Below are 144179 nucleotides of genomic sequence, written 5' to 3'. Positions count from 1 at the left end.
CTCGATTGCTCGCCTCCCGTAGGCTCTTTCTGGGTGTCATTGTTGTTCTCCGAATACACTGTCGCGTTATTACATGCGTACGCTTAGAAGGGGCGGGACCACGGGGGTCTCGGACGAGGGTGAAGAGGGATGCCAAGAAAACCGACACCGGACACGACTCGAATGCAACCGAACACGAGAGAGAAAGAAAGAAAGAAAGAAAGATATATTAACCTCTTCTAAGGCCAGATTTGGCCCATGAGACAATTGGTTTACAAAAAAAATGAGTGTTTATCCAATCATCAAAACTAAAATAAAAGAAAATAGCTTAAGCTAAGAGAGTTCTAGTAGTGTACAAAACTTTGCACTAAGCCTAATCACATTTCCACCCAAGTCTCTCAAAAAGAAGTGGGAGGTCAAAAGTTTTTGGTGTGGTTGTGACCCATGGTCTCGATGTATAGAGTGCCCTAGCCATGGCTTCTAGGCAGTGTAGTTCACGTTCCCTTATTTTCTTTATTGCATCTACATCTCGTCCAGTTACTTTGAAACCCAACATCCAAGGGCGTTTGGTTCTTGTTTGATTTTCTGCTTCATCAAGGAAAAGCCCGAGTGGTGCAGGTGTGTCGACATTCATTGTCTCCCCCTGTTCCTGAAAAACTTCATTTGTTACATGTTGGTAAACATTAGCAACATTATTACCAATGTTTTGTAACTTATTCTCTCTGTGTTGTTTCAATTCTAAGATGTATCTACCTAATTTCTTCATATCTATTGTATCTAATAGTTTAGGGAGGGTGGGAGAGGAACCAAGTATGTCTTGGTATTTTGCCCTTATCTCGGCATAGGTGGGGCATTTGCATGTAAAATGGTACTCATCCTCTATCTCTATGTGGCATAACCTACATATCCTTTCCTCCCTAGGGACTCCATTAGTACATCCATTCTCAATCTCAAGTTGGTGAGATGATATTCTAAGTTGACCAATGGCAACCCTTAGTGCATGTGGTAAGAATACATCTAGATATTTTGGGCGCGTGATAAAACCTAACTTAGAGAAGTGCATAAAGTGTTCCTTATAGTACGACATTTTAGATGGGAGTGACTTTGGTGGGGTGATCCATTTATACCGAGTATAAATTTGCCATATTTCTTGGCGTATTACTTTATTACGGTCCTCATGAGAGATTAAAGTGTTATCAGTCGTGTCGTCGTACTTAAGGGGGGAGAGGTTATTAATGTCTAGACCGTTGGCAAGAAGCCAACTCACTATCATGCCATACCAGGAGCTAGTATAGCCGGACTCATACAGTGCTCGAGAAACCTTAAAGGCTTGATGGGATATTCTATCAAGTGGTTGGTTATGTATCTTGTGGATAAAGACTACCAGTTGAAAAAGTGCTTCTACTAACATAGGGGGTAGAGTGAACTCAGCCCTAATAATGTCATGTGGGACCGACAATTTGCTTCGAACTTGGCGTGATAACATCATCACCAATGGTCTCTCTAATTGCGTCCACATGAAAGATGGTAGTCCTAGAGCCCAAACCGTTGATGCATACATGAGAGAGGGAGTCACTACTGAGTCAAAGAGCCACCCTTTAGTTCGTGGCTCTTGGAAGTATGCTTGGTGGCATTGTCTCTCGAGGAGTGAGAGGGATGCATGTCCTCTTGTAAGTCTATCCTTCGTTGCTTGTGTCATCGAAAATTTACCTGAGCGGGCATTGAAAGTGACTCCGAGATAGACATATGATCCAACCACATCAACTAGGCTATGGGAGATAGTTAGGTGACACTTAGCTCTAACTTGGGCCGACATGTGGAAGATAAGGACTTTAGTTTTCCCTAGATTCACTACCAATCCTCGTTGTGTGCAAAAGTCATCTAAGGCATTAAGGTGCCTTTGTAGGTCGTGTTCGGATTCAGAGAGCAAAACTATGTCGTCTGCATAGAGCAAGATACGCACCTACGTATCCCCCAGGACTACTCCATTGCCTCCCTTACGAGCAATAAAATTTGTGATCTCATCAATGTAGATCCCAAAAAGAGTTGGAGATAAGGGGCAACCTTGTTTTACATCAATAGTTCTAGTGAAACTAATGGATATGCCACCTGGGCATCGAACACACCCGGACACTTGTTCATATAAAGCGTAGATGGCCCAAACCATGTCATCTGGTATCCTCAAGCACTTGAGCCTATCAAACAACCGCTCTCTAGCGACCGTGTCAAAGGCTTTGCGGAAGTCCACAAAACAACAATATAGTTTCTTCTTGTGAGCCTTAGTCTGGTCAATTAAGCATCTAAGCGTGAAGATATGATCAATAGTGGAGAAGGCTCGTCTAAAGCCAGCCTGTTCAGGTGCACGAAGATTTAAGGTCTCCATATATTCGCTAAGCTTTGCCTCCATTACTGCACCATATAATTTAGCAAGGGTATGACCTATCATAATGGTCCTATAAGTATTTGGGTCCATGGGCCCCCCCCCTTAATGTATGGGGGCCATTGTGTTCATGGTCCATTGTGATGGAAAACGCTCTGCGAGGGCGCGATTGAATATTAGAGTTAGCAAGGGAGCTAGGCACTCTCTCGCATATATGATGTGTTCTGCTCACAATCCTGTGTGGTCCATGGACTTCCTATGTTGTAATTTCTTTATGACCTTCGTGACCCTAGAGGTCATGAAGAGTGTCCCCATAGTAGGTCGGGATGTAGAAGGCATTGGAATGGGTGGTTGGTTTGGGATTTGGTAAAGTCTCTCTGTATAAGTGTGCCAAGTTTCGGGATCTTCGATGGGTGTTTGTGGTCTTGGTTCCCGTAATCTTTTCCATGTAGTGGCACAATTGCTACTTATGAGCATATGGTAGAGTTCCCAATATTGGGATGCCTCCCATGCTCATCTCTTACGACGTGTCATCTTGCGCATTTATTTACGAGCTTGTACTGAGGTAATACTACCACTAAGTTGCGATATTGTAAGTTGTCTATATAAGCACCTACAATCCTCATCATACCATCTATTTTGTGGCATAGATCCTACTTTACCTTATGCACGGAAAACAAAAAGGGCGTGGGAACACCCGACACTACCAGAGACGTGGATGTACACAACCAAACATATATACATATATTACAATGGAAAATATACAACGGAAAGCAAACCGGAACCGGCCGGTCGGAAGCGGATCCGGCGAACCGACGTCTAGATAGATATATAAATAAATATATGTATATTATATATACACAAGGATTGCAAGTGTGGATTTGAACCTTGCACCTCCAAATTGAGAGTCTATATATAGGCTTACCACTAAGCCAAGACATTTTCATGAAATAATATTCATTATCGTTTTACATGTAAATTCTCATACATGAGACCTTAAATGAGTGGCGTGGTTATCATGCACCACATGTAATACATGAGCGCCAAATGGCAAACATGCATTTTATGCATGTCTTGTACCCTCAAATGCATGAGGGCATCTATAAAAGAGGGGAGGAAAAAGATGAGAGGACTAATGTAAAATTTTTGGAAGCTTTGTACTTGAGATCAAAATTAAAATTAAAAGTAAGAAATTCGTTATCCAATTGATGATATATCTTGTCTCTCAAAAACTCTCTCTCAATCTAAAAATCAAGTGTTCTATCTTATCTCAATCTCTCTCTTTAAATCTATCTTAAAACCTTTCTCGCTAAAGCTAGTGCCAACTTCGAGTCCTTCCGGTCTAGAACCCTGGCGGTTTCGCCTCACGATCCGCGCGTAGTGACAGATCTTCACGACATAATTAACTAGTGAACCTAACATGAAAGAGGTGGTAGGAAGGATCAAATTGAGGACGACCGATACTTGGAGATGGCATCCTCAAGCAACCAAGCGGGAGAATTCGAAAGGATGATGATAATCGTTGATCAAATGATGAGATCTTGAGACAACGATGCGAGCGTGGTGAAGGCTATCGGCCGTGTCGTAGAGCTCGAGGGTCAATTTGATGGAAGGAACGACTTTGCGGGATCAACTGTTGCGGAGAAAACAAGACAACCAAAAGTAGCGGAGCCGCCCAAACAAAGTAACCCCGAATAAAAGAAGATTGATGACAACATCATCGAAGAATTGGCGAAGAAGCTCAAGATGGTTATGCTAGCCAACATGAATCGTCGAGGGCCCAAAGGAAAAGAACCCTTTAGATGCATGTGGTGCGATGGCATGGACCACATGAGAAGAGATTGTTCGAGCCTTCGAGACGCCATTCGACAAAATATCGCGTACATAGATGACAACATGATTTGCTCGAGCGAGACTAGAAGACCCCTACGGATGAATTTCGGAAGAGGAGGAATGAAGAAAGCTATGGAGGATGCCGATGCGACTCATGTGGATGCGATGCACTATGCTGCGTCGGCCGGAATAAGAGTCGGGAAAGACAAAACTAAAGCTGCTAGAGCGGGATCAAAGTTTTGGACTTCCGTTCTCGAATATGAGAAGAAGGGAAAAGTCACTTCGAACGAAGTAGAGCTTGTGGATTGAAGTGTGCAAAGTATAACCGGATGGTCGGATCCGGTGGATGACAACACCATACTCGTGGAGGTGATGTGCAACAACCACGAGGTGTTCGTCGAAGAAAAGAGAAAAAGAATAGAAGAGCAAGGCCCATCAAAAAGACATGAAACAAGGAACGCGGAAAAGAAGGAAGATGCGGAGACAAGTCGAGCTTTACAAATGGAGGAACAAGAATCAAGCCGAAAAGGAGAGCCGAGCATACGAGTCGAAGAAACCGTATGACCCATGAAGGTTGGTGTCGAAGACCTCGCTCAGAGGACAAGGGCTATGCCTACCTATAAGCTGAGGTCGGACATAGAGCTGACGACGAACCTAAAGAAGATTCTCGAAGAACGTGTTCTTGATAGCCACGTGACTTTGTCCTTGAGGGAATTGCTTGGCATTATGAAGAACGTGTTCTTGGTAGCCACGTGACTTTGTCCTTGAGGGAATTGCTTGGCATTACGAAGAAGGAGTTCCATGACATGATCGTGGACCTTGTAAAGAGAAAAAGACAACAATCGGACGAGGAAGAAGAGAAGCCGCAAAAAGAAAAAATGAATGCCATAACGATGGCAAGAGACGAAGTTGATGAAGATATGGTGGACAGCCACTATACTCGACCTTATTGGGCACGAGCGACAACGGAGATGCCAATGAAGATCGGGGAGAAAAAAGAGACCGTGGTAGCCTTGATCGACCACGACTCGAAGATCAACCTCATGTCAACCGACTTCTACAAAAAAGGAAGATGGCCAATCAATACAAATCACGGATGGAAGATTCGCGCCGCAACAAAGACTACGGAGGACTTGTACGAAGCTTGTTCCAATGTTAAAGTCACGATCGGGGATGTGGAGATGGATCAACACTTCTTCGTGCAAGAATCGGCGTCGCATCCTGTCATCCTAGGACAACCGTATATCACATCATCTCAGATGGAGACCAAAGTGTTCGATAATGGAGCAACCTTCGCACGAATAAAGAGTCTTGACAACCAAAGATCGGTCCAATTCCTAACAGTGCGAGCTAATCATGAAAGAAATCGAGATAGTCTTGGAGGCGAATCCCCGGATTTTTAGAGCGGACTATTGAAGCATGGGGCACAAATAGTCCGATTAATCGCAAGTCCCCACAAGAAAGTAGAGCGCGTGGATTGCGAGGAGAAGCAACATGTGTCACACCTAGTGGCGCATGTAAACTAGTACTACCCAACAAGAAGGACAAGCATTGGATACAAAACTTCGAGAAGATGCTGAAAGAAGAAAACATAATAGAAGAAGAAGAGTTCGTGACTCATATTATGGAAGAAGCCTCATTTAACGACACTATCGGCGAAATCGAGGACGTCGTGGACTTGAGCTATCTTCACGATCATCACGTGATTTCGGTTAGCTCCATGAACATGTACGTTATCATCGATGAATATCATCGAAGCATCTTGATGAAGGAAACTGACATCAACACAAAATATAAAACGGTGGATAAGAAGGTCAAGCCAGTTGCAATTCCGCTACCGGAAGATAGCTGGCAAAAGATGAAGGAAGTCACTAACGATCCAAGCTTAAGAGATCCAAAGACAATAGGTCATGTCTTCACCAAAGAGACGAAGGGAAAGCTACGAGTTGGAAGGGAGGATTTCCTTCTCCCTGAAGAGGAGCGAAAGTTTCGCGACATGCTTGAGAGACATGGGAAGGCTTTCACATTTCTCCCACAAGAAATCGGATGTGTTGAACCAAGGGCAATAGAGCCGATGGTGATCTTCACAGTGCCGCATGTACCTTGGAATTTGAAACCGATACCGGTTCCGAGAGCACACCTACCGAAGCTGATCGAGCTCTTAAAGGAGAAGGTGAATATGGAAATTTTGGAACCGTCGAATGCTCCTTATTCCAATAGGTGGTTCACGGTGCCGAAGAAGAATGGATCATTGCGATTCATCCAAGATCTTCAAACCGTCAACAATGTGACAATTCGAAATGCCGTAATCGGTCCGAGCGTGGACGAATTTGCCGAGGCGTTTGTGGGTCGGTCCATCTACTCCATTGGCAATCTCTACTCCGGATATGACCAATTCCAATTGGCGATCAACAGTCGTGACATTACAACCATGAGGACTCCGATCAGGCTTGTGCGGATGTGTGTTGTCGGTTCTAGGCTTCACCCCCCTCCCAAGGGGGTTACGATAGAGAGAGGAGAGAGTGAAAATAAGAATGACACCAAAATAAGAGGAAAAAAGTGTATATCTCATTACATGCCCATTAATCATAATCCCTTCTTAACCATAATCATTTTTTAATCTCAATCTCTCTTTTCTATTTTTATTTTTATTTTTTTATAACAATCTTTCTTTTAAGTGTTTGCTTAAGTGTGTGTTTAAACAACACCCTTTCATCTAAGCGTGTGGTCCCGTTTTAATAATACTCTATATTGGTGTTTTAATAATACTTTATTGGTGTCTAATAACTTAAGTTATCCCAATGATCTTTAATATGTTCTAAAAACTTTGATTAGGTTTAAATACTTTTGATATCTTCAACAAGCTACACTTCCCTAACCCCCACCCACGCCCTCACTTTTCTGTTCTTCTAAAACTATATCACTACTTATGTTTAGACATACAAATAAGATCTAAACTTGAGTCCACCCCAAACAACCCCCGATGAAGTGCCGCACACTTTAAGCAATCTTAAAAAAGCGTCAACCCACAATCCCTTGGGAGGGGGGTGAAGCCTTTCTAGGCTTCACCCCCCACCCCGACAACACTTTTGGCACGCTTGGTGATCTGTGTTTCCTCACAGACGAGCAACAACGAATGGATGTTTAGCCGCAGACGACCCAGAGAACCAACAAAACAAGACCGGCGAATTAAAAAGGCCGACAGACAGCCAGACAACCGGTGTCTAGCAACCATAGATGACACCGAATACGGACAACCGTTGTACAATGGATGGACCAGGACCAACGGCCAACAGATAGACGGCGACAGTTGGTGCCAACAGCCAACCGGACAGCCGGTCCGGCTAGGCGGTCATATAACCGGCCAGACCGAGAATACCCCCTTGGAAGGGGGGTGAAGCCTTTCTAGGCTTCACCCCCCACCCCGACAACACTTTTGGCACGCTTGGTGATTTGTGTTTCCTCACAGACGAGCAACAACGAATGGATGTTTAGCCACAGATGACGCAGAGAACCAACAAGACAAGACCGGCCAATAACAAGGTCCGTCACACGCCAGGTAGAAGAACGCGCCCGGCAAAAGCCGCGCATCGGCAACCTCAGTACTACCTGCTAGAAGTGCAAAGGGGATTCCTTGCTCCCCAAATACCTCAACGAGACGAGGGGACCACGTTCACCGCAGCCACTCGGTGACCTGTTCCGATCCGCCGTAACTCCCACGATGGCCTTTGCCTACCCCCGCTTTAACGGCAAAACCGACGCCGCAACTCATATTCTCATGTTCTTGAACATTTGGAATGCGAACCACATGGCGCAGAATCTCTCCGAGACGGTGGCACACCAGTCGAAAATGACGGAGTTCGGATTAACATTAGATGGGTGTGCGGCGTTCTAGCATTCACAGATGGACTTACCAGCCATAACAACCTTCGATCAGCTGCAGTCCGCCTTCTTGCGATTCTTCCACCAGAGGGTTCCACAACGCGAGATTCTCGGGCAGTTTTATACAATTAAGCAACTACCGACCGAGACGATAGCAGACTTCAGCTTACGTTTCCAAAATTTACGACGGAAACTGGATCGAAGCCCCGCGGAGGAGGAGGCTCGGGAGACATTTCTGGCAGCGTTACGCCAGCCCATCCGGGCAACGCTCAACAAGAATAGCGTGAAAGGGGAAACGACGAATATGGTGATTGAACGAGCGTTACAGCTCGAGTTGGATGACGAGGAGGATAGGTTTTCGATGTCATCCTTACGACAGGCGTTACCTCAGGATGAGGAACGCCAATTTCGTCAAGCAATCCAGTGCACGATTTGCTTGAACTCGGGGCATTCCGCGGTGGAGTGCAATATGCAAATCCACTGCCCAATCTGCCACTCGAAGGTTCACACAGTCGACCAATGCGAGTACAATATGTTAAACAGAGCCACTCCCGCAGTCCGCAGCATGGACACACAGCGTCAACCGCACCGGGCGGAACAAAGGAGGCAAGAAGACCGACCCCGGTATAAAGATCGCAACCCGCGTGAGGACCGGTACTACCGGAATCGCCGGAATCACAACGAGTCCGAGGAGGACGAGGATTATCGTGGACATCCGAGTTACGCCAAAGGGGGTCGGCGATACGAACATCAACGCCTGACAAACAAACGGGACAAAGCCGGAGAACCTTCTTCCCCATCCTATCTTAGAGCTCCAACTCACCACTACTACCCGTCTCCTCTCCACGAACCTACTCTGGCGATGCCGATCTTCATCTCTACTACCTTACGCCGATGGCTAGTGGAGAAGCGCCTGGATGGTTACATTCGGGTCGCAGAAGCACCTCCACACCCGGACGCCATGGACATCGCCAGGCGGCTTAACATCGACACGGTCACCAACTCTTCCATTCAGAAGAAGTTAGACTTATCCTCACTAGGCGAAAGACATTTCTAAATACCTCCTACAGAGGCACTGCAACGGTATTTTGGCCCATATTCATCCTCCGCCAAGACCTATAGAACAAAACAGATTCCGGATCCCTTCTTCCATGAAGTTGCCAAGTTCCTACTCGAAATTGGCTGCATCCATGTCAACGCATACGAGATGCCTAAGCAGAAGGCGGGCATCATTATCGACACCTTTGAAGGGTGTACAGTCGACTGGGGGGTCATCACAGGGCCGGCGTTAAGGGAAGGCTTGCATGCGTACCAAGCAGGCAAAAAGCTCAGGCCAATCATCCAACAATACCTTACGGTACTGTTTCCACCCCGAGGCCTGCCAGCACCGCAGCCCAGCCAACCCACGGCCCCGCCCCGCTCCGCAAAACGCAGGTTAGCGGAGTTAGTAGCCCCAGAGTGGGAGGAGGAACCCCAGTCGGCCCAACCAGGCCCAAGTACAAAACCTCCTACCGACCAGCCGGACACACGGGCGACGCAGGAGGAACAGCCGAGACGCCCCATGGAAGCAGCCCCTGAACCAGACACCGAAGCACGGCAGGAAAGCCCTAGACCAAAACGGCGCAGATTGGACAGGAAAGATGGGCGAGGGTTGGTAAAAAACGCCCCCACGGCTCCGGAGGCACCAACCGAAGGTGAAGGCTCCGCAACAGCAAAGCCGAATACCACCTTCGAAATCATCCAAGAGCCGCGGCCGATTATTACAACTCAGTCCCAACGAGGGAAAGCCGTATTGACGGCGGAAAGCGAGGTTTTGGCATATCCGGATATTCCGGATACGGCCCACGAATTCAGCGCCCTCTTGCAGTTTGGTACCTCTTTCGAGCTCATGGAGTTCCTGGCAACACAACAGGTCAAAGCCGCCCAACGAATGATCGAGGAGCATGCGGAACGTCAGATGATAGAGCGCGCCCTAACACAAACAACGGAGAGCGATGATGAGGACCGGCTAGCCAGGGTCCGCAGACAAAGGAACGCCGGGGTACGACGAGTAGGGATGGAGATACCACCCTTAAACACGGCCCTAGTCAAAGTCCATCGGGAACTGGCAAAGGTCAGCACGGGCGCCAAGGAGATGGCCATAAAAAATAAGAATGTCTGGAAGAAGGTTAAACTGACCGAAGCCGAACTACAAAAGGCCAACGCACGCATCGCAAAGTTGGAAGCTCACGCGACTATGGCGCAACACGAAACCCCGCCACTGAACCACGTTATCAACGCTCTCAAAGAAGAAATCGAGGCTCAGACCGCCATCGCCTCAAAAGCAAAAAGGGTCGTGCAGCTAGCGGAATCTGAAATTGACTGTCTTCGAGCAGAACTACGCCAATCCTCCGACAGAGAAAAGGAGATACGGGCTAACGGACGAAAGGCCGTAAAAACTCTAATCAAGGGATTGTGGGTTCGTGTCCCACCAGGCATGCCAAAAGTGTTGTCGGGGTGGGGGGTGAAGCCTTTCTAGGGGGTTACGATAGAGAGAGAGGAGAGAGTGAAAATAAGAATGACACCAAAATAAGCGGAAAAAAGTGTATATCTCATTACATTCCCATAAGGGGTTTATATAATACATCCAATTTAACAGTTACATGACCATTATAAATAAGACCAATACACATTCTTGTACACATGCAGATAATTGTGCATGTGTCCATACACATACTCACACACTCATTTACTTTACACATACACATCAACCACATCATTACACCTACCCTTATGCCTCCCTGTATATTCTTACGGGTAGGGTAACAATGTGTACCTTACCTTAAGGTGCAACGAACTCGGTGGCTCATATGGTGAATGCCATGAACAAAGTCTTGAAGGATTGTATCCCGGACATCACGATGCCATTCTTGGATGATATTCTTATAAAAGGATGTTCAGATGAGGAGAAAGATGAATCGAAAGCTAAGGAAGGGTGTAGAAAGTTTGTCGCGGATCATATGAAAGATTGCGAGAAGGTGCTTCAAAGGCTTGAATATGCGAATTTGACATTTTCGGGAGAAAAATCCGCATTCGGGCAACTAGAGATCTTGGTGGTAGGTCACTTGTGTGGAGCATACAGCCGGAAGCCTTCGCCATCCAAAGTGAACGTGATCCAAGACATGGAAGAAGAATGTGAAAACCAAACGGAGGTTCGAAGGTTCCTTGGAGCATGCGCGTTTTATCATATCTGGATTCCTCACTACGCTCATGTCGCCGAACCGTTATATGGACTACTAAAGAAAAGAATGAAGTGCGAATGGCGAAGCAAGCATACAAACATGATGTGAAGATTGAAGAAACTACTTCTTGAAGCTCCAACACTAAGAAAGGACAATTATACCGAAAGGAAGCCAATTTATGTGACTGTAGATACGAGCCCAACCGGAATCGGGTGGGTCATCAACCAAGAAGGAGAAGATAATACACGATATGCCATCCAGTTTGGAGCAAAGGTTCTCATCGAACGGCAACAAAAATATGCCCAAGTCAAGCAGGAACTTTGGGGTATTGTGTCGGCAGTGAAGACGGACAAAGATTACCTGATCGGGATGGAAGTGATAATAGAGATAGATTGTCTCCCAATCCTCAGAATGATCTCAGGATGTGCAACCCCAGATCTAGCTATGCTAAGGTGGATCGCCTATATCAAGTCTTAAAACCCAGAGATCCGTCACATTGCAGGGAAGAAGAATGCCATGGCTGATATGCTGTGAAGGGCAAGATTTGAAAGTGAAAGTGACATGGTTTTGGAAGATGAAGACGTCACCCTCGACTTCTTCAAGATGGCTCGATTATCGGCGGAAGACAAGGACACTCTAACCCTCCACGCCTTCAACGACGATGAGTACGAAGGAGAGTGGTTACTGATCGGCAGATTCTTAAGAACAATGACGACGGATGCTTCGTTGACAAAGGAGGAGGCTCTACGAATCTGGAAGAAAGCTTATCGATACTTCTTGAAGGGAGGCTTCCTTTGGCGACACCCAAAAAGAAGAACGGGAATACCACGCTAAGTGGTGGTGAAGAAAGAAGAGCAAGTGACGCTGATGATCGAATTCCACGAGAGTGCTTGGGCAAGTCATAGAGGAACATGGGCGACGTTCGAAAAGTTGAAGGAAAAGTACTGGTGGCCAAGCATGTACAAAGATGTACTCCATTTCGTATCCACATGCGAAACTTGCCAAGTACATTCCAACATACGTCATCATGATGAGCTACGACCGACATACCCGCTCACCATACACTTCAAATGGATGGTTGATCTGGTCTCAATGCCAATGGGAGTGGGACAAATGAAGTACTTAGTGCTGGCAAGAGAAGACTTGACAAATCAAGTGGAAGGGCAGGCCTTGACAAATAAGACGACATCAGCTATTTGAAAATTTCTACTTGAAGAGGTTGTCTGCCGATACGGATGTGTGGGGAAGATAGTCGCTGACCGAGGGGAGTTGGACGCACATGAAGCAATGGAGCTTTTCGAACGACTAGGCGTGAAGCTCTCCCTCACGACTGCCTACAATCCAAAAGTGAATGGGAAGATCGAGCGAGGGCATGGACCCATCGTCAAAGCCATCGTACGAGCATGCAACGGTCGAGTCGGGAATTGGCCACGACTATTGCCCTATGCCTTGTGGGCCGACAGAACGACACACAGCTCGGTTACAGGGTATATGCCAACGGAGCTTATGTATGGACAAAAGCCGGTGATGCCCATCGAAAGGACGATCGCCTCATGGGAGCGATACCATGGGAGAATGAGATGAGTCGAGAAGAATTATTAGCGGCACGGATAAGGCAACTTGAAAGGAGACCTGAAGATCTAGAACATGCGCGAAAAATGATGGAGGTAGCCCGAGTGAAGAACAAAATTCAGTTCGACAAGACGCATCGACTACGTCCTAAGAGGATCGAAGAAGGAGATTGGGTATTGGTCTATGACAGCAGCCTTGACAATCAACACAGTACAACAAGAAAGTTCGTAAGAAGATGGTTCCGACGGTATGTGGTGATAAGTGCCAACGACAATGCCACATACCACCTTGCAGAGCTAGATGGATCAAGGTTGGCCATACCCATTGCGGGAAAAAGAGTAAAGGTTTTCAAGAAAAGACAAGACGAGGATCTAGACCTCGATCACCTCGATGATGAAGATAGTATGACGGATGTGAATGAAGACGTGGAGGAATCTAATTGATCACCATAGCCGAAATCTTACACTCTTTTTTCTTGGCACGTACTAGAGGACATGCGGTTTGGTGGGGGTGGATGTCGTGAAGATTTTCGGCAATGGTGTGAAAATCACATAAAACTATAAAAGGATGGAGGTCTTGAACAACTTTCGGATGCACTTTACTACATAAGAAATGGACACTAAGTGTCAAGTTATGTGGGTATGAACGTTTGCAAAAGAAAAAAACGAAAAATAGAACTGTGAAATATCCCACATAGATATGAAAGTTAAGGCCCTGGCTATATAAGCACATTAAGATCCCTTATTTTTCATTTCTGCTCAGACACTTTGGCCACTTAGTCTAGATAGATGATTGTGGCCAAATTCCCAAAAACCGACTAGCAATAAAATGGAACCGGCCAGTAATGAAACCGGAATTGGCCGAAAACCAAACCGGACCGGCCAATAAATTGGAAACCAAACCGAAACCGGCTGGTAAGCAAACCAGAACCGGTCAAAAAGCAAACCGAAACTGGCTGGTAAGCAAACCAGAACCGATCAGAAAGCAAATCGGAACTGGCCGGAAAGCAAACCGGAACCGACCGGTCGGCGGCGGATCCAGTGAACCGGTGTCCGGATAGATATATAAATAAATATATGTATATTATATATACACAAGGAGTGCAAATGTGGATTTGAACCTTGCACCTCCAAATTGAGAGTCTATATATAGGCTTACCACTAAGCCAAGACATTTTCATGAAATAATATTTTTGTCATTATAGTTTTACATGTAAATTCTCATACATGAGACCTTAAATGAGTGATGTGGTTATCATGCACCACATGTAATACATGAGCGCCAAATGGCAAACATGCATTTTATGCGTGTCTTGTACCCTCAAATACATGAGGGCATCTATAAAAGAGGGGAGGAAAAAGATGAGAAAGAAAAGAAAGAAAGAAAGATATATTAACGTCTTCTAAGGCCAAATTTGGCCCATGAGACAAATAGGTTACAACAAAAATGAGTGTTTATCCAATCATCAAAACTAAAAATAAAAGAAAATAGCTTAAGCTAAGAAAGTTCTAGTAGTGTACAAAACTTTGCACTAAGTCTAATCTCATTTCCACCCAAGTCTCTCAAAAAGAAGTGGGAGGTCAAAAGTTTTTGGTGTGGGTGTGACCCATGGTCCCCGATGCATAGAGCGCCCTAGCCATGGCTTCTAGGCGGTGTAGTTCACGTTCCCTTATTTTCTTTATTGCTTCTACATCTCGTCGAGTTGCTTTCAAACCCGGCATCCGAGGGCGTTTGGTTCTTCTTTGATTTTCTGCTTCATCAAGGAGAAGTCCGAGTGGTGCAGGTGTGTCGACATTCATTGTCTCCCCCTGTTCCTGAAAAACTTCATTTGTTATATGTTGGTAAACAATAACAACATTATTATCAACATTTTGTAATTTATTCTCTCTGTGTTGTTTCAATTCTAAGATGTATCTACCTAATTTCTTCATATCTATTGTATCTAATAGTTTAGGGAGGGTGGGAGAGGAACCAAGTATGTCTTGGTATTTTGCCCTTATCTCGGCATAGGTGGGGCATTTGCATGTAAAATGGTACTCATCCTCTATCTCTATGTGGCATAACCTACATATCCTTTCCTCCCTAGGGACTCCATTAGTACGTCCATTCTCAATCTCAAGTTGGTGAGATGATATTCTAAGTTGACCAATGGCAACCCTTAGTGCATGTGGTAAGAATACATCTAGATATTTTGGGCGCGTGATAAAACCTAACTCAGAGAAGTGCATAAAGTGTTCCTTATAGTACGACATTTTAGATGGGAGTGGCTCTAGTGGGGTGATCCATTTATACCGAGTATAAATTTGCCATATTTCTTGGCGTATTACTTTATTACGGTCCTCATGAGAGATTAAAGTGTTATCAGTCGTGTCGTCGTACTTAAGGGGGGGAGGTTAGTAATGTCTAGACCATTGGCAAGAAGCCAACTCACCATCATGCCATACCATGAGCTAGTATAGCCGGACTCATACAGTGCTCGAGAAGCCTTAAAGGCTTGGTGGGATATTCTATCAAGTGGTTGGTTATGTATCCTGTGTATAAAGACTACCAGTTGAAAAAGTGCTTCTACTAACATAGGGGGTAGAGTGAACTCAGCCCTAATAATGTCATGTGGGACCGACGATTTGCTTCGGAGTTGGCATGATAACATCATCACCAATGGTCTCTCTAATTGCATCCACATGAAAGATGGTAGTCTTGGGGCCCAAACCGCTGATGCATACATGAGAGAGGGAGTCACTAATGAGTCAAAGAGCCACCCTTTAGTTCGTGGCTCTTGGAAGTATGCTTGGTGGCATTGTCTCTCGAGGAGTGAGAGGGATGCATGTCCTCTTGTAAGTCTATCCTTCGTTGCTTGTGTCATCGAAAATTTACCTGAGCAGGCACTGAAAGTGACTCCGAGATAGACATATGATCCAACCACCTCAACTGGGCTATGGGAGATAGTTAGGTGACACTTAGCTCTAACTTGGGCCGACGTGTGGAAGATAAGGACTTTAGTTTTCCCTAGATTCACTACCAATCCTCGTTGTGTGCAAAAGTCATCTAAGGCATTAAGGTGCCTTTGTAGGTCGTGTTCGGATTCAGAGAGCAAAACTATGTCGTCTGCATAGAGCAAGATACGCACCTACGTATCCCCCAGGACTACTCCATTGCCTCCCTTACGAGCAATAAAATCTGTGATCTCATCAATGTAGATTCCAAAAAGAGTTGGAGATAAGGGGCAACCTTGTTTTACATCAATAGTTCTAGTGAAACTAATGGATATGCCACCTGGGCATCGAACACACCCGGACACTTGTTCATATAGTGCGTAGATGGCCCAGACCATGTCATCTGGTATCCTCAAGCTCTTAAGCCTATCAAACAACCGCTCTCTAGGGACCGTGTCAAAGGCTTTGCGGAAGTCCACAAAACAACAATATAGCTTCTTCTTGCGAGCCTTAGTCTGGTGAATTAAGCATCTAAGTGTGAAGAAATGGTGAATGGTGGAGAAGGCTCGTCTAAAGCCAGCCTGTTCAGGTGCACGAAGATTTAAGGTCTCCATATACTCGCTAAGCTCTGCCTCCATTACTGCACCATATAATTTAGCAAGGGTATGACCTATCATAATGGTCCTATTAGTATTTGGGTCCATGGGGTCCCCCCCCTTATGTATGGGGGCCACTGTGTTCATGGTCCATTGTGATGGAAAACCCTCTGCAAGGGCACAATTGAAGATTAGAGTTAGCAAGGGAGCTAGGCACTCTCTCGCGTATATGATGTGTTTTGCTCGCAATCCTGTGTGGTCCATGGACTTCCTATGTTGTAATTTCTTTATGACCTTCGTGACCCTAGAGGTCGTGAGGAGTGTCCCCATAGTAGGTCGGGGTGTAGAAGGCATTGTAATGGGTGGTTGGTTTGGGATGTGGTAAAGTCTCTCTGTATAAGTGTGCCAAGTTTTGGGATCTTCGATGGGTGTTTGTGGTCTTGGTTCCCGTAATCTTTTCCATGCAGTGGCACAATCGCTACTCATGAGCATGTGGTAGAGTTCCCAATATTGGGATGCCTCCCATGCTCGTCTCTTACGACGTGTCATCTTGCGCATTTCTTTACGAGCTTGTACTGAGGTAATACTACCATTGAGTTGCGATATTGTAAGTTGTCGATGTAGGAACCTACAATCCTCATCATACCATCTATTTTGTGGCATAGATCCTACTTTACCTTGATTGGAGTGTTTCGAGTATGGGAAACTGCTAACAGCTGCAGAATGAAGGATGTGTGTGAGTTTCGTACTAAGGCTCTCTAAAGGTAGGGAGGGATCAAGGGAGGAGAGATGGGCTTGAACATGTCGAGCATATATGTCAAAGGGCTCATGTGTGAAATGTATTGTGATGTCATGGCGTAGTTGACTAGAGTTGGTGACGTTAGAGATATCGCATTTTATCTCGAAGTATAAGAAACTATGGTCCGCGCCAATAGGACATGGGGCCACTCGGAAGGAGTTAATCATGTGGGTAGCTTCAGGGCGTCCTATTAGATAATCGACTGTGCTTTCCCCTCCTCCATGTGGGAAACATGTGAGCTCTTCCGAACCTGGCCACTTGGCTAAACCATTATATATGACCATCTGGTGCCGACTACCGAGTTCGAGCAAATGATGGCCAAAGCTCGTGGCGTCTGCACCTTGATCCTTTGATCTACGTGTGGTGTCTATGTCTGAAGGATCGACATTTACCATTTCTAGGTTTCTATTCATTTGAAATGTTGTGCATTGTCGGGATTGGGTTCTCGCATTAAAGTCTCCTACAAGGAATACTTCGCCTTGGTAAGAATATCGGATTATGTCATCCGATAGAGGTTCATATGGGGAAGGCCCATGTGGCACTCCGTCATCAACTAATCTCGCCTCGCCAGCCAGATTATAACGAGAGCCTTTCGAGGGGAAGTAACAAATGGCGAAAATTACTGCCTTGTCCTTGCTTGTGGAGACTTTAACCCACATAAAACGAGCTTATGGGTCTGTGCTCAGTATTTCTATCATATTATGTAGCTCCCTCCGAAACAATATTGTGACACCTCCAGATCCCCTGGTAGTGCATGGACGTGAGGTTTGTCTAAAAGCCGACTCCCAACGAAATCCTTCGACTCGTGGGAGTCCCCTATTTGGGCTTTGGTGTGTTTCTACTAGGCAAACTATATCTGATTCCTTTAATATCCCCTCTAGGCGGCCAGGGTGTGTCCAGAGTGCACCGTTACAATTCCATAAGGTCATCCTAAGTGTGTTTTTTGTCACATGGGCCACACGTCGTCAATTAGTAGTGCGATCATTTATGATCACTCGCCCATCTCGATAAAAGGTGTGATGCCCGTCTTTGCGAGCTTGCATAACCTTTGGCATACAACTCTTGCGATGCTCAATTTGCATCTTGGTGAGGTCTTCATCGAGATAGATAGGGTCCCCACCCAATCCTCAAAGAATTGGTCTCTTCTTAAAGAAAGTGATTCTAGAGTCTAAGTCTTTAAATTGAAGAACTAAGGCTCTCTTCCTAGTTGTGTCACGTCCGGCCCTCCAAGCTTTGGTGATAGGTAGGGTCGTTGTGTACCCTAACATTTTCCTGAGTGTTTGTGCATCCTCGTCCGGGGATGCACCTTCCTTGAGCCCAGTGACACGCACATTTAGGCGTCGGGCCTGACGCATTTTCTCCTCTTCGAGGGTGGTATTAACAATATTTTCATCCTTTATTTCTTTTTTAATGTTTCTTTTAACCACATCTACCCAACCCGTTTTTGCTAACTCTATGTTATTTTTAACCTCCTCTTTAACTTTTTTGATCTCATCTTTTATATCCTCTATGGAGGATATTTCACCGTCCTCTCGGGATACCTTGATGTCATTAAGTTGTTGTTTGAGGTTTGTGTTTTCCTCTTTAAGTTTTTCTATTTCGGCCTTGAGGGTGTCTTTTTCCTCTCTATCTTTTTTCTTGTGGGTTTCGGCGTCTTTCACCCATTTTTTCATATCCGTCTCTATTTTTGTTAAACGGTTAAACATATCCAAAAAGTCCTCCTTACTTATAGCCTTGTCTTGTGTATCCTTGTGTTCCTTTCGTTTAGACATTGTAGAAAGAAAAAAAAGGATAAAATAAATGGGTTCGAGACTTAGCCGAGTTTGTGTTATGTCGTAGTCACATCGGCATTTTGCACACGACGAGCACGCTAAAAGAACAAGGATGCGCCGCCAAGAGAAAAAACGCGACACTCGGCAACCTCAAGAAACAAGGAGGAGAAGAGCACGGCAACGGCAATGGCGACTACAACGGATGATGGCGAACTGCAGCAGGTCGTCCAGCACGCAGACGGCAGCAGACGGCAATAGACGGCGACGAACGGCAATAGACGGCGACAGACGGCAATAGACGGCGACAGACGGCAATAGACGGCGACAGACGGCAATAGACGGCGACGGACGTCAGCAGATGTCAGCAGACGGCGACGGACGGCAATAGACGGTGACGGACGTCATCAGATGTTAGCAGACGGCGACGGACGTCAGCAGACGACGACGGACGTCAGAGGCGGTAGCACGCCAACAGACGACAACAGCACGATGGGGGGGGGGAGTGCAGCTCGGTAGCAGGCGGCGACAGACGTCGCAGACAACAGTGACGACAGCATGGCGCACGACCATTGCAGAGAGAGAGAGAGAGAGAGAGAGAGAGAGAGAATGTTAAGTAAAGTAAATCTGTATTGAGAGGACTAATGTAAAATTTTTGGAAGCTTTGTGCTTGACATCAAAATTAAAATTAAAAGTAAGAAATTCGTTATCCAATTGATAATATATCTTGTCTCTCAAAAACTCTCTCTCAATCTAAAAATCAAGTGTTCTATCTTATCTCAATCTCTCTCTTTAAATCTATCTTAAAACCTTTCTCGCTAAAGCTAGCGCCAACTTCAAGTCCTTCCGGTCCAGAACCCCGGCGGTTCCGCCTCACGATCCACGCGTAGTGACGGATCTTCACGACAATGTCCACCGATACGTGCCATATCCAGAGAAAGGCGAAAGATTTGGGCTGGTGAGAAACCGGTCCTTTGTGACCTGCATCCCGGCTTGCAGCGTCAACCGTTGCCGGTTTGAACCGTCGGCTCCAGTTCATTCAGCGCGCTTGCCTCTCAGTAGGCTCGTTCGACCCGTCAATAGGTCGTTCGCCGCGACCCCGTAGTACGCATGCCCCGTTGTAGGCCCTTCGCTTGACCGCATGCATGCCCCTCGTTCCTTCGGTTACATGGTATCCTCCGTTCAAGGAGCACCCGTGATGGCCCGATTGGCCTCTGTCGACCTTCGCGTTGTCCCGGTTCTCGTCCCGCACTGATCTCCATCGCCTTCGTCCCCTCGCCACCACCTACCTTCTCCTTGGTCTTACGCTGCCACGGCGACCGAACTGCCAAGGTCCTCGGAACCAGTGTGGAGGATCCCTCTCTGGCCTTCTATTGGAGATCACCTGAACTGGCAACCTATCTCCGCGTCGGTGTTCCCACTCTGGCACCTCTGTGTGCTGCGCATTCCCCTTCCTTGTTCGGCACCGCCTGTCCCGAACACCATCCCGTACTCATGCTTCGCTTTGGCCCTTGACGGCCACACGCACGTCTTCTGTTCCGCTTTCGGGTGTGCCCTTTCCGGCTCAGTACACCGCTCCTTAACTGGGTGTCCCCCGACAGCTTACCGGAAGATCACCCTTGTCGCCTCCTTCGTTCATGTAACGCTTTGGCTGGTCGGTGCCTTTGTTGTTGCCACCTTCGTCCCCTTGCCGCCACCTTCCATTACCCTCGGTCTCACGTTGCCACGTCGGCCAAACAGCCGGGATCTTCGGGCAGGTGTGAAGGATCCTTCTCGGGCCTCCATTCTTTGTCTTGCTGACTCTGTCGGTCGGGTTTCGTATCCGGTTCGTGGCCGCCTCGCCGGCCTCATACCTCCATTCGCTCTACTTTCCGTCGTCCAATCACGTTCTCTTGCCGCCACCGTCCTTTCCTATAGGACTCACGCCGTCTCTCAGGCCCACCGCCATATCGGTGTGAGGATCTCGTGGGACCTCCCCTTCTGCCTTCGCTTGCCCGCCTTGCCGCCGCCACCGTTCCTTACTCTAGGTCTCATGTTGGCTCTCGTTGCCGACTGCCAGAGTGTCTAGAACCGGTCTGTGTAAGGTCGTTGCTACACCGCTCACTGTTTTCCCTGACTTCTGCGTCGGCCACTTCTGCTGGTCACTTTCACCTACCGCCACCGATCTCTCCTATAGGACTCACGCCGGCACTCGGGTCGACCGCTGGATCGGTGTGAGGATCTCCGTAAACCACCCATCCTTTCCCTCTTGGGTACCCGCCTTGCCGTCGCCACTGTTCTTCTCTCTTGGTGTGAAGGATCCTCCTTGGACTCGTCGTATCTCGGACCCTTATCCTGGGTCGTCTTTCTCCACAAGCCAAGAGGGTGGCTCGCTCCACACCCTCTCCCGTGTCGACATTTTCATGCTGATTCTGGCCCCGGTCGAACAATCCATGACTGGATCATGCTCCACCCGAATCGGAGTGTCGTATGGTTCGATTCCCGATCGGGTCGTTTCTTGGTCTCTTCGTTGACCTTCTCGCGGGCCACTTCCCATCCATCTTCGCTGGCATCGTGCCAGGACTCCTCGATACTGTCATCCATCTCCTTGGTCTCACATGGGCGTAAGGGCACGAATGCCAAGTTCTCCGGATTCGGTCCCGAGGGCTCTTGTCCGTTCCTTCCTCGTATCGTCTCACCGGCGATTCTCGATCTCACGCAGCCACCTTCCTCCTCTTGCGACTCACGTGGGCACTTGGGCCCGACTTCCATCGTCTCGGGAGAAAGTGTGGGAAGACGCGAAGAATTTCTCGTCAGTTATACGCCCTTGTCCGTAGCCATCGGCTCCTCATGGTCGGTGGTCGTCTTCTTACCGATCGCGCAAGCCCCGTCTGGCCTTGCTTCTCCAATGTCCGGAATTCCGGGCTGACGAGCCCGAAACCGCCGGTCCCAATGTTCCAATTTCGTAATCAATATCTCAGCCTTGTCCTCGGCCGTTCTTTCTCCGCAAGTCGAGAGGGTGTTTTGTTCCGCACCCTCTCCCGTGGTACCGTTGTACCGATCTTCTGCCATCTCATGGGGCAAGTCCGCCTCCCCGGGGTCGGCTCGTGGTCTCGATCTTTCCTCTTCCTCGAGCATTGCCTCGAGAGCCACGTAACCTCTGCAATCTTGGTCCCGAAGCCGAGCCTTTCCGACTCTCTTTGTCGTTCGGCCTCTTCCCGCTATGATGGCGCGCCGTTGCGCGCCTTCCTCCTAGCCTTCTCGGCCCGCTCGTCATCTAGTCGTTGGCATACCTTTCCGACCTTCGACCAGTCCTCCGTAAGGCCATTCGTTCCGTCCTCATCTTCGAGCTCAATCCTGATGGCCTCCCGTTCCACTCGGTCGATCGACCTAATGTACAACAGGACTTTTTCCACCCCCACCAACCCTTGTTCTCGCTCCGGGAGCCGAGCAAGCCATCGCTAGAACTCTCGGAACGCCTTCGTTGCGCCCCGGTGGGTCTTCGCCGATTCCACCCATAGGTCAAAGTCGCGTCGTCCCCGGCTCTTCTGCCGTCCTCCGTATGCCTACAAGAGCGCCTCTTCGAAGGCCTCCCACGAACTATGAGCCTCTCGGAGCTCCTTCACTTCCGCATGCATACGGACGGCAATGGCCTGACAGAAGAACTCTAGCATCAACACCTCGTCCACGTCTCACTCCTCCATTTCCACGTTGTAGGCTTCCAAGTAGAATGGGACCTTGTCCCCGTTGAAATGGCCGGCTCTTTCGACCACTCGCTCAACCGCTTGTTGTGCCGACTCTCGTCTTGCTCTTGCTCGTCCAAACTCCCTCACCGCTTCGACAAAAAGTTGCGTGAAGTCGTTTTCTTCCAACTCCATTCTCCCTTGCTGCCCTTCACGTCGGGTTCACCAAATATGTCGCGTTATTACATGTGTGCGCATAGTAGGGGCGGGACCACGGGGATCTCGGACGAGGGTGAAGAGGGATGCCAAGAAAACCGACACCGGACACGACCCGGATGCAACCAAACACGAGAGAGAGAGAGAGAGAGCATGCGCGCAACACCGACTCTTATGCACGGAAAACAAAAACGGGATGGGAACACCCGAAAGTACCAAAGACATGGATGTGCACAACCAAACATACATATATATATTACAATGGAAAAGATACAACCCTAGCTTCGAGCCGGACCAAGGTAGGGTATGTTACAACAGCAGTCTACCGCCAAGCCGCCGATCGGGGAGCTCTCGAGCTCGTCGCGCCGAGCGGGGTCTTGCACAGAAGACCGAGCAGAAGCAAACCCTAACAGACACGAACTCTCAACCCACACGAGGACGAAGAACAAGAACTTAATGGAACCCTAAAGAAAGTAAGAAGAAGCGAAAACTACCAAACCCTAGATCTAACGGTATACCCTCCTAACACAAAATGGGCAACCCCTTTTACAAGGGACCCTCCCTCCCTTTTATAGGGAGGTGCGTAACGATGTGGGATAAATTGCGATTTACATGGGATTCTCTATCCCAACTTTATTGCCTATTCGGCGCCACAAAGGCACCCCTAGCCCCTACGCTAACTTTGTACAAGGATGGGTGCACATGGTACACCTTGCCGATCCTTGCAACATTCTCCGATTTCTCACTGTAGCCCGAAATCTTCACGACAACGGGCTCGTTCTTTGGCCCTCAGGTGACCCGATTACGCGCTCCATGGTTTCCCTTGCTTGCCGCGCTCTTTTGAGGTAGAGCGTGCCATCACCCCGACCTCCATGTCGGTGCCCTTCACGTCGTCCCAGTTGTTGTCCCGTGTTGTTGCCCATCGCCTTTGTCCCCTCGCCGCCACCTTCCCTCTCCTTGGTCTTATGTTGCCACGTCAGCTCGGACTGCCAAGGTCTCCGGAACTAGTGTGGAGGATCCCTCTCTGGCCTTCCATTCAAGATTACTTGAACCGGCAACCATGCTTTGCGCCTAAACTCCCTTTCGGCAACCTCCGTGTGCTGGTATTCCCTCCTAGTTGTTCGGCACCACCGTGCCAACTCCTGTTACCCTTTTCGCACGCGTTGTCAGCCCTTGCCTGGCCAGATCGTGCACCGCCTTCCTCTCCGGATACCGATGTCCTCCGTGTTCGAGGAGCACCCCGTAGCAGCTCGTTTGGCTCCCTTTCGCCTCGCATCGTTGCGACCAGCCCGGAGCCTTCTGCTTGTCGTCGTCCCCTTGCCCCCACCAGCTTGTCATCTCGAGCTTGGCTTGCCACTCCGACTGAGCCGCCGAGATCTCCGAAGCGGGTTTGGAGGATCCTTCTCCGGCCCGTGATATCATTTCCGATCTCTATCCCGTGCAGTCTGTTGCACGCCCATTAACTCATTCCTGGCACCGCTGTGTGCCGTCTTCCGTCGTCCTTGTTCGTCACTGGTCATGCCGAACACAGTCCCGTACTCGTGCTTGCTTCGTCCCTTGATGGCCACTCGCACGTCTCTTGTTCTGCTCCGATTTTACCCCTCACCGGCTCCCTTCCGAAATCATAACCGGCCAATAAGGGTTTCGCCCTTGTCAACTCCGGTCTTGCCGGCTCCCGTCTTACCGGCTCCTTGGTTGTCGGATCCCGTTTCCTGCCGCCACCATCCTTCTCCTAGGTCTTACGTCGCCTCGCCGGCTTGCACTACCAAGGTCTCCGAAGCCAATGTGAGGATCGTCGTAGGAACGCTCTCTCGCACTTCCCACATCGCCGGTTCCTGTTTCCTGCCTCCACCATCCTTCTCCTCGGGCTCATGAGCTCTGGGTACCAGAATCGGTTTGAGATTCCACGGCACATGCGGTACCGAAATCGGTTTGAGATTCCACGGCATATGCGGTACCGTAAAGATAACCATCGGCTCAACGACCATCGGGCCCGCGCACCCAATCTCTTCCGGCGAGAATGTGAAGGCCTTCCCATGCCTCCCGAGCATTCTCCTAAACCGTTCCTCCTCCGCCGGCAATAGAAAGCCACCCCCACCAACCTTGAGCTCCCGTAGCGTTATGTCAGTGAACCGGTGTCCTATGTCGGCCGGATCCCGTAGACTTGGGTCCGTCGCGACCCCTTTCATCCATAACCCGCTGCCCTCCGGCAAGGGTGTCGCGACTAGCCTCACCTTTTGGTCCACAGTCTTGTACTTCATATGCACATGGGCCATCTGATCCAACTCGACCCTCTCCCCGAAGTCGGCGATGACTTCGTACATCTTTTCTGAACTAACCGGAATCGTCCAAGGCGTCGTCGAAAGAGACCGCCTCCATGACACCACCAATCTCATCGTCGGGGCCTAGGACTCCGCACGCCCTAAGACGTCCCTCTACTCGTTTCTTCTCCCAACCGCTAATGCCGGTTATCGTACAGCCTCTATTGTCGGAGAACCAAAATTTCCTATCTATAGTACACGCGTGGGGTGTTTCTAGGAAGTTCGGACTATCGCGGCCCCACGCCTTGATAGCCCTCTCTAAACATCCCCTTGGCTTTCGCCGCCGAGGGTCTCGCGATTGCGCTCATGGTTCGGTCGCACGGTCAGGAATTGGACAGAGTGTCATCCATCTTGGCTCTTCACGCGTGCATACGCCGAACCGTTATCTAGCACTTTCGTCTCCATACGTGCTGCCGTAATGTACGGTTCTCCGAGTATCACCGGATGCGAGGATGTCTCCTACACGAAGAAGTATTGGTCGATCTCGACATCACTGATTTTCACCCACACATTCGGGCAAGCCCCATGTAGCTCTTCAGTGTCGCGTGTTGCCGCTCGTATTTTCCACCCGTGCCTGGTGTTGATCGGCCAGTTGCCCTTCTTGTAGAAGTCCATAGACATTAGGTTGATCTCCGAACCGTGGTCTACCAATGCCACCACCGGCTCCTGAACATCCCCGATCCTAACCGAGGTCTCCGTAGTGGCTCTTGCCCAATGCAACTTTGAATAATGGCTTTCCTCCAACTCGTCTTCCAGGGCCATCGCACAGTCAAGAATTGGACAGAGTGTCATCCATCTTGGCTCTTCACGCGTCCGTACGCCGAACCGTTATCCAACACTTTCGTCTCCATACGTGCTGCCGTAATGTACGGTTCTCCGAGTATCACTGAATGCGAGGATGTCTCCTACACGAAGAAGTGTTGGTCGATCTCGACATCACCGATTTTCACCCACACATTCAGGCAGGCCCCATGTAGCTCTTCAGTGTCGCGTGTTGCCGCTCGCATTTTCCACCCGTGCTTGGTGTTGATCGGCCACTTGCCCTTCTTGTAGAAGTCCATAGACATTAGGTTGATCTCCGAACCGCGGTCTACCAATGCCACCACCAGCTCCTGAACATCCCCGATCCTAACCGAGGTCTCCGTAGTGGCTCTTGCCCAATGCAACTTTGAATAATGGCTTTCCGCCAACTCGTCTTCCAGGGCCAAGTCTTCTAGGTGTGTCGTTCGCACCTCAACCGGCTTCTCCGGCTCCGGCTCCGTCGAAAGCCCTTTTCGCTTCACTAGGTCCACGATGGAGTCATGGAATTCTTTCTTGGCGATCCCAAGCACTTCCCTCAGCGACAACTCCACCTTGTTGTCGAGGATTCATTCCTCAAGGACCTTCCGCAGGTTCATCGTTCTTTCTATCTTGGTGCTCAACCGGTAACCAGCTTTCTTTGCTTTATCTAGTGCGTCGGCAGCACCGGCGTCATTCTGCTTCGGCCTGGATCGGGTCTCGTACCGCTGCGAGGGTCCGGCCCCTCCGGTTTTTCCCGCACACTTGTCTTCTACCAGAACCTCATAGTTCTGGCACACGGCTTCCACAAAGCCGGCCTTTTCTTCGACCAGATCGCTCCACCCGGTGACCTCCCGAACCCGTCTTTCCACACGGTCCGCTTCCTCCCTTCTCAACCACACGCTGGCAAGGCCTTCTAGCACCACCGGCCAGAACCCGGAGTCCTTCATCTTATGGCCTTCATCACTCCCAACCCGGATCCCTGCCGACGTCGAGTAGTGGATGGTCTCTGCATGGCGCGCCGCCGCTTCTTCCATCAGCCTCTTCATTCCTCCCCACCCGATATTCAGCGCCCGGTGTCGCTACCCGAGGGAACCTAGCCAGACGCCTCTCCTCCGGGATGTCCCTCATCACCATTTCGGTCCGGTAGGCCACCAAATAACTCATGGTGTCATTCCCATCAAAACGGCCTATTGTGCCGACAATTGCTTCAATGGCCTTGTCGAGGGCTGTCAGGCCCTCGTGAGCACTTACTATCTAATCGACTTCTACCACCATGGCTTCGGCGAGCTCTGATCCCCTCATTTTTTATTCCTCTGCCGCCTTAATTCACGTTGGGTTCACCAAATTAATGTCGTGTTGTTACGCTCACACGTATGAAATAAGGCGGGACCACGGGGGCCTTGAATCGAGGAGCGTGAGAGAGAAGAGGGAGATTCGAAGAAACACAAAGAGACAGAAATGAAAGAATTAATTCCAATAACGGTATAGGTTACAGAGCTTGCAATGTTACAACCGGCAAGCCGGTGACAGACTCAACACAGACGAACATACGCACTGAAATACGCAGTGGAGCCTCTACCGGAAGCACGCGGTCTTTCACGCAGCAGAGGCAACCAACCTAACCCAAATCCCTGCAGAAACAACAACGATGGTGGAGGAGAGAACTCGGTACCCAGTCCGACAACACTTTGTCCTCTCAAAAACGTGTGATCCCTACTCAAGCCCTTTTCCTCTCCTTTTATAGCACAAGGAGAGAGAGGCGTTTACAGACTGTTAAATCACTGTTATTCTCTGTCCTTTCGGACAGAGATCCTCTTTGATTCCTTTCTTAAAGAATTCGTGCTACCTAGGATAATTACATCGCCGACCTGCACTTAACTATGTATGTAAATATATCAAAACATGTGCCCGTGTGTAAGGGTCGATTCACGCACACCATCCACCGATTCCTCCTAGGGACGGTTTTCTCCACGACAGCGTCCATTTGGTGGAGGTGCCACCCTTTTGCCGCTGCATGTGCGATCACGGTCCGCACCGTCGTCATCTTTGCCACCGGGGCAAAAGTCTCTTCATAGTCGACTCCATGTGTTTGTGCGTATCCTTTTGCTACGAGTCAAGTTTTGTAACGGTTTACGGAGCCGTCGGCATTATACTTCACCTTGTAGATCCATCTACAGCCAATTGCTTTCTTGTGTGGTGAGTGGGGAACGAGATCCCATGTCTCATTCTTGGAGAGTGCTTGCATCTCCTCATTCATTGCTTCAACCCATCTGGGGTCCGTCGCAGCTTTGGAAAACGTTTCCAGCTCTCGTACTATCGCTACCTTTATCATAAAAGCGTAATGTTATGCCATATAATCATTTCAGCCGAATTGGCTTACAGGGTTCTTTTCACGGGTGGATCGGCGGAGCTTCTCGTTTGCGGATACATTTGACCGGATCTCAAGGCCTTCGAACTCACTATCGAGGGAGTGAGTCGATTCGTTGCCGTCGAAGTGATCGTATTCATACTCCGGCATTTTCGCCTTCCCTTTGTCCATCTTCGGACTCGGCCCAGATGTGCTTTGATCGCTCGGGGGCTCTTGTGGCCCACTAAGCCTTGTCATAATTGGGCTTTCTTCGAACATGTGCATGAGTCGATCTTCGGCTTCTATCTCTATTTCGGCGGAATCCAGGTCGAGCGGAATCGAAGTCAAAGTTGTCTCTGGTGCGTACAAGGATGCGGACTCGTCAAAAACGACATCTCGACTTACTCGAGATTTTCGAGTTGAGGGGTTGTAGCACCTGTACCCCTTTTGCTCCAGTGAGTATCCTACGAGGATACATTTCTCCGACTTCAGGTCGAGCTTTTGACGCTTCTCGTCGGGGATGTGCACGTATGCAATGGATCCGAATATCCGAACATGCAATAGGTCTGGCTTCTTTCCGAAGAACTTCTCGTGCGGAGTAAGTTCGTGCACACCCGATGTCGTACACCGATTCATGAGATAGACTGCCGTGTTAGCTGCTTCCGGCCAATACGATTTCGACATGTGCTTTTCGTTAAGCATAGCCCGTGCCACTTCGAGGATGTGCATTCTTGCGTTCAGCCACTCCGTTTTGTTGTGGCGTATGTCGACACGAAAACTCTCGTTGTATTCCCTCTTTCCGTAGAAACGCCGAAAATTCGTCGAAGAAGTACTCCTTGCCTCCATCCGACCGAAGACATCGTACATGTCGGCCCGTGGCTTTCTCGACTTCATTCTTGAATTTTTGGAAGTGTCTGAACACTTCGCTCTTTTGTCGCATGGGATAGATCCAGGTGTGCCTGGAGAAGTCGTCCATGAAGGCCACATAGTATCGGCATCCGCTGAATGTAGCCGTTTGAGCCAGACCCCATACATCGGAATGAATTACGTCGAGTACGCCTTTGCTCACGTTCCGCTCCTTCGGAAATGGGTGCCGATGTTGCTTGCCAAATTGGCAAGTGGCACACACGCCTTCAATCTCTTTCTCCGTGAATGTCGGGAGCCCGATGACAACTCCTTTCGATTACATTGCCTTGAGCTTTTGGAGGTTGATATGGCCAATCCGCTTGTGCCATAAATATATGTCGGAATCGACTTTCATGCCCTTTGTGAACATGGCTGATTTCATCTCGTGTGAGTCGAGAATGAACATTTGGCCCTCTTTTTCGATGAAGCAACCGCCTTGAATAATTCGTACTTGCATTCCTTGCTCTACAATTTGGCCAACGGAGTCCAAATTCTTCGTGATAGTTGGTACATGCAAGACATTTTTAATATAAGTTTTCTTACCTTCTTCTCCGAACGGAACATTGCCAATGTGCCGAATCGAGTGCGTAGTGTTGTCTCCGGTTTCAACATAGTCGGGTCAGTTCGGCTCTCGAAGTTCTCGGAACCATTCTTAATGCGACGTCATATGGTTTGAGGCACCGGAATCGACAAACCATACGTCTTCCGAACCAGAGGCACTAGTATAAGTAGAGGCCGACATAGAATTCTTGCTATGTCTCATCACGAACATTCCACCACGATCGTCATAGTCGGAGTTAATGGCGTAGTTCGTGAGTTGTCGGCTAGTGGAAGCCGACTCGTGTATCTTCTTACTGCATTCTTCTTCGTGGTGACCGATTTTTCCGCAATATGTGCATTCGACCGAGCTTTGTTGGTTCAGACCGGAATGGAAGCTCCCCTTTCTTCCGAAGATTCCTCGATGGCTTCCGTCTTGATGCCGAAATTGCGAATTGTTTTCGTAAGTCGGGCCTCGTCCGCCTCGTCCTTGGCCGAATCGGCCTCTTCTTGCACAGCCACATCCTCTTCCTCCGTTTGAATGCGTGTAGAGCATGTGGCCTTCCGAGGCGTTGCTCCTCGTTCGAACATGGTTTTCTTCGACCAACAACATAGATTGAAGATCGAAGAAAGAGGGTGGATTCTCCCATGCTAGTACGGCGGTTCGCATCGCGCCGAATCGTGGTGCAAGGCCGTCGAGGCATATTTGCACCATCTCATCATCGTCCACATTCACGCTTATCAAGCCAAGTGAGTCGCAAAGCTCCTTGATCTTCAAGGTGTAGCTTGTGATGGACATATCCCTTTGTTGAATGTTGTTCAACTCTTGGCGAAGTTGAAGCTTTCTCGCGGTAGTGTTGGCGGCGAAAATCTTTCATAGATTCTCCCACACTTCCTTCGGCGTCTCAACTTCTCGAATGTACCCGAGCATGTGGTCGTGAACACATGTTGCCAAGCAATACATCACTCGGCTTGCTGCTTGCTCCCACGTTGCATAGTCGGCGTCTTCCGGGTTGGGTCGGTTTTCTTGTGCTCCCTTGATGTAACCCCAATAGCCTTGGCCGACAAGGTATTGGTGCATCTTGTACTCCCAAGATGCGAAGTTGTTTCGGTCCAACTTCTCACTAGGGAGAGCGGTCCCATTTGAGTATTCATTGTCGATTAAGCTTCCTTTCTTCTTTTCCTTCTCTCTCGAACACGAGCTATGTAATGGTACTACGATAGCAATGAGCCGGTTCTTCTTGAACGTCAGCGTAGAGCACAACACACAATCACGATGAGGCGAGTGGGCTAGATCGAGCTACCAAATTGTTTTGATACCATGTAAAGAATCGATGGTGATTCTTGTGTAGCGGAAGAGATGTGTGTTATGTGTATGTGTGAGAGGAATTAGAGGAGAGATGAGAAAACACAAGATAGATAGAAAATGAATACTCAAGAAGAAGGTGTATATTTCACAAGTAGAATAAGAATTACAAAATGTTGCATAATAAGGAGTCACAACCGACTTAGTATGAAGTATGAGGAGGGTGCTTTATATAGAGTCACCCTCTCTCTTCATTAACTTTACAACAACCACTCTCTCTCTTGGGGAATGTGAAGACTCATAGTCATGGGGAATATGTAACTCATTAGTTATGTGTCATAGAATATTATTTATGACATATACTTAATGTGTAGAGAGTAGTGGTGTGACTCTTGACCTTTGAGTAATCATGGATTCTCAAAAGGTGTGTTCACACGTTGCACTATGTTGAGCTTGATTCTACACACCGACTCGCACTTCTTTTTTCGGCACTCTTCTTCATGGTGGCCGATTTTTCCGCAATAACCGCATTCGATCGAGATTTGTTGGCTAGGACCGGAATGGAAGCTCCCCCTTCTTTTGAAGGTTCCTCGATGGTTTCCGTTTTGTTGCCGAAATTGGGAGTTGTTGTCGTAAGTCAGACCTCGTCTGCCTCGTCCTTGGCCGAATCGGCCTATTGCACGGCAGCATCCTCTTCCTCCATTCGAATGTGTGTAGAGCATGTGGCCTTCTGAGGTGTTGCTCCTTGTTTGAACATGGTTTTCTTCAACCAACAACATGGATTGAAGATCGAAGAAAGAGGGAGGATTCTCCCTTGGTAGGATGGCAGTTCTCATCGTGCCAAACCGTGGTGCAAGGCCGCCGAGGCATATTTGCACCTTCTCATCATCTTCCACATTGACGCTTATTGAGCAGAGCGAGTCACAAAGCTCCTTGATCCTCAAGGTGTAGCTTGTGATGGACATGTCCCGTTGTTGGATGTTGTTCAACTCTTGGTGGAGTTGAAGCTTTCGTGTCGTTGTATTAGCGGTGAATATCTTCCTTAGATTCTCCCATGCTTCCTTTGGCGTCGTGGCTTCTCGAATGTAGGTGAGCATGTGTTCATGAACACATGTTGCCAAGCAATACATTACTCGACTCTCCGCTTGCTCCCATGTTGAGTAGTCGACGTCCTTTGGGGCGGTTCGATTTTCTTGTGCTCTTTTGATGTAGCCCCAATAACCTTGACCGACAAGGTATTGGTGCATCTTGTATTCCCAAGATGCGAAGTTGTTTCAGTCCAACTTCTCGTTAGGGAGAGCGCTCCCCATTTGAGTATTCATGGTGTTCGATGTAGATTTTCTTCTTCTTCTTCTCTCTTGAATATGAGTTATGTAGTTGCACTACGAAAGCGATGAGCCGGTTCTTCTTGAACGTCGGCGTGGAGCACAACACACGCGGATGGGCTAGATCGAGCTACCAAACCACTCTGATACCATGTAAAGAATCGGGTATGATTCTTGCGCAGTGGAATAGGTTAGAGATGTGTTTTTTTTTTTTTTTTTTTTGTGTGTGAGAGAGAGAGAGGAGAGAAAACAAAAGATAGATTAGAGAGACAATAGAATACTCAAGAAGATGTATATGACAAAGGAGATTAATCAATGGAGAGAAAACAAAAGATAGATTAGAGAGACAATATAATACTCAAGAAGATGTATATGACAAAGGAGATTAATCAACGTTTACAAAATAGGAGGAGAATGCTTTATATAGTCACTGTCAAGATATGACAAGACTCGAACCCATGACCTTATGTTATATGGGTCGAGCTCTTGACCATTATACCATCTATTGTAATATATAAGATATTATTTTCATTTAAGTTTTATTATAGGAAATTAATGTATATTCCAGATTGCTCTGGAACATTCTAGAAGCTTTAGGATTACTCCTGAGAACACTATAAAAGAAGGCACTAGGCATTATTTTGAACCAAATTGGTTCAACGCCAGTCTTAAGCCTCATAGACCTTTTGTACTTACTCTTCACAAAATATATCCTCTGTTATCATCATCTCTCTCCTCTTCTCTCTCTCCTCTTCTCTCTCTCCTCTTCTCTCTCTCCTCTTCTCTCTTCCTCTCTCGGGAGTCTTACATGGTCCCATCCTCTTAGTACTAATAGTACTTCCCTTTTCCAGTACTAATTCTCTCTCTGTTTTAGTACTATTCCTGACAATTTGAACCAATTTCTCCTCAAGTCTACTTGTCGTTTTTCCTCATCCTCCTACCCTTTTTCCTATACTATGGCTACTGTTAGCGCCCAAGAATATCAATCCGTTTTCTCCGAGCTATAGTGTCTAAAAGAAAAATTTGTTGCCTTGTCTTGAGTGGCAAGCTCAACCGGAGCCGGATCGGCTGAATAAGCCGGAGCCGGTAAGCAAGACGGATCGGGCGAAACGGATTGGTATGACAATGAGCAACCGAACCGGCAAGCAGTGGAGGTCGGGTGCAATCCGTAACCGGAAGTCCAATCGGAAGCCTAGTATAGGATAGACTACAAGGTAGCTATAGTCTCGTAGTAAGTGTCAGATGCTCGTGTGAGCATTGAAGTACATGGTACTTCTGTCAGTCCCAAGAGGACTTGTATAAATAGTGCTACTTAGCACAGTGTATATACAGAGTTTTGATATAATTTTGAAATTGCGTTCTGCTCTCTCTGTCTCTCTCTCTCTCTCTCTGTTGTTCTCTGTTTTACGCTTCCGCAAACACTTACGTTCACATGGTATCAGAGCGCGAGGGTTGAGAACCTCTGCTGCAGACATTTACTCTTGAGAAGAAAACCCTAACAGGTCGAAAACAGACACAGTAGAAGACATGGATAGAGGCATGGCTACGTCGCTCCCGGTGGAGAAGCTCGACATGAGCAACTACGCATCCTGGTCTTATAAGATGCACCAGTACCTACTTGGACACGGGTACAGGAGTTATGTCGAAGGAGCGAATGATGTGGCACCCGACTCGGCACACAAGGACTTCCCGGTATGGGAACAGGCGGCAAGCAGGGTGATGTACTGCTTCGCGTCCAGTGTCGGCGATCAGCTGCTTAGCCACATCCGTGACGCCAAGACACCAAAGGATGCTTGGGGGAACCTGAAAAAGGTTTTCGCCGCAAGCACCACTGCCCGAAAGCTGCAACTCAGACAGGAGTTGAGCAATGTTCGACAAAAGAACATGTCCGTGGCAGACTACACGGGCCGGATAAAGGAGATCTGCAACTCGCTCGCCTCTATCAATGTTACCGTAGAGGAAGACGAGATGGTGCAGGTATGTCTCGGAGGCCTGGCGTCCAAGTTCGGAGCGTTCCGGATTGCGGTGTGTACAAGGGAGAATACCCCTCATTCTTCGACTTACAGTCGATGCTCCTTGTAGAGGAGAACCACGCCGATGCATCCACCAGTGCATCCCCGGACAGCGGAATGTTGTACACGGGAACGGATCGGTTCCGTGGGCGTGGTGGAAGAGGTGGGTCGGCACGCAATGGACGCGTCCGGCAAGAGCAGGAACGAAGGCACTATGAACGTGCCGACAACAGTTCCAAGACTTCCACAAGCAGGGGGAGTCAAGGCGGTGCCGGAGGCCGGCAAGAGAAATCCGCTATGGAATGTTGGTACTGTGGGAAAAAAGGCTACAGGGAAAGCGAGTGTTGGAGAAAGTGTGCCGATTCGGACAAATCCGGATCCGGCAAGACCAGTAAGGATGGCCGACAAAACTCGCACTACGCAAACGGATCAGAAGGATCCGGAACCGGAAAGGCCGGTAAGGGGTCAGCCTTGGTGATGAATCACAAGGCAAACTCAATGAGGAAGACCACTTCCAAAACGGAGGAAGTGTGGTATGTTGATTCCGGCGCGTCGAACCACATGACGAGCCACAAAGAGTGGTTCTCCTTTCTGGAGAAACCGGATCAACCAGGAGTAGTCGAAACCGGAGACGACACTCCTCACCCAATCGTGCACGTCGGAGAAGTCCCTCTAAGCCACGTCAGACAGAAAGGGAAGCTGATGAACGTATTACACGTTCCGACGATCACGATGAACCTGGTGTCCGTCGGTCAGATTGTCGACCAGGGGATGCAGGTGCGGTTTACGCACCTCGGGTGCTTCATTGAGGATGAGGGCGAAGTCATTGCGCAAGGGCGCAGAGATGGGAGGATGTTTATCCTCGACACCAATGACTTTGGCACCGCTCTGTTCGCGAAACGACAGAAGGTCGAGTCGGACATCGACCTGTGGCACAAGCGGATAGGCCATGTCAACTACTGGAGGCTTCAAGATCTGCAAATGAAACAAGTCGTTTTCGGTTTGCCGAAGTTCAGCGGCCATAGAGCCGAAATTTGTGAAGCCTGCCAACTTGGGAAGCAACACCGGCTTCCATTCCCCACTGAACGGAACCGGAGCCGTAACAAGCTCGATCTCATCCATTCGGATGTGTGGGGACCGGCACAAAGTGTAAGCCTTGGCGGGAGCCGATACTTCGTCTCCTTCATCGATGACTATACTCGGCATACTTGGATCTACCTCATTGAGCGGAAGAGTGAAGTCTTCGACTGTTTCCGGAGCCTCTAGAAGACGGTGGAACGGGAATCGGAGAGGATGGCGGAAAGGAATATTTTTCCGGCCAATTCACTAGTTATCTGCAGCATAAGGGAATTCAGCGAGAGTTCAGCTGCAGATACACACCAGAGCAAAACGGTGTGGCCGAAAGGAAGAACCGGACACTCGTCGAAGCGGCAAGGGCAATGCTGGAGGAAAAGAGCATGCCCCGATTCTTGTCGGGAACCCAACGTTCCCTATGCGCAACGCTCGGCCACAACCGAGATTCTTTTCATACACAGAAAAAACGGGAAATAAAACACGATACAAAGGAGAGGAAGATACACACACACTACACAGGAGGTTTACGTGGAAAACCCCAAACTAGGGGAAAAACCACGGCAGCCCACAGGCTGCAAACTGCCACTATGTATGAATGTACAAAACAGTGAGTTCTCGGAGGCAACGACCTCGGACTCACGCTCTTCGCCACAGGCAGCGGTTCCAACAGAGGCAACGACCTCTTTCTCTCTCTCTCACTCTGTACACTCTCTTCTTCTTGCACCAACAAGAAAAGTAACAACTACTACTTTAAAAGTTTTCCCTAAGTCATATTTATACTAATATGACTTTTCGGCTATTTACAAATGTAGCCTCGATGGGCTCTCAGAAACATATTTACGAATATGTCTCTTCATCCGGTTCATACCGGGCCTGCACCATCCGGCTCTCCGTAGCCGGGTACTCCTCATCCGGTTCATACCGGGCCTGCACCATCCGGCTCTCCGTAGTCGGGTACTCCTCATCCGGTTCATACCGGGCCTGCACCATCTGGCTCTCCGTAGCCGGGTACTCCTCATCCGGTTCATACCGGGCCTGCACCATCCGGCTCTCCGTAGCAGGGTTCTCCTCATACCGTTTAGGGTTTAGGGTTTGGGGTTTGTTCGTCGGCACTGTTCTTCTTCCTTCCCATCCGGAGGGACCTGTCTCCCAACAAACTCCCCCTTCACTCTGGCATGGGGTGTCTTACCAGTCCAATCCTCTTCCGACATGCGTCTAGCTTGTCGGGTGTCAGCACTTTGGTCAGCATATCTGACCCGTTCTCGGCCGTGTGGATCTTCGTCAGTGCGAACTCCTGGTCATCTACTCTTTCCCGGATCCAGTGATACCTCCGCTGGATATGCTTCGTCCGGGAATGGTAGGCCGCATTCTTAGCAAGGTGGATGGCACTTTCACTGTCGCAATAGAGTCGGTATTCCTCTTGCCGTTTACCGAGCTCTCCGATGAAGTCCTTCATCCATAAAATTTCCTTGCCGGCTTCCACAGCCGCCATGTACTCCGCCTCCGTGGTTGACAATGCAACCGTCTTCTGCAGCCTTGACTGCCACGAAACAGCTCCCCCTGCATATGTCATTACATACCCGGATGTAGACCGGTTGGTATCCACATCAGCCGACATGTCTGAATCGGTGTAACCGTCCAGTTGAGGTTTTCCGGAGCCGAATCGGAGACACATATTTGAAGTGCCCTTCAAATACCGGAGTATCCATTTGACCGCGTTCCAGTGCTCCTTGCCGGGATTGCTCATAAACCAGCTCACCACTCCGACTGCGTATCCTATGTCCGGTCGGGTACAAACCATTGCGTACATCAAGCTCCCGACGGCAGAGGCATATGGAATCTTCATCATATCCGCCTTCTCTGCTTTCGTCTTCGGGCTTTGCTTACCGGATAGCTTGCAGTTTGCCAGAAGTGTCGATCCGACCGGTTTTGCTTCTGACATGTTGAACCGGTGAAGCACCTTTGTCACATACTTCTCCTGTGACAACCATAGTTGCTTCTTTAACCAGTCCCGAATGATGTGCATCCCCAACATCTGTCTTGCCGGGCCCAAGTCTTTCATTGAGAAGGTCCGGTTGAGAGCCTTCTTCAGCATCTGTTGTCGAGGTATTCCTCGCGGATGCGTGGAATGAGGTGGGACCTCGGGGGTCCTGTACCGAAGAGCAAGAGAGAAAGGAGAAGAGACCCACTACGTGCGAGAGTAGATTCACAGGGACACGGCCCTTCGACACAAAGACGCGAGTGGGACAGCGACACAGAGAGACACGAATGTATGTATGTATTAACAAAGACAGACAACAAAACACGAAGTCGGTTACAACCGAACAGGCCGTCGAACAGATGCCGATACCTGTTCGTAAACGCGCAGAAAGGTAGGAGTAGGTTGGAGGTGCTGCCGGAAGCACTCGGGCATTCCTCAGAGCAGCGCGAGCCTCCCGAAACCTGCACAGAAGGAAGCTATGGAGTTTGCGAACCAGAGAGAGAGAGAAGCCTTCGCACACAAACCGACAGCACTTCGTCCTCGACTCTCCGCGATCCGTTCGCCCCTCCTCGTCTCCCTCCTTTTATAGGCCAGGACCCCTTTACTTCCTACCTACCAAATCTGCCTGCCTAGGATCTCCTATGTACAACATAAGGCGTACATGTATGAAGAGCCGGTTCCTATGCTCCGGCGCACCGATTCCGCTTGTGGACGGTTTTCTTCACGACATCCGCCCCCACCTAACCGCGCATCCACCAGCATGCGCCAAATTGAGTTGGGACGGAGAAAACCGGTCCAGCCTTTATTTCCCGCCCGTCGGTTCTTCTTCGGTTTCGGATCGTTCGTCGTCTTGGTCCAGGTTATCCGGATCCGGCTCGTCGTCGTGACGCTTCTTGAACGCTTTGATCCGCTTCCCAGCTACCGGCATCGCCATTCTCGTGCCGTTGAGTTCCGCCAGATGGTACGTCCCGTTGTCGTTGGCGCTTTGTACCACGTAAGGCCCGAACCACCTTCTTGCGAACTTCCGTGTCGCTCGGTGCTGGTTGTCGAGGCTGCTGTCGTAGACTAGCACCCAGTCGCCTTCCTCGATCTTCTTCGGTCGGAGCCGGTGCGTCCGGTCGAACCGGGCTTTGTTCCTCGTCCTGGCCACCCGAAGCTTTTCCGCAGCCTGCTCCACGTCCTCCGGTCTTCGCTCAAGTTGTCGTATGCGCGCCGTCAACAGTTCCTCCCGGCTCATCTCGTCTCTCCAGTCCACGGTTGCCCATGAGGAGATCGTACGTTCCATCGGCATGATCGGCTTTTGCCCAAACATGAGCTCTGCCGGCATGAATCCGGTTACCGAACTGTGCGTAGTTCGGTCCGCCCACAACGCGTAAGGCAGCAGCCGCGGCCAGTTCCCGACTTGACCTCCGCATGCCCGAACTAACGCCTTGACGATCGGTCCGTGTCCGCGCTCCACCTTCCCATTCGCCTCCGGATTATACGCAGTGGTAAGAGAGAGCTTGACTCCTAGCCAGTCGAACAGATCCTCGGCCTCTTCGGCGTCCAACTCCCCGCGATCAGCCACGATCTTCCTGACGCACCCGTACTGGCATATCACGTCCTCGATCAGGAACCGACATACGGCTGTAGTCGTTTTGTTCTGAAGGGCTCGGCCTTCCACCTGGTTCGTCAGATCTTCCCGTGCCAGGACCAGATACCACATCTGTCCTACTCCCATCGGCATCGTCACCAGGTCTACCATCCATTTGAAGTGGATGGTCGGAGGGTACGTAGGGTGAAGCTCGTCCTGGTGTCGGACTACGAAGTGCATCTGACAGCTCTCGCAAGTTGTCACGAACCGATGCACATCCCGGTACAGTCCTGGCCACCAGTACTTCCCCTTTATCTTCTCGAACGTGGCCCACGTTCCACGGTGTCCAGCCCAAGGGCTGTCGTGGTAGGCCGTCAGTAGCTCCTCCTGTTCTTCCTTCATCGCCACCACCCGGAGCGGGACGCCGTTCCTCTTCTTCGGGTGCTTCCATAAGTATCCATCCCGGAGAAAGAATCGGTAAGCTTTCTTCCGGATCCGGTTGGCCTCGTCCTTCGTCCATGACGCATCCGGCGTCATTGTCCTCAGAAACCCACCGATCTGCAGCCACTCGCCGTCGTATTTGCTCTCGTCGAAGCCGTTAAGTGCCGGAGTGCTCGCCCCATCGGTCGTCACGTACGCCGCCTCGAAGAAGTCCACGCCGACTTCTTCGTCCTCCGAAACCATGCCGCCCTCGTCATCAAACCTCGCCCTCGAAAGCATGTCGGCCATGGCGTTGTCTTTTCCGGAAATGTGTCGTATTTCCGGGTCCAGGGACTTGATGTACGCTATCCACCTGAGCATCGCCAGGTCCGGTGTCGCGCATCCGGAAACCATGCCGAGAATTGGCAGGCAATCCGTCTCGATAATCACTTCCGTCCCGATCAGGTAGTCTTTGTCGGTCTTTACTGCCTAAACGATACCCCAGAGTTCGCGTTTAACCTGGGCGTACCCTCGATGTCGCTCATTGAGGACCTTAGCGCCGAATCGGATCGGGAACCGGGTGCCGTCCTCGTCTTCTTGGTTGACGACCCATCCGATCCCGGTCGGGCTCGTATCCACCGTTATGTATACCGGGTTACCCTTCTCGTAGACAGCCTTCCGTAGCGCCGGTGCTGCCGCAAGAGCTTCCTTCAGCTTCCGGACCGACTCCGTGTGCTCGTCTCGCCACTCGAATCTTCGCCCCTTCTTCAGCAACCCGTATAGTGGCTCTGCAACGTGGGCGTAATGCAGGATCCATATGTGGTAGAACGCGCATGCCCCCAGGAACCTCCGAACTTCCGTAACCGAGCTACAGTCGGTCTTCATCGCGGAGATGGCTTCTACCTTTGCCGAAGACGGCTTCCGGCCATATGGTCCACATAGGTGCCCGACCACCAGGATTTCTGATTGCCCGAAGGCCGATTTCTCCCCGGAGAAGGTGAGCCTCGCATCCTCTAGCCTTTGTAGCACCTTCTCGCAGTCGTCGATGTGTGTTGCCACGAATCGTCGGCATCCGTCCGGCCCGAGTGTCTCGTCCTTCTCTTCCACCGGGCACCCCTTGATAGGGATGTCATCTAGAAACGGCATGGTGATGTCCGGGATGCAATCCCTCAGTACTTTGTTCATTGCATTCACCATGTGGGCCACTGAGTTGGTCCCTCCTTGTGGCAGGGTACACATTCGCACCAGGCCGAGGGGAGTTCGCATCGTCGTAATGTCTCTGCTCTCCACGGCTAGCTGGAACTGGTCGTACCCCGAGTACAGATCACCGACCGAGTAAATCGACCTTCCGGCGAAGGCCTCCGCGAACTCGTCTATGGTCGGTCCGTTTCCTGCGTTCCGGATGGTCACTCTGTTGACCGGCTGCAGGTCCTGAATGAAGCGCAATGTTCCGTTTTTCTTTGGTACGGTAAACCATCGGTTCGAGTATGGCGCGCTCGACGGTTCGAGAATACCCATATCGACTTTCTGCCTCAATAGCTCCATCAACTTCAGGATGTGAGCTCTCGGTACTGGAATCGGCTTGAGATTCCACGGTACATGCGGTACCGTGAATATCACCATCGGCTCCACGATCGTCGGGTCTACGCACCCGATCTCTTCCGGTGAGAATGCGAAGGCTTTCCCATGCCTTCCGAGCATTCTCCGAAACCGGTCTTCCTTCGCCGGCAGTAAGAACCCGCCCCCACCGATTTTGAGCTCCCGGAGCGTTCCGTCGGTGAAGGTGTGTCCTATGCAGGCCGGATCTCGTAAACTGGGGTCCGACGCAACCCCTCTGATTCGGGACTCGCTGCCCTCCGGTAAGGGTGCCGCAACTGGCCTTACCTTCCGGTCCACAGTCTTGTACTTCGTGCTAACTCGGGCCATCCGATCCGACTCGAGCCCCTGACTGAAGTCCGCGATAGCTTCGTACATCTCTTCGGAACATACCGGTATCGTCCGGGCTTCGTTAAGGTCTTCTCCGGCAACCTTCCTCAGCATCCCCAAGGTGTCGTCGAAGGAGACCGCCTCCATGGCCCCGCTGATTTCCTCGTCCGGGCCGAGAACTCCGCACGCTCGAAGTTGCACTTCCGCCCTTGTCTTTTCTCGGCCAACGATGCCGACTATCATACACCCTCCGTTGTCGGAGAAGCAAAATCTCCTACCTATCGTACAGGGCTCCTTCGGTTTCAGTTCTATCGTACAGTTGTGGGGTCTTTCCCGAGTGTCCGGACTGTCCCGGCCCCACGCCTTGGCAGCCCTCTCTAAAAATCCTCCCAGTTCTCGCCACTGAGGGATTCGCGGTTTCGCTCGTGGTTTGGCCGCACCGTCAGAAATTGGACCGAATGGCGCCTGTCCTGGCTTTTGACCCTTGCGTAGGCCGAACCGTTGTCTAGCACCTTGGTCTCCATTCTCGCAGCCGTGATGTATGGTTCCCCTAATATGACCGGGTGCGAGGACGTCTCCTGTACGGAGAAGTGTTGGTCAATCTCAACGTCGCCGATCTTTACTCGCACATTCGGGCAGGCCCCGTGCAGTTCCTCGGTGGCGCGCGTCGCCGCCCGTATCTTCCACCCGTGCCTGGTGTTGATCGGCCATTTTCCCTTCTTATAGAAGTCCATGGACATTAGGTTTATTTCCGAACCGTGGTCCACCAGCGCCACCACCAGTTCCTGAACATCTCCGATCTTTACTGGGGTCTCCGTGGTCGCTCGGGCCCAGTGTGGCCTCGAATAGTGGCTCTCCACCCACTCATCTGCCAACGTCGAGTCGTCGATGTGCGTCGTCCGCACCTCCGCCGGTCTTTCCGGTTCCGCCTCCGTCGACAGCCTCTTCCGTTTCACCAAGTCTACAATGGAGTCGTGGAACTGCTTCTTGGTGATCCCTAGCACCTCCCGCAATGACAGCTCCACTTTGCTGTCGAGGATCCGTTCTTCTAGGACCTTTCGTAGGTCCGTAGTCCTTTCTATTTCCGTCGCCAGTCGGTATCCGCCCTTCCTGGGGTTATCTTGCGAGCCGGACCCACCGGCATCGTTCCGTCGTTGCCCGAATCGGGTCTCGTACCGTTGTGAGGGCCCGGCCGCTCCGGCTTCCCCACTCGCTTGTCTTCTACCAGAGCCTCGTAGTTCCGGCAAGCGGCTTCTACGAAACCCGTCTTCTCCTCGACCGGATCGCTCCACCCGGTTATTTCCCGGACCCGTCTCTCAGCGCGGTCCGTTTCGTCTTTCCTTAGCCGTGCGCCAACAAGACCTTCCAGCATTGCCGACCAGAATCCGTCTTTTCCCTCCTTTCGGGCCTCGCTGTCCCCAACCCGAATGCCGGCCGACGCCGAGTAGTGGATGGCCTCCACGTGTCAGGCCGCTGCCTCTTCCATCAGTCTCTTCATACCTCCTCGTCCATCGTTTCGGTTTAGGGCCCTTCTAGTGTCGCCGGCGTGCACCCGGCCTTCCCACAGGTACACCACCCGATTCCTCAACGCTTCTGCGAAATCGCCGCAATCCTTCCGGATGTGGCTGACCTCGTCGCACCACATGCACCTGTTCCCTGCTGCCGGCCGTCGGTCACGAGCCAGTTCGCCACCTTCCCTTCGAGTCTGGGCGATCTAGAGATCCTTTATCGCCCGCGTTAACTCCTCCAGCGCTGCTCCTCCGAACGAGCCACTGACCATGCCGGTCGGAGCCGGACCGGTTTCAAGCCATTCCCGGGTTTCTTCCCTTCGCCCTTGCGGTGCCAGTTCAAGCCTCCTTGCTGTGACAGACCCCGCACCGGCCGCCCCGTTATCAGCCCATTCTCGCCGTTTGTCGAAACGGCCACAGACTCTCTTAACCGCAGCCCAATCGGTCGTCAGCCCGTCTTCGGTTTCCAGCAAGGAGCTGACTTGATCCCGGTCCCGCTCGTCCACCGACTTGACGAACAGTAGGACCCGGCTCGTATCCAAAACGGTTCGGTCAAGCGCCGAAAGGCGTGCAAAGCGTTCTTCGAACTCCCGGAGGAGTGCCGACGCGTTTCTTCCCTTGCCAGGGGACTCCACCCATTCCATGAAGTCTCGTTTCGAAAGCCGGAGCGCGTCGTCCAGCCTGTATTTTTCCAGGGGTCAGCCTTCGAACTCCTCCCAGGTACGGCTCTCCGCCCGCACCTCGAGCACCTCCGCATGGATGCTCGGCATCGCCACTCGAGGAAACCCGGCAAGACGCCTCTCTTCCGGAATGTCCCGCATTAGTATTTCTGCCCCGTAGGACGCCAAATACTTTGTGGCATCCTTTCCGCTAAACCGGCCGATCGTACCGACGACCACCTCAATGGCTCTCTCGAGGGCGCTGGAGCCCTCGCGTGCGCTCAATATCCGATCCACGGCCGAAGCCATGGCCTCCGCAAGATCCGACCCTTTCATCTTCTGCTCTTCTACCGCCTCCTTCACGTCGGGTTCACCAAAGATGTCGAGGTATTCCTCGCGGATGCGTGGAATGAGGCGGGACCTCGAGGGTCCTGTACCGAAGAGCAAGAGAGAAAGGAGAAGAGACCCACTACGTGCGAGAGTAGATTCACAGGGACACGACCCTTCGACACAAAGACGCGAGTGGGACAGCGACACAGAGAGACACGAATGTATGTATGTATTAACAAAGACAGACAACAAAACACGAAGTCGGTTACAACTGAACAGGCCGGCGAACAGATGCCGATACCTGTTCGTAAACGCGCAGAAAAATAGGAGTAGGTTGGAGGTGCTGCCGGAAGCACTCGGGCATTCCTCAGAGCAGAGCGAGCCTCCCGAAACCTGCACAGAAGGAAGCTATGGAGTTTGCGAACCAGAGAGAGAGAGAAGCCTTCGCACACAAACCGACAGCACTTCGTCCTCGACTCTCCGCGATCCGTTCGCCCCTCCTCGTCTCCCTCCTTTTATAGGCCAAGAAGGAGCCGTTTCCCCTTTACTTCCTACCTACCGAATCTGCCTGCCTAGGATCTCCTATGTACAACATAAGGCGTACGTGTATGAAGAGCCAGTTGCTATGCTCCGGCGCACCGATTCCGCTTGTGGACGGTTTTCTTCACGACACCGTATTTTTACTTGGTCTCGTCCGACGATCAACATGTCATCCACGTACAGGAGGAGTATCAGGAAGTCTCCTCCTTCGAACTTCTTCACAAACACGCAGTGATCGGCCTGCGTCTTATGGTACCCTTGGTCGGTCATGAAGGAGTCGAACTTCCGGTACCATTGCCGGGGAGCCTGCTTCAGTCCCTACAGGCTCTTCTTCAACCGGCATACCAGGCGCTCCTTCCCTTTCTCCACAAATCCTTCCGGTTGCTGCATGTAGATCTCCTCTTCGAGGTCGCCGTGAAGGAATGCCTTCTTCACGTCCAGCTGCTCTACCTCAAGGTCCATTCTTGCTGCTATACTCAGCACTGTCCGGATGGAGGTCATCTTTACTACCGGGGCAAATATCTCGTCGAAGTCCACGCCCTTCTTCTGCTGGAACCCCTTCACCACGATCCTGGCTTTGTATCTCGGGGGGTTGCCGGCATCTCCCGGTTTCAACTTGTACACCCACTTGTTTCGGAGTGCCCGCTTTCTTTTCGGCAACTCCACCAATTCGTATGTATGGTTCTCATGCAGGGAATCCATCTCGTCCTGCATGGCACTCAACCATTTTCGGCTGTGGGTGGCTTCCTTCACTTCTTCGAAGCTTTTCGGCTCCCCCTCATCGGTCAGCAGAACCTGCTCTGCATCCGGAAATCTCCGAGGGGCCCTTCTTTCTCTAAGAGGATATCTAGGTCTTCGGGCTTCGGTAACCGGCTCCTCCATTTGCTCTTCATCTAAATCCGATTCAGGGTCTTGGCCGGTTCCGGTCTCAGCTTCCTCTACTTCTTCTTCTGCCGATTCGGTATCCTCACCGTAACCGGCTGGTTCCTCGAGTGCTAACCGGTCTCTTGCCGGTTGGGTCTGCTCATCGTAGAGTCTATCCTTACCGGTCGACTCAGAGTTCATTATCTTCTTCTCCGACTCCCAGTCGGCGAGCGTCTTGTCCTCCATGAAGATAATATCTCGACTCCGGAATACCTTCTTGTCGACCGGGTCCCACACTCGGTAGCCGAACTCATCGTCACCGTAACCGAGGAATATGCATGGCCGGGTCTTTGGATCTAACTTTCCTCTCCGGTCCTTTGCTACATGCACATACGCGAGACACCCGAACACCCTCAGATGCCGGTAGGACACTTCCTTACCGGCCCATACTCTCTGTGGCGTGTCTCCGTCCAAGGGTACTGAGGGTGATCTATTTATCACGTATGTCGCCGTCGACAGTGCCTCAGCCCAAAACTTCTTGGGTAGTTTTGCATGCGCTAGCATACTCCGGATCCTCTCCATTATGGTCCGGTTCATCCTCTCGGCCAGTCCGTTTAGTTCCGGCGTCTTCGGCACGGTAAATTCGAGCCGGATTCCCTTCGAGCGGCAGTACTCCTCGAACTGCCCCCGGTATTCAGCTCCGTTATCTGCTCGAACCGCCTTCAGCTTCCGGCCGGTTTCTCTTTCCACTCTCGCGTGGAGCTCTTTGAAGACGGATGGCACCTGATCCTTCGTCTTCAATGGTGTGGCCCACAGCTTCCGGCCGTGGTCATCTATGAACGTCACGAAGTACTGCGCTCCGGCATGTGACTTCGTGTCTACTTGACACACATCTGTATGCACCAACTCCAATGGTGCATTACGTCTCATCGGTGGCCTTGGTCGGAAGGAGGTCCGGTTCTGCTTACCGGCCAGACAATCCGTGCACTTCTCTAAGTGCACGTTCTTCACTGGAATGAGGTTGTCTTCTGCAAGCCTCTTCATCCCCTTCTCACTCATGTGACATAGCCTCTTGTGCCACAGGTCACCGGCAGTGTCGGAAGCCACGTTCACTTCTTCCGGACATAACCGGGCATTCATCAGGTACAATGTGTTTACCTTCCGGGCCCGAGCCACAATCAGACTCCCTTTGTTGAACTTCATGACACCATTCTGGATGCTACCCGTGTAGCCTTCATCATCTAGCCGACCGGCTGATATCAGGTTCAGACGAACTTCCGGAACGTGTCGGACATACTTCAGCAGCAGCTTGCATCCGGTTGGTGTTGACAGCCACACGTCTCCCATGCCGACAATTCGGCATGTACCTTCGTTCCCCATCCTGACACAGCCGTGGTCACCGGCTGAGTAGGATGAGAAGCATTTCCGGTCCGGGGTAAGATTGAACGACGCTCCGGAGTCTACCACCCAGGTCATCTCGTCGCCGGCAAGGTTTATCTCACTCTCCTCGGTGATGAGCATCAACTCTTCTTCACTTGCCGTGATTGCCATCGTTCCCTTCCGGTCCGGCCCCCTCCGGTCTTTACCGTTCCGGTCTGGGGTTTGCTTCGAATCGGTACCGTCGGTTTCCTTGTCTTTACGGTAATGCCGACAGTTCTTTTGGAAGTGTCCCGGCTTGCCGCAATAGAAGCAAGTAGGCCTTCCCCTTGACTTTGACCGTGTCCCCGACTTCTCCCGGTTCTGGGGACTACGGTTTCTCTGTCTTCCGCGTTCCGATTCGGTAAGAAGCGCTTTGGAGTCAGAGCTCGTATCTTTGTCTTTCCGACGCGCCTCCTCATCTAACAAGCTCGACTTTACTCTTGCTAGGGATAACCGCTTTCCTTCCGGCCCGGCGTTGCCCAAAGTGACAACCAACGTCTCCCAGCTATCCGGGAGGGAACCGAGCAGGAGAAGCGCTAGTACCTCGTCGGCAAGGGGTACTTCCAATGACGTTGCCTGGTGGATCAGCCCCTGGAAGGCATTCATGTGCTCCGCCATGCTGGAGCCATCTTGGTACCGGAGTCTTACTAGCTTCCGGAATACCGAAACCTGGTAAACAACATTTTTGTTTTCGAACATTATGCCGATCTTCTCCCAGAGCTCATGAGCCTTGCTCTCTTCATTGAAGTTGTTGTATAGGCTCATGTCGATGAAGCACCGTATGTACGTTGTTGTCTTCATGTGCATCACCTCCCATATCGCGGCGTCGATTTTGTCCGGTCTCTTGTCACCGAACTGAACCGGCAGCCAGAGGTCTTTAACAACGAGCATGTCCCTCATCTTCGACTTCCATACTGAGTAGTTGGAGCCAGTTAGCTTGAACATGCCGCCAAATGATTCGTCCATTTTCTGTGTCGATTTCGCTCTGATACCACTTGTCGGGAACCCAACGTTCCTTATGCGCAACGCTCGGCCACAACCGAGATTCTTTTCATACACAGAAAAAACGGGAAATAAAACACGATACAAAGGAGAGGAAGATACACACACACTACACAGGAGGTTTACGTGGAAAACCCCAAACTAGGGGAAAAACCACGGCAGCCCACAGGCTGCAAACTGTCACTATGTATGAATGTACAAAACAGTGAGTTCTCGGAGGCAAGGACCTCGAACTCACACTCTTCGCCACAGGCGGTGGTTCCAACAGAGGCAACGACCTCTTTCTCTCTCTCTCACTCTGTACACTCTCTTCTTCTTGCACCAACAAGAAAAGTAACAACAACTACTACTTTAAAAGTTTGCCCTAAGTCATATTTATACTAATATGACTTTTCGGCTATTTACAAATGTAGCCTCGATGGGCTCTCAGAAACATATTTACGAATATGTCTCTTCATCCGGTGTCGAGATATTACGCAAGTGCGTGTGGAATCGAGGCGGGACCGCGGGGGTCTCGAACCAAAGAGCAAGCGAGGGAGGAGAAAGAGAGAGAACCGGCTACGCAGGACCGGGGATACACAGGGACACGGCCCTTCAGCACGGAGAACGCGAACAGACACCGACACAGACAGATGCGAATGACTTAATATGTATATTAAGAAAATGGCTAACACTACTACAACCCTCGATGGGGCACAGGTTGGTTACAACCGAACAGGCCGGCGAACAGATGCCGATGCCTGCTCGCTTCGACGCACAAAACAGGGCAAGGGAGGGGGGTAGCAGGTTGGAGGTGCTGCCGGAAGCACTCGGGCGTTCCTCGAAACAGCGTGAGCCTCCTCGGAACCCTGCACAGAAAGCTATGGAGCTCAAGAAGGAAGGAAACAGAGAGAGAGAAGCGTCCAGAAACGGTCCGACAGCACTTCGTCCTCTCCGCCCGATCTCCCTTGCAACAGCTCTTTCCTGCTCTTATATAGCCCGACGAGCAGGCCGTCCTTTAGCTCGCGCGCGCGACCGAAAAGACTGTTCGCGCGGTCTTTGTCTCCACCTATGTTAGGGCCCGTTCCTGCCGATTATCCTCCTAACTCGCTTCTTCGTACAACTTGGAGCTTGCGCGCGTGAAGAACCGGTTCCCACGCCTAGGTGCGCCGATTCCGCCTATGGACGGTTTTCTTCACGACATCCGCCCCCACCTAACCGCGCATCCTCCGGTATGCGCCAAGAAAGTTGGGACGGAGAAAACCGGCCCGTCTTCATTCCTCGCCCGTCGGTTCTTCCTCGTTTTCGGATCGTTCGTCACTGCTGACCAGGAGAGCCGAGTCTGGCTCGTCGTCGTGTCGCTTCTTGAACGCCTTGATCCGCTTCCCTGCAACCGGTATCGCCATTCTCGTGCCGTCGAGTTCCGCCAGGTGATATGTCCCGTTGTCGTTGGCGCTCCGTACCACGTAAGGCCCGAACCACCTTCGTGCGAACTTCCGTGTAGCTCGGTGCTGGTTGTCGAGGCTGCTGTCGTAGACGAGCACCCAGTCACCTTCTTCGATTTTCTTCGGTCAGAGCCGGTGCGTTCGGTCGAACCTGGCTTTGTTCTTTTCCCTCGCCACCCGGAGCTTCTCCGTAGCCAGTTCCACGTCCTCCGGTCTCCGCTCGAGCTGTCGTATGCGCGCGGCCAACAACTCCTCCCGGCTCATCTCGTCCCTCCAGTCGACCGTTGCCCACGAGGAGATAGCCCGTTCTATCGGCATGATCGGCTTCTGGCCGAACATGAGCTCCGTCGGCATGTACCCGGTTACCGAACTGTGCGTGGTCCGGTCTGCCCACAAAGCATAAGGTAGCAGCCGCGGCCAGTCACCGACTCGGCCTCCGCATGCCCGAACCAACGCCTTGACGATCGGTCCGTGTCCGCGCTCCACCTTTCCATTCGCCTCCGGATTGTACGCAGTGGTGAGCGAGAGCTTGACTCCCAGCCGGCCGAACAGCTCCGCGGCTTCTTCAGCGTCCAACTCCCCTCGGTCAGCCACGATCTTCCCGACGCACCCGTACCGGCATATCACGTCCTCGATTAGGAACCGGCATACGGCCGCGGTCGTTTTGTTCGGAAGGGCCCGGCCTTCCACCTGGTTCGTCAGATCCTCTCGCGCTAGGACCAGGTACCGCATCTGTCCTACCCCCATTGGCATCGTCACCAGATCTACCATCCATTTGAAGTGGATGGTCGGAGGGTACGTGGGGTGAAGCTCGTCCCGATGTCGGACTATGGAGTGCATCTGACAGCTCTCGCAAGTTGTCACGAACCGATGCACGTCCCGGTACTGCCCCGGCCACCAATACTTCCCCTTCAGTTTCTCAAACATAGCCCATGTTCCACGGTGTCCAGCCCAAGGGCTGTCGTGGTAGGCCGTCAGCAGCTCCTCCTGTTCTTCCTTCATCGCCACTACCCGGAGCGGAGCGCCGTCCCTCTTCTTCGGGTGCTTCCATAGATAGCCATCCCGGAGAAAGAACCGGTACGCTTTCTTCCGGATCCGGTTGGCCTCGTCCTTCGTCCATGACGCATCGGGCGTCATTGTCTTCAAAAACCCACCGATCTGCAGCCACTCCCCGTCGTACTTGCTCGCGTCGAAGTCGTTAAGTGCCGGAGTGCTTGTCCCGTCGGTTGTTACATACGCAGTCTCGAAGAAGTCCACGCCGACCTCTTCGTCCTCCGAAATCATGCCGCCTTCGTCATCGAATCTCGCCCTTGAAAGCATGTCGGCCATGGCGTTGTCTTTCCCGGAAATGTGTCGTATTACCGAGTCTAGGGACTTGATGTACGCTATCCACCTGAGCATTGCCAGGTCCGGCGTCGCGCATCCGGAAACCATGCCGAGAATCGGCATGCAATCCGTCTCTATGATTACCTCCGTCCCGATCAGATAGTCATTGTCGGCCTTCACCGCCGAAACGATACCCCAGAGTTCGCGTTTAACCTGGGCGTACCCTCGCTGCCGTTCGCTGAGGACCTTCGCGCCGAATCGGATCGGAAACCGATTGCCGTCCTCGTCTTCTTGCTTGACGACCCACCCGATTCCGGTCGGACTCGTGTCAACCGTTATGTACACTGGGGTGCCCTTCCTGTAGACGGCCTTTCGGAGCGCCGGTGCTGCCGAAAGAGCCTCCTTCAGCTTCCGGACCGACTCCGTGTGCTTGTCTAGCCATTCGAATCTTTGCCCTTTCCTCAATAATCCGTATAGCGGCTCCGCAACATGGGCGTAATGCGGGATCCATATGTGGTAGAATGCGCATGCCCCCAGGAATCTTCGTACTTCCGTGACCGAGCTGCAGTCGGGCTTCATCGCGGAGATGGCTTCTACCTTTGCCGGAGACGGTTTCCGGCCATATGGCCCACATAAGTGTCCGACCACCATGATTTCCGACTGCCCGAAGGCTGATTTCTCCCCCGAGAAGGTGAGCCTCGCATCCTCTAGCCTTTGCAGCACCTTCTCGCAGTCGTCGATGTGCGCCATCACGAACCGCCGGCATCCGTCCGGCCCGACCGTCTCGTCCTTCTCTTCTACCGGGCATCCCTTGATCGGGATGTCGTCTAGAAACGGCATGGTGATGTCCGGGATGCAGTCCCTCAGCACCTTGTTCATTGCATTCACAATGTGGGCCACCGAGTTGGTCCCTCCTTGCGGCAGCGTACACATCCGCACTAGGCCGAGGGGAGTTCGCATCGTCGTAATGTCTCTGCTCTCCACGGCTAGCTGGAACTGGTCGTACCCTGAGTATAGATCACCGACCGAGTAAATCGACCTTCCGGCGAAGGCCTCCGCGAACTCGTCTATGGTCGGTCCGATCCCTGCGTTCCGAATGGTCACTCTGTTGACCGGCTGCAGGTCCTGAATGAAGCGCAATGATCAGTTTTTCTTTGGTACGGTAAACCATCGGTTTGAATACGGGGCGCTCGATGGCTCGAGAATGCCCATATCAACTTTCTGCTTCAACAGCCCCATCAACTTCGGGATGTGAGCTCTCGGAACCGGAATTGGCTTGAGATTCCACGGTACATGCGGTACTGTGAATATCACCATCGGTTCTACGATCGTCGGGTCTACGCACCCGATTTCCTCCGGTGAGAATGCGAAGGCTTTCCCGTGCCTTCCGAGCATTCTCCGGAACCGGTCTTCCTCCGCCGGCAGTAGGAACCCGCCCCCACCGATCTTCAGCTCGCGGAGCGTCTCGTTGGTGAAGGTGTGTCCTATGCAGGCCCGATCTCGTAAGCTGGGGTCCGATGCAACCCCTTTAATCCAGGATTCACTGCCCTCCGGTAAGGGCGCCGCAACTGGCCTCACCTTCCGGTCCACCGTCTTGTACTTGGTGCTCACTCGGGCCGTCCGTTCCGACTCGAGCCCTCGACCGAAGTCCGCGATGACTTCGTACATTTCTTCGGAACATACCGGTATCGTCCGGTCTTCGTTAAGGTCTTCTTCGACTACCTTCCCCAGCATTCCCAAGGTGTCGTCGAAGGAGACTGCCTCCACGGCTCCGTTGATTCCTTCGTCAGGGCCGAGAACACCGCACGCCCGAAGTCTCCCCTCCGTCTTTGTTTTCTCTCGGCCGGTGATGCCGACCATCGTACATGCTCCGCTGTTGGAGAAGCAAAATTTCCTACCTATTGTACACGGTTTTATCGTACAGATGTGGGGTTTTTCCCGAGCATCCGGACTGTCGCGGCCCCACGCCTTGGCAGTCCTCTCTAAAAATCCTCTCGGGTTTCGGAACCGAGGGAATCGCGGTTACGTTCGTGGTTCGGCCGTACCGTCAGAAACTGGACCGAATGGCGCCCGTCTTGGCTTTTGACCCTCGCGTAGGCCGAACCATTGTCCAGCACCTTGGTCTCCATTCGCGCCGTCGTGATGTACGGCTCTCCCAGTATGACCGGATGCGAGGACGTCTCCTGCACGAAGAAGTGCTGGTCAATCTCGACGTCGCCGATCTTGACTCGCACATTCGGACAGGCCCCGTGCAGTTCCTCGGTGGCGCGCGTTGCTGCCCTTATTTTCCACCCGTGCTTGGTGTTGATCGGCCATTTGCCCTTCTTATAGAAGTCCATGGACATCAAATTGATCTCCGATCCATGGTCCACCAAAGCTATCGCCGGTTCCTGGACATCGCCGATCTTCACCGGGGTTTCCGTGGTCGCTCGGGCCCAGTGTGGTCTCGAATAGTAGCTTTCCGCCCACTCGTCTCCCAGCGCCATGTCGTCTAGGTGCGTCGTCCGCACTTCCACCGGTCTTTCCGGTTCTGTCTCCGTTGACAGCCTCTTCCGTTTCACCAAGTCCACGATGGAGTCGTGGAACTCCTTCTTGGCGATTCCCAGCACCTCTCGTAACGACAACTCCACCTTACTGTCGAGGATCCGCTCCTCCAGGACCTTTCGTAAGTCCGTGGTCCTTTCTATCTCCGTCCCCAGATGGTACCCGCCCTTCTGGGGTTTATCTTGCGTACCGGCCCCGCCGGCTTCGTCCCGTCGTGGCCCGGACCGGGTCTCGTATCGTTGTGAGGGCCCGGTCGTCCCGGGTTTCCCCACCCGCTTCTCTTCTACGAGGGCCTCGTGGTTCTGGCAAGCGGCTTCCACGAAGCCCGTCTTTTCCTCAACAGGGTCGCTCCACCCGGTCATCTCCCGTACCCGTTTCTCCGCACGGTCCGATTCCTCCCTTTTAAGCCTTGCATCGACAAGGCCTTCCAGCATCGTCGGCCAGAATCCGGTTTTGCTTTCCCTTCGGGCCTCGCCGCCCCCGACTCGAATGCCGGCCGACGCCGAGTAGTGGACGGTTTCCGCGTGTCGGGCCGCCGCCTCTTCCATCAACCTTTTCATACCACCTCGCCCGTCGTTTCGGCTCAGGGCCCTTCGGGTGTCGCTGGCATGCACCCGTCCTTCCCACAGGTACACCACCCTGTTCCTCAGCGCCTCCGCGAAGTCGCCGCAGTCCTTCCGAATGTGGCCGACTTCATCGCACCACATGCACTTGTTTCCTGCCGCCGGTCGTCGGTCACGAGCCGGTTCGCCACCTTCCCTTCGGGCTTGCGCGATTTGGAGGTCCTTTACCGCCCTCGTCAATTCCTCCAGCGCCGCTCCTCCGGTTGAGCCTCTGACTACGTCGGTCGAAGCCGAACCGGTTTCCAACCACTCTCGGGTCTCTTCCTTCCGCACCTGTGGCGCTGGTTCGAACTTCCTTGCTGCGACCGAGCCCGACCCGGTTACCCCGTTATCCGCCCATTCTCGCCGTTTGTCGAAACGGCCACAGACCTTCTTGACAGCCGCCCAGTCGGTAGTGAGCCCGTCTTCGGTTTCCAGCAAGAGGCCCACTTGCTCCCGATCCCGCTCGTCGACCGACTTGACAAACAGCAAGACCCGGCTCGTGTCCAGGATGGTTCGGTCGAGCGCCGAAAGGCGCGCAAAGTTTTCCTCGAACTCACGGAGGAGTGCCGACGCGTTTCTTCCCTTCCCCGGGGACTCCACCCATTCCATGAACCTTCGCTTCGAAAGCCGGAGCGCGTCGTCCAGCCCGTATTTCTCTAGGAGCCGGCCTTCGAACTCCTCCCAGGTACGGCTCTCCGCCCGCACCTCGAGCACCTCCGCATGGATGCTCGGCATTGCCACTCGGGGAAATCCGGCAAGACGCCTTTCTTCCGGAATGTCCCGCATCAACATTTCTGCACCGTAGGACGCCAGATACCTCGTGGCATCCCTCCCATCGAACCGGCCGATCGTGCCGACGACCGCCTCAATAGCTCTGTCGAGGGCACCGGTGCCCTTGCGCGCGTTTACAATCCGATCCACGGCCGAAGCCATGGCCTCTGCAAGATCCGACCCCCTCATCTTCTGCTCTTCTGCCGCCTCTTTCACGTCGGGTTCACCAAAGATGTCGAGATATTACGCAAGTGCGTGTGGAATCGAGGCGGGACCGCGGGGGTCTCGAACCAAAGAGCAAGCGAGGGAGGAGAAAGAGAGAGAACCGGCTACGCAGGACCGGGGATACACAGGGACACGGCCCTTCAGCACGGAGAACGCGAACAGACACCGACACAGACAGATGCGAATGACTTAATATGTATATTAAGAAAATGGCTAACACTACTACAACCCTCGATGGGGCACAGGTTGGTTACAACCGAACAGGCCGGCGAACAGATGCCGATGCCTGCTCGCTTCGACGCACAAAACAGGGCAAGGGAGGGGGGTAGCAGGTTGGAGGTGCTGCCGGAAGCACTCGGGCGTTCCTCGAAACAGCGCGAGCCTCCTCGGAACCCTGCACAGAAAGCTATGGAGCTCAAGAAGGAAGGAAACAGAGAGAGAGAAGCGTCCAGAAACGGTCCGACAGCACTTCGTCCTCTCCGCCCGATCTCCCTTGCAACAGCTCTTTCCTGCTCTTATATAGCCCGACGAGCAGGCCGTCCTTTAGCTCGCGCGCGCGACCGAAAAGACTGTTCGCGCGGTCTTTGTCTCCACCTATGTTAGGGCCCGTTCCTGCCGATTATCCTCCTAACTCGCTTCTTCGTACAACTTGGAGCTTGCGCGCGTGAAGAACCGGTTCCCACGCCTAGGTGCGCCGATTCCGCCTATGGACGGTTTTCTTCACGACACCGGTTCATACCGAGCCTGCACCATCCGGCTCTCCGTAGCCGGGTACTCCTCATCCGGTTCATACCGGGGCTGCACCATCCGGCTCTCCGTAGCAGGGTTCTCCTCATACCGTTTCGTCGGCACTGTTCTTCTTCCTTCCCATCCGGAGGGACCTGTCTCCCAACAGTTCTGTTGGGCAGAGGCAGTTCAGACGGCCATCTACATACAAAACCGCATTGGTGACAAGGTGTCAGCTCATGAGCTGTATTTCGGGCGCAAGCCGAACTTAAGACACCTTCGGATATTCGGCAACATAGCGTATGTGCATGTGCCGGATTAGAAGCGGAGAAAGTTGGATGCAAAATCGGAAAAATGCATCCTAGTCGGCTATGCTCAAGAGCAAAAGGGGTATAAGTGCTATAACCCCCGGACGAAGAAAGTTCGAGTTAGCCGGGATGTCGAGTTCGACGAATCGGCATCCTGGTACTCCGTACCGACTCCGACTTCCGATCCCGACCCAATGCCAGAGGATCAGGCTAGTGAGCCTGAATCAGCCTTGGCAGAGGATGATGAAGCCGGGACTCAAGATGAGAGTTCGGAATGGTTTCGGTTGAGTGGACCGAATGAGCGACTGAGTCGGTTGGACCAGTCGGATGAAGAGACGGCAAGTGGTGGAGACTCTGCCGTGCTCTGCCCGCGCAAGGAACCGAGGAAACGGTTCACGCGCAAAGAGAAGGGGAAGAGGAAGATGCCGGAATTCGAAACCGGCAACGATGAGTCGGATCGGTGCGTATCCAACTCCGGAAAGGAGAAAGGAGAATCTTCGGCAACGAAGACCGAACTGGCCAAGAAGGGCCTCAAATCAGGTGACGGTGCATTGCGTCGATCAACCCGCCAGAAGGATCCCATCATACGGTACGGGTACAATGAATACATGGCGCATCATTATGCGTACATGACTAAGGTGACAGAAGTGCGTGAGCCGGAGAGCTACGCAAAAGCGGCAAAGGACGCAAATTGGCGTGCCACTATGGACGAAGAAATGCGGGCACTCGATGCCAACGAAACTTGGGACCTAGTTGATCCTCCCCGTCACTGTAAACCGATCGGATGCAAGTGGGTGTACAAGGTCAAGTACAACGCCGACGGTTCTGTTAACCGGTACAAAGCCCGATTAGTGGCAAAGGGATACGCGCAGACCCACGGAATCGACTACGACAAGACCTTCGCTCCTGTGGCGAAGATGATGACGGTTCATGTGGTATTGGCGGTTGCTGCGGCAAGGGGGTGGCATCTTCACCAGATGGATGTGAAGAACGCTTTCCTTCAAGGAGAGCTTGAAGAAGAAGTCTTTATGACTCAGCCCCCCGGATTTCACTTGGAGATGAACAAGTCGGCGGTATGCCGACTGAAGAAGTCGCTTTACGGCTTGAAGCAAGCCCCCCGAGCTTGGAACGCGAAGATCACGCACCGGTTGCATAAGCTGGGGTTTGCTGTCTCTAAGTCGGACTCTTCATTGTTCATCCGACAAGGCTCTGACGGTCCGGTATGTATACTCTTGTATGTGGATGATTTAGTCATCACCGGACCGGGTCTTCCCGAAATCAACCGCGTCAAGTCCCAGTTGTCAGACGCATTCGAAATGAAGGACCTGGGGGACCTTCATTATTTTCTTGGGATCGAAGTGATCCGGACCCCTGACGGCATATTGCTCTCACAACGACATTACGTGTTGAATATGTTGTATAAGTTCGGCATGACGGATTGCCGACCTGTCTCCACACCCCTGGACCGGAACCAGAAGCTCCGTCCCAACTCCGGACCGGCCTACAATGAGAAACGGTTCCGACAGGTTGTCGGAAGCCTGATCTACTTAACCATCACCCAACCCGACATCAGCTATCCGATCGGCATGGTAAGTCAGTTCATGCACAAGCCGACCGTGGAGCACCTTCAGTGCGCGCAACGAATATTACAGTATGTCAGCGGCACTAAGGACCGGGGACTGCTATACCGGCGAGGTATACCGGCGAGGTTACACAGATGCTGACTGGGCCGGCGATGTGTCTGATCGCCGCTCCACTTCCGGATACATGTTCTCCATAGGTAGCGCGGTCGTTGCCTGGAGCAACAAGAAGCAGCCCACAGTGGGTTTGTCAAGCACTGAGGCTGAGTACCGGGCCGCTACCGTTGCCACTTGTGAAGCCATCTGGCTTCGGCGACTGCTGCGAGACTTGCGGATCGAGGTACCGACCCCGATCCTGATTTACTGCGATAAAATGAGCAGCCTGCAGCTCGCCAGGAACCCTGTGTTCCATGCTCGCACAAAGCACATCGAGGTGCACTACCACTTCGTGCGTGAGCAGGTCCTGAGCGGTGAAGTTGACCTACGGTATGTTCATACGGATCAGCAAGTTGCCGACATCTTCACCAAGCCGCTCGGATCGCACAAGTTGCAGCACTTTACCGACATGCTTGGTATTCAGCATCTCGACGTGCCGCACTTGAGGGGGAGAAGCAAGGGCAAGGGCAAAGTCTCTATCGAAAGGGGCAAAGGCCAAAAAACTGTTGAACCCGTCGGTAAGAGGAGAGCCGGAAGAAGAGGAGACAAGAAGATGAAGGAAGCCGAGTCGACGAAGGAAGTCGACACATCCGAACAGGTCAGAGCAAGCGGCTGTGAAGAAGAGTTGTGCACTCAGGAAGAGAAGTGCATGTTGTGCGGAGGTCATCACGACGGTACTGACCATGATACGGAGTCGAATGAAGAATTCGATTTCGGTTCACCGGCTGAAGAAGCCGAGGGAAGCATGGAGAAGGCCAAGACTCGGAAGTGATCTGATGTGGTGAGAGGCCTGAAGCCGGAAGTCGAATCGGAGTGTACCGATTCGAACAAGAGCTGGAACGAGTCGGAGACAGCTGACTCGGATCAACAGATGGATCCGGATGAGTCGGATCGATTGAAGGCCAAGGGGACACGGACACAGCGGAAGTCGATGCCATCGTGGGAGAACCGACGGATCGGCAAGCGCCGGAGTCACAGCAACGTGAGTGCTGAGATGGGCCTGTTGAGCAGACATGCCGACCGAGAGGGTCGAGGCGCACAGAACCAAAGGGGTCGCAGCAAACGGGACCGGACCGGACGAGGAGCGCGAGCAAGGCGGAGTGACACCAGGAGAAGTCGGTTGGAAGAACCGACTGCCACAGAGGTCGACACTACGACCCCACCTCAGGTTGAGCTTGAGGGGGAGTGTTGAGCGGCAAGCTCAACTGGAGCCGGATCGGCTGAATAAGCCGGAGCCGGTAAGCAAGAAGGATCGGGTGAAACGGATCGGTATGACGGTGAGCAACCGAACCGGCAAGCAGTGGAGGCCGGGTGCAATCCGTAACCGGAAGTCCAATTGGAAGCCTAGTATAGGATAGACTACTAGGTAGCTATAGTCTCGTAGTAAGTGTCAGATGCTCGTGTGAGCATTGAAGTACATGGTACTTCTGTCAGTCCCAAGAGGACTTGTATAAATAGTGCTACTTAGCACAGTGTATATACAAAGTTTTGATATAATTTTGAAATTGCGTTCTGCTCTCTCTCTCTCTCTCTCTCTCTCTCTCTCTCTCTCTCTCTCTCTCTCTCTCTCTCTCTCTCTCTCTCTCTCTCTCTCTCTCTCTCTCTCTCTCTCTCTCTCTCTCTCTCTCTCTCTCTCTCTCTCTGTTGTTCTCTGTTTTACGCTTCCGCAAACACTTACGTTCACACCTTGGAACAAGAAAACCAACGGTTGATAGAGGATCTGCAACAAATCGCTCTCGAAAAACAACAAACGCATCAACAACATGGGGAGTTAGCATTACGGGTACAACAACTCGAAGCAGCATTGCAACAACAAGGATCAAGTCCCCAAGGATTTCATAAAGAGCCCAAGATTGGACTTCCTGTGAAATTTGATGGAACGCGATCACAATTCAGGGGATTCCTTAATCAGGTACGCTTAGTCATCCAAATGCATCCTTTCCGATACCCCACTGATGCATCCAGAGTCGGCCTAATAGGCACGTTCCTTAGCGGTTCAGTCTTGGCATGGTTCGATCCGCTTCTAGAAAAACAATCGCCCTTGCTTAATAACTTTGAAGACTTTATTAGTGAGTTTAAAGCTTGCTTTGGAGATACCGACAGCATCCGGACAACGATCAAAAAAATCCGACGATTGCGTCAAGGCGATCGTCCAGCCTCTGCCTACACAATGGATTTTCGTCTACTCGCCACAGATGTCCCCTAGGATGATCAAGCACTAATGGATCAATTTCACTATGGCCTGCAAAACGATGTCAAAGATTTACTTTTAACCTTCCCCGAAGAACCAAAAAAATCCGACGATTGCGTCAAGGTGATCGTCCAGCCTCTGCCTACACAATGGATTTTCGTCTACTCGCCACAGATATCCCCTAGGATGATCAAGCACTAATGGATCAATTTCACTATGGCCTGCGAAACGATGTCAAAGATTTACTTTTAACCTTCCCCGAAGAACCAAAGTCTCTTACGGAGGCAATCAGTCGAGCGGTTTGATGCGACAACCGCCCTTTCGAACAGCGTTCGGAACGTCAATTACAAATACCATGCTCTAGGCCAGAGCCCACTTACACCTCAATCGCGATTAAACCGTTTGCACGTGATGTACCTCAAGCAAATACTCCGACACTGATGGAGATCGACACCATGCGTTGACTGGCCTGCTATCAGAAGAAGAAAAACAACGACAACGTGCAAATCGATTATGTCTTTATTGCAGTGGACCAAGGCATATCGCAATCAATTGTCCCCATAGGCCAAGAAGACAAGTAAATCAAATCGTAGCATGTACTAAAGCCGAGTCAATTCTTCCCTTAGGAGTATCTGATAGTATTAATAGTACAAATAGCCCAAGTATCTCAAATAAATTTGAAATCCTTAGTCAATTAGATGAAGAGTTAAACTATTGAGTCCAGCCAAAATAGGAGCCGTTTGGTTGGGTTTGCCCAAGCTTCTCAGATATCCTTAAGAAAACTTCCTTGCCCCACATCTGTAGTAGTCATTGATGGTTGTCCCATTGCTTCCGGGAATATTGTAGAAGAGTCAGAACCCATTCAAGTTGTCCTAGGTAGTTTTGTGTGTGTAGTATCATTTAATACTGGGAAAAGTACCAGGATACCCCTGGAAATTCGTCTATTTACCAGAATGCCCCTGGAAGTTCCAAATTTACCAAACTACCCCTATATCCAAAAAATTACACTTTATAAAGTAATTATATACTCAAATATTTGGCAAATAGGGCTAGTTCAGGTCCATTTCTTCCAGCTTTGGTAAAAGGGCTTGTAGATTTGAGTGTATAATTACTTTATAAAGTGTAATTTTTTGGACATAAGGGTAGTTTGGTAAATTTGGAACTTTTAGGGGCATTCTGGTAAATAGACAAACTTCCAGGGGTATCCTGGTACTTTTCCCTTTAATATAATTAGTAGTCCAGAGCATCCCATTGTCCTGGGATTACCTTGGTTTGAATTACATAATCCAGACATAGATTGGAGAACAAGAGAAGTCCGATATCGACAACCCCAAGAATCGACTCATCGAGTTTCAACCATTTCACTCCATCAATTACGCGAAGAAGGACACAAGGAGACAACGTTCCTATTTGCAATATCAGTACATCCTTCCAGCACTATTAAGAAGGAATCCCTAGTGAAACTTCTGGCAAAATATCATCCTTATGCCGATGTATTTGACAAGGTAAAAGTCGGTACTCTTCCTCATCGTTGTCCCTATGATGTCCCATCGATTTACAACCAGGAATAGAGCCACCATGGGGACCAATTTACAACTTGTCACCCACCGAGTTAGAAGTCCTTCGAGCCTACATAGAGGAGAACTTGGCAAGCGGGTTTATTCGTCATTCGAAATCTCCGGCTGGTGCACCCATCTTTTTTGTCAAGAAGAAAGATGGCTCACTTCGTCTCGTCATTGATTACCACGGCTTGAATAAAGTCACCATCCGGAATAGGTATGCACTTCCTCTTATATCAAGTCTTTTAGAGCGAGTTAATGGTCCCAAGTTTTTTACAAAAATCGATCTACGAGGAGCGTCTAACCTCGTGCGGATCCGATTGGGAGATGAATGGAAGACCGCCTTTCGCACACAGTATGGGCATTTCGAATATACTATTATGTTGTTCGGTGTAACCAATGCACCCGCAGTCTTCCAACACATGGCAAATGATATATTCAGAGACCTCTTGGATATCTGTTTGACCATCTATCTAGATGATCTATTGATTTATTCGAAGACCCAGGAAGAGCACGATTCTCATGTACTATTAGTACTAAAACAACTCCGCAAGAATGGTCTTTATGCCAAGCTAGAAAAATGTAGCTTTGACTACAAGCAAGTGGAATTTCTAGGCTACGTCATCTCCTCAAAGGGCATCTCCAAGGGTCCAGCTAAATTCCAAACTATGCTAGAGTGGCAAATTCCACGGTCAGTACGAGATGTACAATGTTTTCTACGTTTTACTAACTTCTACCACAAGTTTATACAGTATTACTCGAAGATTATTTTACCTCTCACACAACTTACGAAGAAGGTACAAGCATTTCTTGGGTCCAATGAAGCGGACATGGCTTTTCGGCATCTTAAGAAAGCCTTTACATCAGCTCCTATTCTAGCTCATGTGGATACAAACAAACCATTCATCATGGAGGCCGACGCATCGGATTTCACCCTTGGTAGCATCCTTTCTCAACAAGGAGATAAAGAAGAGTTACATCCTATGGCTTTCCATTCGCGTAAATTCGATGCCGCGGAAATCAACTACGAAATACATGACAAGGAGTTATTAGACATCGTGGATTCCTTTATGCAATGGTGGCATTTCTTAGAGGGCTCTCCACATTAGGTCATCGTCTTTAGTGATCACAAAAATCTTTCTTATTTCCAGAACGTTCGGGTGCTAAATCGAAGGCAAGCTTGGTGTGCTCAATTCCTCACACGTTTTGACTTCAAAATCACATATCGACCAGGGAAGCAGCAAGGAAAAGCAGATGCACTATCACGGCGTTCATATCTTGCACCTCGTCCTAGTGATCCAGCGTTTGATAATCAAAAGCAAGTAATCTTGGGACCAACACGATTGCACACAACGCGGATTTTTCACACCCTAATGGATTCCCGGATTACCGATGCCATACGTACAAACTTGAAGACAGAAAGTTTTGCTCAAGACATTCTGGTGCACATTGATACCTCTCGGGCATCCTGTTCCCAATCTCAACAACCAGGTATGGACTACCGACAATTCGAATATCATGATGGTTTATTATTCTTTAAAAAGCTTGTATATGTCCTTGATTGCTCCTGTCGCCTTCAAATCATCCAAAATTGTCATGACACCCATACGGCAGGACATTTCGGTAGTACCAAGAAGTTGGATCTCGTTCAACGATCTTTTTGGTGGCCCCATATGCAATGTTTTGTCGACGACTACATTCGGACTTGTGATGCTTGCTGTCGAGCAAAGATGCCCCGACACCATCCATATGGCTCGTTAGAACCCTTACCGATTCCAAGTAAGCCATGGCAGACTATTTGTCTTGATTTTATCACAGATCTGCCAGTCTCAAAGGGGTTCGATGCTATCTTAACCATTGTCGGTCGATATACTAAGATGGCACATTTTGTGCCATGTACTAAGGCCATCACTAGCGAAGAAACCGCTGCCCTTGTCATGCGTGAGGTATTTCGGCATCATGGCCTCCCAGACAATATCATCAAAGACCGAGGACCTCAATTCGTCTCCAAATTTTGGCAACATCTCTTCAAGATGCTCAAGGTCTCTTGCAACCTCTCCTCCGACTACCATCCCCAAACCGATGGGCAGGCGGAACGAACAAACCAAACGCTGGAACAATATCTCCAGTGTTTTCTAAGTTATCAACAAGACGATTGGGCCAAGATTCTCCACTTTGCGGAGTTTGCATATAATAATGTTGTTCACTCCTCGACTCGGGTCTCCCCATTTTACGCTTATACCGGTTCTCATCCTCGTTGGTCGGTGATCAACACCCCGGAGCTACATACCAATCCTCGTGCCGAGGATCATTTGGAGAGGCTACGCAAGATCCAGATGGATCTCTCTACTCATCTTCGTCATGCTCAACACACACAAAAGACTTATGTGGATCGTCATTGGCTTCCCTCCTCTTTTGCCATCGGAGATCAAGTATGGCTCTTACGTCGTCACATCAAGACTACTCAATCGTGCGACAAGTTGGATTATCGACAACTCAGTCCTTTCCGTATTACTAGTAAGGTTAATGATGTCACGTTCCGCCTTGATCTCCCTCCGCATCTTCAGATACATCCGGTTTTCCATAGCTCTCTTCTTGAACCTTATAAGGCAAACACTATTCCCGATCGTGTTACGCCGTCGTCGCCCCCCATCCCCACTTGAGTTGGAAGTCGGCCCAGAGTATGAAGTTGTTGCCGTCCTCGATTCCAAACTTGTTTGCAACAAACTTTATTATTTGGTTGATTGGCTCGGCTATAGTCCGAGCGAACATACTTGGGAACCCGTCGAGCATGTCGCCAATGATCAGGATCTTCTTGCTGAGTTCCACTGAAAGTATCCAAACAAACCCGGTCCGCAATCAGCGCCTACTCGTTCCACTCGTCATCTTAAGGGGGAGATAGAGTCATGATATGGCAAAACTCAAACCCATGACCTTATGTTATATGGGTCAAGCTCTTAACCATTATACCATCTATTGTAATACGTAGAATATTATTTTCATTTAAGTTTTATTATAAGAAATTAATGTATATTCCAGATTTCTCTAGAAAATTCTAGAAGCTTTAGGATTACTCCTAAGAACACTATAAAAGAAGGCACTAGGCATTATTTTGAACTAAATTGGTTCAACGCCAGTCTTAAGCCTCATAGCCCTTTTGTACTTACTCTTCACATAATATATCCTCTATTATCATCATCTCTCTCCTCTTCTCTCTCTCTCCTCTTCTCTCTTCCTCTCTCAGGAGTCTTACACAATCCCGTCCTCTTAGTACTAATAGTATTTCCCTTTTCCAGTACTGATTCTATCTCTGTTTTAGTATTATTCCTGACAGTCACTCTCTCTCTCTCTTCATTAACTACCGAAGCTCATGAGTCATGGGGAATGTGGAAACTCATTAGTTATGTGTCATAGAATATGATTCTATGACACATACTTAATGTGTAAATAAGAGTGGTGACTTTTGACCTTTTAGTGCACACTCTCAAGGGTGTGTTCACACACTAGACTAGGTTGAGCTTGATTCTCAACATCGGTTTTAAACTCTCATTATTAGGCATTTTAGCTATTAAAGCTATTACCCACTTTTAAAGCTAAATACCTGTTATCAACACATTTAGCTATTATCACTATCAAGAATTAAAGCTATTAAAGCTAAATACCTATCCAAAGCACATTTCATATCACTAACAAGTATTTTAGCTATTAAAGCTATTACCCACAAATGTAGGTGCCTCTTATGCATGGGTGACACTTGGGACTCATGCATCCACCTTCCTCATATATGGGTGACACTCGACACTCATGCACCCACCTTCCTCATGTATAAAAAGGGGGTGAGTAATCTTATAAAGGGGGGCATAACAGTAGACGTGAAATATTATAGTTTTAAGATAGACAAGCTATATTATTGTAAGAAGGATTAACAAGAAATACTTAGTAATCATCTTGATATATCAATACAAGCTATTTTCGTTTCTCCTCTTTATTTGACAAGAAGCCCGGTGCTTACTTCCCGGATTCGTGATTTTCTTTTCCATTTACTTGCAAACACCGTGATCAACACCACAGCATACCAACTTGGCCTACCTATGATGTAAGTGAATGACGGCTTTGTGTGAACGTTATGTTTTAGGCTTGTTGGGCAAAGATTAAGTGTGGAAAGCAAATGAAAGAAGCTTTTATGAATGAAACAACAGTGCGGACTAGGAGAGCTTGTGAATGAAGTGACATGAATGAATGAAGAAAGTGAGAGTGTTGCTATGATAGGAATTGTTTGTGAGAGCAATTGCTATATATGAATAAAGAAATCACTTGCTTAGAAATGAAGCTACAACCCAAACTACAAACAAAGAGATCACCTTACTATGAAGGAAGCAATAGCTTAGGTGCAAGGATGCGCACTCATGTCTTCAGACAAATGAGGCAATTTCCTATGTTAATAAGGAGGGCCTTGAGCACTACAATACCCTATGGGACGCTACAATTGCCAATGAATCTACGGTACCCAATCACAAGACATGAACCTATGTTTGTCTCATTTCCCCCAATGTCCTTTCTAGAGTTTTCATGCTTGCACACACTTCCTCCTTCTCCCCCTTTTCATGGCTGCTTTGCCATACCCCGTTATTCTACAACTCCAGTAACCCACCTACCTAGACCACTCGGCCTCTCAGAGAGCAACCAAACGCCCTCGAATATTGGGTTTCAAAGTCACTCATTGTCATACATTAAGAAGATATAACAATGTGAGTTACCCTACCTCGAATCTATGATGGTCGGGATACCATTTACATCGAGGCCAAGGGACCTTGAAGCCCATCAGCTTCCCTCACTACTTTTCAAGAGACTTACATGGAAATGAAACCATTCCTTTATAGACTATACTATGTATACCCCCATCACACTTTTATATCACGCTATAATTCTTTTACTTCTTTTATTTATGTTCCCTTTTCCTGTTTAAATACCATTATTGGGCCTTTAATCCCTTCTTCTTCTTCTTCTTTTTTAATTTTTTATGATTGGGAGCACATCCTATCACACTTTTATATCACGCTGTAATACTTTTTTATTTATATTCCCCTTTCATCTTTAATCCCATTATTTGGCCTTTAATACTTCCTTCTTTTTCTTTTTATAATTGGGCAATGGGAACACATCCTTTCTAGTGATCATTTGTCTCATGGGACAATATTGGTTTTAGAAGACGATTTACCCTAGGGCCTAAACCCTCACCCTTCTTCAAAAGATAACTCAACAAATTCTGTAATTCAACGCTTCCCATCTCTGATCAGAGGCCACACGAGTCTTCATTGCCTGCCCAGACACTTCAAACTCTTTACCATCGCCTGAGAAAAGAGAAAGATTACAGAGAACCATGCATTTATGTATGAGAATCATGCATCAGAACTGCATTTAGGTCTGAGAATCAGTTTAAGTAAAAGTCCTCCTATGAACTGCTACAACCACGATGTATGACAGACGCATGACATTCACAGAAACGCACAGCTCTTTCATGTGGTCTCTGCTCGATTAACTCATATCATTCGCATGAGAAGTTTCTTTTACTTCTTGCTCTGGACTGTGTGGCCTCTCTACTCATGAACAAGGTGATCATTCACCATAACAGGAATGTCTATGAAGATCTCATCAAAGATCTTATTGAGAAGTACGCAATATTATTAATCACTTGAAAGATTCTCATATTATACCTCGATTGAAAGATTACCATGTTAATCTTTCAATTGAAATTCATCATTCCATTCAAAGATTTCCATATCTTCGATTAAAAAACTTTCACCTTCTCCTTCAATTGAAAGCTGTTCAAGAATAGGCAAGGGGGGGTACGCCTGTGTGACCTTGGCGACAGTGCAAGACCAAGGCGACGCACGCAGCTCTCAGAGACAGCAAGCAGCTCTCAGAGACAGCAAGCAGCCTCGAGCGAGATCTGCCCCCATGAAAGAAATTAGGTTAATATCATGTGGCCTTATAGACCACGTATCAGATATTAAACTGATAAGAACAGATACTACACTTGATCTTAGCCAAAAGGCAGAGAAAGGTATGAATTGAAAGTCAGATCTCCGTCTTTATTTATAGGACACTCTCCAACTGTCCTCTCTATGTGGGATATATCGAAATATCTCTACCTGCCTACTTAGCAAACTTCTAGACACTTCCCTAGTCACTCTCACGTCGATGAGCTACATAGTACACACTTCTAGTCGTTACTTACTTAACAAACCTTCTACACACTTCTAGTTGTTACTTACTTAACAAACCTTCTACACACTTCTAGTTAGTCTCTTCTTGATGAGCTAGACAATTCACATCATTAGTTACAAACTTACAAGAATGTAGTGACACCACATTTAGCACCGCTCTTGTGGACTCTTCCGATTCTTGTTGATCAGTTAGCGGCCTGTGTTTAGAATAACTTGTATTTGATTATTGTTAAATTGGAATATGCCGTATCGAACATATAATTGCTTGATGCTTCGATGAATCCCAATATATGAAGTGGTCTATGACTTTAATGTGCTTATCTTACAATGATATTTCTTTCAAAGATGTTGGACCTTGGTTTTAAGATGCCCAATGTTGTGGCCATTTACCATACCAAGATATCACCTATTTTTTGCCACACCCACGATTAGGCATCCTAGTTCTCCCTTGGGTGTCCAACTCATATGATATAGAGCTTATCTAACAATTCCCTCAAAGGCTATATATGACATGAAGACCATGCAAATTGTTTTATGCCAGTATTTGATGATGGGGACCCCCTGGAGTTCACTTTTTCAGTTGAATATATTTATTTCATATTCCATTTTCCCACACAAAGGTCGTTTAACCCATATGACCTTGTGCTTGAAATCGTTCAAACCTCACCCATGAAGTAGTTTAAAGGCAACAAGGGACAAAAACTTCTATAGATCCATGATCACTTGCACAACATATTCCAAGCCATCACACGAATAAATGAAACTACATTGTCAGACAGCATCCTATAGATCAACTCGAAGTTCGTTACTTGGGCACACCACCCTTCCAATTGTTAGATATTTTTGTGCAAAGTTCCAATTAGACCCACCATTGCCCACTTATGAATGAATACTACCAAGAACAGGTATTCAACATTTGCTTCCCTAATGTTGAAACTAGTTTCGGTGCGAACCTCATGCATTCCTGAGGGTGAATTCTTTCATCTGATATCATATACATCACATTGCAAAAGACCATCCGCTCACCCGGCCATAATGCGTCAACCACATGGTACGAGAAAGAGGCAGTTAAATGTGTTGTGAAGAATGTGTTCTGCTTTTCTTGAAGTGGAAAAGCCCCTTCTCTCTTTTGGGCAAAAAGCAGCAAAACAAAACGCAAAAACGCAGCAAAGCAAAAAAAGAAAAGCTATAAAAAGAGACGCAATGTACTTACAAAACTATTTAATCTTGATTGTTTATTACTTATTTTTAATTGTTTATTTTCAACTATTTTTTTACTTTTACTTTAATATTTTAACTATCTACATATGTATTTATTTCTGATGATTTAATTTCAACTATTTATTTATTGGTTTAATATTTTTACTTTTTAACTAATGAATGATTACTAAGTATATATTTCTTTTCTATTTAATTAATTCATTTTAGGTTATTTATTTATATTAGGTTCTGATTAATTAATTATTTGTTTCTGATTAATCATAGTTAATTATTCATACACAGTATATATATCTACACATGATTATGTATTTGTTTCTGAGGAAATGATTGTTAATGATTCACAAACAGTACATATCTACACATGATTATGTAGTTGTTTCTGATTAAATTATTGTTAATTGATAGGGATATGGAGCGGAATCGGGATGATTCGTAATACCAACTCAAGAATCGAAATAAACAACACCACAACACAAAAAGAGAGTACACCAAATTTTAACGTGGAAAACCCAAAAATTGGGAAAAACCACGGGAACCTTAGGTTCCAAAACAAATTCACTAATTTCTGAGTGTACAAGGCGTATATAGCCTCAAGAGTTTACTCTAGAGATATGCACTTATATTTCAAGGCTACCGCCTTGGATACAATGTTCACCCTACCAAATAAGATAAACGACCAAAAGAAAAACCCAAAAGAAACACAAACAAGTAAACCTGTTACGAGCAAACGGAAGAGTTGTTGTGGTCCAAACAACACCTCACTAGATCTCCGTCTTTACACTTGCAACGAGTTCTCGTTCTCGATCACCTTGTTCTCGAGCTCTCACACTTGTTCACTTGTTCACTTCTGATTTCTTGTGTCTTCTTACACACCTCTTTTTGTCGAATCTCTGTTTTCAGCCTCTTAGATATGTTTTCTTATGCACTTCGTTTTTCTCTATTTTTCTCTGTCTTTCTCGAAGACTTCCCTCTCAGTTTACTCTCTGTTTTTCACTCACAAAATCAGATTGTATCACACTTCTATATTCTCTGTTTTTTTTTCCTTTTTTCTGCACTCTCTTTTTGTTGTAACCGTTTTTTTTTTGCGTCTGCCCCTCTTCCCTCAGCCTTGTAGGGCAACGTCCTTTTTCGAATATGTTTTCACACCTGAACAAAACAAAACAAAAAAGACACACGCCCAAAAACATACAAAAAGAAAAAGAGGAAACATACATACATACATATATATATATATATATTTAAATGTAACTAATTAGTTTTAAGTTGAATTCGGCGTTTAGCCGACTTAACATTGTGGGCTCCACTTGAGTGGACAGGCCCCAACAATTCTCCCCCTCCATCTCAAGTGGGAGGCACAACTAGGTTTGCCTTTTGTTTGCAAACTTCAAGCTTCTCCCTTGACAAACATTTTGTCATCATGTCAGAACCATTCTCATTTGTGTGAATCTTTGCAATGTGCATTTGCTTTTCTTCAAGCACATCTCTAATCCAATGGTATCTAACATCTATGTGTTTTGACTTGGAATGAAAGGAAGAGTTCTTACTTAAGTGTATAGCACTTTGGCTGTCACAATACAAGATGTATTTTTCTTGAGTCAGCCCCAACTCTTGTAGGAATTTCTTTAGCCATAACAATTCCTTACTAGCTTCTGTGACAGCAATATACTCGGCCTCCGTTGTGGATAATGCCACACATTTTTGCAATCTCGATTGCCAAGAGACTGCTCCCCCTGCAAAGATCATTAGGTAACCAGATGTAGACTTTCTGGAGTCAACATCACCAGCCATATCGGCATCTGTATATCCATCTAATATAGTTTGGTTCTCACCAAATTTTAGACAGACTCTTGAGGTACCCCTCAGATATCGCAAGATCCATTTCACTGCTTCCCAATGATCTTTTCCAGGGTTTGAGAGGAAACGGCTCACTACACCAACTGCGTGAGCAATGTCCGGCCTCGTGCATACCATAGCATACATTAAACTGCCGACTGCAGAGGCATATGGTATTTGTGTCATTTCTTCTTGCTCTTCATCACTCGTAGGGCATTGAGCTGAGCTAAGTTTAAAGTGGCCCGCGAGTGGAGTGTTGACCGGTTTACTCTTAGCCATGTTGAATCTCTCAAGTACCTTCTCAATGTACTTTTCTTGAGATAGCCAAAGTCTTTTATTTGCCCTGTCCCTGGTTATCTTCATCCCAAGGATTTGCTTGGCTGGTCCCAAGTCTTTCATTGCAAAAGATTTGCTGAGTTCCTTTTTCAGATTCTCAATCTTGTTGGTGTCTTGACCAACGATCAACATATCATCAACATACAGGAGCAAAATGACAAAATCCCCATCTGGGAATTTCTTAGCAAACACACAATGGTCTGTGTTTGTTCTATTATACCCATGGTTCAGCATAAAAGAGTCAAACTTTTTGTACCAAAGTCTAGGAGCTTGTTTTAGGCCATACAAGCTCTTATTTAACTTGCATACCAGGTTTTCCTTACCTTTGACTTTGAATCCTTCGGGTTGATCCATGTAAATCTCTTCTTCCAAATCGCCATGGAGGAAGGCGGTTTTTACATCAAGCTGCTCAACTTCCAGATCGAGACTAGCTGCGATCCCAAGTACAACTCTGATCGAGGACATCTTCACCACTGGTGAGAAAATCTCCTCGAAATCAATTCCCTTTTTCTGGCTGAACCCTTTCACAACCAATCTTGCCTTGTATCTTGGTTGTGAGCAATGTTCCTCAGTCTTGAGCCTGTAAACCCATTTGTTTTTCAGCGCTCTCTTGCCCTTAGGCAGCTTTACAAGATCATAAGTGTGATTGTCTAGCAAAGACTTCATCTCATCATTCATGGCGTCAAGCCATTCCTCCTTATGATCATTTGCCATAGCTTCTCTAAAGCTTTCTGGCTCTCCTCCATCTGAAAGCATCACATATTCATGTGGGCTGTATCTAGTAGAAGGTCTTCTTTGTCTCATAGACCTTCTAACCTCTTCTTCTTCCGGAGGAGCTGCTGAATTGTCACCTAGAGTATGATGGTCATGATATTGCCCGTCATCATCGTTGGCTGCATCATCAGCCATATCATCATACTCCTCGGTATCTCCCCCATGACCTTGTGTGTCTGGGGCAGGCATTGGGTGTTCAGTGACTGAAAAATCAGGGGTGAGATTCGGCATTTCATTCGGCTCCGGATCTTGTAAGGTCTGATCCTCAAGGAATACCACATCCCTGCTTCTAATGACCTTTTTCTCTATTGGGTCATAAAGTCTATAGCCGAATTCCTCATGGCCGTATCCCAAAAATATGCATGGTTTGCATTTGTCATCAAGCTTGGATCTTTCATCTTTTGGGATGTGGACATAAGCCTTGCAACCAAACACTCTTAAGTGTTTGTATGACACCTCCTTACCTGTCCAAACCCTTTCGGGTACATCACCATCCAAAGGGATTGATGGGGACAGATTAATGAGGTCAACGGCAGTCCTCATTGCTTCACCCCAAAAAGATTTCGGTAATTTTGAATGGGATAGCATGCATCTTATCCGTTCACAAATTGTCCTATTCATCCTCTCAGCCACGCCATTGTGCTGAGGTGTTTTCGGGACACTTCTCTCTAGTCTAATACCATGCTCATGACAATATTCCTCAAATCGTCCCTGATATTCACCGCCGTTATCGGCACGGATACATTTTAGCTTTCTTCCTGTTTCTCTTTCCACACTTACATGAAAGTTCCTAAAGATTTCAAACACTTGATCTTTAGTCTTTAATGCAAAGCACCACAACTTCCTCGAGAAGTCATCGATAAATGTGGCAAAGTACAATGCTCCCCCAAGAGTTCTATCTTTCATATAGCACAAGTCCGTGTGCACCAATTCCAATGGCTGAGATTTTCTTTTTGGGGGCAGATGTTGAAAGGCAACTCTGTGTTGTTTGCCGGCCAAGCAATCAACACAAGTTTCTAAGTGCATACCTCTTATCTCAGGTAGGATGTTCTTTCTAGCTAGCACCTCGAGTCCTTTTTGACTCATGTGCCCAAGTCTCTTGTGCCACAATTCAATGGGAACTTCCTTATCGGCTACATTCACCTCCCCATTGGACACCATAGCACGCATTACGTAGAGAGAATTCTGTTTTAGGCATCTTGCTAATACTAGCGAGCCTTTTATGAGCTTCCATTTTCCTTCACCGAAGGAATTTGTGTAACCCTCATCATCAAGCTTACCGGCTGAAATAATATTCAGCCGAATGTCCGGTACATGCCTAACATCATTTAATACTAGTTTGCAACCCGTGTCCGTGGTTAGAATTATATTTCCCATGCCAACAACCTCTGTTATGCCGTGGTTCGCCATCTTGACTTTACCAAAGTCACCACCGACATATGTCGAGAACATCTCTCGATATGGAGTAATGTGATACGAGGCTCCCGAGTCAATAATCCAATCAGTTTGTTGGCATGCTAAGCTAACACACGCATCATCACATGCAATGACAATGTCGCCATCACAAGTGGCTGTAGTGGGGTCATTGCTCTTATTGTCGGTGGTTCCTTTCTTTTGGTCTTTCTTTTTCTTCCAACAGTCTCTCTCATAATGGTTTGGACCACCACAATAACGACACGTGAAGTCTTTCTTGAAGTCTTTCCTACCTCTAGATTTTGACCTCCCCTCATCATTATTTCTATGACCTTGTGGACCCCGAGTATGGCGTCTTCCCCTATCAGGATTCTTTTCTATGAGCAAGGCTTCCTCATTATTAGATTCACGCTCCTTTCGTCGTGCTTCTTCATGCAAAAGATTCGATTTGAGCGAATCCAATGTTAGCTCCTTATATTGTGTTGCGGTCCCAAGCGTCACGACAAGGGTTTCCCAACTATCTGGGAGAGAGCCTAACAACAAAAGAGTCAACACCTCATGTGCTAAAGGTATTTCTAGGGAGATTGTTTGACTTACAAGTCCTTGAAAAGTGTTAAGATGCTCTGCCATACTAGAGCCATCTTGGTATCTAAGTCTTACAAGTTTCCTAAACACCGAGACCCTATTCAAGGCATTTTTAGTCTGAAACATGGTTTCTATTTTCCCCCATAGTTCGTGTGCCTTGGTTTCATCTACAAAATTGTTATATAGACTCATGTCTATGAAACAACGTATATATGATGTTGTTTTTAGATGCATTGCATCCCAAGTTGATGCATTTATGTCTTCAGGTTTGCTTTGACCATGTAGTACGGGTAGATACATGTCTTTACACACCAACATGTCTCTCATTTTAGATCTCCAAATGGAGTAGTTGGATCCCGTTAATTTAATCATCCCCCCTAATGATTCATCCATATTCCAAGTCTTTGCGGAGGGTATGAACCTCGCTCTGATACCACTTGATAGGGATATGGAGCGGAATCGGGATGATTCGTAATACCAACTCAAGAATCGAAATAAACAACACCACAACACAAAAAGAGAGTACACCAAATTTTAACGTGGAAAACCCAAAAATTGGGAAAAACCACGGGAACCTTAGGTTCCAAAACAAATTCACTAATTTCTGAGTGTACAAGGCGTATATAGCCTCAAGAGTTTACTCTAGAGATATGCACTTATATTTCAAGGCTACCGCCTTGGATACAATGTTCACCCTACCAAATAAGATAAACGACCAAAAGAAAAACCCAAAAGAAACACAAACAAGTAAACCTGTTACGAGCAAACGGAAGAGTTGTTGTGGTCCAAACAACACCTCACTAGATCTCCGTCTTTACACTTGCAACGAGTTCTCGTTCTCGATCACCTTGTTCTCGAGCTCTCACACTTGTTCACTTGTTCACTTCTGATTTCTTGTGTCTTCTTACACACCTCTTTTTGTCGAATCTCTGTTTTCAGCCTCTTAGATATGTTTTCTTATGCACTTCGTTTTTCTCTATTTTTCTCTGTCTTTCTCGAAGACTTCCCTCTCAGTTTACTCTCTGTTTTTCACTCACAAAATCAGATTGTATCACACTTCTATATTCTCTGTTTTTTTTTCCTTTTTTCTGCACTCTCTTTTTGTTGTAACCGTTTTTTTTTTGCGTCTGCCCCTCTTCCCTCAGCCTTGTAGGGCAACGTCCTTTTTCGAATATGTTTTCACACCTGAACAAAACAAAACAAAAAAGACACACGCCCAAAAACATACAAAAAGAAAAAGAGGAAACATACATACATACATATATATATATATATATATAAATGTAACTAATTAGTTTTAAGTTGAATTCGGCGTTTAGCCGACTTAACATTGTGGGCTCCACTTGAGTGGACAGGCCCCAACATTAATTACTCACAGATATGATATATCTACACGAGATTAATTATATGTTTCTGATAAATTATTGTTAATTATTCACATACATCACTGTATACACAACAGAGAGAAAGAGGCCATGTTCCTCCCCTCCTGCTTCTGCGCCACAATCTCCATCGCCACATCCTCATGGATCTGCTTCCGCCGCATACCTGCACTTTTGTCGGCATTGCACTCCTCCGATCCTCAAACGGATGCAGAGTCCGATCATTGGGACGGCTCCTCCTCTGATTATTCGGATTCAGATTCTTACGATTCCGATCCTCATTACAGTTCTGGCTCTGGTTCTCATGATTCTGGCTATGCCATACCCTACTATTACTACTACTGATGAATGAGTTAGTTCTATCTAATGCAGAACCTTAACTAGGGTTTAGGGTTAATCCAGAACCTTAACTAGGGTTACCACTTCTTTTTTAGCAGGCTTTCTTCCCAAATCAGTCAAATCAACCAAATTGTACCCCTAAATTTCTCTTATTTCCCCAAATGCCCCTACATTTATCTTATTTCCTCTAAGTGCCCCTAAGCTTCTATTATCTCCCCCATATGCCCCCAAATTTCTAGTACCTCCCCCACATGCCCCCAAGCTTCCATTATTTTCCCCATATGCCCTTAAGCCAAATCCCGCATAGGCAATCGGTGAAGACAATTCCACCTTGTAGCCACCCGAATTCACAATTATATTGCATTACACAAGTGTGTTGTTCACGTATTTGTTCGAATAGCACATGGATAATTTGCCCGACACATTGGGTTGATCGACAACATTTGATGCACAGGTGAAAACATGCCATGCCACATAAACTGTAATTGCCATTTAAATTTGATCAAGGGTAATTAATGAGGTAACGCAAACTAGATGCAATGGCCTTTGGAAATATAAAAGGAAACTTGGGGTTGTTTCTTTGATTATTCTCCAATAATAGTTCGATTAATTTGGGGGGATACATGCCTTTGGAACTAGAACGGGCCTCGAACTCCAGATATACATATGCATTGCCATAAAGATCACCATAGGTTCTATAATAGTTGGGTTAACACATCCGATCTAATTAGGTGAGAAGTAATACCTAGTACCATATTTGAATCAAAGTTGGATTTATGTACAATTTTAATGCCAATAGGTTCACATTATAAGAAGATACAAGACAATGCATACAAAGTTCTTGGAGATGTATCTCCTAAGGAAGAATTTTAATGTGAATAACTTCACTAAATTGTGGAAATTTTGTTCACATTTACATGATGGTTGTCATTGAGATGCACACATTTACATGAATTTTGTTCTTGCCCATGAGGTGCACATATTTCAAAGCAAAAACTTTGTTTTAAAATAGGTAAAGCACACCCCATAACAACAACATGCAATTCTAATGTGTTAATGAATGTTATTTTCTATCATTAACCAACTTGTTTTCTATCTTATAACGCAAATAATGGCCACATAAAAACACAATGCATTCTCATGGTTTATATCAAAGAGTGTGAATACATGTGAAAGGAATTATAAACTTGACTCAATTGTTCACTAGTATGGACCCACAAACACTCATTCAATCACTAGGTCAATCGACATGTGTGATTGGTTTTCTTACTTGGTCAAGCACTATACCAAGCATTAATAAAGGTATGGAATTGGCATTAAGTGTTCATCTCAATTGTGAAGCTTGTTCAATAGTTTCACCATGTTTAACTATACTTAGATTATGGATATAGCCATCTACAATGAAATTATGGATGTGTTCTTTGTGCACATGCAACAATGACAACAAATTATCACCACCATTCATACAAGACAATCATTAGTCAAGCAAATTGATGAAATGTGATAGAAATTAAGCACATAATGCTATGAACAAAGTTGAACAATAAGAAAAGCTCGTTTGGTTTGGCTACTGAAACTTTCAAAAGAATCACTAAATATCTAGAACTTTAGAAGAATATGATCGTTATATTTGCATCACAATGTGGTAAAACTCATTCTCGATGATTGCGAATGTAGAACTAGATTCCCAATTGGTACATAAAAACTCCTCGAGGTTATTGCTTGCTTGCATGGATTTGTTCCCATAGTTTGAAAACCTCCCTTCATCCACATTGCAATGAACGAAAGACCCCAAATAAAAACACTTACATGGATTGTTCCCACAATTGGAAAAACTTCATTCATTCACATTGCAATGAACCTAAACTAAACCCTAACACTTCCATGGATTGCTCCCATAGTTTGAAACCCTTCATTCATTCACATTGTAATGAACGTAAACCCTAAACCTTCTTCCTTCATCCGCATTGCAATGAATGAAAGACCCCAAATAAAACACTTCCATGGATCGCTCCAATAGTTTGAAATAAGTTAATTCACATAGAAATGAAACAAAGAAAGACCCTAAAGTGACTTTGAATGCATTGTTCCCATAATTCAAATGCAGTAAATTCACCTTGCAAATGAAAGAAAGAAAGACCCACAATGAATAAGTAAGGCATTAGTAAAATTTGCCTTGATGAGACCCAAAAGAATTAGATAAAGAAATAATAATAATGTAAAAATGGGGCGCGCCAGGAAGGGGTCGAACCTTCGACCTTCTGCTTAGGAAACAGACGCTCTATCCACTGAGCTACAGGCGCTACTGGATAAGGTATTCTTGATTTAAATTTAAAAACAATGACAATTTGCTCTTTCGACACACAATTACAAAGATTTGATTAGCTTCAAATTGCGTGTACATGTTACAAATATTGACATTACTAGGCATAATATATCTTATATGATATGCAGATCATGAAGCAATCATCCCCATGGAAACCCTATTAGGTTTTTTTTATCCATCAATCTACATGGTCCACTCTACATATATATATATATTTGATTGGAATTTCAGGTTTTTTAGCCTTCATCTCTTCCCTCACAAAAGAGGGTACCCATGAACTCTATTGTCTTCAAGTCTTGTTGTGTCCTCTCTCTCAAGCTGCAGGCTGGCTTCACCCTGTGTATAATTGCATTTGCAGGGATGTTGCACATGTTATAAGGAGTTACAGAAGATACCCTACAAAAACCAATAATTATTGAGGCATGGTCAATTTCATTCATTTCAAGAAATCAGCCTCACATACAGACTTAACCAGAAATCACTATATATATATATATACATATATATTTGGCCATGGTTTTATGTGCATCTCCAGCATCTATATAGCATGGAAATGAAGTATAAACAATCTTAGAGATCTTCCCTACCTTGGCTCACGAGGCGGCTCGTAATATGGGCCCTCGTCTCGGCCTTCGCATATAATCTCGCCCATCCCATTGCGGTAGCACAAGATCCCCTTCTCCTCATCCGCGAATACCTGCAAAAAAAAAACACAAAATTGCCCACAAAAAAAGGTTTAAATGGGTTTAGGTTTTAGGTTTTAGGGTTAGGGTAATATGCCCAAAAACGGAAAAGAGAACTTTAGATGTTTTAGGTTCTAGGGTCTCCCATCATATAACCACATATTGCTGAAACAATGCATTCATCTGAATACATACATACATACATATGTATGTATGTATGTATGTATGCATATAAATTTATAATGATATATGTATGTATGTATGTATGTATGTATGTATGTATGTATGTATGTATGTATGTATGTATGTATAATGACAAAACAGAATAAGAACAGGAGATGATTAATGAACCTTTTGAAACCTTGAATGATATTGAGCATTTGTGGTGCATTCATCTGAATATATATATATATATATATATATATATATATATATAATGACAAAACAGAATAAGAACAGGAGATGAAATTGATGAACCTTTTGAAACCTTGAATGGTATTGATGATTTGTGGTGCAGGGTGTAGTAGATTGATCCACATGGTGTCTGAAGGGCCATGGCTTTCCTGCAGCACTTGAAGGCATCAAATGGTTCTTATATGAGGACTCGTTGGAATTCATGTAGGTTCTCTTGGATTGCTGCAGATAACTGTAGGCAGAGATTGTAGTGGAGAGCTCATCTGCTGTTGCTGATGCTGCATCAGAAGCAGAGAGAGGGCTTGAGATCAGACAGGGCCTTATTACATGTGGGAGCACTGAGATCTCACCAGACGACATTGTCATAGCTGCCAATAACCTCAGATGTTCACTCAATCCTCTCCTCAATCTGCAAGTCATGATCCCATTGGAAGAAGAAGAAGAAGAAGAAGAAGCAAAAATTATAAATAAAAAAAACTGAGTAAATCAATAAAACGTTTCTCCTTATTCAAAACCCTAGAGAGAGGGATGGAGAGAACAGAAAGAACCCTAATTTTCTGTGCTTGAATCCTATTCAAAGTCAGAGTGAATTTTGTGTTTTCAATCATTGAGAAAAACAGAGACAAGGAACGAAATCCATGTCAGACTGTTTAAATGTCCTCGGAAATTATCTTCAATTTACAAACAAAAAATCAAGCTACCTTCTTCTCCTTCTGAGAGAGAGGGAGAGGGAGAGAGGGAGGGAGGGAGGGAGAGCCTGAGGTATTCCAATTAAGGCCCAAAACAAAAGCATATGAAATAATTATATGCTATTGGAAGACAAAATTTTCAACCCAACTTTGTTCAACATCATTTTTTTATATAGAAAAAGAAACTCAGGGTTGGGTTAAGGCTAGGGCTAGGATTAGGGTTAGGGTTAGGGTTAGGGTTAGAAAATGGGAGTGTAATTAGATAAAAAAAAGAGAGAGAAAGAAGTTGGGGGGGAGGTAGACCTTAGAAACAAAGCAAACCCCTGCATTACCATCTTCTTCTTCTTCTTCTCCTCCTTCTTCTTGACCCCTTAGATCCTGGTGAAAAAGAATCTTTCTAAAGAATCTTGAAGAAAAAGATCCTTTTCAAGAAGGATTTTATTTTACAAAAATCCTTCTTTTAACTGACTGGCTTTTTGTGAATAATAAATATGTATATGTAATTGGATACATACATACATACATAAAGCATCATTTCTTTCTTCTATTATTTAGTCACCTAAATGAATAAAATAAATGTGTTATATTGTTCTTTTTTTAAAGGTCCTTATTACATACTTAAAAGGAAAGCCAAGGGGACCATAAAGCATCTTCTTTCTTCTTTAAAAATTGTCATTCTTCAAAACCTTTGCCACCTCCCTTTTTCCTCTTTTCCACATTAGTGTTTTTATTATTATATATTGATGGCATGGTTCTCATCTTTGTGCAATAACCTTATCCTTCATCCAAATGCTTATCCATGCAATTAAGGGTTCTACCTTCATTCCCATCCTTATCCTTTCGTGAACGTGATCAACCCGACCCATCTGTAGTGTCTCTCCTAGGTTTCGCTTTGGCATTTGAAAACCTCCTCTCCCCCAAACAAACCCGCACAAGGTGTCAAGCAGGACCCTCCTTATCATCCCCCCCAAACTAAGTGTTTCTCTATCCATCACTTGCTCCAGTTAAATTAGCTCGACCACTACATTGTCGATGATTGTATCTGGCACCTAGAGCCAACTAGATGTTTTTAGCTTCGGTTTTGTCGACCAAACAGAATTAGACAACCTACACATCTTCGCTCTCTTGGCATGTCGTTTTCATATCGTAGAGGTCTTCATGATGGCATCTCGTTTTCATATTGCGGAATTCTTCGTTGTGATAGTTCGTTTTCATATTTTGCATAATTCTTTGTTGCGTGGGTAGTCTTTTGTCTTTTTATGTTGATTGACTATGTAGAAATAATCTCATTTAAAGAGCATCGGCTGCTTATATGTAGAGGAAAGCCAATAGGTTTAAAGAATTGGTATTTCCGCAAAACCCGAAGGGATTGGAAAAAGCGCATGACATGCCATTATGATTTTTATATAGCTTCGCTCATCCATAAGTGTTTGCCTAAAATGTCTTCGTTTACATTTTAAAAAATGCAAGAACTCCATCCCAAGACGGAACGTTCATTCATAAACTTTACAAGTGATCAAGAAACGTAAATATGAATATCATGTGTTATCATGAGTTTTATTTAGATTCTTAAAAGAAATTTAATTACAATTAAGCTTGGTATTCATGTTCACATACATGTGCTCATCGTGTTATATACCCTATGCAATATCTTTATATGATATCCAAACATGGAACCATGTGGACACGAATCTTTAAACATCTATTGAGCCATTGGACCCATTGATGAGAGTGCTACAATTATTCACACAACCAAACAAGGTTCAAACTTTTTCCAATATCACCCAAAGGCTTTCTAGTTTTGCATATAAATGCATCAATTTGCAATACATCACTTTTTAAGTTTTTTCAAGCATAAACGAGTTAGCCACACATTTAAACCAAACAACCACCTTGTCCATCATGTTATGTTTTTTGTGGTGATTGCAAAGTTTTACTTTAATATAATCAAATATCCAAGAGTTTTATGATGTGGTCGTGGATCATTAAGAGAAAATGTGGGCATTAAACCATTGCCAAGAGCTTTAGAAACAATCAAACATGATGAAGAACGTGAGAAGTATCAAGCAATGGCTTCTTGATCAACTTTGCAATGACTATATCACTAAATTTACAAAGGCCTTCAGCTTATGAAAGGATCCTTTCATTGGATATAGTATATTCTTCCATCACGTAGACATGGAAGGAAGGGCTTCAAAACGGTATCTTCAAGAGGAAATGCTGAAAATAATGATGCAACTTCCTCCATCTTATTATGAAAAGGGCCTAAGGCTATCCAATACACTCTAAAATATAATGGCCCATGGATATGTGTGGATGTATGAGTGTTTTCAATCATTTATAAGATGTCTAACGTTCTACAATTATAACTATGCTTGAGAGCATGAGCCCATTTAGAGTATGCTCCTCTCCATTGTGAAACAAACAACACGAGATTATTTCCTCTTGTTTCTTGTTTTTTTTCTTGTCTTTGTTGTCTTGCTTTTTTTACTCACAATTCTCTCACTAATTGTTCTCATTATTTTGAGAATTTTACTAGACACATAGAACATGTTGATGTGACCTCTATAAACTAACTAGAACTCTATTTTCAATTGAACGAGAATAAACCATTATGTGGCTATCACAATCAAATGCGTAATATCTATTGCATTTTTCCTCGTTCTCTTCTTCTACTTTTTCCATTGGGGAATAAATTTGACTCCTTTTTGGGCATCATATAGAAGTCAAAAGTAGCAAGATTGCATAAGAGGGAGGAGCCTAAACATTTATTGACTCAAAGCTTGGTCATCCTTGCAAATTTAGAACTGTCACTCTACTTCTCTAATATGGAAAAGTATAATATCAAACATTATTGCGTGCATATGAAAGTGTTTGAGTTTCAGATTATATAGTCAAATGACTAATATATGTATTATAATCAAGAGCATGGTTGTTTACGTACCCGTATTTAACGTTTAAATACGTATAGTACCTCATCATTTGTATAGTACATACTATACCTCAATGTTGTTCAGTCAAATATCATGTACATTTGTCCAATACGGTATTTTTTTTTTCCAAAAAAAAACTCCTTCCATTAGTTATAAAATTTTACAAATGAGACGATTATGTACAAATCCCTAAAGGGACACGATAGTTCCATCTTATGTGGATGCCCACTAACTCAAGAAAGGGAGAGGACGACCATTGTTGGATGAAGGCTATGCGTTGTCTTTCAACTCCCTCAGAGCCGCCCTTAAGGCCATCATATTGGCTCTTCATAGTGGCTACAATTTCACTCCATATCTCTTGCAGTAACCTTTTTGGATGGGCGGTTTGGTTGGAGAAGACTCGCCTACATCATTGTTTCCATAGAATCCAAAGGGTTATTGGGCTAACCAATTCTAAGACCTCTTGAGATTTGTCATTAAGAGGAATAGAGTGGACATTGCCGCTAGAGGAGAAAAAGGACCGCTTGTGCTTTTATCACCAAAGTCATCCCCTCCTCCTGATGCTCGTATTGGCCAATTGCAGCCTGCCATGATAGCCAACATATATTTCCCCACTTGATTGAACCTTGGACCTGGCATAATTGCAACAAGCGGCCAACCCCCCGCCATATTCGATGGGACATTGGGCAATCCCATAGAGTGTGTCATATGGATTCTACTGCATGTGGGCACTCTACACAATTAGGAGAGCTAAGGTTCCCACATTGCCATGCTCCCACCGGTAGGGACTTATGTATTAACAACCATTGGAAAGTGGTAATTCGCCTCGCGTGTTGTTGCTTCCAGATTTTCTGCCAAAACTTGGTGATTATTGCGGAGGGAACTTGAAATGTGTGCCAAACCTTCGCAGCAGCCAGTTCTCGGGCAGCTTGAGCAGCTAGAATGTGGCGACCCAATCTAGTTGTGAATTGGAAGAAAGGGATGGGTTTGCTTCCTTGCCCCGCGTAGGGATCACGCCATGTCCATTGCAAAGGGTCCCAACTAACCTTACATAGCCATGTGTTTTCATGAGTACATATATGCCACTCGGGTTGTACTTTGATCGGATCAGGATCTACAATCCATTTATGGCCAGTGTACACGAGTACTCGAATGGCATCCAATACGGTATTTAATGTATTTATAAACAAACAAGTATAATACGTATTTATAAATAAATAAATAAAATGTAAGTAAAACCCCAACAAAACGCAAAAGAAAAAAAAGATTTTAGTGAAAAAGAAGCCAAAGGAAGTAAGAAAGAAGAATAGAAGAGACGACGATAAAGAAGATGAAGATGAAGAAGAAGAGAGAAAAGAAGACATAAACCTGTCTTGAGTGTGATAATCGTAGAAGATAGAAGAAGAAGAAGAAGAAGAAGAAGAAGAAGAAAATGAAGAAAAGACAAACCTATCATGAGTGTGATAATGGTAGATGATTCCTCAATCTATGAAGGTATAATTATAAATAATTACAATTTGAAGTAGAACATCGTGATACACACTTACATTGATTTATAGAATAAGGGAATCTCGACATCCATATTACTACAAGTATTTTAGGATGTGAAATGTTTAAATGTCTTATATGCATTTTAGGATGTAGAACTATATTGTATATCACAAAATTGTGTAAACATAGATGTATTTTACAATATTATAGATATTTTTTAGAAAGGTAAATAATCTTCAAATTCTAGAAGTATTTAACGTACTATACACAAAATACGTATTTTACGTATTTTATAAGTATTGAACATATTAAGAAAATGTATTTAACGTATTTTTAAATTGGGAGGTACTATACGGGTATTAATACGTTAAATACGTCTGGTATCCGTACCGTACCTAACGTACCTAACAACCTTGATCAAGAGCATCTAATGTTATTAAAGGATTAGTCATGACAAATTGCCAAGAGGTTATGAGAATCTATTCATTCGTATGATAAAAGGGAGGCACATTTTATGACATGATTGATGAAAATAAAATAAAAGAGCTTGAATCTTCCATGTATCAAATGTTGTCAAGCATTTGTGATCATAACGGGTAAGTAATTACTCAAGGACAAGCCCCATGAAAATGGAAATGCAAAGTCAAATAAAAGAAGGAAAAGGTAACAAATACGTATAATTTATAGAAACACAAACGAGACAACGTAAAGAGAATATATGCTATTACAACTCCTAAGAAAGTAAAGAAGAAAAATGGTCCGTGCAAGTAGTAAAGAAATAAATGCCACTTAATACAATTTTTTGCACTTCATAATTCTCTTTCTTCTTCAAAGATTTTCCTCAGTAGTATTAAGAAAAGACATGTAAATGCTACAACTTAAGCTTGTGTGCCTAGAAAGCTTACAATTTTCCATGTACAATGATAATACTATAATCCTAAGACCGAAGATAGGACTTTGCAAAAGGTATTGAAATTTGTTGTTGCACTCTGTCGTGATTCACTTGTATTCACGAAGGACTTGGCAGTTCCATTGAGGCCCTTGAGTTGACTCTATAAACAAGGGTAACTTTTTCCATAAGTGAAGGCGCTTCTTCTTTCTCTTGTTCACAGTCTCTGGTGAACCCTGCATGTTGTCATATTGATTGCGGACTATTACCAGCAAGTTCTCCCATATCTCAATCAAGACATCTAAGAGGCGTTGATCTGCCACATCATAAAGTCGGTTGCAGCAACATTTCCATAACGCCCATAACGTTATTGTAGTCACTATTTTCCATATCTGGACAGATCGCACCTGCTTTCGAGGTTGTTGAAAGGGGCTGACTAATATCAATCTTCTATTATGTACCATCATTGCCTCTTGAACATCGTTTGCCTCATACAACATCAAACTGGAATGTAGCATTCCCCACGTCACCGATCCCCATGAAAATAGGCAGCCAACATTGATTGTTAAAAATAACGAAAGAACTCTCTTTTTTCTCCATGACATGCAACACAATTTATCCCCACATTATTCCATCTAGTTTTATAATAATATTTACTCTTCGTCGAATAGAAGAGATCTCTCAAATTTAACAAGAGACTCATTATCTTCAATAACATGGATAATAGAAATTTTCTACCAGGATAATTGAGTGTTTCATGGAATATATAATCATTTTCTTTCCATGTATGTTCATATTTACGCTTCTACAACAATACCATTCTATAATTCTAAACACTTGTAAGTGCATGTGCCACTTTGCATAATAACTATTATATACTATTGAAGTCTAGACAACATTCAATGCATGTAGTTTAGCCCTAATTCCCCATGTTATCCAAAAGTGGTAATCAATGTTGTCAAAGGAGAGTTTGGATAGCATTCACCTTTGTGTGAAAACCATTTATTAGACTGACACCTTATTTTGTCCAAAAGGGAACCCATTTTGAGAAGGCCTCTTTTCCACTCAACCTATGGCCCAACACAACATGATCTCTGTTAATATTTTATTATTCCCCAACAAGAACCCATTTTGGGAACCTCTTGTCCACTTCAAATGGAGTTACCACTACCTAATCTTGATTATGTTTCATTCGTAACTCTATAGTATTCTTGTAACATTAAATTGTAAATCGGTGATCATCTTTATGTTAACAAGACAATATATGCTAACACCCGATGTGAAAGCATTGGCGTGCATTGCCTTTATCCTTATAATATAGTTTAGATGCCCCACAAATTATTTGTTATAGATTCGTGAGTTGGTTGTTGTATTTGAAATTGTTGAGATTATATATATATATATATGTATGTATGTATGTATATGTATGTGTGTGTGAATGTGTAGTTGTATATATATGTGAATGTGTAGTTGTATATATATATATTTGTTTGTTTGTTGCTTTCCCCATAAAAATGATTTTTATAATGTTAAGCTTGTGGTCAAGACGTTAACTGTGTGCTCCTAAAAATTGGTTAAGAATATGGGAATTGTCATTGTTTTGTCCACTCAAAAAAGGACAACATGTCGGCTCAAAAAACGACAACATTGCCCCTTGAAAGGACATGCTTGGGTGGTGGTGTGCATACATGTATTTGCATCAAAGTCATTGGATCTGCATTATGACAAGTTAATTTGGCTAGTGACCATCTTCTTTGCTCAATGGAAATGGAACCCATTTTTGGGTAATGTATGAGATTCCACATGCATAACATAAAATATTAGAAAAACATTATGTTTGTTGTGAATGGAAAATAAGATTTTTCTTTTGTTTTCTAAATGTTTGTGTACAACGAGTATTTGGTGCTCCATTACATGCATAACTCTTTACACTTGTAGATTTTGGAAGCAAAAAACTCAAATTTCCATATGTTGAATCAATAGCATGCATTACAGAAAGTAGATAAAATGTCAACATGCTCTCACCTCCATGCCTTCATACTCACACTGTTAGCTCCACTTATCCTGCTTCTAATAACCATTCCACCTTTTTCTTCCTATTGTTGTCACAACACATGACATGAAATACATAGTTGGTGTGTCCATGACAATTGTCGCTTAATTCAACTTACCTAATACTATTAACCCTTACATGTTGATGTAGTCTATTCCATGATATACAAATGAACACTTGCGCTTTCACAACATCTCATTATAAATAACTTTATTTATTATGCTCCATGATCCATCCCTTATGCATGTTGGTGACTTACGGCCAAACCATAAAATGATGCATGGACTTCTAGGATGACTATTTCTTGTCAATATCGTTGCTTGCTTGTTCTTTCTCTACCAATGTGTTGATTTATTGGGCATCCCTTGTGTGGTTTCTTTGGGTGTTAATGGAGTTATTCCTGCACTTTGGTTTTGGGTTTTTTTGAATGAGAGAGACTATATAACTACTCATATATTTGAGAAATGAGGGAAGAATTGACAATCAAATAGGAAGACATGGGTTGGGCAAGGGAATTTGGAGAAATGAGATAAGCACATATGCATATCCATAGAATTGAGTGAGCTAATCGTACCGCAAAAGAAGAAAATATGAGCATAAAATGGAATGGCAAAATTCTTTGTCATTAGATCTTTTAGGCATGAGCATGAAATTATAGGTGAAGGCTCAAAAATGTCATCAACCTCCTTTTGGAGTTTGGTGAAAAACAAACAAATTGATGCTTTGCAATCTTGTTAAGTGCTCCTTTTTATGTTAAAAGTTTTAGCTAAAAACGGATGGATATAAACCCACACCTCTTCCTTTTGTTATGAGATCAAGGTATGTTATGCTTTCTTCCTTTTGGTCCAAACTCAAGATTGAAGGACAGACTCCCGGCCAAGATATATAAGGGGTATTTTGAAGATGGATTGGTTTCGAATAGGCTAGGAAGGATTGACGGGCCAAATCGGAGATCTAGGTTTGTTATGCTTTCTTCCTTTTGGCCCAAACTCAAGATTGAAGGTAGGCTCCCGGGCAAGATATAATGGGCATTTTGAAGATGATTGGTTTCTTGTAGGCTAGGAAGGATCCGAACCCTCGAGACTCTAGTTTTTGTAGCCACATCCTCATGTATCCCTTGACTTACAAATAGGGGCATTTTTGGGGAAATAGTGAGAAAGTCACTGGTCTTTCAATTCTCAAAGCTATTGAAAATTTGGATGTATTCTCTCTTAATAATTGAGATTTGAACTTTGGACCGCCCAAAACTAACCGAGACAAAACTTGAGCTTATTTAATCATTGAAGCTCTGAAACTCTATATTGTTCCTTCTTCAGGATCTCATGCTCTATTGGCATACATTGATGCCATGGTTCTACCCTTCACGAAAGCTCCCCAGAATAATCCATCCATCGATAAGAACTATCCGACAAGTTTTTCACTCTGAAACAGAGGATTCTTCAGGTAAATGCCCTGCCATTGACAAAAACGACAAACCGTTAAACATTACTTCGGCTCTGAGAAGTTGTAACACAAGAAGAAGCCTTTGGATAGCCCATCATGAGATTCTTATAAATGGGCAAGATCAAATTAGTCCATTCTTGCTTAATCTCGTCATAGGGCTTTATGGAAAATTTGGGTCTTTGCAAGAATCACGTTGTGTGTTTAAATCCTTGCAACACAAGAAGAATGTTTATTCATGGACATCCATCATCGATGTATTTGCTCAACATGGGCAACCTAAAGAATCACTTAACTACTACAAATCTATGCTAAAAGAGGGTTTAAAACCAGATAGAATCCTTTGTCTTTGCATGATAGGGGTTTGTTCCACATTGTTAGATCTAGAAAGAGGAAAAGAACTGCATACTTTCATTGATAATGCTGATCTCAAAGATGATGTTGTGATGAAGACAGCTTTGGTTAACATGTATTCCAAATGTGGTAACCTTTCCGATGCCATTTCAGTCTTTGAACTCTCAGAAGAGAGAGATTCGATCCTATACGGTGCCATAATTGTAGCATATAACCAATTTGGCTTCTCTGAGAATGCCATTTGTGCTTATGATCGCATGGTCCTCGAAGGTGTGAAACCGACTGAGTATGCCGTTGTTGCATTTCTTGGTTCATGTGGAATGTCATCGAGTCTTGTCAGAAGCAAAGCTCTTCATTCTTGCCTAATGTATTGTGGTTATGAATCTGACATAGTTCTCGGAACTTCTCTTATCAACACTTACAACAAATGTGGTAGTTTATCAGATGCTGCAAATGTGTTTCGGAGCCTTCCACATGGGGATACTATTCTATGGAACACTATGATCACTATATATACCCAACATGGACATGAGACAGACGCTCTTCTCCTCTACCAAGAGATGATGAAACAAGGTCTGGAACCCAGCCAAGTCACTTTTGTTTGTAGCCTCTGTGCGGTTATTGAACCTTGTTTTCTACCACAAGGGAACTTGATTCATGCACAAATAATTGAATATAATTTTGAGATGAATGCTTATGTGGTAACTGCACTCATTAGCATGTACACTAGATGTGGTGGTACTGTAAGAGATGCACAAGAGGTGTTCGATAGAGTCTCTATAAGGAATGTTGAATCATGGACAGCTTTGATTGCATCATATTTATATCATGGCCATGTATTTGAAGCCTTTCAATTCTATCAGCAAATGCTCACTGAAGGAGTATCTCCAGATAGGTGTGCCTTCACTACTGTTCTTATGACTTGCGTTTGCCCAGAATCACTATCAAAAGGCAAGCAAATCCATGCAACAGCACTTAACAGTTTCGGATTCAATCAAGATGTGGAACTACAAACTTCACTCATAAGTATGTATGGCAAGTGTGGAAGTGCTGAGGATGCTGAGAAAGTGTTTGGTAAAGCACGCATCCGAAATGTTGGCTTATGGAATAGCCTCATGGCTATGTATATGCAAGTAGGGGATGCTAGAAAGGCTCTGGAACTATATAAAACCATGCAAACAAAGGGTGTTTGCGCAGACAATGTAACATTTGCCACTATACTTACTGCATGCTCTGTAACAACCGACCTACCAGAGGGTAAGAAGATCCATGAAAGCATAAGAAAAGCAGGTTTGCAAGCAGATGTTATCATTGGTACTTCCCTTGTAAATATGTATGCTAAATGTGGGAACTTAACTGAAGCCCGAGATGTATTCGACCAATTACATGGTCGAAATGACATATCATGGAACGCCATGATAGTAGGCTATGCCCAAAATGGGCAGGCCAAGGAGGCTGTTGCATTATTCGACGAAATGTGTTCACAAGGCTTCTTTGCAAACGATGTTACTTTTACCAACCTCCTATATGCATGTAGCCATGCCGGTCTCGTAGAAGAGGCATTACGCTTCTTTAACTTGATGGAAGAAGAATGTTATATGGTAACACCCACTGCTGAACACTATGCATGTATCATTGATCTTTTGGGTAGGGTCGGGCGGCTTTCGGATGCGGAAGGTTTTGTGAAACGGTCACCTTGTGGAGGAGATCCAATAATGTGGATGAGTTTGCTTGGAGCTTGTCGAGTGCATGGTGACCTTGATCGAGGAAGAAGGGTAGCTGACGAAATATTTTGGTTAGATCCCCAAAGGGCAGAACCTTATGTATTAATGGCAAACATATCTGTAGCTTCACATGAGACGGTTCCATGAAAATCAACATTTAAAAAATCAGTTGTCTCTGTGATGGATTGGCAAAGGCTCATGCCTCAATATATATATATGGCTTCCAAGCAAAAGTTAATTTTACTGGACATCGCTAATACAAGAAGATAAGATAATTGAGCAACATTAATCATTAAACATTAAACAAACAAAAGTTAAAAAGCTAATTTTACTGGATATTTCTAATAGAAGAAGATGATTCCATCAGTTGGACTACCCTTTTTAACTAAGAGATGTAACATCAAACTATAGTATTCATTACAGATGATTTCCATCAGTTGCACTACCTTTTTCACTAAGGGATGTAACATCAAACTAAGTTCATTGCACTTGTATTGAATTTCACTGTAATTAATACACATTCTTCAAAAGAATAGAGAGTTCGAAGGAGTATTTCCCAACTACATATAGGAAATATGGGGATGGCATTGATTGGTGCATTGTGTGCTTTTGTTGGGGGAACCTAAAATCTACATATGCAGCACATTTCACAGATATATATATTTCCTTTATAATTATTTCACTAGATCTACAACTGATTAGATGCATTGCATCCATGAGGTAGCATTATCCAATTTCTCAAAGACCACTTACAGATTGACATTTACCAGGATTAAATTTTTAATTTTAAATGGCATCATTGAGGTCCTTTAGTCTAGGACTTTATTTTAATTTTGAGAACATTATTAGTTAACAGCATTAAAAAAGCATAACACCAAACTCTCTGAGATTACAATAATTGTTGTGGATTTAACTTCCTAGCATTTCAAATTCATCCATTTGACCCGCCAGCAAGGTACTATTCTAGCTTAAGATCACAATCATAAAAGTACTGGACATTATACTATAATTCAACAAATTTGGACATTGTTCCTACGTAATTCAAGGAAAGATAGCATGACGTTGAAGTTTCAGGATGTGGACATAAAATAACACTACAAGAGGCGAAAAAATGGCACTTCAACCTTAACTTGACCGTTTCCATGTGATGAAGAATTTCATAAAATAGGCTATTGAGACATCAAATTAACATTTCCCATACACAATCCATTACAATTGACTATAAGCCAAACATATTAGGTAAGTTCTTCTAAGATTTGCAGTCTTAGTAAGGAAATACTTTGGTTATCAAATATAGACATAAACTAAAGTCATCTCACTAAGATGATAAATACAAAATCTGGACACTTCAAAGCTTGAAATGGATCTTCACACAAGAGAATGCATGTATTGAGCAAAAAAAGTTAAATCCTCATTAAGATGATCAAACTAAACAGAATTACAGAGGCTGAAATGTGTACTACAGTTCTCATCAATAATGAAACAGAATGTGTTAACTAGATAGAAATCCATTCTATTTCTTTTTCTCAGCAACTCCAGCAGACCTACAGGAAGGTCAAGAAGGTGAGTTCAAACAAAAAAAGTATATAAAGAATAGGTGGTGTTAATTATGAAAGAGCACGAATCTAATGGCTTTCTACTAGAAGATACAATTTCATATGTACATGAACCTTCCACGTGCATTGGAATTTAGACAAACGCATGGCTACCAATGAAAATGTGAAGATAAAACATAATACAAGGAAAAATGTGTCATTTCATAAAAACAAATGCAAATTGTGGAAGCAAAAACATTTCGGTTGACAGCTAACACAGCACAAACAGATAAATGAAAGGTTACTTGACCATAAGCACTCTTTTTATATCTTCTAGTTAGAATGTGTGCAATCCATATCACAACAAAGGAATCTCCACAAAAACATGTCCACTTTCAGAATTTCATAGCGCTAATGAAATAGGACTCCACAGATTTATGCATTTCTTTTTCCAATTAACATACAGATTCATATTTATAAGAATGTGTGCAATTAATGAACAGAATGTGTTGCTTTCCATGAGGAGTTTACCCTAGAAAATGCAAACATTGAATGAAAATATTCAATGAAAGACGTACACATACTGAAGAGAGTGCATACTTTGTACGAAAACATGCACATCTAGTGAAGAAAACAGATACTTCCATAGATATGCATGCATAAAGAAGACGACAAAAAACTTGACATAAAAACGCATGCATTGTAATAAATCAAAATCAAATCTTGAAGGGTGATGATGAATGGCATACCTCATCTTGCGTAGTGCAGACGACATCTCCTCACGTTTCTTCTTAGCACGAAGATGTGTCCCTAACCTTCTCTTGGCTACCTTGAGAGCTCTCTTGTCCTTTCCAACCTTGAGAAGCTCAGTGATACGCTTCTCATAGGGAGCAAATCCTACTACTTCACGGATCAATTTCCTCACAAAGGAAGTTCTCTTTCCAAGCTTCTGTTTGCAGGAACGAGAAAAATGAACTAATTTTGAGAAACTGGCGCAAAATTATGAACGAAGCAACAAATTCAGAAACTAGCACAATTATGAAGCTAACATCTCGTAAACGACCGCGAAAGATTCGCATTGAGAAGCTTAACCAACCGTGAAACGGAACAACACAAATCTCAAAACTGAGAGAGTGTGGTTTCTAGACGTTTAAATGAAGACAAACCGTGAGCTGAAAGACAGATAGATAAGACTGAGGAAAGGAAGCAAATGCGGGGTGAAAACCATTTAGAAACATACAAAATCTGACGGAGAAACGTAGAATAAACAATAGAGAATCGAAGCTCCTTGGAGGAACGGAGGATGTAAACGAGCAGAGATAGCATAAAATAAGGCGAAATCTTTAAACAGAAACACACAAATTGAGACCGAAGCAAAGCGCGGAGGTGTGAAAAAAAAAAAGGAATAACAAAAAGGAACGGGGAAAAGAAGAGAAGAGGAGTTTTCGTTACCCCCTTGGATGCAGAAGGACGTGCAGGAAGCTCTCTCTTGGTGACGACATGGCCTCTGTTGAGGCCTGCGGCGATGCCACTCTTCGGAGCAGAAGGCGCCATCGCTAGCCACTTGAAGCTGTTCTTTTGGTGGAGGAAAGCAGAAGGCGAAAGGAAAAAGAACAAAAGCCTCCAAGAAAAGAAAACCCTAAAATCCCATCTGATTTGTTTTATAGCCCCTTCAGTTTACATTACTACTACTACTTAGAAGTTAGAAGCAAAGACATACATATATGTATGTAGATATGGTGGTTCTGGTGACAATGTGATGATACACGGACAAGGGTTCTGGACAGACAAACAGACGCCTTCGATTTGTCCAGCCTTTCTGATCCGGTCTCGCTTCACTATCCAACAAGTGGTCTCCTTCAGTTTACATTACTCCTACTACCCAGCTCCATGATCGGGAAAGAAATCACATTTGATTTCTTTTTTATACCCCTTAGAGTTTATATTACTACTGCTCAAAAGCAAGCAGTTGTGGTGGTTCTGGTGACGATATAATACACGACAAGGGGTCTCGACTGATGTCGAGCCTTTCTGGTCCAGTTCAGCTCCATTCTCCGACAAGTGGTCTTGTTCGACCCCCGACAGATGCCTTTGAGTGTCAAGCCTTTCTGGACCGATCTAGCTCCATTGTCTGACAATGGTCTTGCTCGACACCATGTATTGCTTTGGTTCTCAGGTCTCAACATTGGGATTCCCAGTCCATCATATGTCTCTCGTCATCCTCAAGCCCTCAATTGCAACTCGCATTATTGGTTGGGATCCATGGTTTGTTGATCCTTGATGCTTAGGTGCATGAACATTAGGCAAATCAAATTTCCATTTGTCCCCCAACATCTGTAGTGGTTCTCATGACGATGTGATACATGACAAGGGGTCTGGACAGACATATGCCTTCGATGTGTCGATCTTTTCTAGTTCGATCTGACTCCATTGTCGAATAAGTGGTCTCATTCGACACCACGTATTTTTTCGGCTCCCGGTCTCGACATTGAGATCCTTGATCCATCATACGTCTCCTGTCGTCCGCGATCCCTCGGGTGCAACTTGCATCAAAGGGTGCGAATGGTTGGGATCCATGGTCTGTAGGTCCTCGATGCCTATAGGGCCTCAAGGGTGCATGAAGGTTAGGAGGGTCAAATTTCCATTTGTCTACGAACCCCCGATTGCAACTTCACATGGGCGGTGTGAGTGGTTGATACAAGTTAAACCATAGTAGGTTTCAAAAATCTTATATCCTACATTTAGGCCCTTGAAGGGTTAATAACACGTTTTTTTAAATCCAATGAATAGGGGATTTTGAGATGAGAACTATTTTTGTACACATACAACTTAATCAATCGTTTGCGAGCTATTTGGGAGGCGATGACTTGTGGATATTGGATAGCTAGTGGGTGTGAAAAAACAAGGAGGTTGTAGTGTGTAAAATTGTATAAGTTTAAGTAGTTGTATGATTAATTGAAGGTGCTAGCGAGCATTGGTCAAAGCACCGATGAATATTTTAAGAAATCTAGACCAGAAGATAGTTACTCACCAAGACTAATAAAAATGACAGTTGAATGGCTCACAACTATTACAACATGGTTTTTATTATAGAAAGTGATTATCACCTTAATCCCAAAATGTGTATATAATAGATCTTCTCTTGTCTCTTTCGTATATTTGCATGTAATGTTATGATTACTTTTGTGTAGGCATTTGATGCAAGTAACGTGAAGCTATAGACAATAAGAACGTTTCCTCCTCGAGGGCAAGTTCAAATGCACAATAAAGTTTTGAGGTTTCGGGTTCAATGTAGAATGTTTCTCAAGGGGTCCTTGTCTCCTCTTACACGATGAATAAAGTATGAAACCTTTAAAGTACACAATATTCCACTAATTTTCAGGTATATCAATGATATAGCAACTTGCCAAGGCCAATAAAAATGACGCCCAAAGGGAGGACACTTGTAATAATAGAATATAATAATACAAGGTTATTATCATCTTTATCCAGATTTGTGATTATATATTTTCTCATCTCTTTCTTATATGTGCATGTAAGCGTTATGATTACTTTGGTGTAGGCATTATGATGCAAGTAACAGGAAGATACGTTCCTTACGAAGGTTTCCTACTTGTGGTTGGGTTTTGATTACATGCAAGACGTGCACAATAAAGATTTGGAGTAATTCGTTGTAAAATGGCCCTTAAAGTATCCTCGCCTCCTCTTAAACGACAATTGAAGTAAGAAAACATTGAAGAACACGATCTTTCTCAATGAAGACCCATGATTCCCACATAATGGCAATCGCGGATTCTTGTTGTTGGCCCATGTCACGATGTTTGTCAATCGAGGATTCCCACTTTTGACGCATGGTCAATTGTTGTTGGTCTTCGTTGTCAATGTTGTGATTTTTTGTCTAGGTATGTCGATATACCTTGTCAACGATTCTCCAATCTTCGAGTCTTGCACAAACAATGATCAATGATATATATCAATTATCAGCATGCTTGAAAGTTTTATTGCCTTAAGCCGAAAAAGGAATGCCATGGAACATATTTCTTTTGCTTCAAACAAAGTGGAGAATAGTAGGCATGGATTTGTTTCTTGTCGAATATCCATAATGGTTTCAAAGATAATCAATATAGTGTGAAATCAATAAGGTTGCCCAATGGAGACCAAGAGGTAATGGGTTCAACCCACATTCTAGAAGATGGCATCTAGTAAATTAAGAGGATATATCAATTGAGTAATAGAGAGTTGAGGAAATTTGGTTTCGAACCTAAGACATAGATAGTGCTATAGTAGGTGTAATAACAACTTAGCACTAGGGTAAGTAAGGTAATCATGAAAAGAGAGAGACAGAGAACAAAGGAAATTTGAACAAATTGCAGATATAGGCCTCTCTATTTGTAATTTGTTCAAAATTCCTTTAGGTCTATCTCAAACGCCTCTTCTCAAGTGGAGGTCATGAGTTCGAATCCCCCCAAAACAACTAGAAGACGTTAATATTTCTTTCTTTCTCTCTCTCTCTCTCTCTCTCTCTACGCATTTGGTTTCGTCGCCGTCCTGCGAAGCTTCCATAGTCGCCGTTTTCTGTCGCCTCGTCTCGCATGATCCCGCTTCCTCTCAAACGATGGGGACCTCCATGCCTCCCAACCAGGAGGAACTCTTCAAGATCATCGGAGTAAGCTGTCTCTCTCTTCCTCTCTCTAACTATTTCTTTTGTTCCTATTCTATGCGAGTTTTGTTTACATTCCAGAAACTCTAGGGTTTCTCGTTGTTGATTTCTTTGGAGCTCTTCTTTATCGTTTATTGTGTAAATCAAGTAACCGCCTTTTCTCTTCGATTTAAAGTCGTTATCTGAAAATCTTTGCCTATTTTGTGTTGCTTCTCGAGCTCTTCTTATGCAGGGGTTTTTGTTCAGCCTTATTCAAGAAACATTTTTGGGTATAAGTTTCAAGATTGTGAGTGTTTTATGTCAGTTTCAAGGTAAATCCTTTGCAGAAACTTTAGGGTCTCATTTTGGCGTTTTCTTGGAGTTGTTCTTCAGCTTTTCTTGTATTAATTCATTCAAGCGAAGGATGTTGTCCTTAATTTCGAGTCTTTAGCTGTAAATCTTGGCTCTCTCGTGATGTTTTTTTTTGAGTTCGTCTTCAGTGCTTCACTTGGGAAACGTGTTTTTTTGTATCAATTTCAAGAACTTTGAAGAGATGTCTAGGACTTTCTGGTGATATTTTTGTGTATTACTCTTGAGCATTTATTGTCTAACTTCATATATATTTTGTATCAATTTCAAGTCCTTATTACTCAACCTCAGCCTTTGCATGATGTGCTTTGAGAAGCATTTCTTGCTTTTAGGTTAGAGGAATAGTTTTGATTCTCTTATTGCGTGTAGGTTTCTTTGGACTGACATTTGTCCAGGAGTTGGAGGCACCATAAAATGGAAATAGGAAAATATTGTAATCTTTTCATCCTAGAAATTTAGGAAGAAAGTGCGTGGTGTCTTCTTGAGTGCCTCATGTCGATTGTTTGGTATCCCATTAGCCTCTTTCCTCCAATCCTGAAATCCAGTTCTTGTTTTCTGCTATCCCCAATAGAAAATAAGTGTTATTATATGTTTACTTGCCATTTGAAAGTTGCATTCATGTCCTTTCATAATATTTAGCCTTACGATTAGTGCTAACTATATCATCACTGTTCATGAGTTTAGTCGCCATTATTACATCACTAATCACTGTATTACGGCACAAATGACCTCATTAATCACAGATCTATTTACAAAAGCAATAAATTAGGATAGACATTGTTGTAATCAATAAGTTTCCAATTAAGTTGTAATAGAATATGCAAGTTCTCTAGTTGCATCTCTAATAGTGAGTTGATTGATTTGTGGAGGCATAAGCTCCAAAAGATTAAAAATATGCCTGAAGTGTATGGAGCAAATCACATTTTTAACAAAGTGCATAAGGTGGTTGTTGAAGTCTAGGGAAAACTGTGGCTACTGTTCCATTGGTTTTCCCTTTCTCATTAGGTCCTCTTGCGTATGTTTGATGGTTAATCCAAATTATAGTATTTGGAATGGGGGATAATGAGAAAGAGAGAGGAAGAGAAAGAACATGAGAGTGAGAATATCGAGAGAGCACAATTTTACATCAACATAACTCCATCAATTTAGTGCAATCATAGACATGATGAATGATTCAATGCAAGAGTACGAGAATATGAACTTAGAATGTGAGATGAAAGATCATATATATAATTCTATTGCCTTACGCATATCATGCTCCTTTTTCTCTCTTCCAGTGGTAAGCACCAATTAGAGCCGAATTTACTTTTCCTTGATCAAGTAGGTTTGACATGAGCTATATGTGTAAGCTTTATAGCTCTTGACGTCGAACCATAAGTGTGGGCAGCTAGCTTATTGCACAATTGATCGACACGAACGTGGAACTTGTTAACGTCTAACATTACATGATCCAACTCTTTTTGAAGAGCAACATGCTCTTGTCGGTCCTTGACTATTTGGGCCTCTAGTTGAGCATCTCAATGCTTTGCCTCATCAACAAATTTAGCCTCTATCTCTCATACTTGATTCTCCAAAATGGAAAGATTTCATACCATCCTCCTAAGGTCGTGGTAAATCTTCTTGTAGAGTGTGACGAAATTCATCCATATGAATGAATGAATTCACCCTCTGAAGGTCGTGGTAAATCAAAGTATCTATTTGGGGATTGTGCAGGCTCCACAGGGCATAGCAGCAACAATAAATTTTCATGACCTCTTCAAAGTTTCCCATAATCTACCGCAGCACCAGAGGCCAGCTTCCACAGTGCCACCATCTCCAAGTTGTTCCATCAATAATTCTACTGCTGCTGTGAATCTTTTCTGCTGCTCACCCTTGGGCCTGTTTCAAATTCACAGCAATTTTGCTATCTGCTTTTCCACCCAATGCTTTGGCTTCACTTCAACATTGCTCATCTTCATTTCCAATTATACTTGCTGTTCCATATCTGCGCAGACGCCTAGTACATAAGAAGGATCTTCTTTGGTGGCACTATTCCCGAACATTGCATCTACGCCTTAGGTTCACCTGCCATAGTGCATTGTGGCATAGGAAGACTAGTGATACCACGTCAAATATAATCCTACTTCCACATTATTACTATCCACGTGGCCACCATTCACCTTACTATTTTCAGGATCCTATGAGCATTTTTTCTGAGGCAATTCAAATGCTGGAAACATGGATAAAACATCAAGTTCATTTTTGACATGTGATCCATCATTATGAACAACAATATCACTCTCTTGTGCAGGAAGCATTTGTTCATCGCGGAAGCTTGACTAGAGGTGCGAATAATTGAGGATCTACAAGTGAAAGCTGCTCTTCAAAAAGAGTTGGATTGTGTCATGTTGGTTGCTAACAAATTCTGGGTTTGTGCCAATCAATTGCGCAATAAGCTAGCTGCTGACACTTTTGTTGCTCAAGAGCTCCAAAACTTACACAAATAGCTCATCTCAAACTTACTTGATCAAGGAATTGTGAATTTGCGTCTCGTTGGTGCTTACCACTAGGAAATGCCAGTTTTAAACTCCGTGTGGGACATTGATCTACCTAAATATATTAAATAGAGGGAGAGTCGATGGGGTACATGCCTCTTGGCACCTCTCCTAACTACACGTTTTCACATCTCTCTTTCTCTACCTATAGAGAAGAGAGAAACATGAGCATGATATGATCTAAAGTGTAAGATCTTTAGTCTCACATTCTATGTTCATATTCTCATATTCTCGCATTGAATAATTCATAATGTCTATGATTGCACCAGATTGGTGGAGTTATGTTGATGTTTAAATTGCTCTCTCTCTCTCTCTCTGTTCTCGCCCTCACTCATTTTTCATTGCTTCCTCTCTCTTTCTCTTTATTCCCTGTTACATCTAAAATAATTTGGACTAATGCAAGAGGACCTTTTGAGGAAGGGGAAAACCAATGGACCAGTAGCCACAGTTTTCCCCAGACTTCAACAGTGATATCTTTAGATATAGAAACCAATGCCCCTGCTAAGAAAGGCACATGTTTTATCATGAGCTGATGTGTTTCTGTAAGATCTTTAGTCTCACATTCTATGTTCATATTCTCATATTCTCGCATTGAATAATTCATAATGTCTATGATTGCACCAGATTGGTGGAGTTATGTTGATGTTTAAATTGCTCTCTCTCTCTCTCTCTCTGTTCTCGCCCTCACTCATTTTTCATTGCTTCCTCTCTCTTTCTCTTTATTCCCTGTTACATCTAAAATAATTTGGACTAATGCAAGAGGACCTTTTGAGGAAGGGGAAAACCAATGGACCAGTAGCCACAGTTTTCCCCAGACTTCAACAGTGATATCTTTAGATATAGAAACCAATGCCCCTGCTAAGAAAGGCACATGTTTTATCATGAGCTGATGTGTTTCTGGAAGGAAATGAAATGGTATACCATTGCATTTATCTATAATTTAAAAGTGCTTTGTATTGAACTTTAGACCTTACTGGTTCACTGTATTGAAGGATTTCTGAATGGTGTGAAACTCGGAAGGATTTCCTAATGGGGTAATCAAAACAGATTGCAGTAATAATGGCTCTTGGCAGTAGTATATAAGAAAGGAATCGAACTCAACTCCCTATTATATGCACATATAGGTAACTAAAATCTCTCACTAATAAAATAACTCTCTCTCTCTCTCTCTCCACAGATGACTGAGAGCAGGAGGATTGAATTTGAGGAGCTTCATCCAAGAAGATGCAAGGCTCTGCAACTTCCATGGCCATCTCTGCCCAGAGGTTCTATGCTCTCTGTTTCTGTGTTGGATGCCCCTGCATCAGGCTTTTGTGCCCCTTCCACGCCTTTTGCTACCATTCTGGTTCCCCTAGGACGAGAAGATGATTGGATCTTCTGTACCCCTAATGGCCTTTGGGATCTCCTTTTCTCTGCATCTGTCTTTCGGCTTGTCATACTTATCAGAACAAACCCTAAAGGTGATATTGACGATAATGTCTGTGGTCATGCTGATGATTGCAATGGTGATGTTCTTGTCAACAATGGGAATATCCATGGTCATAGTCACATCGACAATGATGGTGATGGTGGCGATAGTAACGTTCATATGGATGATGTTGATGGTCATACCAATGACAAGAATGATTGCGGTGTGAGTTTCAAGCAAGAAATTCTTCCCCTCTTGCATTGTCTCTTTCCATGGAGGCGTTTTCCTGATGGCCCACCCAGTGATCCTTTTGTGACATATGAAGATGGTGTACGAGATCGTTCTGTTGTGGAAATAAAGTATTCTCCTGCTCTTGGTGAAATTCTTGTTGAGGACATAGAACTTGATGAAGAGACCATACTGTCATCCAATGTCAGAGTCCAAATAAACCGTATTCTTCTTCGTAGAAGAATGCGGTTCCGAAACATGCCAAACCTTATCCAAACTGAGGTTCCTATTATTGTTTATAAAGATGGGAATCCGGAGCCAAATTGTAGCCTCAAAGATGTCAAAGTTGAAAGAAATAATCCACATTCTATTCAAAGAGCTCTTGAGGTGAGACCTGATCACTCGGAAATTGTCCACAAGTATCTTCCATCCATTATAGCTGGTCTTATCCTTGCTTCTCCAAGCTTGGAGGCATGTATATTATCCAGAAATAGGGTTAGGGTTCTCTCGATAGGGCTCGGTGGAGGGGCCTTACCAATCTTCTTACAAAGGAAGTTTGGATTTCATGTGTTGGCTGTTGATACAGATGAGACTGTTGTTGATCTTGCTAGGCGACATTTTGGATTAGAAGAAGACGATCATCTACAAGTGAAAATTCAAGATGGTGTTGATGTTGTTGTTGGCATTGCTAAGCGAGTCATTGGTAGTGGTACTTTGACAGTGGAAGATCTAAACAAATGGAGACAATTGAATGTAGATACAGGGGGATGCATTTGTGTGGATAGCTCAAGGGAAGATGATGAGGTTGATGCTCGGGTGCATGTAATTGTGCTTGATGTTGATGCTGGACATGCATGTCTTGGATTGCTCTCTCCCCATTCTAGCTTTTTGACCAGAATATTTTTATTTGGGGCACGTATTGCATTGCATGTTGGCGGTGTGTTGGTCATGAATGTTATTCCGCGAGATGATTACAATCTTAAAATTGTCACTGATGCGTTGCATGAATTTTTTGATGGAATATATCAAATTCGTCATGATGCAAATCATGTGCTATTTGCGCTTGCCTCAAAGGTTGGGGACTTAGATTTGGGGTGTAGCTTTGCTACCAAAGTAATGCAAGTTGTGGATACTGAGTTGCTTGATCGAATTGAAGAGGTTGCTTGATAAATCTATTGCACACTCTTATTCACATGTTGTGTTACGTAGGTATCTTATAAACGTGGCATACTTCATTGTATTTTTAATCATTTTGATTTTGGATATAGGGGAGATTCTTATTGCTGCTCTTATGCTGATATGGGAAGATTTTAGAATAATTAATACTTAATGAAATGAATGCTTATTATTATATGACTTGTGTTGAAGCATTCAAATCAAAATATAATTGTTGAGATGCACTGATGGAGTTCCCACAAAGACTGTGTATGAGATAATGAAATGGACATGGTAAATGAGAAATTATATGAGGGCTTTGGCATGCAAACAAAAACAGTCCAACAAGGTATCCATTTTTAAATAGTGGAAAACAACAAAAGATGCAAAGACAAATACTTGACATAAAGAGTACACAATCAAGAAAACAGAGGTTAATATATTGCTAGCCTAGTGACAAAGCGCATGGTAGCTCTAGCTCATGCCCTAAGGGAGCAGATACAAACCACTATCATCATCAATATGACCATTAATATTGCAGACATGAGGTGGGCTGTAGTTCGAGGAGCAAAGTGGTAACGAAGACATGGCAGGGTTGTAGAAGGCTGAGCCAAGGGCATCCAACACAGAAACAAAAAGTATAGAACCTCTGGGTAGTGATGGCCATGGATGCTTAGTTCGAGGAGCAAAGTGGTAACGAAGACATGGCAGGGTTGTAGAAGGCTGAGCCAAGGGCATCCAACACAAACAAAAAGTATAGAACCTCTGGGTAGTGATGGCCATGGATGCTTAGTTCGAGGAGCAAAGTGGTAACGAAGACATGGCAGGGTTGTAGAAGGCTGAGCCAAGGGCATCCAACACAGAAACAAAAAGTATAGAACCTCTGGGTAGTGATGGCCATGGATGCTTAGTTCGAGGAGCAAAGTGGTAACGAAGACATGGCAGGGTTGTAGAAGGCTGAGCCAAGGGCATCCAACACAGAAACAAAAAGTATAGAACCTCTGGGTAGTGATGGCCATGGATGCTACAAAGCTATGCATTTTTCTTGATGAAGCTCCTTAAATTTAGTCCTCTTACTCACAATCGAATGTGGAGAGAAAAGAAAGAAAGAAAATTATATTCATGAGATGAAAATGATAACAGTTTTGGGTTATTTCATGTTATCTATATCGAAACAAGAATAAAATCTTGAGATTTCCCAAATATCTATCAAAATGATCTAAATGAAATGAATAACTAATATGTATGGGATGACTGGTGTTGAGGGTACATGTTATCCAAGGTTTGTTGGTGTGGTGGAGCAAGGCTATATGACGAAGTTCACGAAGTGCATTTGAGTGTCCTCAGGTGAACCAGGCATAGTGAGCATGAAGTGGATAACTAACATGTATGGGAGGAGGGGACATGCTATCCAAGGTTGAGAACCTTAGTACATACATACATACATACATACATACATACATACATACATATATATAAATCCTTCGCTAAAGTTAGTACACATGCCCACCCTTGTGCCTACACAACAATACACTTCTGTCCGCTTGCACTGGTGACATCTCTGAATGGAGTTGCAACAGTTATGGCTACGACATTCCATCTCTCCTAAAGGGTTGGATGAAGAGATCTAGAAATGCCTTGTGAAACTTAGATTCCAATTCCCAGGTAGCATTGAACAAAGGATGATCCCAAGACACCAAATAATTGTGGTAACTTGTATGTAAGACATTTTATACAACAGGGAAACAACAGTTTGGATTTCCTATGTTAACAAAAGTTTTAGGTAATCCAAGGGAAATCCCACTACTTGTGTAAACAATATGTTCTGTGTAGGTGAATTTCGTAGTAAGGTATAGGTTGTCAACATTAACTGGAAGCAATCATATGGTAACTTATGTCAGCAGACATTCGAGAATTCCTCTTACAGATCAAATAATTATGGAAAGTTTTCCTCTTTACACTATTTATACGACATTTCATATAACAGTTAAGACTACGGTTTAGGTGATTCAAGCGACATTTCTGTGTAAACGATATGTTGGTAGGTAATCTTCATAATAAGGTATAGGACCTAGGTTGTCAGCATCAGCCTGAAGCAATCATATGGGAACTTACAGCACACATTTGGGAATTTGTGGATGGATATTTTTATGGCTGCTGCAAGATATTTCTCACATAAATTGATGCAACTTGATGAGTTCTAGTTTTATGAGTATGGTAGTTATTTTGCAATAAAATCACAACAAAAATGAGATAGCATATGAGTATAAATCACACCTACATGTCTTCTTTTAGTATACATAAATGATCAGATTGTCTTAAAATGCACCTTTTCTACATGAGAAACATAATAGAAAGTTGAAATGAACCTATTTTCCATTGTAACGTAATAAATAGCATATAAAGTATCACCTACTTCAGTGATCTTTTTACTCTTGTGCATTCTAGAGAACTACGTGGGATGTTAATTTGAGAATGTGTAGTAACCATATTCTCATAGTGTGATGGCAGTCATTTAGAATGATGCAATAGTTCACTACTTCTTGTTACACGTAAAACATGTAAAGCCATGCCTACTTGCTGGTCTACTACTCACAAATAAGGTCTGCATAGGCAAATAATAATAAAACACAAACTTTGAAAATGTCTTTCATTTCCATTTCCCTATCCCCCTCTTGCTTGTGGTCAACAACAATTCTTATCATCTTTGTTCAAACTTGGATTAGGATGCTCCAAAAAAGTGAAGAAAAACGCACAGCCTACTTTTGTTACAAAATGAGTGTGAATTTCAGACACAATAACGGTCCAAATGATTATGATTATTTTGGTCATTCATTTGGACTGTCGACAAAGATATTGTTCAAGTAACTGAGAAAATTAAATGATTCTCTTGATTCATTCAAATTGGATTTTACCATAAGAACTCTAAATGATTCCAAATCCATAGAAAGTGTTGTGAAAAAGAGTTGGACACTTTTAGAGGGCATGAGACATTAACTTAAAATTCAGAAAGACCTCAAACACTAACATACATGCAAATAGTCTAAACAACCTTAAACCCTAAACTACATGTCTTATCTACTTTGGTTCAAATAAAACTATTAATTAAATTTCCCCATTAATTGGTGTACACTTTTCCCATCAGATACTTTGGTTCAAATAAAACTATTAATTAAATTTCCCCATTAATTGGTGTACACTTTTCCCATCAGATCGATGACTAATGGGTGACTGATGGAATATATAAAAACAAGTATATAAAGTTGCCAAACTGTGAAAAAAACCCTAAGATTTAAGTAGATGTCATCAACTATTACCACTATATAGGTAGATGTTAAAGCTTTCAAAATCTTCACATTCTTTAGCACACCACTCATAACATCAAACAAGCATTTGATAGTATTCAGGATGTTAATTAGTTATTATTACCCATCAATTGGTGATGGCTTTTCACATCAGATTGATGGATAACAGAATATACATAGAAATAAGTATAAAGTTGCCAAACTGTGAAAAAAAATCTAGGATTTTAGCAAAAATAATTTGGATAGATACCCTACACTCAATATATACACTGTTCTCATTTTAGTGTAAGCTCAAACAGTTCAAATAATATTGGATAATACAGAAAAAGAATACATCAGTGTAGGTCCAAGAACAAAATTGAGACTAATATGGGAAGCCTAACCCTTTGTTTTCTCAACAACTTCTTCCAACTCTAGTTGTTCACCACTAGATTGCTCTAAGGTAGTGCTAGGTAGACCAGACGAAACTTTCACCATGGCGGGTCGTAATAGTTTGTCCCCTAACATGAATCCTCGTCTGAATTCTTCTATTACCACACCTTCTGGATATTGAAGGCTTTCCTCACGCATTATTGCCTCATGGATCTGCAAAAACGACATTAATAAATACTGTAAGATGCATCTGCCTCAAAAATACCCATTTAAGATAGCAAGAGGGTACACTTAAAGTGAGATTAAGAGGGTGAGCTTCCAGGATTGACTGAGGGAGGGCAATTCGGGAAATAAACAAATACTCAAAGTTATTACGAAGAAGCCAAATAATCAAAGTTATTACAAAGCTTCTTCGGAGCCAAGACTAGCTAGCTTGCCTTCAGAAAATCAATAATGCCTGAGACAAGAAGCTGATAGGATATTAAGCCAAATGTTTGACATGATACGAAAGAAAACAAAACTAAAAACACAAACATGAAGTAATGAAAAACACAAACGCAAACAGCAAAACCTTACAGATAGGAGGTGAAAGAAAACAAAACGAAAAACAAATACATCAAGTAATGAAAAACACAAACGCAAGCAGCAAAACCTCACAGATAGGAGGGAAATAATGAAAACGAAACAACAAAAAATCACAGATAGACAGCAAGTAATGAGAAAACATGGGGTATTTGGAGGTCTTTCCTGAATTGCAGAGCTTGTTTTCAGAAAAACATTATGTACATATGAGAAAAGAAGTTCTACAAAATAACAGAGCTTTTAAGTAGTAGATTGGTTTCAGAAAAAACATAAAATGGAGCTCCCTATCAGCAGCTCTGTCTCAGAAAAACATAAGTATAGGAAAAAAGACACCGAGAACATTTTCATGAACATAAAATATATGAAATTGTGACAAGGAATGGGGTATTTCAGAGCTTGCTTTCAGAAAAACATATTGTATGAGAACAGACCAGACTTGTATAACATATAAGACGAAATCAATCTATATGCAATAAGTATAAAAACAAAACAGGAATCTAACAAACATAGAAAAGAAAGGAAGAACTCAAATTTGAAATAACTAAACTTGGGGAAATTAAGAAAACTCCACAAAATAAGAAAAATTCTACGGGTATTTGGGTATTTTCCTGAATTGTAATGAAGCTCAGAAATACATAACGCATTAGAAAAGGAAAGCTCACAAAAACCTAAACTCATGAAAAAGGCAGCTGAAAGGATACAAAGGAAAAGGACAAAAAGGAAAGAAAGTAAGATTAGAGCATACATTTGGGTCGAATTGCTTTCCAACTGTTTCCACTGCAGAAACCCCAAGCCCTTTCATGATTTCAACAAATTGTTTGTAAATACCCTGATAGCTGCTGTCGATTTTCTGCTCCCCTTCATTCTCTATCTTTAACTGTGTTTTTGCTCTTTCAAAATTATCAACCATCGGCAAGAGGCTATTGACTACATCACCCTTCACATTACTAGCCACAGCCAATCTTTCCCTTTCAGATCTTTTCCGGAAGTTGTCAAAGTCTGCATTCAAACGAAGAAGACGATCCTTCAACAATGCTGATTCTTCAATCAGACTTGAAATTCGATTCGCATTGGCATCTTTTTCTTTCTCAAGTGAAATAAACTTTGATTCAATATCTGCAATAGAATTTTCATCACTATTCAAAATCGTCTCTTTGTAGTCTTTTAACAAGGAGACAATGCTAGGTCTCAAGGATTCCTCATCAGAAATAACTCCATTGTTTTCCTTATCTGAGCTTTCACTATCAGAATCACTTACATCAGTATCTTGTTCCTCATAAACCTCCTGCAATGCAGAAAAGAGAACGCTTTAAATGCTAATATATTGTGCTTTCACACATTAACCTATTGAGTCTTACATTGTGGCAGATTGTTCTTCATGTACAGAACATAACTCAAGGGATCCGATAGACACATTGCTAAACAATGAACTTGAGACACATTCCAAAACAAGGTAGATGTGAGGCATATTTTGTGAAGAATGTATTGCAATATTTTTTCCCTGTATCAACCTACTGTTAAAGTCGACAAATGGAACCAAGAAACATAATGACGGAAGATGGCATCCTTCTACCCTTTCTATGATATAACCTAGTCTTCAGGTAGGAGTAGAAACTATAACGAAGACAAACATGTCTACTAAATATGAGAATATGCTCTAGTGAAGGTAAGATATCTTAACAGGCATATTCAAGACGAGAAAGAGCAAATTTAGAGTAGGAAACGTATTTTAATATGCATATTTAGGTATAGAAGAAGCTAGTTTAGTTAAGGAAGCAGGCATATTTAGGCAGATAATAAGACAGGTCAATAAAGGAAGCATATCATAACAGGCATATTTAGGTAGAGACAAAGCTAGTTTAGTCAAGGAAACATACCTTAAACAGACATACCTAACAATGAAAGAAGCTAATTAACAGGCAGAGAGCATACTTTAACAGACAGGAAGGCTACTTTCACAAACATATTTAGAGGGAAAAGAAGATAATTAGGCGTAGGAATCATTCCTAACATCACATATGGAGCCCAATTCCATGAATATATCTAGAGATGCAAGAAGCTAATGTAGTCAAAAGATATCTTTAGTTGGAGACTGCACATTAGTTAAAAGGATTATTCTTCTAAACACATATTTAGGAAGGGAAGAACGTAATATAGAGAAAGACGCATTAACATAAGACTTATATCTATGCATAAAATGAGTCAGTACACAGAAGAAGGAAGCGCGAGTTCTTTGCGGAAAGAAGCAGCTAAATTTAGTGAAGGAAACTATGGCACGCCTTGAGAAACAGAAAGCCAGGTTTTAGTGAAGGGAACATACCTTGACATCAGTCTGCGAAGATTTCGGGGCGGCGGCGAAGAAGATATGGTGTTTCCATGCAGTCGCTGGTGGAGTGGAAATGATCTTCAGGCTTCTGGTGGAGAAGGAAAGAGGCGAGGGATGGGAGACAAGGAAACGAGAGGAAGAAGAAGAAGAAGAAGAAGAAGAAGAAGAAGAAGAAGAAAGAGTAGAAAGGCTAGTGTAATGAGAGAGCGAGAGGAAAGAAGAGGAGCAGGAGGAGGTCATCGCCATAGCCACAGGCAGAAGCAAGATTAAGGAAGCTTTCTGTGGAAGGATGAGAGATTGTCTGCAGCGCATATAATTCTTGGCTGCAGAAGAAGAAGAAGAAGAAGAAGAAGAAGAAGAAGAAGCAGGAAAAAAATGGTAGGCCAAAAACACAAATAAAAATCAAAAACAAAAATAAAGTTTCAAAAAAATAAAAAATCGAAACATCTAGAAAGTTCACATGATAATAAGTTATTTGTAATTACAAATTTAGGCTGTTCATAAATTGCCCACAATAAAAGATAAAAGGCTTCACACACACAAAGGCTTCATGTGTTCTCTCCGCACAAGGAGGTCATGGGTTCAACTCCTACATTCCACACTAAGATCTAGTAAAATTTAAGAGGATATTATATATATGTGGAATAATAGAGATGTGAAATAATTAGGTTCCGAACCCAGGACCTAAGGCTAGCAATAGAACAACTTATCACTAGGGTAAGGTAATTATGATAAAAAGAAAAAGAAGGAGAGACGGAGTAGGGTTTAGGGTTTAGAGATGCGTTGCACTTGATCCTATGAGTAAGGTAATTATAATAAAAAGAAAAAGAAGGAGAGACGGAGTAGGGTTTAGGGTTTAGAGACGCGTTGCACTTGATCCGATACTGCATAATGTCCTAGTGAAATTGAAAGAGTGACAAACTGAAATATGAGGGATTTGAGGCTTCTATTGATGCTCCCAAGCATAGTACATAAAATTCATGTTCGTCTAGTATAACATTCGTTTTCCTACGTTGGAAAACGAATGCGAATGTTATCCAAACATTCTTGTGTTTTTTTTTCCCCCTTTTTTTTAATGTTTTTTTCCATTTTTAGGCTTATCTACCTCATAATAAATAGTTAATCCAAAAGTATGGTATTTATCATTCTTTGAGGGTGTTTTTCTTTCGCGAATGAGAATGCACGTATGGTTCATACTATGCTCCCAAGCTTATGAGGCTAGAATCAAGGAAATTGGGGGGGGGGGGGGGGGGGGAGGTTCAAAATTCATTGATCATGTTATGTTTGACTCCATTCTATATCCTAGTTCACATGGGCATTAGTACTTTGACTAGAAGTTCATAATTAAGAGTCTATATTCGATCAGGTTCTCATCATTAGAATCTATGTTTGTCTAGGATGATTGTTAACTACTGGTAATATGATTCATGACCTACACTGAGATGGGGAAACAATGTAATGGAAGATAAAAAAATGCAAAACCTAGGAAGGGTCTAGTAAAGATGTATAGAAGCTAAAGGATAAGCTCCTCTCGATGTCATTTTTACTTTTCATTACATTGGGCTAGAGCGTTTCTTCCTCTTTCTCTCATAGGATTAGTAGTAATTGCTTCATAGTAGAGTCATCTCCCTCAAGTAGAGGGATTGGTTCCATGATATGAAGGACCCTCTCAAGTGCATAACCCCCATGATGCCATAATTGTTTTGGTGATCCACACAGTAGCCAACAGTTTTGATGGTGGTTTGTGACATGAACCTTGGTCTTTATCCTCTGCCACAATGTTGGCTTTGTTCTTGTTACTTAATTTCAATAAGGATCTCTCCCACACTCCTCTTCGATTGGTTGGCCTTTTCCTTGTTAAAATAATAGAAGTAGGGATGCTTAATGTCATGGTGAACTTCATTGACAAATATATGGGTATTCCTGACCTTGACATCCAAGTGATAGTTCACCTATTAACATTGCTCCAACTTCTACAAATGGCTACCCTAGTATGAAGAACCCTGTTGGTAAACCTCCAAGTGCATACCCCCCTCGGTGCCATAATTGTAGGGTTTAGGGTTCAAGAAATGTTTTCACTTTGGTCCCATACACCATATTGAACCACCTATGATGATGACAAAGATCTCCCTCTCCCTCTCTCTAGGAACCATAAAGATGAGGATTTTGAAAATTTAGGGTTATTTGGGAACTATATGCATTTTGATTACAACCCAACCCATATTTGTTTGAATGCAACTATCGAGACTATCTATAAATTGGACCGCATGTTATGTTATATGATCTAGGAAATAGGATTCTTCATCGAGCTCATGAGACGACATGAAAACCCTTTTAACTACTTCAAATTGGATCATAGATGATGATATGAATTATATCATATACATGTAAGGTCTTAATATTTGGGACAAGTCATTGTTCTAGCTGAAATTTGGGTGGAATGATACCATAACTCCAAACCCTTCGCTAAATACAATGAGGTGCCATCATGATGGGACAAACCATGTGAGGCCTATAGATCATGCACAATTTGGTAGACGAGCCCTATCAATAATGGTGTGGCTCATGTTAATTGTATAATTCTAGTCTCACTTTACAATGTGAGAGTGCCCTATAATATCCAACAAAACCATTATAGGAGCATAAGTCATGACAGGGGCAAAGGTTTAATCAATTTATTATAACGACAAAGTATGATCTTCATATTGTTACACCATAAATCACTTCTTTGAAACCCCACACCACAACATCACACCAATAACCTCACAATCTCCAAATTGTTGACATATCCCACAAATTGCTCTCTCTCTCTCTCTCTCTCTCTCTCTCTCTCTCTCCAAATATTTTGATCTTCACCATGGGCTAAGCCTTGTTTTGAAGATTGCAACCTGATCTATTGTGGAGGCTAATATATATATATATATATATATATATATATATGTATATGTATATATATACACACACATACATACCTATATCTTTTGTAATACCATTTCAATTGTGGTTTTGTAGGCCATATTTGACATCCAAGGATCATAATAATGTGTATCTTTCAAACACATACCTTGGTGATTTAATATATTCTCAAGGGCTCTCCAAGAAATGGTATTACATTTCAAGGCTTCTATTAGTCAATCTCAAGATTGGATGTCAAATTTTAACTTCCAATAATCAATTCTATTTTCATTAAAGATTACCTTTCCTCTCTTATTCTTTTCCATTATCATCACTCTTTCACAAAAAACATTATATATTTAAGATTCTCAATTGTTCTAAACAACCACCTCTACAATATTTCACTTGGCTTATTAAAGCATTGATTCCTTGCATGACTCCATGGTGTTCCTTAAAGTGGTGTTTGACAAATATGTTCAACTTCGTATCACAATAAAGAGAAAGCACCCTTTACAATACAATGGATGAATTGAACACTAAACAACTACACTCACAGATAGCAATGTATAAAAATGACCTACATCAAATTGGATTTTGGGTAAAAAAAAAAAAGAATCCACCAACAATAGAAGAGATTAGCTTGGCGAAATTTGGTGCCCATAATAATAACCTAGCCTCCCAACACAAATATTTGGGCCTCTCAAGCTTATGGTTACTTATTGCAAGTCAATTTCATACCATGTCTTCAGATGCCCTAAGGTGTTTCATGTTTCTGTTCAAAGAAATAGATAAGAGTTTGATTAGAGTAAACAAGGTAGTTGACTCATGCTTGTTGTGTGTTTCTTTTTTGTGAGTCTACATGTATTTGTGCATAAGATAGTACTACTACACTTGAGAGACCAAATGTGACCCATGAGATCCACAAACAATAGAAACCACCCCCATATAGAAGATGGGACGCTAGCTACATATATATAGTGCTACTACACTGAAGAGGCCACATGTGACCCACAAACAATAGAACCCACTTCATATAGAAGATGGGACGCTAGCTACGTATATAATGATTGCCTCCATTGCTAGCCCAATGGACTTTGAGAAACCATGACCAATTATCCTCGACTCTGGCATACATTGGATGATTAGAACACAAAATTCTACACCATATTCATATTGAGACATTTTCTACACATAAAGAGACATTTTTCTACATATATAAACCATCATCTAAAGTATTGGAGAAAACGGATTCCGGTCAGTCTACTTTACAAAAAACCACAAGGCGCTCATGATAAGAATGAAGGTGTGCTTTTTTATCATCATCTACTTATTTGTAGCTCTAAGCCCAAAATTTATTCCTCTTAATAAGATCTGTAGTCTTCACTTGATCTATTTTAGCCGCCAAAATAAAGTCATTCAAGCATAGTCCACCTGCAACACAAAGCTCCATCTTTTAGTTACAACATAAATGCACATGATTCATGTGTTGGCTTTTAGCTTTAATGAGATTTCCAAACTCCGGAAATCCGAAATAACACTGGCTGGGTTTTTCTTCACTTCACCGAATGTACCTTAGTTTTCATTATTTCTCCCGAAATGCCTTTACTCAACCTCCGAATGAGGATGAATTGACCAAAAAAAGGGGATGAGTTAACCACATAAATTGCTAACAATAGCACATGTAACTTAGAGGCATTCCGAGAATAATGAAACCTTAGGGGTGTTCGGGGAGAAATAAAGAAAAATGCAATGGGAACATTTAAGAGTTTCCAACCTAAAAATGAACCAATAATGTATAAAGCAATTGGGGCACCTTTCTTACTGTTTTTTCTCTAGAAAACGGAAAAACTTCCATATAAATATGGAAAAACTTAGTACCAAAAGGAGCATGGGACCATACCTAGTGATTCTGTCCATATCTCAGCTCTTAGTATATGAGTAGCATCATCCAGGTTAAGGATCACGGGTTTCTTCTCGGATTCAGACACTTGAGTGAGTCGACTTATAAGCTCGAGTGCCGATGCATGATCTTTTAATTTCCACTCGCACTGAAGCTTCAATCCCAATTCATCTTCCAAAAGCCTCCATCCCACAACCTACACTACCAAGTACACCGAAATCTCATCACACAAAATCGGCATTCTATTTGGTTTTCAAACCTATACTATGGGCTATAATCTACAAGATTTTGCTTTTGGCCGCAAATTCCATTCTTTTGGTATGCATATTGAGACCTCTTTGTACACTTTTTCTTTGGGTCACACCGGTGACCATTCTCGGATCTTGTTTTTGCTTTATCTTTGAGTGACTTAATGAGGTTCATATAGTCATTTCCTTTTAGTTCCACATGTAATATTTGGCATCTATTTCCTGTCCTTGCACACAATTGCATTCACAAAATGCCATCAAATGGCAAACATTATGAACATCACAATGTACTTCCTAGTGATGAATGAAAGGCATGATTTGATCCCTCTCTCTTTCATTTTCTCTCTGTATATCCTTTAAAAACCAAAACACAATACTCTACACACACACACACACACACACACACACACAATTCATAGGCCAAATTCGGTCTTAGAAGACGTTAATATATCTTTCTTGCTCAGTAAGATGATGAAATGAAGGCATCATTAGCCCCCATTAGTTTCGATCCATCTTTCTCATATTCTGCATATGGATCCCTTTAAACCTTAGCCAAAGAAAAACCTAACATGCCATGGCACCGATCACACAATCACAACACTCATGACACAATCACAATGTGATAATCATGACATGACTACCGGGAGAATGATGATGTGACCACAATATACCACACAGGCTATGGTCTTTGGCCAAGGCCACACAAAAGAAAGAAAGAAAGAAAGAAAGAACAAAGACCCAAGTTTTCTTTTCTTACCTTGCGGAGGAGGGCTTTGGCTTCATCGAGAGAGAAAGCTCGGATTGATTCTGGGAGAGGGTGAATGCAGGATTGCTCACAGAGGCTGAGAGCAGGGGCATTCGGAACCAATATGACATGTTCTGTATCCCAACAACCCAACACTTTGTCACTGAAATTACTCTCTATCTCAGCAGGGAAAGGATCCCTGGCACCAAAATCAACACCTGTATTTGCTCTGATTACATGAAGATTCCTCTTCCTGGAAGAAGAAGAAGATGATGATGATGATGATGATGAAGATGAAGAGAATGAGCACAATTTGGTTGAAGGATTGGCATGTAAACAAGTCCTGTTCTGAGGCAAGCAGAAGAAGATTTTGGTCTTCTCCCCTTGGGTTCTCCAACAACAATACAAAGGTTGTGATGGGTTCACAACAACAGAAGCAGCCATGCCCTTCACTCTCCTCTTTCCTGCTTTTTTTCAGAGCTTATCCTTCCCTTCCCTTCATATAGCAACACAAACCATGGCCACCATTAATCCTAGTGCAAGCAATTGTAGCCAAGCAAATGGAGTCTCTCTTTTCACATTTATGTCCCACTCTAATGCCATCAATCTTCCGGGATCGGACCTTCCCGTGCCTCTATTGAGAGCCTGTAGTTAAAACAAAACACGGGATCCTCGAACAATGTCGGGAAATCACCCAGTACATAGAAAGCGCCACACTTGGGGGTACTTTGTCAAGTTATTCTTGATTGATGAGCACTCTTGTACTCATAACATATAATGAACAAATTGAGACTTAAGATATGATAATTGACTATAACTCTGTGTGTGTGTAACATAGGATCCTTGAAGTTCAATGTATAGGCCATCCGATTCTTAAGCAAAGGATCAAAGGTTTGAACCCTTCTTGGTGTTGGAGTGAAAGCTCAACTCCTCCAGTGTCTTTGTCCTAGTGTAATAAATGGAGGGTCACCCCCTCATCTTGTATATCGTTGAACATACTATAATATAAGTTATAACAATAAAGAGTGCTTTGCTCTCAGACCTAACCCTCATCTTGGTGTTGGAGTGAAAGCTCAACTCCTCTAGTGTCTTTGTCCTAGTGTAATAAATGGAGGATCACCCCGCATCTTGTATATGGTTGAACATACTATAATATAACAGCAAAGAGTGTTTTGCTCTCAAACCTAACACTCACTTCCGTGTTCCACGAACCTTTGAGTCCATACACACCAACACGTGGTACCAAAGCAATCGCAAGTTGCACCTTGCAATGAAACAACAAAGAAGGAGAATGGTTGATTTAATCAACGAACCAATTAGGTGATCGACTAAACATTCTTTTTTTTCAATTATGCTCTAATTAGTCCATTCGAGACAAACCAACTAGGTAAATTGACTAAACAATTCGTCTTTTCTCAATTCTGTCCTAATTTGTCAGTTCGAGATTGATCGAGTTCAATGAAGACTAGGTGCGAATCAAACTGGCAAAGATCCAATCAAGGGATCAATTGAAGAAAGACAACTTCTTCTAAGCATGCAATGATAGTGGCGACATTTGAAACAATGTGCGAGATTCAAAAGTTAGAAAAAAAAATCCAAGAAGAAAATTGAAGCAATCAGAGTTTGCATGGCCATTGCCAAGAACGCCATATTTCATGTACATACTAAACACACAGAGATTCAATATCAGTATGTGCGGGAGCTAATAGATAATGGGACTATAGAGCTTGAGTACTATCCAACATTAGAGAATGTTGCGAACATCTTTACAAAGGCACTTTGAGCAGAACAACTACAACAATACCTTCAATGACTAGGAGTTGGCCCAATTCCAAGTCAACTTAATGGGTTGACCATTTACGGGGTGTGTTAGATATAATCAATGGTCAATTTATCCCCACATTTATTCTTATCTAAGTGCACATTTTGTGATAGCGCCCCAAATGAGGAGTAGCTATTGTGCAACCCGACCATATGGGTAAAAAAGGTGTCAATGTAGGAAATCGTAGATGAGTAGGAGAGAATGTATTTAGGAAAGAGGGAAGTAGGGTAATAGGATTGACTAGTCAAGTCATCTAGAAGAATATTTTGTGGGCAAGTTAAAATGTACTTATTCTTGATGTATGTGCCATTGACTTTAATAAGATCGGTACTATCTAGCATTAACTTGTATCTAGGGAGCTAAGTTAGTTGATAGAAAAGAATATCCCCACTATTATTGTTTGACTTGCACATTTGATGTGACAATGAGACCAAATAGAGAATATAATCCACTCCCTCTTATCTCTTACACCGTGGTTGTCACTATTATCTATCCCCACTAATTTTGTAGTTGACTCGTCCAAATCCCATCTAAGCTCTAAGGTGTGAGCACATGGGTGGACTACCATTGTCAGCTACTATCATATGTAACAGAAAGTTTGTTTATATAATATACATATATAGATCTCGGCAAGTGTAACTCTATATGCCTATCTAATCAATTCTCAATATTTCTAACACTATGGACTTAGACCTCCTCGCAAATCATATGGAAGTTCGTGACTTTTAAGTGAGGCTTCTCGTCCTTCCTATGGATTTGAAGCGTAAGTAAGTCCAATTCACATGACCAACATATCTATTAGTGGAGAAGAGAGTGGTGTCAAGTGATTGCCCAACCCGAACACTTGATAGCCGAGGAGGTCTTCATCCATATCTGCAAAATATATATGGGGAAACCTCAGGACGCGAATTGTTGGGTAAAATGATTGTTTTAAACACGATTATGTGAGTCCTAATGAGAATCTCATGGTCTAGGAAGATCATGAGCCAGTGTATTGAGAGTTGTGGTCTCCCAAGTAGGGATCGACAACGGCTCGGCTCAAGCCTAAACCGTTTGGCTTAGCCGGCTTAACGGCTCAGTTTAGGCTTGAGCTTGCATTAACGGTTTGAGCTCGGCTTGAGCCTCGCCAAACCGGCTCAAGCCGGCTAAGCCGTTAGAAACTTTAGAGAGAGAGAGAAAGAGAGAGAGAGGGAGGGAGACAACATACAAGGGGAAAGAGAGAGAGAGGTTTCCAAGCCGTTTACCAAACCGGTTAACCTAAACCGAACCGTTGCCGATCCCTACTCCCAAGCCATTCAGAGTGTGGATAGACGGGGAATAAGAAAAGGAATACTGGAAACCAAGGATTTCATAGCTTCTTTGATCTCTTATAAAGCTCGAGGAAGAAGAAAATGCCCAATTCAGGTGAATATCGAGGTTAATCAGAACAGGGTCATGTCTTGCAATATGGAGGAATTGCCTCCTTTGCAGAGCTTTGCTTCCCAATTAAAAGAATGCAGAGCTATGAAAGATTTGGGCCATGGAAGAAATATATATATGAAGCTATGCAATCATGGGCTGGATCTTAATCCAGCCATAGGGAACTATATTGTTCCTATGCTTGTAGATTGTGGTGCATTTGAAGATGCAAGAGTAATCTTCTCCAAATTGCCCCACAGGAATGAACATAGTTGGTCTTCTTCTATGAGGAGTTTTATTGAACAAAATCAACCACATTCTGTTTTTCCTTTTTATGAGAAAATGCAGGAAGAGGCCATACCACCTACACCATTCACATTAGTGCCATTGCTCCAAGCATGTGGCATGGTGAAATGGATCCAACGAGGTCGAAGCATACATTCGGATGCTATCTGCAAGGGATTCGATTATCATAATGATGTTGTTCTTGGCAATAGTTTGATTGATATGTATGTGAAATGTGGTATGATGGTAGACGCACATAGTACATTTGATCATATGCAAATTACAGACCTCATTTCATGGAATACCTTAATATCAGGATATGCAGAGGAAGGGTTTTCTGAAGAAGCCATGTCGTGTTATCAACAAATGCTAATGAAAGACATTTTACCCGATGCATACACATTTGCCTGCATGTTGAAAGTTTGTGCATATGAAGGATGGATAGAGTTGGGTGAAAATATACACGCCAAGGTAGTGGAAGAGATGGTTGAGGAGTCCATTTTTGTTGGGAGTGCATTGGTGGATATGTATGCTCAGTGTAGATTATTCGAAGAAGCATGGTACATCTTTGATGAAATATCTGAACATGACGTGGTCTTATGGACATTTCTAATGGCCATATACATAGAATGTGATCTTGCAGAGGAAGCATTGGCATGCTTTGAGCTTATGTTAATTGAAGGCATATATCCCGATGGCATTACCCTCACGTATTGTCTAAAAGCTTGTGGAATATTGGGACTTATCGATAGAGGTAAGAAAATGCATGAATGGATCATGAAACATGGAATTGAAAAGGATCTTGTCCTGGGAAACTCTTTAGTTTATATGTATGCTAGGTGCGGTTCAATTCCAGATTCGAGAGGAGCTTTTGAGAAGTTGGATATTAGAGATGTGATCTCATGGACTTCGTTAATTGGAGGCTATGTGGAATGTGACCTTGCAAAAGAAGCTCTTGATGGTTTTGACTGCATGGAATTAGAGGGCATTTCACCAAATTCTATCACTTATGTTTTGACTCTTAGAGCTTGTTGTAATCTAGGTGACTTTAACAGAGGCCTAGTGATCCATACTGAGCTTGCATGCAAGGGGTTAGACAGGGAGCCTGCAAGTTTGAATGCTTTATTGGATTTTTACAAACATTGTGATGCTATAACTGAAGTTTTACATATGTTCCATTCATCCATAATACGTGATGTTAGAACTTGGAACACAATGATTTCAGCTTGTGCGGATCATGGACTTTGTGAAGAAGCTTTAGCTTATTTGGACACCATGGAAATGGAAGGTCTAATGCCAAATCCAACAACATATGGATCATGCTTGTTATGTTGTAGCAGTCAACAAGAAGAACGAGAAGTATGTGAACAACTCTATGGTTCTATTTTAAAGAAGGGTTTTGAGAGAGATATTATCATTAACACTGCTTTAGTTACTTTTTATGCTAGCAAGGGATCTGTTGAAGAACTGACGAATGTCTTCGATATGGGTAGTATCCGAGATGTCATTACATGGAATGCTCTTATTGGAGGGTATGTCCAACATGGGCATCCAGAAGAAGCGTTAAACTGCACACATGCAATGCAGCAAGAAGGTATTCCTCCTGATGTTGTATCATGGAACATGGTTTTCTTGGGATTTCTCGAACAAGAAGATATTTATAACTTTTATGCCCACATGGAAGCACAAGGCGTACTACCAGATAATGTCATTTTTGTCACTCTCCTCCGAGCTTGTGGGAGTGACCTTGGAAGCTTAGAAATAGGGAAAAGAATTCATGCACAAATCTCTCAAAAGGGTACTATATGTGGAGGGAGGGAGGAACTCATTAATACTCTTATTGATATGTACGGTAAATGTGGGAGTATGAGTGAGGCACAACATCTCTTCAACGTAGAGCCATCCAAGCTTCTGTTTCGGTGGAATGCATTGATGATGGGATATGCACGGCAAGGAGCTAACCGACCTGTCCTTTATTACTTCCATCGAATGAAAGAGGAAAGGATACAACCCGATGAGCTCACTTTTCTTAGCATCCTCACAGCTTGCAGCCATTATGGTTCGGTTAAAAGAGGCCAAAAGTATTTCAAGTCTATGATAAAAGACTTTGGATTCCCTCCAACTATCAGACACTTAATTTCCATGATTGATCTGCTTGGTCGTGCTGGTCAGTTGGATGAGGCCATGGAAAGTTTGGAGAAAATACACCCCCAACGAGAACTTATACTACAGCACATCCTATTAGATTATTGCCAAAATCTGGGAGAAACAGAGTTCAACAGGAAGTACCTTGACCATGCATTGATGACAATTTCCCCGCACCATTTATCTTTGTCTTCTAGACAGTCATGGTGATAAATTTGATCCCCTCAGCATTGTTGAATTGAACTATTGATGTGAAGCATTCAATTGAAAAGCCTGTGGTGCATCAAATATTCTCAAGCATTGGAAGATGTGCCCAACGGTTGGAAGTCATCTATGGAAGTATTTTACATTTGCCACAATGAAAATTGTAATTAAAAGCATGATTTGAGGACCCCAAGGTAAGGGGTGGAACAACATAACTGTCACATCCATAGATGAAGCTCTTGATACTGCTTGAAACAAATTCAATCCGAGTTTGCTACACCCCCAATGCTCATTGACATTGTCTTCCAAACAAGAGAGATTGATGTATGAAGATAAATTGCATCATACAGTACTACAAGATTCTAACGACATCTTAAAAAGAAATATCCAAACAAGTAAAACATATCTTCCAAATAATCTCTCAAACAAGAGTTATTGATGTATCAAGATAGATTGCATTACAAAGCACTGCAAGCTTCTTACAGCATCTTAAAAAGAAATATCCAAATAAGTCATGATTCACATGTCAATTTTACAAATTACAGCAAGTTCAGGATGATACAAAACCCCAAAAGTCACATCAAATGAGCATCTTCATATCCAGTAGAGGTCAAAGATTGCAACTTTTCAAGGGGAGGTAGAAGTCCAATAAACATTTAAGTTATATGTCTTCCTTACATGAACATTACATTGGAAATTAGGGGGTTTCTCATCTTTGTCACAATGTTAGAGATATTTGTACTGCCAATACTCCAGAATTGTAGGTTAAAACGAATAAATGTCAAAAAATGGATTCTCTAACAATCGGCATGGTTATGATGAGTTTCTCTGTGTCAACTTCCCATTTGGCATTACATTCTTCATGCTTTGTTGGATATGGTAGATATAGCGCCAGAAAGCTGAAGTTCATAATAAAGTACCAATTTATGGAGATCATTGCATAAGGCTGTAAATTTTTGAGAGCCAAAAACTTACAAAAAGACTCAAAGTGTGGGTGAGAGGCACATACTATAGATTAGTGCTGAGCTTTATATATGTTGATCTCAAATCCAACTGAATATCAGATGCACACTCTGTTTGAGGGAGTTTAACTCGTAAAACCATAACATCGCAACAAAGTGATGATGGATTCTTCTCACTCTACAAAGACATGAAAGGAATCAAACTAAAATGTGGTATGCGATAACAGCATTTGAAGGAATACATACATACATACATACATACATACATATATTTATTTATTTATTTATTTAGGGAATTGGTAAATTCACAGTTTTTTCTGTATTTTCACAGTTTTTATTTTAAGTTCAGAAATATGAATTTATTTATTTATTTAATGAAGTGGAGGAAAAAAAACATTATTAATATGTTTGAATATTTGATTCTGACATCTTTTTAAACCTACTGTAATGAATGAAGACAAATCTATTTGTTCTTTTTTAGAAGAATTTTTTCAGTGCTCACCATCTGAAGGTAGACATCAGAAGCACTAACATCTTGTTTGTATATGATGTCATACCTGTAAAACAAATACATATTTTGCTTACATAAACACACATCATGTATTATATACTTTTACAATTGACAAGATCAAATAAATATCTTCACACTATTTGTAACATCTAAGAAATGCAATCCTATATTTCAACATTGTCATGTCTAATGGGGTTTTCTTGTAGAAATAAATGCAAAAAGAAATACTAGGCAAGATATAGAGAGTAGAATCTAGAAAGCTTTTCTCTATTCAATAAATATTGGGTAGTTCGTTACTCAGGTTGAATTCTGCCATATCTGTCTCCAAACTCAAGGTCTGGATCCAACTTCTCAACAGTTTGCTCTGATGTTTCTGTAGGTTGGTTGGTTGGTCGGTTAGAGCCCAAAAAAAGTTATTCATTTAAAACATCAAAAATCATCTACACGGTATGCATTAACAAATAGGTTTTCATCAATTCAAATAGAAATAACTCAGGGCAGCCAAAGAGCAATAAAAGTAAAAATTCCAACTCAAAGAAATAAGCAAAATAATGTGGAAAAAAATGTGTGCAAATACTGCAATGCCTGACAAGTTTAACGTCATCATCTTCACAATGCACACCATTATATATTAATGCATAATTATAGATATGCATATGTATGTGCTACATATAGAAAGAGTCAGAAATAATGTAAAACATTATATATTTATACATAATATACTGGAGATATACATGTGAATATGCTATGTACCACAGTAGGTAATGACATGACATGCGATCAACATCTTCATTGAGTCATAATTTTTCAAAGAAATAGTTAAACTGATCACTTAATATAAAAAAGAAGGTAAAATCTGATGATTTGGCCTCGTGTGAAATCCATGCTAGAGTTTCACTAAATCCTTATCATAAAATAAGAAGCTTTGATATGTGAGATGCCGCAATGAAAATTGAAACTATATTATGTTCTATTTATAATCATTCCATTGTGCTCTCAAGCTTTTCAATGAGCTTGTGAACATCCTTTCTCTGTGATATATACATTGATTGTGTATTATGACCATGCATTTTCAGTTGATTATCATTGTTTTCATTGACATTCATTTTAAAGGTTATTTACTAATTTCATTTACCAAGTCCTTTATTCTTGGATTTTTTATTTGCAATTGCAGCTGGAGTAGTAACTGCTTTCTTCTTTGGACACAAACTTCTATCTTCCTGTAGAAATGTTACAGTATAGAGGAACAAATGCTTTTTATTTTTTCAAACTTCCTCAGAAGAAAAAGGGAGAGAGATGTAGTAATCTTGGAAAGTTTGTAGGCGAAAATCTCAATTCTCTGCTTCTCACAATTAAATATCACACACTTGGTTTGTGTAAGAGTACACCCAATTTTATTCAAATTCCTCAGCATGGATATTGAGGGAAATTCTTAATTTGAAATAACAAAACCTTGATTTCTTCCCCATGGGAGCTTCATGCTGATTCACTGCTCTCCACTCTCTATAAAGCTAAATGGCCCCAAAAGAGTTCAAGTTTAGCCTAATGTAATGGAAACTAATGTATCTGATTTTTCATGGTATAGTTTAAAGCCTTCTCTCCTTGGTTTTTTCACAATGTTTTCCCGTGTCTCTATGTGATTTCGATTGGTGTTTACATATACATAGCTTGTAGTTCATTCAATTAGGTTTCCTAAACAGAGGGATTTGAACATTTGGTCATCTTGTTCACTTATTAACTCGTAATCAGTAACACTTTCTGCTCCAGTGGTGGGTAGGCATGTTGCACACTCACTATTGGCTAGACCATACATACCATTTAGTATAACCAATCTTCTATTCTCCATCATTTCTAGACATTTTTTTCCAAAAATGAAGATGAAGGCAATTGAGGGAAATCATGAGGGGATGAATACATCATTGATATTTTCATTTTAAATCTAGCCCTTTCTAAAAGTTATGCAGATCTTTGCCCATCTTTCAGTTGAGGGAGTATTATTCAAATTATTCAATCTAATCAGGGGAAAAAGGTGTTGCAGCAATCACTTTTTGCTCTATTATTATAGAACCATTCCCATCTTCCCTTCTCCAATACAAAAAAGCAAAAAATGACCTTAGAGATTCGTGACGGTTATTTGAGAACATTTTCTCCATGAGAAATTCATTGAAGTGTTTATATCCATGAAAATTTCAATATCCCATTGCATTTCCAATCTGAAAATATTTCAAAAAGGAATAACATATTTCCTCTCTACACAATCTATGGTTGTAATAAAATTAGGTACACATTTGCTGCAATAAGCATTTCTATTGTGATTGCGTGAATGTAGGTATAATGCATCAATACACAAAGGACAGGAAAACCAAAAGATAATAATATCTTACTTTGGGGAAAGTTACCTAAATATTATAGATAGATAGATAGATATATACAGAAATTCAAATAATATGATCATTTATCTGTAAAAATTATTTATATCTGCGTGGTTGAAGTTTAGGCTATATAATTACATGAAAATTAAGTTTAAACTCATACTTATAGCAAAATAAATTAGACAGCAATAGTTTGTTAAATTACAATATTTAATTGAAAATGGATTTAAAAATGATAGGACCAGCACCTCTGAGGATCCTGCAGGTGTTAAAAGAGCCTCCAAAGCCTTGATATCGTTCCATATCATTCCATCGCCCATCTTATTTTCTTAAAAGAAAGACCTTTAAATTTGACATAAGATTTAACAATCTTATTACATATATTCATGTCACAAAAGCTAACACATAAAGAAAACATATCTAATCATTCAATTAAGTCAATAATGTTGTATCAATGTATCTCAGTCATGTAATAAAAGCAGAGCATAATACAATTATTCATTAACACAATTTTGTTGGCATGAGGTCAAACGTCATCAAAGTTATAATAGACCCTTCTCAAATGAAGCAACCACAGAATTCTCAATGTATAAATTCTTCTTCTTCTTCTTCCTTCCATAAAAGACATGGTAGTCTTATACAAAAGACATAGTATTGTTATACAAAAAGAGATAGTATTCTTATACAAAAGATACTGTATTGTTATACATACAAGAGACATTTATGACCATACAGACAACATTGTATATTATTATTCAAAAGACACTGGACATTATTATCTGCAAGGAATTACACAATATTATGCCAACATAAATATTGCCTAAAATTGCAAGAGTCTCATTGGGGGACATATATGTTGTTTATTTCATAGATGAAACAAAACAACAAAAAAAAACTTTACATATGTGCATATAAATTGATGAGTGAAAAATGATAAAACATTCAGTAAACAAACGTTTGCAACTAGGAGGTGATCGATGTTTATATTATAGATGAAGTAGAAAGAAATAACAACTATAAATATTTACCAGTGAATTACAAAACGTTGATGGAGAAAAATTGTTTGTCGTTTTGAATTAGTTGATGAACCTTATCAAGCACAATGTTGTCAGTTTTGAACATGAGCCATTGTATTGCAGCTTCAAAAATGCAAAACCACACATTCTTTAAGTGTCTAAACAGCAGAAGCTAAACAATATCAATTGAGTTTACTATAATAACCATTCAAGCATGATTAATCTGTGTAAACCTATCATTCCATACAATTACTACTACATTTCATATCATTCACTAGGCTCAAATCCTCATATGGAAAAATCATATTCATTCATTTGACAAATAATCCAAAGGCCTGCACAATGAGAAAGAAACAATCACAACATCATGTGATTAAAAAACAAGAGGAGAAATCCGGCAAGATACCCCCTGACGTTTTGGGTATTTGCCGAAACAAATGTCTCTAAGTTTCCAAACGTTACAAAAACAGCAATAACAGGGGTGTTTTGCCCTAATATGTACATATATAACACAAACACGATACTCTGCTCCTACAAGTACTACACTATACTATGCAAAGATAAAAGTGGAAGTAATAAGTAATAAAATAAACAAACCTGATGTTAATGAGTGGGTCCATGTACATGATGAAAAAAAATAATCAAAATGTGGATCTTTAAGTTCACATGAAAATTGCATGAAATCAACACAGGAATTAGAATCGCACACATACATATATATACTAATGCCGAAATTAGTGGTGATACATTTATGCATCTACAGTTACATCAAGTTTTTTTTTAACTTCTTCCTTGTCCAGTCAATCGAAAAAAGAAACACAAGGTTTATCGATACCACACACTAGGGATCCGTTTGGTTTGGTTTGGTTTGGTTCAGGTTTGAGAACCCTAAAACGGTTTAGTCTTAAACCGTTTTAGGGTTCTCAAACCTGAACCAAACCAAACCAAACCGATCCCTAAACCGGTTAGCCTAAAGCGGTTTATGAACCGGTTTGTGTACCTCACCATTATTCTTCTTCCCCTCAACCTCAACAACATCTCAGATACAAATATATGATGGCTATGGAGACATGCATGCCAATTTCCCTGCTTCTACAAGACACCTTGCTTGCTAGCATATGGACATGGCTTGCCCTCGGCCTTGCCACCTTAATCTGAGCTTTCTTCACTCGGCCTCGTCTCTATGAACCTCTCTCTCTTCCTCCCTCCTCTCCTCTGTGAACACTAATTCACATGAATCCAGAAATAACCGTTCATATCCCAAATAATTTTTCATATCTTGTGTCTGACTATTTAATAGTCCCGACTCCCATACTCATTAATAAAATCAACGCTTCTATCGAATTGCTATTAACAAACATACATTATCAAACATACATTATCACATGGTATCAGAGCGTTCAAGATCGACAGCAATCAGAGCGTTCAAAATCAACAGCAATCAGCAAGTTCAAATCAGCAGCAGCAGAAACAAGAACAAAAAAACAGCAAACAGAAACGACAATAAAAGAAACCATCAACATCACAAACTACCCACAATAAGAAACACTTAACTCATAAACTCAAATTTTACTTCAAAAATAAATAAATAAAACAAAACCAATTATGGCCACAGTCGAAAACCCAGACATCATTGCTGGTAAAACACCATCCTTCACATCAGTATCCAGATCTATCCGAATTGACAGACTAACCGGAGCTGGAAATTATCACCCATTGCAAATACGGATGAAAATTTATTTGCGCAGACTACATCTATGGGCATACATTGATGGAAGCAAAGCCAAACCTGACAATGATGATCCAGATATTCATGCATGGCAAGATAAGGGTCTTGAAGCACAATCCAAAATCCAATTCCATGTAGCAGATTCACTTATGTACCTCATTTCAAACCAAGAAACCGCCAACAAAATATGGGAATGTCTAAGCGAACAATATGAAAAGACCGACACAATCCATGCCATCGCTCTGTTTTGTCAACTCACAACCTTCCACATGCAAGAGGGTGATGATTTTGAAACATTTTTACAGTCATGGTCAACAAAATGCGCCAAGAATATGCCTTCACCAAGCTCACCAACAACAACCTGAACCAACGAACAATTCCAATAGCAATGGCGACCACCATTCTGATGTCTAGCCAACAACAACAACCTCATAGATTCAACAAATCTATCAAGCTTAATCATCAGAACAATTACAACCACCAAAACCAAAGACAATCTCTCTGTAATTACTGCAACAGACCAGGTCACTGGGAAAAAGACTGCAGAACCAAGCAAAGAAACACATCCAATTATCACAGCATTAAAGCAATGACATGCAATTATTGCAATAGACAAGGTCACTTGGAAAGAGAATGTCGAACAAAACAACAAGAAGCAGACCAACGACCTCAAGCTAGGATGGCACAACTTCAACAAAATCCACCATCATGAGGTGAAGAAATGTATCTATTCGACATCACTTTAACCAACACAGTAGGTTTAGACTTTTCGTGGTACCTAGATACCGGCGCCACCCATCATATGACATTCAACAAAACGAATCTAACACAATACAAAGAGCTTACCACACCCCGAGATGTCCACCTTGGAGAAAACAGCACCAGGCAAGCAAAAGGATGTGGTACCCTCACCTTCAGTCTACCAAACAACAATCATCTTCACATCTATAGAGTTTACTTTGTACCAGGACTCACAAAGAACCTTTAATCTGTAAGTCAGGCAACAGAATGCAATTATACACTAACCTTCAAAGATAATTCCTGTCTCTTCCAATCTCAACTCACAAATGGTACATCTTATACAATCCCTTGTTTCAAAAAACAAAACCTATACCCAATTCCCATCACACCGATCAAAATATCAAATGTCTTTCATCAAATCCATGACACAGGAATTCAAAATACCCTCAAATGGTGTACATATACTTTGTATATGAGACCTAGGTCACCCACATCTTCAAGCCCTTCATAAGATTCGAACACACAACCTTGCCGATGGAATAATAGGTCCTTTCACTCAACTACCCTTTTTCGAAGGATGCCTCTTCGGAAAAATGACCTCCAATCCATATCCTCATTCAATCCAATACATAACAAATCCCCTAAAACTTATCCACACTGATCTATGTGAACCAATGTTGACTCCCTCCCTCGCCGGATCTCTTTACTTTCTCACGTTTATTGATGACTACACACACTACACCACCATCACTTTCCTCAAAAAGAAATCTGATGCCCTATCCCATTTCTTAGCCAACGAAAATCTTGTTGAAAACCAACTAAATCAAAAAATCAAAATCCTATGAAGTGATAATGGAGGCGAATTCACTTTGAAAGAATTCGATAACATACTACAATGACAAGGAATCCTGCATCAGACAACCACATCACATCATCCTCAACAAAACAGAGAAGCCGAAAGAAAGAATAGAACACTCATGGATGCTGCTTGATCAATGTTAAAAACTGCAAACCTCCCAAACTCCTTTTGGGAAGAAGCTGTGGCAACAGCCTGCTATTTACAAAACAGACTGCCTACAACAACACTCACCATTCAAAAAAATGGTCAGGTATCAAACCTGATCTTTCTCACCTAAAGATCTTTGGCAGTACAGCATACTCCTATGTACCCAATGCAACCAGAAATAAACTAGAAGATTGAGCGACCAAACAAATTTTTTATCGACAATGGTGGCCATTTTGGCAAGAAAGGATGTCGTTTTCACAATCCTAAACATACAAAAATAATCAATAATAAAATAATAAAAACGGAGAGGGATAGAAGAAACAAAGAAGATCAACCAATCCTCGTCATCAATTATACTCCTACAAATCAACAAGTTGCTGATTTTCTTACAAAAGCAGTACCAAAACCCAAATTCGAATTTTGCTGCAAAGCTATTGGACTTACTAATGTAGCTTCAAATAGAAATAGCCATAACTTATAATTCTAGCAAAAGATAGGGAGAATGTGAACACTAATTCACATGAATCCAGAAATAACCGTTCATATCCCAAATAACTTTTCATATCTTGTATCTGACTATTTAATAGCCCCATACTCATTAATAAAATCAATGCTTCTATCAAATTGCTGTTACCAAACATACATTATCACATCCTCCTCCCACAAATCAATCCAATATGTTAGATAAGGAAAATGAATCCGCTGTAGCAGATAAAAAAAGGGAAGCCATAAAAGGTAGGGAAAATGATTGTATTAAAGAAGAAGATGAAAAAGAAAAAGTGAGTATGCTGTGCTCATATGATGACTTGTTCTATGGGGTTCTCCCGTTGGATAATAATTGTACACAAAAACCTCTAATGATTCCACCCAAGACGCAACAATTGCATTATATAATTAGAGAAGAGGAAAGTATACATCATTCACATTCTTGGCTTTCAAGAAGTGTTTGCTTTGAGAAGCAATTTGGGTGGGATAAAAAGCTGGAAACTAAGCTTTGCATGTCATGGGCATGCGACATAGACCCAATTTTTGGCCGGATAAATTGGGGGAAAATATCAGTGGCTACTATCGAAGAAGAAGATCATCACGGGAAGAGATCAACGGCCATCATCAAAGAACTTAAAGGTTGTGAGTGCCGAAGAGGATCAGTGAATCAGTGATTAAAAGAATTTCAGTGATTACCTGAAGGCGTGTAGGCTGCAGGCAGCAGGAGGTCGTCGTCGTCCACTCTGTAGTATACAGGCTCCAACAGTCTCTCTCTCTCAAGTTTCTAACCGTCTAATTTCTAAGTTTTTTTTCTACTCTACTATTAAATCACATAAACGGCTTAACCGGTTTGAGCCGTTTGTCCAGGCTCAAGCCTAAGCCAAGCCGCTAAGCCGGTTTAGCAAAACGGTATAGGCTAGAGCCGAGCCGTTGCTGATCCCTAGCTGCGTACGAACCCTAAACCCTGAAGATGGGTCTGCAAAAGGCAGTTTTGTGCAATAAGCATCAGTTTCATTCAATTTCCCAATTTACATTTTTGGCCCCCCATATTCAAAAGAAAAACCACGCACACGCATACATACATACATACATACATACATACATACATACATATACACATAAGAACAAACTATCACATGGTATGTGCATGTGTCTCTCTATGGTGGTCACACACACCAAGTTTTCAGGTTCATGCATACACACATCATTGGCATCACTATATCTGTCATTCACATTTCTTCCCATTTCGTTGCCATGGAAACGTAGCTACTTACATGTTTTGGAAACTTTTTGCTATGGGCTTGGGTTAGGTTGAGATGCATAACTCATGGAACGGGTATGACACTTTGGCTCATATTACCATTGGAGGATGTCGAATCCACTATGACCATGTCAATCCACTCCTTCTATTATCTTCTTCTTCTTCTTTTTGTTTTTGAGGCCGAGACAATTGATTCTTGTGTCCCTGATTCGTATTCAAATTATGTCTCAATAAGAAAAATGACAAAAGAAAAGGGAAGTCGCATAAACTTTTATGTCATGACAAGTGATGCATATCTCTGAGTCTAACTATTTAGTTCGTGATGTGTGAAATGGCCCTCATAATACTTCAATCTTTAGATGTTCCCAAATTAGCAATCTATCCCTTTTACTCAACTCTTCTAAATATTGTAAATCTGACTTAACAAATTCAACGTAAATTCCTACTATCTCGACAAGTTATATAAAATTTATTTCAAATGTTGCTTGTGATACCCTTAAGTTATACAATTTTTGTGTCTACTAGCTAAGCGTGTGTTATGCATGTTTCAACATCAAGTCTTCAAAATAAATTTGGGCATATGTTTTCATTAAAAGTATTGACAATGAGAAATCTCATTTGTCAAGTTCACCAATGTTTATGAACCCGTCCTTTGTTCATAAGATTTCCATCGAATAGATTGCTATAGTTTTCTTCGTAATCTTTTTTATTGAGATTGGTCTTTTGTTATTCTCATAAGAAACATAGTGCATATACTATAAGTGGATCATTTTTTGAAGGCGGCTTAATAAACCACTAAACTAATGCCTACTCACTGAAACTTAAGAAAAGCACAAGAAACCAAACAAAAACATGATACAACAATATCCTTTTATTTTCCATCGGTTGCACTTTGCAAGAAATAGAGCTTAAGTGCTTAGGTCAAAGCTTACGAATAATGCTCAAATCTAAAAGAGGTTACACTAAGATTTAGAATTGAGAAAGAGAGAGAGAGAGAGAGAGAGAGAGAGAGAGAGAGAGAGGGAGGGAGGGAGGGAGGGAGAGAGGTGGAAGTATTGTTATAGCAAGGTGTTTATGCTTTGTCGAAGGGGAGGTTGCGCTAGATTGTGTGATGAATGTGTTGGATGTCAAGAGGTGAAGTATGTGTCTTTAATTGTGATAGTGTGCAACTATATCGAAAGTTACAGATATTGTTGGTGCAAAGTTGAAAGAAAAATAATCATGATGAAAAACATGGAGGCCTCTTGTCAAATACGTCATAAGGTTAGATCAAACCTATATCCAGCATAGTCTTGAAGTTCCATATGTGTGAAGAAGATGGGATTTATAGCCATGAAGATTGATCCCAAATGCAATTAAATTATCACTGAGTTGGTTCATGATTGAGGTAAAAAACCATACCACAACTAGGATGGTTGCATTGGTGATAGTGAACTACTTAAGACTTGATTGGGATCCTTAAATTACCATGCATTTATGGTAAATAGTGAGAAACCCAAAAATTGGGTGTATTTATCCTCAAACTATCCTAAAAATGATGGATAAGTCTTACATACTCTAAGAGGTCAATATGAGGCAATAACCGGTGAGCTTGAGGTTGTGATTCGTAAACAACTTTGAGAAATTTGGAAAAAGGCAGAGTTCTTCACCTCTTTTGGAGAGAGAATAAAGTGGCGATATGCTCCACCAAGATGGCTTTTTCCGCCCCCCGTCTTGGAATGACTCTACACGAGGGCTTTTGATACTTGACATGTTGGTTGATGTGGGTATGAGCGTTATAATCTATTGTATGAATTCGTTATAGCCTTTGGACATCTTTCCATTAATGCCAAGGTGAATCTTCATTGTAAAAGAAGAAGAAGAAGATGGATAAGTGAGTGCACAAATAAAAAATGGAGGACTTGCTAGTATGTCTCACAAAACCAACACCATTGGGAGCATATCTCGCACGTCTTACTTATGTATAACTTTTCTAAGTTATTAGTGACTACCTATGTCTTTTTATGCTACTGTATGACTTTGGGTCAAAAAAAACTTTTGCCATGGAAGTAGTTGCGATTAAAGCACACATTGTTCTCAGTTCATTGCAAGATATTATGAAATGCTGAAAATTACATGAGAATACATTAAATCCACTCAAGATCGTGCAAAAATTTATGTAGTTCAACATCGTCAACCACGATCACTTCATGAAGGTTTGACGCCAACAAAAATGTTGATCATTGGAGTCAAGGTTGGTTCTCATATTGGTAGCACTATGACTAGGAAGTGAATATTATGTCTCCTTTCCATTCTCTTCACTAAGGTCAACCTCAATGTGGAACATATAACAAGGAAGTAGGGAAAACTGTAATGGAGAACCTATAATACAATATTGTGACAAGATTGTCCAATCTCCATTCTCTTCAACAACCTCAACTCTAATGTGAAAGTAAGGAGACCACTCTCCCTTAAATTAGGCTACTTGTTGGAAATATGGAAGTCATCCATTAGAAAAATATGTTGATCCTTGTAAACAGGGAAGCCACTCTCCTTGATGTGAGTGTAATATAAAAAAGTGGATAAATCAAAACATGTAATAGGAAATGGAGAAAACAATGGTATGGATAATAAGTCTAGATGGCACATATTTACCTGTTTTTCTTTTGTTTTAAAGGCGGCAAATAGTCATCCTCCTAGTTTTATGTTTATATTTTGATGACCTTGTGTAGTATGGTCTCTTTTATTAATAGAGGAATTCTACACTCTTCGAAGCAGAAAATGCTTATGAATTGGCTTATTTTTTTGAGTTCATTTTGTGACGTCCACTTATATTGTCTTTCCACTCATTTTTCTTTACTATAAGATATGGATTATGATTACCAAGATAGAACATCTAACCAAATGAAGTATTATGCATCATCGAGGTAAAATAGTTGAAGGCATTTCGAAACTAGGGTACGATTGAAAGATAAAAGAAACTTCATGTTGAGAGCATAGAAGTGGTAATAGCATGTAATGTTCCATAGAAATCCAGAAGACTCCCAAAATACTTGAACTTTTTATACATATATGTAGTCCACACTTACTCTTGAGGCGATTTATTGTCCATTTTCATGGGGAAATTAGTTCACATTCTTATGCTATTGCGTGCAAATGATGGACTAATTGCATGAAAAGTATACAATTGATCCAAAATTTGCAGAGGTAAGACATTTTGTGAGTGAAAAGAAAAGAAAATGAATAAAGAAATGCTACTTTATGTTGGCCTTGGCCTCGTGATAGTACCATAAGGCGATGAAATGACATCTAATGTTTTCACTCATTGTTAATAATGTGCAATTCTCTCTTTCACGTCTACATTGTAATGATCTCTAATATGTCCATCATTTCCATCAACGGCTTCACGGATTCATGAGTTCGATTTTTTATCATTTTTCGTCCTTTCCCCCCCCTATCACATACCAATGATGATTCCTTTAAGGAGAAGTGTGAACTATGTTGTCCAACTTCTTTTTTATGTCTAAATTTTATCAATACAAGAAATTATATGACCACGTGGATCTGCATAAAATGTTGCATATTTTAGTATTTTTCGTTCCATGAGAGATTCCAATACTTTTTGTTTTCTTAACATGAAAAACTTCATGATTCATGTGGTTTGTTTATGCCATTCATCATTGTACATTATAAAATTGTATTCTATTTCCTTCATGCTTTCTAGAGCTTAGCACACAAGACTCCTTCAAAAGGGATTACATTTACTATTAGAAGCATGATGCTTCGTTTATGGTCCCAGACAACCCATAGTAAACTTTACAACTTTTGTACATGATCAAAACAACTATGTATCAAAATTGTTTCCTCTATTTTATTTTAACCATTGTAAATGTTTTAGATAAGCCTAAACCCAAGGGACCATATATTTAATCTACGAGTAAATGTAATGAATGAAAACATGATACGTTTTCCTTACATACTTGATTTTAATAATGTCACCAATGTGGAAATAGAATATGAATTTCATACTTCAACCTTTGCATACAACTCAAGCTTTCATGTGATCATGTACCAATGACATTGAAACTATGTTTTTCTCTTTCCCCTTTTTGTCTTCTCAAATAACATTATGCATATTGTCTTGCACACCACCATGCACAACGAAGCATACTAATGCATCAATGGATGACTTATACACTTGAAACATTTAAATGTACAATTTGTTCAATAGATTTAGATTAACATAATTGATGATTTTTCATCAAGCCAAGTCCACTATTGTGATGTTTGATATAAGGCATATTCTAAACTTTGCAATCACCATATAAATTGCAAAACATTGTGAAGAAAAAGGTAAATATGCTAGCATCATTCACCTTGAACTTGGAGAACATCCATGTCGGAAGATATGATAATGCCGTAATTTTGCAATGTAGAAGCTCAAAGGATAGTTCTATTTGCTACTTGATTTATAGCTTCTTCCACTAATCCACGCCTTATTAAAGTATCATGGAAACACAAAATATTAGCCTCGCTACCTCTGGCATATGATATTCATTTCCACCCACTTTTTGTTGTTGAATTGTTTAGGGGTTGAAATATCCCTCAAACATCCATGGGTCCATACCTCAACATCTTTCATTTGGTTCACATTGTTATATGGTGCCTCTTCTATTATAACTTCTTAGAGTCATGTTCAACCCACTTGTTTCTAGACCATTATGGGTCTATTTTCTAATTGTTTAAATTTGAAGATGCTTCTTTTCACCTCATCATACCCTTCCCTAGTAGGTAGCTCATCCACCTTTGAAAAAAGGAGCTACTTTATTATGCTTTGATGCCTCAAACTTAATCTTGCACACATAGGCATCTTTATGCAGTCCCTTCCTAGCCCTTTCATTAACTTTTGTGTTTTGGAGTCAACTCGATGGGCTTAACAAAGCTCTTATACCTCGGGGTTTTGGCTCCTTAGTATTATGTTGCGCAATGCACACTCCAAACTTAGTCTCGGGTCTCCATACGTGACAAATAGGAACAATTCTCATTCCTTTCTTGTTTGTAAAATAAGACTTTCTAATTTCCTTTCGGTATCCATGTTGTGATTTGAATAAGATTTTGGATTTGTTCTTTCTACTATTTTTAGCAGATTTGCCCTTCCTTTCTTTATTGTATAAGTACAAATATTCCCTCAAAAATTTCATGTACACTATGTTTAGGTGTCCACTAACATTATTTACAAGTATCCACCAAATATTTGTTTTCTATAAATTTTAAACTTGATTTTGTGCTCAAAACGAGCATGTTCCATCTTTGTAGACTTAATTTCTCAAACCTCTTTCACGTAAGCTTCTCTATAAGATGGATCTAGATGGATAATATAAATGAAATTTGTCATACATATTTATAACGTATTTTTGTCCATGTATTAATACGTCATGACATAGTCAAGAACATCCTTCTAAAAAAATTGTTAGCTATTTATATACATTTCTTTAGATATAACTAAGTCTCTCTTGGACACCTTGGTGCTAATACTATATTCTGTGGTAAAATGTATTGTGTATTTCAAGATCTTTGCAAAAATTTGCCTTTAAGATTTGGATAGGATATCAAATTTGGACTTATTATAATATGACTAGGTAGTAGTAACTAATTGAATTGGTTTTCTATATAACTTATCTTCAAATTTTGGTATTGAAGATTTCTACCATATTTAATAATTTTCCTTTGTTGTGTTGTTATTTACTCGAAGTGTGTATATATATTGCACATGTGCCTAACTTTTTAAAATGTAGGAATATATAGATAGAATATTAGTAATGTGTGTGTAGTTTTATGAGAACATTCATAATTATACATCACACACCGGATGAACCTATCTAATTGTTTGCATTGTTATGTTATTATTTTGTTTAGGTTCATTGATGTATTCATTATGCATATAATTCCAATACATCAATTCCTTGTTCTCATACTTGGTTTTCCCTATTATCTTAAAAGATGTACAAGGAATGAATCGAAGTGTGATTGAGCAACATTTAACCTTCTAGCTCATCTACTACATTCGAGTCAAGTTACACATAGGTGGGTGGGACCATAATTATAGGGTCTTATTTTAAGGCAACCCTCACCAAAAATCATGGCTCAATTGAAGGAGAAATTTGAGGAAAATCCATTTTCAAGGCAAGGTGGGCTTGATTTCTCATTAAAATACATGTCAATCTCCCAATATTTACTTTTGTCACCTTCCCTAGCCTACCTTACAATAACAAAAATGATGTTATGGAAAAGACTGTGAAATTGGATTGTTCAAACAAGCATTACATCGAAACGCATATACGGAAATCATGTGTTTTATTGATTTCCTATAAGATTGTCTACCTTTGAGGGTGTAAAGAGTTTGAATATATTGTGTTTTATATAATTTAGTTTCATGTGTGAGATCTCCTTTTTAATCTTATGTGAGCTATTATAATAGATAGTGTACATATATATTATTGTCGGCGCATACGTTTTGTGTTTGGATGTTAGCAACTATCTCGTCTCTTGTCTAGAAGACGAAAAAAGTTACCTTTTAGCTCATATACTTGCCACACTACTAGAATGCAAAAGAGCTTCCAAGATCTAATCTGTGTCGCGACAATTTTATTGGAATAAGAAAAGAGCTTTTGGACTTCTACTTGGATTGGAACATGGCGCGCATCGTAGCTCAAAGATGTCATGGGATCTGTTGTAAGATGGGAGGGTTAGGAAAACGGAGTTCCTAAATAATAAAAATTCCTTTATTGGAATCAGGGTCAGGATGTCGTTCCTTAATTGGGTAGCATGAGTTCATGTGGTTGGTCAGAGTGATAAGTTGCACCATGGAGCAACTATATGATCACGTATGTTGGCCTTAGTTGGTGCATAAACACACTCACACACACACACACACACACACAAGATACAAGAGACGAGGTCCATAAGAGGGTGCATGATCATAATTACTCGCGACTGATTGTCATGTGCAACAATCTCATATAATTACAGGTGCGAAATCATCCCTCCATTAAGGAGTGCAAGAGCCACACCGAAAAAGCTGCGAGCATTTGGGGGGGGGGCATGGTTTGATTGATGGATTTACTTCAGGTTTCACTAAAATCAAACCAAACCCCTCGGTAGGGGAGGAGGGGGGGGGGGGGGAATGCATTCCTCGGACCCAATTGAGTCAAGGGCAAGCCATCCCAAAGGGAGACATACGTGCATACATGATACAAGCAAGCAAACAAAGGAATACACACACATATACATGCATACATGATACAAGCAAGCAAGCAAACAAAGAAACACACACACATACATACACACACACACACACACACACACACACACACACACATGCACACACATGCACACACACACACACATACATACATACATACATACATACATACATACATACATACATACATACATACATACATACATACATACATACATACATACATACATACGTACATACGTACGTACGTACATAGATGTACATACATACATACATACAGAAACATTACATACATAAACATACATAGATACAAACATTACATACAAACATTCATTCATACATAAAACGTACATAGTTACAAACATACATACAATAAATGTACATACATATGTATGTATACATATATAAAAGGACGGGTCTAAAAGGAGTAAGTCAAGGTTCTTTTTAATCTTTTATTCTTACATACATACTTTAATGGCTAAGGCAGAAGGCAACTAACGTCTCTCTCTGTCTCTGTCTCTTGTCTCTCGTTTCAATACAAAAAGACACAATTATGTGTACTATTATATAGTCTATAAAAGCAAGAAGGAAAACCGAAGGAAACGCAGAACGCAAGAAAGCTCCCGTTCGTGTGGACATGGCGATTCCATTCCTGTTCCTTCCTTCTGCTTCATCTTCCTTCTTCGCCTTCTTCATTGCTAACGTTCTTTTCCTTCCTCATCTCGGCCATGGCTTCTCCCCTGATTATCTCTCCGCTCTCCATAACAGCCTCCTCTTCTTCGAAGGCCAACGATCTGGTCCTCTTCCCAGCTCTCAACGAGTCACCTGGCGCTCCGATTCTGCTCTCCACGATGGAATTGATCAAGGAGTAAGTCCAAGCTTCTAATCTCTTCATCCTTTTTCTTTTTATTATTATCTTTTCTGTATATCAGACAATAGCCGCATTCCGCATCGTTTCTTCTTTGCATTCACTACACTCAAATAGTGAGCTCTCGATTTCTCCATTAAGTAGTGCTTCGTAGCACTTTTTACCTCTTCATATGCTGTACAATTGAAGATCATTATTTTGTCTGTGATTCTTCCTATGCAAACTCTCCATACGACATTCGAATCGAATAACATTTCGACTTTACACTTCTTTTTCTTTATCTTTATATCAGATGATACTGTACATTGCTTTTTCTTTGCTGTGTCCATTACAGTAATTAGGATTCCATTGCAAACAATCCACATTGCCTATTTAATTAGACATTTGATTCACATTTTCCTTTTTTCTCTTCTTCTGTACAGCTGAAGGTATTCATATTCTATAGCTGACGATCATTTGTCTGTCCTTTAGCTTTTACACTAACCTGTATTCTGTCGCATTATCTGTACTTCCCATCGAGTTCCATTAGAGCTTGAAATCGTATCCTATTATCCTGCATTTCATCTTTGTACGTTCTCTATAACAATAACGCTACATCCTCTGCTGCTGCTGCTCTGTAGCAGACAATATATTGTAGCTACAGCTTTTGACGTTTGCATTCTATATAATAGTAATTTGTATTAAATCACGAACGGGCTACATTGCTCGTCTTTGTTCCAGAAAGCTCTCGATTACTCACGAAGTTCTTTTACTTTTTCTTCTTTATTACCGTTGATATCGGACAGTACTCTCGTCTTGCTTTCTCCACAACTGTAACCTTGCAGTATAATAGACGATCGACTATGGTCAATTGTACACTGTGTTTCACGTTTGTTTTTGCCATATCGGTAACTTCGTATTGCATTGGAGCTTCAAATCGCTTTCTTCATCTTTACAACAGTCGATGATATGCATTTCATTTTTACTTTCTACATCGTTTCCTCTTCTTTTTCTATAACAGAAACCATAAGATATTCTAGACAGTTTCAGTACCTTTATTTAACTCTACATCGCTTCTTCTCCTTCTGCTGTTCTGTTACAGAAATTATAAGGTATTCTAGACTGTTTCAGCTTTGATTTCTTATTTATAACAGATAATGTATATAACATGCAGTATTTTATTGTTGGCTTCTCCATAATAATCATTGCTTCCATCATTGCAAACAAGCTAAACTGTCTGTCTCCATTACAGAGCTCGCAGACAAGGAGACTGCCTTCTAGTGAATTGCATTACACCTTCCTTTCCCTTCGTTTATCGTTCCATGTTTGTTATGCTTCTCATGTATATTTCACATACATTGCTCTTCAAACGGTTTTCTTTCTCTGTTCTTTTTTTCAAGTCAACCATTTGCACGGGCCATTTATTTTGTTTAACAACTTAGAGTCACCAAAAGAATTTAACCTGCTTCTTTGAATCTACAAGTACAGGTTTTGTACTGAAATAGCCTTGTTTATTACTGCTACAAAAGATATCATGATGCAGATCGAAACAAACCAGGACCTTTGTGTTTACAAAGTCCTCTTTTGCGAACAGAAAATCCTTTATTCGTCGCAGAAAAATTGCTTTGGTATCTCTTTATTTCTGTACTTAAGAAAGCCACTCAAAGTCTATGCTGAAGAACGATGTACTGTGGGCTTTGTATATATGTAGACGAATTTGATATTGATAGTTTTGTCTTTCGTAGAAATGTGAAAATAAGCAAGATATGAAAATGTTTTTTTGAACCTACAAAGATGCTTTTTATACTTATTTCTTTTTGTTTTCAGCTCTAATCAAGACACGATGGCAATGTTTTCTTTGGATCTACAAAGGCGGGCTTTATGCTGATATCTCTTTCTTTTGTGTTCAAGGAATGCTTGTTGATGCCATCTTAAGTAAACGATTATTATAATGTTATGTTTAGATCTACAATGACAGATTTTGTGATCTCCTGAGAAAGGCATGCTGATGCTATGGTTAATAAAAACAATTTATAATGTTTGAATATACACTGACGGATTTTATAGTGATGTTTGGATGCATGATTATAATGATTTTCGTTATCTCTCCAGGTCAATGAACGAATGATTATTTATAATGATTTGTTTTCTCCTTATTGAATGAATGATTGTAATGTTTTTATTTCTCTATAGGTGGATCTTGTTGGGGGATACTATGATGCAGGTGACAATGTGAAGTTCGGTCTGCCAATGGCTTTCACGATCACAATGCTGTCATGGAGCGTGGTTGAATATGAAGACCGCATTTCCTCTACTGGAGAACTCCAACATGTCCATGAAGCAATAAGGTGGGGAACAGATTACTTCATCAAAGCTCACCCAGAGCCCAATCTTCTGTGGGGAGAGGTATGCTGTTGTTATTGGAAATTTGGAATCAATCAATATCTCTTGCTATAGGTAAAATAATTTCGTGAATGGATATGCCTAGAGTATTTCCTACTGAATATAACCCAAAGTTTGAGGCTTTATTGAGAAAGTGAATATGGTGAATTGTTGAGAGTAGATATCATAACTGCTACTGGTTTACATTCTTGATTCCTAAGAAGAGTTTTTTTGTAAATAGACAACAAATGATGTTTGAGAGGCCTAGATACTATCACCTGTTTTTCTCAAGGTCGCAAATGATTTCACATTCCTGATATTCTGTAAATTATTATTATCGGAAATAAGCAATCCCTGATGATGGAGGGGAGTACAGCGGCTGTTTGTGGTAGGTGTACGTTCTAGAACTCCAGGAATAGTTCTGATTGAAAAATTAAGGATGGTGCAGTGTTATTTAAAAGTTTTCTCTTATTAGAATTGGCGAATTGATGATGATTATAATGATAAAATTCTATGAAGGTTGGAGATGGATTTTCAGACCACTATTGTTGGCAAAGGCCTGAGGATATGACGACGTCAAGACAAGCTTACAGCATCAGTGAGAACAACCCAGGATCTGAACTGGCTGCAGAAACTGCGGCAGCCATGGCAGCTGCCTCTATGGTCTTCTCGAGGACAGATCCATCTTATTCATTAACTCTATTAGAACATGCTAAGCAGGTAATAATAATCTTTCATCTCTCTTCCATACTATTCTTTTAGTTGGCTCTCTCTTTCTCTCTTATATTGTTCACATTCAGTATATATATGTATGTAAATGCAGAGATAGGGTTTCTTTCTAATAGCACGCTTACGTTTTTCATTTATTTCAGCTCTTCACTTTTGCGGATACTTATCGGGGTCATTATGACAGCAGCATTTGGGTGGCCCGAAATTTCTATTTGTCCGAGAGTGGCTATGGTGTAAGCTAAGAGAAGAGACAATATTAATGATTAAATGGTTTCCATATCATTGATTCAAATAGATTTTATGCTTTACTTGACAGGATGAACTTCTCTGGGCTGCTTTATGGCTCTTTGAGGCTACAACAGACAATTATTACCTTGAATATGTTATCCAGAATGCTCATAGTTTAGGTGGAACTAGTTGGGCAGTGAAAGAATTCAGCTGGGATGTTAAGTATGCTGGTGTCCAAGTTCTTGCATCAAAGGTTAGATAATTATTTTTTTAGTGATTGCAAGCTCTCTTAATCACTTTCATTTTTTAAGTGGGAGTATTCCATAAAATGCAGATTTTATTGGAAGGAAGAGGTTCAGATTTAGAGATTTTGATGCAATATCAGGCTCAAGCACATTACTTCATGTGTGCTTGCCTCCAGAAAAATTATGGGAGAGATGTTCGGCGGACTCCAGGTACTCAACATACTATTCTTTGAAGGACTCCATCTTCTTTTTCATGTTTATGAATGTTAATATTTGGATGTGATTATGGCAGACATCATTGTTTTTATCATATCTTGAGTGTACCTTATATACGCAGGGGGTTTGATATATACAAGAGCTTGGAACAACTTGCAATATGTGGTTGGAGCATCCTTCCTCATGACAGTATATTCAGACTATCTTTCAAAATCTAATAAGGAAATAGTCTGCCCGGCTGGACATGTTGGATCCACAGAGCTCTTTGATATGGCAAAATCTCAGGTAGAGCTAGCATCCAGTTCTGTGTAGATATCAATCATGCGAAGGATATGATAACATGAAAGTTCTGTTCTTTGTATTAGGTTGACTATATACTGGGAAATAATCCTAGAGGAACTAGTTATATGGTTGGTCTTGGTTCTAATTATCCACAAAGGGTTCATCATCGTGCTGCCTCAATCATCTCGTACAAAGAGGACCCAAGTTTTGTTCCTTGCAGGGAAGGATATCAGACGTGGTATACAAGGAGCTCTAGTAACCCTAATATCCATGTTGGTGCAATAGTAGGAGGTCCCGATGAGAATGACAACTATGCAGATGACAGGGAAAATTTCGACCAAAGTGAACCTACTACTTACAATAGTGGCCCCATGATCGGGCTGCTTGCAAGGTTGCATGGAGCAAATACTTATGCTTATGCCCAAAGTAAAATAGGTAATGGCAATGTGGCATGGCAACTTCTTTGCTAATCAATATGTGCTTAGTGTAGCATGTAAAGTTGTTTCCTTATGTTTGTGGTATTAGCAATTTGTGGCAGTCATAATGTAGCATGCCAAGTTGTTTGGTTACGTATGTGGTGGTAGCAATGTAGCATGTCAAGTTCTTTGATTATATGTTTGACAGTAGCTATGTAACATACCATGGTCGCAATGTAGCATGCCAAGTTCTTCGGTTACATGTGTGTTTGACAGTAGCAATGTAACATACAATGTTCTTTGGTTTTGTATGCGGTAAAAGAAACATGGCATGTTAAATTCTTTGCTCTGGTATGTGGTATCAGAAATGTGGCATGTATGCAAACTTCTTTGCTTAATAAGGAATAGTATGTGTGATTATAGCAATGTGGCATGTGATTTTCTTTGTTTGCTTTATTGATCAATGTATGTTGGTTGTGATTTAACCTTTTGGATGATCATTGCAGTTGATTCTCCAAGTTCTTCTCAGGAGATTCTCATCTCTCAAGAGATGACTACGTCTTGGGTCTTCAAAGGTGAAAGACATTACAGGTACCAAGTCAGAGTCAAGAACAATTCAGCCAAAACATTGCAATCCCTTAAACTACTTGTGATGGATGTGCATGGACCTCTATGGGGGCTTTCCAAGACTGGTTTGATGACATATACATTTCCTACATGGATAAAATCCTTGGCTTCAAAGCAAAGCTTTGTGTTTATCTACATACAATCCTTGCCTTCAAGCGCCTCTATCTCCATTGTTAGTGCAGTCTTTACATGAATCATGGATTCTCTCTATCGATTACAAATTCTTTTAATATTACCTTATCAATAATAAATTATTATCGAATCATACGGAAAAGAAGAGGAACTCATTGGTAAACTCCAATCCAAGGAGGAAAGGAAATCCAATCTTGGCATCATATATATAATATGTATACTTAGAAAAGGAGCAGAAAAGGGTTGCAAGGTTTCCCTTTCAGATTCCTTGCTTTCCCTTTTTGTTTTCTATATTTTTTCCACTGTATTATTTCTCTCTAGTGATAAGATTTCTAGTGGAGATGTGTAGGTATATCATCCCAGAGATCTGAACAAGACAGAATCTTCTGATGTATAATTTTTATTACATATAAATTCATTACTATAAATTCTATCTTTCAGAATCCCAAAACTATTTCCAACT

General features: G+C 43.2%; 9 protein-coding genes, 1 long non-coding RNA gene, 1 other non-coding gene and 1 pseudogene across 15 annotated transcripts; 4 read left to right on the top strand and 8 right to left on the bottom strand.

Annotated features, from left to right (window-relative positions):
- Positions 1 to 66928: 66928 nt before the first annotated feature.
- LOC147852047 (U2 spliceosomal RNA) lies at positions 66929 to 67155 on the bottom strand (annotated as a pseudogene).
- Positions 67156 to 76687: 9532 nt separating this feature from the next.
- On the bottom strand, positions 76688 to 77298 carry LOC147852046 (uncharacterized). The gene is made up of 2 exons (XR_015531427.1): positions 77076 to 77298; positions 76688 to 76922 (listed from the first exon to the last, which is right to left on the bottom strand). It is a non-coding gene; the product is annotated as an uncharacterized LOC147852046 (long non-coding RNA).
- A 129-nt stretch (positions 77299 to 77427) lies between these two features.
- TRNAR-CCU (transfer RNA arginine (anticodon CCU)) lies at positions 77428 to 77500 on the bottom strand. The gene has a single exon. It is a non-coding gene; the product is annotated as a tRNA-Arg (tRNA).
- Positions 77501 to 77680: 180 nt separating this feature from the next.
- Positions 77681 to 79066, bottom strand: LOC147852044 (uncharacterized). The gene is made up of 3 exons (XM_087333770.1): positions 78684 to 79066; positions 78111 to 78220; positions 77681 to 77919 (listed from the first exon to the last, which is right to left on the bottom strand). Exons 1-3 carry the CDS (start codon positions 79038 to 79040, stop codon positions 77760 to 77762), a joined length of 627 nt encoding a protein of 208 aa, XP_087189896.1. The 5' UTR covers positions 79041 to 79066; the 3' UTR covers positions 77681 to 77759.
- An 8852-nt stretch (positions 79067 to 87918) lies between these two features.
- Positions 87919 to 90465, top strand: LOC147852043 (pentatricopeptide repeat-containing protein At4g13650-like). The gene has a single exon (XM_087334533.1). The coding sequence runs from the start codon at positions 87998 to 88000 to the stop codon at positions 90338 to 90340; it is 2343 nt and encodes a 780-aa protein (XP_087190659.1). The 5' UTR covers positions 87919 to 87997; the 3' UTR covers positions 90341 to 90465.
- A 1117-nt stretch (positions 90466 to 91582) lies between these two features.
- On the bottom strand, positions 91583 to 117639 carry LOC147852039 (large ribosomal subunit protein eL36z-like). Its single transcript, XM_087333949.1, has 4 exons — positions 117632 to 117639; positions 93181 to 93309; positions 92478 to 92677; positions 91583 to 91737 (listed from the first exon to the last, which is right to left on the bottom strand). Exons 2-4 carry the CDS (start codon positions 93280 to 93282, stop codon positions 91707 to 91709), a joined length of 333 nt encoding a protein of 110 aa, XP_087190075.1. The 5' UTR covers positions 93283 to 93309; positions 117632 to 117639; the 3' UTR covers positions 91583 to 91706.
- On the top strand, positions 96269 to 102083 carry LOC147852042 (uncharacterized). 2 transcript variants are annotated; one of them, XM_087333942.1, is made up of 2 exons: positions 96269 to 96394; positions 100448 to 102083. In XM_087333942.1, exons 1-2 carry the CDS (start codon positions 96344 to 96346, stop codon positions 102071 to 102073), a joined length of 1677 nt encoding a protein of 558 aa, XP_087190068.1. In that variant the 5' UTR covers positions 96269 to 96343; the 3' UTR covers positions 102074 to 102083. The 2 variants fall into 2 exon arrangements, with proteins under 2 accessions (XP_087190068.1, XP_087190069.1); XM_087333943.1 differs by having other exon boundaries at positions 96325 to 96401.
- Positions 105570 to 109015, bottom strand: LOC147852041 (uncharacterized). Its single transcript, XM_087333944.1, has 3 exons — positions 108641 to 109015; positions 107066 to 107605; positions 105570 to 105951 (listed from the first exon to the last, which is right to left on the bottom strand). Exons 1-3 carry the CDS (start codon positions 108956 to 108958, stop codon positions 105745 to 105747), a joined length of 1065 nt encoding a protein of 354 aa, XP_087190070.1. The 5' UTR covers positions 108959 to 109015; the 3' UTR covers positions 105570 to 105744.
- LOC147852040 (Transcriptional coactivator/pterin dehydratase) lies at positions 112705 to 114925 on the bottom strand. Its single transcript, XM_087334467.1, has 3 exons — positions 114447 to 114925; positions 113442 to 113637; positions 112705 to 112972 (listed from the first exon to the last, which is right to left on the bottom strand). Exons 1-3 carry the CDS (start codon positions 114876 to 114878, stop codon positions 112881 to 112883), a joined length of 720 nt encoding a protein of 239 aa, XP_087190593.1. The 5' UTR covers positions 114879 to 114925; the 3' UTR covers positions 112705 to 112880.
- LOC147852038 (pentatricopeptide repeat-containing protein At4g18520, chloroplastic-like) lies at positions 117632 to 120750 on the top strand. Its single transcript, XM_087333941.1, has one exon. It carries the CDS (start codon positions 117691 to 117693, stop codon positions 120292 to 120294), a length of 2604 nt encoding a protein of 867 aa, XP_087190067.1. The 5' UTR covers positions 117632 to 117690; the 3' UTR covers positions 120295 to 120750.
- A 33-nt stretch (positions 120751 to 120783) lies between these two features.
- Positions 120784 to 129878, bottom strand: LOC147852037 (uncharacterized). Of its 4 annotated transcripts, XM_087333945.1 has the most exons (8): positions 129808 to 129878; positions 125162 to 125272; positions 124382 to 124475; positions 122897 to 122981; positions 122059 to 122134; positions 121753 to 121807; positions 121298 to 121428; positions 120784 to 121187 (listed from the first exon to the last, which is right to left on the bottom strand). In XM_087333945.1, the coding sequence occupies exons 3-8, from the start codon at positions 124451 to 124453 to the stop codon at positions 121070 to 121072; spliced, it is 537 nt and encodes a 178-aa protein (XP_087190071.1). In that variant the 5' UTR covers positions 124454 to 124475; positions 125162 to 125272; positions 129808 to 129878; the 3' UTR covers positions 120784 to 121069. The 4 variants fall into 4 exon arrangements, with proteins under 4 accessions (XP_087190071.1, XP_087190072.1, XP_087190074.1 ...); XM_087333946.1 differs by lacking the exon at positions 129808 to 129878 and having other exon boundaries at positions 124382 to 124461; positions 125162 to 125985; XM_087333948.1 differs by lacking the exons at positions 122897 to 122981; positions 129808 to 129878 and having other exon boundaries at positions 124382 to 124461; positions 125162 to 125909.
- Positions 129879 to 138240: 8362 nt separating this feature from the next.
- On the top strand, positions 138241 to 144151 carry LOC147852036 (endoglucanase 19-like). The gene is made up of 9 exons (XM_087334036.1): positions 138241 to 138480; positions 140653 to 140865; positions 141361 to 141561; positions 141714 to 141803; positions 141887 to 142051; positions 142133 to 142253; positions 142381 to 142544; positions 142625 to 142976; positions 143464 to 144151. Exons 1-9 carry the CDS (start codon positions 138250 to 138252, stop codon positions 143775 to 143777), a joined length of 1851 nt encoding a protein of 616 aa, XP_087190162.1. The 5' UTR covers positions 138241 to 138249; the 3' UTR covers positions 143778 to 144151.
- Positions 144152 to 144179: the final 28 nt, after the last annotated feature.

The sequence above is a fragment of the Azolla caroliniana genome, unplaced genomic scaffold (assembly GCF_043228905.1).
Source record: "Azolla caroliniana isolate FFs.n. ecotype wild unplaced genomic scaffold, voAzoCaro1.0.p SCAF_18, whole genome shotgun sequence".
NCBI lineage: Eukaryota > Viridiplantae > Streptophyta > Polypodiopsida > Salviniales > Salviniaceae > Azolla > Azolla caroliniana.
Note: the sequence above shows the minus strand (reverse complement) of the source record. Positions and strands in the feature narration are given on the sequence as shown.

Excerpts from the sequence above, each read along its gene's own strand:
- LOC147852044 (XM_087333770.1), bottom strand. The coding sequence starts at position 79,040 with ATGACTTGCAGATTGAGGAGAGGATTGAGTGAACATCTGAGGTTATTG. Across the intron at positions 78,221-78,683 it reads ACCATTCAAGGTTTCAAAAG|GTATTCGCGGATGAGGAGAA; the intron begins GTTCATCAATTT and ends TTTTTTTTGCAG. Across the intron at positions 77,920-78,110 it reads GAGCCGCCTCGTGAGCCAAG|GGTATCTTCTGTAACTCCTT; the intron begins GTAGGGAAGATC and ends TGGTTTTTGTAG.
- LOC147852043 (XM_087334533.1), top strand. The coding sequence starts at position 87,998 with ATGCTCTATTGGCATACATTGATGCCATGGTTCTACCCTTCACGAAAG.
- LOC147852039 (XM_087333949.1), bottom strand. The coding sequence starts at position 93,282 with ATGGCGCCTTCTGCTCCGAAGAGTGGCATCGCCGCAGGCCTCAACAGA. Across the intron at positions 92,678-93,180 it reads GTCCTTCTGCATCCAAGGGG|AAGCTTGGAAAGAGAACTTC; the intron begins GTAACGAAAACT and ends TCCTGCAAACAG. Across the intron at positions 91,738-92,477 it reads TCTGCACTACGCAAGATGAG|GTCTGCTGGAGTTGCTGAGA; the intron begins GTATGCCATTCA and ends ACCTTCCTGTAG.
- LOC147852042 (XM_087333942.1), top strand. The coding sequence starts at position 96,344 with ATGGGGACCTCCATGCCTCCCAACCAGGAGGAACTCTTCAAGATCATC. Across the intron at positions 96,395-100,447 it reads AACTCTTCAAGATCATCGGA|ATGACTGAGAGCAGGAGGAT; the intron begins GTAAGCTGTCTC and ends CTCTCTCCACAG.
- LOC147852041 (XM_087333944.1), bottom strand. The coding sequence starts at position 108,958 with ATGCGCTGCAGACAATCTCTCATCCTTCCACAGAAAGCTTCCTTAATC. Across the intron at positions 107,606-108,640 it reads CTTCGCAGACTGATGTCAAG|GAGGTTTATGAGGAACAAGA; the intron begins GTATGTTCCCTT and ends TCTGCATTGCAG. Across the intron at positions 105,952-107,065 it reads GAAAGCAATTCGACCCAAAT|ATCCATGAGGCAATAATGCG; the intron begins GTATGCTCTAAT and ends TCGTTTTTGCAG.
- LOC147852040 (XM_087334467.1), bottom strand. The coding sequence starts at position 114,878 with ATGGCTGCTTCTGTTGTTGTGAACCCATCACAACCTTTGTATTGTTGT. Across the intron at positions 113,638-114,446 it reads CCAAAGCCCTCCTCCGCAAG|GTTGTGGGATGGAGGCTTTT; the intron begins GTAAGAAAAGAA and ends TTGGTAGTGTAG. Across the intron at positions 112,973-113,441 it reads GATATGGACAGAATCACTAG|GTGGACTATGCTTGAATGAC; the intron begins GTATGGTCCCAT and ends TTTGTGTTGCAG.
- LOC147852038 (XM_087333941.1), top strand. The coding sequence starts at position 117,691 with ATGTCTTGCAATATGGAGGAATTGCCTCCTTTGCAGAGCTTTGCTTCC.
- LOC147852037 (XM_087333945.1), bottom strand. The coding sequence starts at position 124,453 with ATGGGCGATGGAATGATATGGAACGATATCAAGGCTTTGGAGGCTCTT. Across the intron at positions 122,982-124,381 it reads CACCTGCAGGATCCTCAGAG|GAAGATAGAAGTTTGTGTCC; the intron begins GTGCTGGTCCTA and ends ACATTTCTACAG. Across the intron at positions 121,808-122,058 it reads TATGGCAGAATTCAACCTGA|GTATGACATCATATACAAAC; the intron begins GTAACGAACTAC and ends TTTGTTTTACAG.
- LOC147852036 (XM_087334036.1), top strand. The coding sequence starts at position 138,250 with ATGGCGATTCCATTCCTGTTCCTTCCTTCTGCTTCATCTTCCTTCTTC. Across the intron at positions 138,481-140,652 it reads ACGATGGAATTGATCAAGGA|GTGGATCTTGTTGGGGGATA; the intron begins GTAAGTCCAAGC and ends ATTTCTCTATAG. Across the intron at positions 141,804-141,886 it reads TGTCCGAGAGTGGCTATGGT|GATGAACTTCTCTGGGCTGC; the intron begins GTAAGCTAAGAG and ends TTTACTTGACAG.